Source organism: Sylvia atricapilla, chromosome 5 (genome assembly GCF_009819655.1).
Source record: "Sylvia atricapilla isolate bSylAtr1 chromosome 5, bSylAtr1.pri, whole genome shotgun sequence".
In the NCBI taxonomy this organism is placed as follows: domain Eukaryota; kingdom Metazoa; phylum Chordata; class Aves; order Passeriformes; family Sylviidae; genus Sylvia; species Sylvia atricapilla.
The window spans coordinates 19,854,166-19,998,344 of NC_089144.1; the positions used below are offsets into that span (position 1 = coordinate 19,854,166).

Genomic DNA, 144,179 nt, shown 5'->3' on the forward strand with positions numbered 1-144,179 from the left:
CTCAGTGCTGCATCTAAGGTCTAAATCCATTTCCATTGTCACAGCCTTTCCCTGGCACTGCATATCTGTATGTGAGAGCTTAGCTTCTCCTGCCTCAGTTTCCCCAGCCTCCCTTCCCCACACCAGCTCATAGAGTCTAAAAACCAGGAGTTTTCCTGCCAAACCAAAGCCTGTAAATGCTTGAAATAAAGAAAGAAGCTGGTGGTAAACGGTAGAAATGAGCAAATTTTTGATATGAGTGTGGATCTATCCTGTAGTGCTGGCACGATCAATAAGGTTCATAGCTATGAACCTCAGCACTGTGATTTATTGGGTGTAACATGTGCTTCCTTCTCATTTACTGCTAAGATGGGAGATCTATTGTTTAGCACAGAAACCACGCTTTCTGCAGGCATGAGGTACTGGCTCAGGTTTTCCAGTTAATATTAAAGCCAGTTATTGCCCGTCTGCTGAATAGTCACAACTCCTACACAGTGATTTCTAATAAAAATAAATAAAATCAGGTAAATGAAGTGCTTTGGACTGTGGAGTTGGTGTGGGGTCTCCACAAAGGGTTTGTGTCTGGGGCAGGGTGGGCAGGGCAGGTGCTGCTGGAGGCTGTGGGGTGCCTGGCCCTGAAACCTCCCATTCGAGAGGAGATGATCCCTTTTCCCTGGTATTCCTTGAGTTCCTGCAGGAGAAGGGCTACACCAAGGGATCTTGAACCTCTCCAGGGGGTGTTTTGCCTCTGCAATCACTGCACACAGGGCTGGTGCTGCCAAGAGGTGCAAAGCCTGTGAGACCATAAGTAATGAATATTTCATGAATCCCAAGCCAGCAATTTCTTTGCTGTTCACAGCATTCAAGAGGCAGGAGTTTTACTGTGAAGTATAAAGAGGGAGTTTAAATTTTGGACTAACTTCACTTATGCTAATCTCTTCTTTAGATCATGCCTTAAACACATGCCTTCAAAGCTCGGATACATCAGGGAAAAAAAAAAGGTATCAGAGATATTGAGCCTAAAAACGATCTCCAGGAGATGGCACTGTCTTCCAAGTCTTCCAGCATCCTAATGCCACCTCCCAGGGACCAACTTCCCTCTGAATTCGGGCTGATGGGCAAAAAGAAAACGAAGGTAGAAGTGAAAGCCCTGGCCCAGAGGCTGTCGTGAAATAAGGGCCTGATGGTGTCTTTACCTCCTGTAAAGACTGATAAGGTGCGGTGAAAACTTGGAAGATGAAGGCCACGGTTTGTTGAGAGGAGAGGGAAAATGCCGAGAAGCTTCACTGTGAACCCAGGAGCAGCCCCAGGAGATGAGTATGGCAGAAGAACTCACAGGAATGCACTTTACTGTGGAGGTGGCCCCAGGTGATGTCCTGTGTCTCCTCTGTGGCACCAAACTCCTGTAGGACAATCCACCCTTTAGCTCAGTCAGGCTGTTCACCACCCCCTAATAATTCCCCAGTGTCAGCAGCACAGCCCTGCCCCTTTTCTAGTGCAGGGAAGCTTGGTGTCAGCATCCCAAAAGCAGGCAAATACCTCTAAAAGTAGAAATAACCACATTCTTTGGGTTAAAAGGAAACCTGGCTGCCACCAAGGAAAACTTCTGCCCAGTGTCATAGTATTAGTCACAGATGAAACTCCAGAGCCTCAGCTTTCCCATTTTACCTGTGGAAAAGTTGGCTCAGATCCCCCCAGTTTGCTCTGTCTGCAAAGCTAATGCCATTTATTCATTTATGAGCTCAAATGTCATCTCAGCACCATGTTAAGCTTGTGGGATGTTCTGAGTCCTTCAGGCAACTGCTTAAATTTGGGCCAGAAATGGATAACCAAATACACAACCACCTCCTACAAATCCCATAATGTCCCCCAGAGCATTTAGCTTCCCCTGGAGAAAAGAGAAAAATTAGGAACAGTTAATGCCATAACATCTCTGTGTGTGTGTGTGCTTTGCCTCCTTGTGTAGGGGATCTTTTAACATCTCCATCTATCCTCCAAAAACATGAACCTGCTGAAGGCAACAGCCTGGAAAACAGGAAAAAAAATCTATGTCTTAGTAATCTTATCCTGCAGATCAGGAACTGCTAATCTGTGATTTAAAGCAATGGGACTGTGTGAATTGCACTGGGTTGGACAGTTTTCTTGTGTCCAGCTATGGAAAATTTGGAATGTGACCAGTTATACCCTTTGAGAGTGATCATCAGAGGCAACAGCAGATGGATGTTCATTACAACTTGGGTACTTGGTACTCAGGTAAATCTTTTTTATCAATGCTACTCACATAAAAGTGCTTTAGTTAAAAACAACAGCAAAAATTCAGATGTGAAACTTCTGTCCCCAACTTGAAATACAAGATCATGCATCATGGTTGTCAACAAATGTAAGGAGCACGGACAGCAGTAAATTAATGGAGTTGCTTTAGATAAGTGGAAGATACACTCTGAGCGTCACTGAAACTGATCTCATTGTGGGTTTCTGCCAGGGCTCAATTCCATTTTACATCTTGGGATACTACACTGGCACCATTCAGTGTTTCTCAAAGCACTTTCCTTTTTTTTCCCAATGATGCTCTCAAAGGTAGTATTAAAATGAAATCTCTCAGCAATTACTGCAGTTCATGTCCAACTAAACTAATTTGTATTCTCAGCAATGAGCAAGATGCAAAGTCTTTGCTGCCAATAGGAGCTGTTAGAGTCATCTCCAGCTCAGACCTGATTTAAATCTTCACCTTTTCATTCATATCTGAGAGCTTTGTTGTAGCAGCCACCTAGAACATACCAAAGGAATTTTGTTCCTCAGCTTTAATAACTATTTTTTTTTCAAACCACCTCTTTGGACACCATCCACATACCTGATTTAGATCACAAACTCTTAGAAGGTTTTCTTCCACATCTTTCCATACACGGCCCATTGAACTGTCAGTGCTTCAGAAGCAGTCTCTAAATAAAAGTAAAAGAGGCTAGGACAGAGAAAATCAAGGTGAAGAGGGAAGAAGACCTTTTAGGCTGAACGGAAATAAAGCACAAAGGTATCTGGTGTTAAAGGAACGGAGAGGGAGGAACACCTGAAGTGCTGTGAGAGCCACTGTGGCTATGTCTGTCCCTAAACTGGATGATGCCACCAGCTTTAGATGAAGAGAGGCTGCAGCCAGAGGAATCTCTGTAACCTCATTCAGAGCAGATTAAAAGGAGAAAGAACACAGATATGGTATTTGCAGAGCATCTTCTTTTCAAAAAGTATGTTGAAAATTTGAAATGTCACCGTGCTGAAAATGTCACTCACTTCCACAATCGTGTGGATAAACAGGACTTCAGTGTTCTCCTGGCATCTAGATGGGTTTTCAGTCTTATTTTGAAGTTCTGACAGTGTTCCCTTGATGTTTGAAATCCCATCCAGCCCAAAGCCTGAAAATAGGAGCTGCCTGATTTGTATGTTTTCCAGGAAATCTGCTGGAACAGGAGAGGCTGTGCCCATGTCCGCGGCCTCTCGGAGTGTGAACGGCAAGAACATGGATTGTGGTGAAGAAACACTCTGCAATATTTGCTCTTTTTTTCCCCCAGTCTTCACTGTCTTCTCAAATGTATTCCAGAATCAAAATATTTCTTCATCTTTATTCCACTCCTCACTTCTCGCACAAAATCCATGAGAGGCTGGTGGAAGAGAAAGGGATTGGAGGGAGTGGAAGAGAAGAGGGATTTGGGAGGTTCAGTGGTGAATCCCCAGCAAGAAGCAGTGAAAAGGGTGCTGGTGCTTGCAGAGGGACAGAGAAGAGCTGGAGTCACCTATGGGAAATCAGCACTTCCCCTGATCACCCTCCCTGCTCCTGCAAGAAGGGATGGTCACAAAATCAACCTGGAAACTTCAAACCTCGTCTTGGGAGTGACCAGAGGAAGGCAAGTGGGGAAAGGCAGCGCTTGTATCTGAGCACGAGGGGTGACAGAAACTTGGCAGCCCGGGCGTGGGGATGGACACAGCAGCGTTTGGGTTAATTCCAGAGGAATCTGTGTTAAGGACAAAGCCCAGGACTCGTTGCTGCCTCAGACCCGGGATGTCCCTTCCCTCTGCTTTCCTCCAGACCTGTTGAATGTGTGTGCCCTGCACCAACCCCACCTCAGAGGATGCTCCAAATGCAGCCACTTGAATCCCCAATCGTTCAAATCGTGTCTGCAGAGAGAAGGGAGCGGAGGCTCCAAAAAATCCCCATCAAAGATGCTTTACGCAGTCCCTGAGCAGGGCTGCAACGGAGAGGAGGGCGAAAACCCTGCAAAATTCACCCCCAGCCCCGCTGCTGAGCAAATCCGGGTAGGGGAAGCTCTGGCATCTGCAGGCGGTCGGAGCATCCCGAGAAATCCCGGCTGCAGAAATGGGGGTTTATCCCCATCTCTCCCAGCCCAGGGGATTTTTTCTGACCCGCCCCTCCGAGAGCAGGACCAGCCGGGCGGGGGGCACTGGCAGTAGTGTCTGGCGTGATTTTCCAGCCCTGCAGCGGGGCTGATTTTTTTCGAGAGGGGAGAACAGGATATCTATGCAAATCTCTGAAAAATCCCGCAGTGTGGCTGTACGTGCGAACACCCCCGCGCCAGCACAGCCGCGCACACCGGCGTGCAGCGCGATTCCGCCGCGAATCCCCCGCACTCGCCAAAGAAAGGAAAAACCATCAAATCACCCGAAAGAAAAAAAAAAAAAAAAAAAAAAAAAAAAAAAAAGACAAAAAAAACCCGCAAAATTACCCTCATCCAATAACGCGAGGAGCAAAGGAAGGGAAAGTTGTGCGTGTCCCTACGCGCCGGGAGGGCGGAGGGTGCCCACCAGTTGATTTTACGTCCTGCCTTGTGCCTTCTCCGGCTTTTTTTGATATATTTTATTTATTTTCTGCAACAGGGAATAAACAGGTAATGCCGGCGCTCGGCGAAAGCGGAGGGAACGGGCGGGCTGAGGGATGCGCCGCATTTTTTTTGCTTCCCCTCTTTTCCCCCATCTTCTTCCCCCCATCTCCCTCTCTGGAAGTTTCTTGGCGACACGAAACGAGGAGGAGAAGCGGAGTTAAAGGTTGCGGGGAGCGGTGGGGAGGGCAAGGCGGGAGGCAGCGCTCCGCTGTCGAAGGCTCGGTATTTCACGGCATTTACCGCGCGGGATGCCGCGGAGCGCTGCCCCTGTCCGCGGAGCGCGGCCGGACCGCGGCATCACTTTCCACGCGTGGATTCCATCCTTGCCCGAGCCCGCTGAGCCCGAATCCCCGGCTCAAAGCGCGGGGGCACAGCGGGCGCGGAGCAGCCGGGGAGGTGTGTGGGTTGGGATGCTCGCGTGTTTTTATTTTTTTTTTTTAATTATTATTTTTTTTAACGGATTTAATTTATTTATTTTTTTAACACACCCCTCCCCTCGCCCGCCCTTTCTTGAAAACCGCTGAAAAAAAAAAAAGGTCAGCGGAGGAGTTGGCTGCTAAATATCAGAAAAAAAAAAAAAAAAAAAAAAAGGCAAGAAAGAAAGAAAGAAAGAAAAAAAAAAGAAGCCCTAAAAAGAGCGGCAGGCATGCGCACTGCGCGGATGCCATATTGGAATGAGTCTGCCGCGGGTGCAGGAGCGGGTGTGCTCTGCTCCGCGCAGCGCCGCGCACCGCTCCGCGGCGGGGAAAAAAAGGGGGAAAACACCCCCAAATAAGCCAAACTCGCACAGGTAAGGCACGGCGCCCCGCAGCCACCCCTCCCAAGCCCTCCCAGCTGGCATTTCCCTTTTTTTTTTTTTTTTTTTTTTTTTTTTAATTTATCGGGTTGAGCAACGCTTGGGGTGGAGAGAGTCGCTTCCCCCTTTCTAAGCTGTATTAAAAATATTTTTAATATTTATTTATTTATGTATTAAGCTTGAGCGATGGGTGTGGATATTTTTTTCCCCTCGGCCGTTTTGCAGAGGGCGAGCCCGCGGTGGAGTTGTGAAGTGGCGGGGCTGAGCCCCCGGCCGGGACCGGCGCTCGGAGCGCGGCTGCCGCTGCCCGGCTGCGCCCCGCGGGCCGGGAGGCTCCATGCACCGCAGGCTGCGGGGCTTGCTTTTTACCTCGTCAGATCGCATTTTAGATGCTTTCATCCCCTTCCCCCCACTCCTCTTTCCCCCCTCCCTTTCCCTATTTTTTTGCCTTTTCCCCCCTTTCTTTTTTCTTCGCTATTATTCCCTTGATCCCATCTTTCTTTTCCTTATTTATTACTTTTTTTTTTTTTTTAAGATATACCTATCTTTCCTTTTTTTTTTTCTTTTTTTTTTCTTTTTTTGTTTTTTTGTTTTTTTGTTTTACACCACACGCTCGTGCGACCTCCTTTCAGATTTACGAGGCTGATGCACATCTTTCGGAAAGAGTTATTTTGGGTGTGCGGGTGGTTTTCTTCTGAATCTGCGGGGGAAAAGGAGGAGAGGAAAAAAAAAAAGCTGCTGCGAGAGGGAAGGGGAAAAAAAAAAAAGAAAAGGGAAGAAAGCAATCAGCTGTGCCAAAATGTGCAGCCCTGATCTAGACATATTTCTCCCGTAGCGCTCCCGAACTGCGGTAAATGAATATTTATAAAGCTTGCTCAACATGGCGGGTTAAGGTGTCTTCAAAAAACTGCAAATAAACATTTTGAGAGGGGCAAAAGAGGGAAGGCGCGGTGTGCCACGCGTTCGGTTCAACTCTCGTGTTGCTCGGAGAGGTGCGCCGGTGAATTCGGTGCGGAGGGATGAGGATGGGATCCCAATTCGGGAAAAGTACCGGGACATTCGGTGTGTGCTCGGAAAGGGACGTGTGGGGTTGGAACCGCGGCCGATTTGCCTTTGAATGCCAAAATCGCAGGCGTGCCATGAGAAGGAAAAAAAGAAAAAAGAAATGCGCCGGGAGACAGAGCGCTGATTTATTTTGCATTAGCAGTAGACGTGTCGTGGGATGAGATGTCCTGTTGGAGCTGTCAAACCTTCCTGGGTGCAGTCAGCTGGGGATGTCTGTGGTGGGTTGGGTTTTTTTTTTTGCTTGTTTGTTTGCTTTTTGCATGTTTTTGTTTAGCAAAAGCACTCCGGGATAGCTCCACGCGGGAATTTCGGGCGGCAGACGAGTGGCTGGGGCAGTGCGAGCTGCATCTCTCGCAGAGAGATCCTGAAAACCCCCACGGTGGCGGAGGCGAATCGCAGCTTTTGCAGAGCAAGAAAAGGAGTTTGCAGGGAGTTTTCAGCGAGTTGTTCGTGCCCTTCCCGGCTGCCTTTTCCAAATTGTATTTTCCAGCGGAGTGAGGCTGCCTCAGAGGCAGGGAAAACTTCCCCGATGCCGTGCAGGGAGCACTTGAGCGCTGCTGCTCTGGGGCTGTTTCACTGCAGTTGTAAGATGTGAAACTTTGGAGCATCTGTGTTTGGAAGTGTGGGAGGCGATGGGATGCTCCAGCATCGCAGGCTGTCAGTGCCTGGGTGAGGGTAGAGGAGCCAGGGAGAATCCAGGAGTGCCTGAAGAGCTGATCTGCTCCTCCTTTCCCTGTGCCTTTTGGAGATGATCCCCAGATCCTCGCTGTGATTTTATTTAGCAGGAACATTGGAGGTGCTGTTTGCACACCTTGTGCAGGGTGAGATTTCCCATTCCAAAACGGCTCTGATCCGTCAACCCACCCATTTCCCCCTCCTTTCTCCAGCCCCGCCAGGACCAAACTGGCTCAGAGATCCAGCAAACTCGCAGGGTACGGTGGTGGGGAGGGGGGGCAGAGAGAAGATGGGGTTTAAATTGTGATTTCTGAATAAAATAGCAGAAAATTGCATTAATTGGAAGCAGAGAGGCTTGGAAAGCAGTTACCGAACTGTGGTGGGATTTGGGTGGCAAAATCCAAGAGGTGCCAGTGGGGTTTTCTTTGGGGTGGGAAGCGATGGAGCCATTGCAGAAGGGGAAGGTATCTTCCCTCTCTTCCCCCCGTGCATCTCCCCATCCCCAACTTTGTTGTCCCTTGGACAGGGCAGCCTCTGAAACCAGTCTGTGCCCCTGGTGCTCTGGGGAAGAAAGCGTGGTAGCAGAGTGGTGACCTTGTGTCTGAGCAGAGAAGCAGCTTCACTTGGTTGTGTGATGGGATGTGGAGATGGAAGGGATTTGGAAAGGTCTCTGGAGATCCCTCTGAGCTTGGGGCAAACCTTCTCCAGGGAGTTTGTTCCTGCAGTAGCAGAGAAGGGTGCTGGCCAGGGTTTAGTGCAATTTGTTTTTCCTCTTTAGAAGCCTTTAGGTGAAAACAAATTTGATTTCCTTTGCTGCTGGCAGTGTAAGAGCAGGTGAGGCAGGTTCTTTCTCTGGGGTTGGGACTGTTGCCTGGCTGAGCAGGGATGCAAGTGGCTTTTTTTCTTCCTCTTTTTTTTCCCTCTCTCTCCAACAGATTATTTATGAAAATATCCTCACAAGTCTAATAACCTCGGTGCTTATAAAGGATTAGGTCCTAATAACTCCTGCGATAAGATGGAGGCTCGCTGTAATCTGTTACTAAGTGAAAATCTAAAAGCCATTTAAATGAATGCAGCAAAGAGAGATTGGTACCTTGTACACAGCAAGGAAATACTTTTTAATAGTTTTTAAGGGGTGCACACAGGGTAGTGGGACAGTAAATACATCATAAGCAAGACAGTATAATTTCAGTTCTATATTGAAAAAGCATTTCCAAATACTCAGCAGATGTTACATGTGGCAGAGGTGGGGAGTGTGTTTTGCACAGGTGTAAGAACATCTGTAGAAGAAGACAGTATACAGTTATATAGCTATGATTAGGAGTGATAATTGCCTGGCTGGACAGACAGATGATGCTTTAATGAAGCATTTATTAAAACTTCATGGACGTGTTACTAGAAATAGGGTAAACATCACAATTGCCAACACTTTGGACTGGGGATGCTTTCCCCACACTCCTGGCTTGTGCTGAGCTGAGCTGGTGTGCTTTGGGTCACTGTTTCTGGCCTTCCAGAGCCATGGGATGCTGCTCTGAGATGAGTGAGGGGATGTGATGTTAACTTTGCTGAAGGACAGTGCACGGTAGAGAAGGTGCCACCTTGTTTCTCCAACAGATATTGGGGAGAGACTCTTGGCTGTGAGGGTGTGGAGGCCCTGGCACAGGTTGCCCAGAGAATCTGTGGTTGCCCCTGGATCCCTGGAAATGTCCAAGGCCAGGTTGGATGGGGCTCTGGAGTAATCTGGGGTAGTGGAAGGTGTCCCTGCCTGTGGCAGGGGCTTGGAATGAGATGATCTTTAAGGTCCCTTCCAGCCCAAACCCTTCTGTGTTTCTGTGAATCATCAGAGATATTTCACTGCTTAAATTCATGTTGGTGTGGGGTAAGCAGAGGCATGGAGAGCATCTGAGGAGGTTTACAAGGATAGTGGTGGTTGAAGGAGGTGGCTTGTCCCTGACTGTGTCAAAGTGATAAAGAAGTTGTGAAAAACTTCAGAACTTGAAGCGGAGGAGGCAGTGGTGTGTTCATGAGGGTTCACAGAAAATAAAAATAATACGGTGACCACAGGGTCCATGTTTTAGATGACTTGAAGGTGTCAGAAGTATTTTATTACTGTGAATACTGATGCAGAGTCTATCAGCTACTGCAGCAGGATCCTCAGTGCTGAAAATGAAATGCTGTTGATAATAGTGATGCCACCTGCAAATAAGAGTTTGTTCTGTCATTGTAGCATCTGGTCCCTAGGAGCAGGGTTTTTTTAGGATTACAGTAGCTGGTGGTACCTTGTCAATATTTAAAAGTCATCATTTGAAACTTTGATTAGTCTTTGCATGACAAACCCCAATGAAACCTGTCAAATCCATGCTATGGGTGTTTTTGCCAAAATTTTTTCTTTCCATTATTTTCTGTGTCTTGGGCTATGACTCCTACAGTGGTTAAAAAAGTTTGAGTTGCAAAATAAGGCAGTACAGAAATAAGAGCAAAGACTTCTCCACTGACATTTAAAAAAAAAACCTGAAAAAGTTTATTTTGAGATTGGCCTTTTGTAAGACCTCAACAAAGCATTCTTGTGAAGGCTGATTTGGAAAATGTGTTCACAGCTACTCCCATTTTTATGAATCAGAAGTGTGGATCTAAAATAAAATAGTAATAAAAAGAAAGGAAAAAAAAAAGCCCAAACCCAAGCAGTTCTTGACAGCTGACCCAGAGATCAATTCTGAGTAGGTGTGAGGCTCAAAAAAAGTATGTGCAGAATTCTTGTTATTTTTTCTCCCAATTCCTGCTTTCATGACTAATACTCTTAGCATCACTGGGTAGCTTGTGCAAAGGAGCCGTGTTTTCTTGGGTAAAGTTCTGAGACCCAGTTGGAATATAAGTCAGTTAGAAAATCTTGCATTTATTTGCTTGGCAAGCAAGTGGAGTTCCCTCCTAAAATCCAGGAGATGACATGGTGCCTGTCCCTGCTGTGTAGGAGATCAGACAGGACAACCACAGGCTGAGGATCCTTAAGGGCTAAAGGGTCCTAAGTTCCTTGTGGAGACTTTTGGGTAGAAAGCCATTGCTCTCCTAGGTGCACCAAAAATACATCTTTAAAAAAACTTATGGAAAAACAAAAAAGAACTGGTTCTTTGGAGGTTTTTGGAGTGTGGGAGCTCAGTGCAAGTGTGAGATCAGGCTTCAAGATGCTTTGTTTGGATGGTGGTGAGGCATTAAACCTTGTTGTTTTGCAGCAGCTCTCATGTTCACATGAAATGGAATCTTACTTGTTTTGCCTTGGAGAAATTGGGTGTAATTAGCCCTATAAATGTGACTTGTAAGATTCTGTGAGTTAAAATGTCTTGTGCAGTTTGGTTCTGGGTAGACCTTGGCAGGGCTGTGCTGGCTGCCCTCACATGTACTTGGTGAAGGGAAGGGTCCTCCTCTTCCTGCTGCTGTGTGCTGTGAGGCGGCTGGAGATGGTTCTGAGGCTGGACCTTTTTTAAATTTTTCTTTTTTTGGCAGATCCTGCCAGTCAGTGAAGCTGCTTCTGGATGTAAAGCACTGACAGGGATGTAGGAGCATGTGGGACTAAGCCCAAGTGCTGATCAGCTGTGCTGTTTGAATGAACCAAACAGTGCCAAGATCTAAAATCTAATTTTTTTCCTAAAAAGTGTTGGAATCAGATGACAGATGTTTCCTGGATTCTAGTTTGCATCTTGTATTTTTTTGCAATGACATTGAAGGCAGAACTGATTGCCCTGGACAGTGGGAGTTTGGTTGATGAGGGACTTCTGAATTGGGCTCTAAATTAAGACCGTGAAAACAGTGTTTTGTGTTTCCTGCTGGGTGCCTTTTGTAGCTGGGCTCATAGGTCCCACTCAGGGGCTCTGACTGATTAATTTGGTCCATGTGGTTGGTGTTTGGAGGTGATAAACATCCCATGATGGGGGTTGGAACTGGATGATCTTTGAGGTCCTTTCCAGCCCACACCACTCACTTCTGTGATTTTGCCTTACAAGATGAAGTGTCTCAGGATAATAAAGCAGCTCTGTGTCTTCAAGTTACTCATCTAAAAGGCTTCCTCGTTTCAAGCTCCATTTCAAACACAGAGGTGGGAGAAGACAAAGTGTTGTTGTGCTTCTTCCCTCCAGTTCTTTTTCCTGTTATAAAGGGCATCAGGGACATTGTCCCAATCATCTTCATGGGCCTGGTTCAGCTAAGAGCTTTAGAAGATGCCCAGATTTAAATACGTCATATTTCGAAGTCCTTGGTGTACGTTAGGTCCTTAGCATGGACCGTAGAACGTAAAGTAGAAGTGCTTTACCAAAGTGGGGGGCAAATTCATGGAAATTGATTGTTAAGTCATGGAGAAGGTGACAGACACCTGTTAGGAGACAGAATAGCTGGAAACAGGAAAGATTAGTTATGTGGTGACTTTCCTCTCCTTGGGACACATGCTTTGTGGGGTACTGAAGGTGGGGGTGTCCAGGTTCACGGGAGTATAGTACAGGTGGGGCAGCAGTGCCCTCTTGCCCCTGCTAATAAAATGTCCAACTCACTCAGGAGAAGGAAAATTGAATGAAAAAGTGCTTTAATTTTTGACATTTGATCTAGTCCTCGGAGAAGGTTGTGGCAGATTTTGGCTTGAAGTCCATCTCTCAGTCCTTAGGTTTTATTTACACACAGGACAGCTAAGAGGGTCATATGTACCTAAGCCTGAGTGTCTGCCTGTCATCTCTCTTTTTTCTTAATACTGCAGGGTTTGTTTTTTTGCTGTAAACAAGTTAAGAGTCTCTAATTAGGTTTATTTTACTTTCTGTTATCTTATCTTACTACCATTTATCTCTGTGTATATCCTGGACTCAGGAGTGTGCCAGGTAGGGAGGATGAGAAAATTGCTTTGTGGAACAGGTTTGTCTCTGTTGGCATCAGAAGCGTGAAGCTTTTGGCACCAGCGCAAGAGGAGAGGAGAGCAAGAACCAGCTGAGTTACAGGGGCTGTCACCACCTTGCACAATCCCTTCTCTACCATGTGTCTTCAGAGAAGTTCAGTTCCTGTTCTTCTCTGACTTTGAGATAGACAATCCAGACCATCCTTGCTCTGGTGGTTCTCTGATTTCCTGTTTTTACATGTTTTCCCTCCAGGCTTACTCATTTATTTTCTGCTGCTGCACGAATGTTGACTTCAAGAGCAGAAAGATGAGCCTTGAGTTGAGTGGCTGGAAGGGGTCTTGGACTGACCATCCCTTCCCCCAGGGCAGGATTAACTCTACCAAGATCAGTTTCTGGACAGATTAGCATCCTGACTCCTCCAAAAAGCAGAGTTCTGTGCCCTTCCCAGAGTGTATCCTGCTTCTTCACCACAATCAATATAAGTGATTTCTTCTCCTGCCCAAATATGTTCCCTTCCTGCAGTTTAAAACAAGCTGCCTTCTTTAGTCCACCAAGAACATGGAAAATAGATTATATCCTCTCCCCATTCAGCTGTTTTTTATGTATTTGAATATTGTGAACATTCCTGATTCTCCAGAGTACGTGGACTCTTTTTCTTCCACCCCAGGGTACAACACAGAGCTGTTCAAAGCAGTAAATTTCCCTTATTAAAATCTTGTGGGGTCTTCAATATGAAAGAGAAATTGTCAGTTGATATAAGTGAAAACATTTGGCGAGGGAAGTTCTCAAATAAATAATAAAAAAACCCTCGCAGGAGTTTGGAAGAAAAGTTCCCTTAAAAGGTTTCCAACTGGTACTTTGTCTGAGAGGAGAGACAGGCCCTTTTTCTAGGAGGTGAAACTGTTACATGATGTGTTCAATAGCCCTTTTGAATGAGCTTCCACTGCATTGTGCAGATGCTCAGGGCTGTAAATATTGTGGCAGGCTGACACTAGCCCTGCACCATGTCCCACAGGGATGAGATCCCTTTTATCCTGCTCCATGAACAAGACCAGTACCACATGGCATCTGAGCATCTTCCTTAACCTGATCTGCTGGAAGGTGTCCCTGCCCACGGCACCAGGGTTGGAACCAGATGATCTTTATGTCCCAACCCAAGCTGCTCTATCGTTGATTCAGCTTGTCTGCTGGGGAATTTGGATATTTAAAACATTAGCAGGTGCTGTGCAAGAACAGGAACCCCCTGAGGGTTTTTCATCTCATCTGAGTTTCAGGTGTCTGACTTGGACCACTTAAGTCAGTCATCCTTTGGATGTGAATTTCTTGGCTTGGTTTAGGCTGGATATCTGGAAAAGGTTTTTTTCCCAGAGGGTGATTGGGCGCTGGAACAGGCTCCCCAGGGAATTGGTCACAGCACTGAGGCTGACAGAGACCATGAAGTGTTTGGACAACACTCTCAGGCATGTGGTGGGATTGTTGGGGTTGCCTTGTGTAGGGCCAGGAGTTGGGCTTTGATGGTTCTGGTGGGTCTTTTCCAGCTCAGGACATTTGGTCATTCTCTGACCCTGCAGCCCTGCTGCCACTCCCGAGTGTCACTGTGCTGAGAGAGGTGGGATCATCTCCAGTCAGCGTCTGTTGCTGGATTTTGGAGGGCTCAGAATCAATCCCAGATCACTGGGAAAGCAGTGGAATTTATTTCTCCACCATTCAGGACTCGGCATTACATTGGCACACCTGGTTCACTATTCAGGCAAGAGGTTTCAGGGATGCAGCACCTGTTTTGCCTTCCTTGTGTCAGTCTCGATTGACCAAATGTTAATTGGTTAATTGGGAGGGAGAAGGTAAGTTTTTCAGGAGTAGCTTTAAGGAAGAGCCCTAGGGCTGCTGGATTTATGTGTGGGTAAGGGATCTCTTCCTACGGAGAGTTACTCCAAAGGAAGGAAAACCAGGATGGAGCTGACAGGAGATGAGAAATGTAAAATGGTGCGAGGAAGCCAAGGCTGTGCTTGTACAAAGAGCCAATATTGATACAGATGACAAGGCAGCACGTTGGAGATAAAGGCAGGGCTGAGACTGACAGCCGTGGGAAGAAGGAAATAAAAGAGATTCTTTATTATATTGCCTGGCTTTTCCTGCCTGTGAGTTAAGAGCCTGGATCTGAATTAAATACCAAGGGAATGGGAGCTGCGTGGGGGGAAGAATCGGATCAGTCTGAACCACCACTGTGCAGAAACAATGAGCAAGGGATCTGAAACCAGGGAATTTCCCCCCTCCCTGCTCTTTCAGATGCATTTCACAGAATTTTCCTTTGTGCTCCTGCCTGGTGTAATGTCACCTTGAGCCTCTTTTGGTGCTGTTTCCCATCACCTTGTTCACAGGCTGGCAGTGTGGCTGCTGGTTCTGGATTTGGTTTCCAGTGGGTTTCACACTGGCAGAGGAATTGGAGTACAGTGGTGTGTGCTGCTTGTGTGATGTTGATGATTGCAGGCCAGCCTGAGTGCTACTGTTAACAGTATGGCTGGGGACTCTGTTTGAAGTGTTAATTAGCAGCAATTAATAAGAAGCGAAAAATTAATACCCTGTGTCAGCTTTCTTTGCTAGTTAGTTATATCAACATTAAAGCTCAGAGCTATTTTGAAGCTGGTGTTTGCATAAGAGTTTGGTCATGTTGTCAAATGGTGTTGGGAAAATAACTGAAGTGCTCTCCTACCATAACTGGTAAACTTGTTGTTCCCAAAATAAGCCAAGTAATGGCCTCTAGTAGATCCAGTTTCCTTGGGATGTGGATGCTCTCAACATGAAGTTTCAAAACCAGTTAGTTGTCCACAGCTTAAGCCAAAAAAAAAAAAATCCATTAAAATAGAGTTTAAAAACTCAAAAATGTTGATGATGTTGCTGAATATACTTCAGAGATTTTGTATTTCCCCTTTTCAATTCAAGGGGGCTCAAACCCAGTCCCAGCTGGGTCCCAGTTGTGTTGCAGACACCTTAGACAGGTTCCTGCTATTTGCCCATCCACTTTCCATTTCTGATGGGAAATTCCATGATCCAGAGGTTTGAGTCCCTCTCATGGGTCTGGTGGCAGATTTGAGGCTTGACTGTGTTAAAAAAATGCAAATACTTTTGTTATCTGATTGAGCACCTTCAGCTTTTTATCAGCTCGTAACTTTGTTTTATCATCATCATAGAGGCATCACAAGATTTAACTACAGTACCAAGAGGATTTTATTTCTTCTAGGTATTTATATTGTTACCCCTGAGCTCGCTATAAGATGATGGATTTGTTGTGTTTAAATTGATCTCTCTGTTTCTCTCCATTCTTTGAATTTTTTTGGTAAACCCGGGTTATCTTCCACCCTTGCCTGGTCCCTGGCAAAAATTAAACCAGCCACATCTCCCCCAGGGTTTAGCTTCAGCTGGCATCTCCCCTCCCCCTCATATTTAACAAGGACTGATACAAAGTCCTGATACTTAGCTAATTTATTATTCGTGGTGTTTATGGAAGTGTTCTCTACCGAAGGAGAACTGGTTGGTTTTGTTTGTTTTTTGTTGTTTTTTTTTTACTTTAAGTAAACTGATTGCTTCTAGTTCCATGGCTAATTGAAACATAATATACACTGGGGATGAGTGATGTGTATGTTCTGAGGTTAGTTGCACTCAGAATACTGAGAGTCTATAATATACTTAATTCATTAGCAGGTTTCATGTCAACAAAGAATAAAGATGAAGTGCTGTAGTGGCAGTGGGAAAAGGGTCGTATTTGTGGAGTACTTAAAGTCTGCTGAGCACTTTGTGAAGAGACCAGTAACCATATTGCTCTGAGCCAGTTGGTGATTTTCATTTTTAAAAATACTTTTTTTTTTTTTTTTTCCTTTCATCAGGTTCCTTTGGGGTGGAAAACAAAAAACAAAAATTCTGATTTTGCCTGAACAGCCTTCAGTGGGGGTTTGAATCACCTGCTTTGGTAATTTGTTTCCGCCAGTGATTTGTTTGTGAAACACTCGTGATTTTTGCAGGTTTTAATTGCAGCTGTGGTTTCCCCAGCAGACAGTCGTACCATGGTCCAGCTAATGGATACCAGATACTTGACATGCTCCTCATCTCTTTCTCTTCTAATATAACTGCTCACACACGTCCATTTCTTCTTTTAAATTGCCATAGGAGCAGTCTTAAAATCTGGGAGTGAGAAATCCACGGCAGAACACTCTCCTCCTTTCTGTTTTATAACCATCATATCTAGTCTTCTAGAATATGCCTCCAGAGTAGTAAAAGTTGAAAAAATCCCATATATTTTTACAGTCTTATTACATCCTGCTTTGCCTGGCCTCTGGCAGTAAACTTCTTTCCTACTTTTAGTCACACATTTTACAGAGCATTTGGCACTGGTGCTGCCAGCACAGTCCTCTGTGTCATGCAGAATTTGGAGGCACCTCTAATAAGCAGGACCAGTCCTCCCCATCAGATATTCTGGGCACACACCTTCCCTGCTGCCTGTCTTTGCTTTAGCATATATTGTGTGAGTAGCTGGTTCCCTCTGTGCCCATAACCCCAGCTCTTGGTTTCTCTTTTTCAGTCATCCTTTGACACCTTGTAATTCACCAGCATCTCAGAGTTTTACTGAAAAGCTCACTTTGGAGCTCTTTTTAATCTACTGCTAAAGGTGTGTCTCGGGGTGTTGCTTGTCTGGTGCCTTAGTGTGGCTGGAAATACAGTTCTCATTTAGTCTGGTGTCTGATGTAAGATCTGGTCACCCCGGGTGCTCTTCCTCAGAATCGTTTTTCTGGGTGTTTTTATTGCACTTTGAATTTACTATGGTCACTCCTAGAAAAATCTCCTCTGCTAATACAACCCAATTTAGAATCAGTTAGTATTTGCTGCTCTGCATGTTAAAACTGGTACAGCTACCTTAGGTCAGTCCTCATTCAATAAAAGTTGCAGCCAGCACTATTTCATGAGGGTATCTCATTTTGCATGCTCAGTTTTATTTTCTAGAGTTACTTCAGTCTCTCGCTCATAAGTGTTTTTGCTTCAGTGTTTCCTCTGTTTCATTATCACAGATCTCCCCCTTTGGAAGTTTGAATATTTATGGAGTGAGATACATCTCACACAGTGTTAGCCATGAAAAAGCTGGAAATCAAGGGCTGAAATGGCTGGAAGATGGTGGAGGTGGTTTTTTTTAGCATGGACTGTGCTGCCATGTTGGGCTCATCCTTCTGTCTCTGTTGGTGGTGTTGGGAGCTGGAGGGAATTTTGAGATGTGAAGCCTCTGGATGCTGTTTATTACCCAATTATCTTCTCTTTGTTACTATCTTTGCTGTTGCTCTTATGATGTTTTTGCCACTAAGGTCCTTTGTTGTGGTTTTCATCCAACCCCAGCTTCAGTCTGGAGACAAGAGCAGAGCAGGATGGAAGGGTCACCATCAGAGAATCATGGGATGTTTAGGCTAGGAGGGATGTCTGAGATCTTTCATTCCAGCTGTATCAAGATGGAATGACATGAAAACCATCAGGAATGGGAATGGGTTGTTGTAGGCGGAACAAATCACTCACTGCTGCTCTTTGTTTTCCTTTTAGCTTGTCCTCCTTGCTGCAGGATGAATTAGGAAGGCAAAGCCTCTTCCTCTGAGCCATGGAGACGAGGGCATCCTTCATTGCCAGCATGAGAGAGACCCAGCAGCTCTCCCCAGAGCAGGATCCCAGCCCAGCCAATGGTGATGGGGAGAACTTTGACTCAGGTGAGCTCCCCTTCAGCCCACGGGTCCTTGTCACTGCTGGAGCTCCTCATAGGGAGAGCTGGGAGCCAGAGAGGCATTGGGAATGGTTGTACAGCTCCAAGGCCTTTTTTTTTTTATTTTTGAGTCTTATGCATTGGACTGTGTCCTCTTGGAAATAGGAGCTTTTTTTCTTCTGGACCTCATCTGCCATATGTATCAGCTATTCAAAATTTAAACAATTGGCCATGGAAAACCTTTCCCAAGGCATCATATTGTGCTCTCCCAGCTTCCCCACCACTTTTTTTATTCTCTTGAAGTTTTGTGGTTAAGAGAGACAGAACAAACATTCAGAAATTTACAGCATTTCTCCTTTGGTTTTGACCTTGCCCCTCTTTGTTTCACTATTTTTGGAGTGCTTCAGGTGAGGGGGCTTCACAAACACTGAGGAGAGGAGAGCTGGTCACATGTTGTCCTTGTGCTCATGACTGGATGCTTGTAATGCCCTGGGATGGACTCCTGAAGGTGTGACGATTTGCTGTGCTAAATTTGGGTGTTCTCTGATGGTTTTTGCTGGAATCAGGTGCTTTAACTTCCCATATCCAGCCTTAGCAGGATGAGACTGTGTCATGTGATGAAAAAGTACATTATGGCTAGACCTAACCTACTTTCTTTCTGAAGCCAAGTTTTTCCCTGCTTTTCCCTCAGCATGTCAGAAATTTGACCGCTCACTTCTTGCAGCAGCTCAGTAATTTCCCTGTTTCCTTGGACACCAGATCCTTGGATTTCCAGAGTGGACACATCTGGGCTGATCTAGTCACCACTGGATCTATTTTATCTGTGGTAGAGAGATAGGAGCCTCTAAGATGAGATTCAATTGGCCAACCATGGACATTTTTTTGGGAATGAGAAGAACTGGCCTGCAATACCTAAATTTCAGTGGGGATAAGGATTTTGATGGCTCTCCCAAGGCTGTGCCAGAGGTTTGTGGTTGCTCAGGTGTGTGTGTGTGTGTGTGTGTCCCTCTCCCAGTCCTGTATGTGTATCTAGGTGCTATAAATCAGATGTCTAAGCAATTTCCCTTAAATACTTTCTCCTACAGTGAAGCCTGGGGAAAAAAAAAAAATCTGTGTTTCTTGAGCCACAGGGTCTTTTATCCCTTTTCTTTTCCATATCCAAACATCCCAGGGGGCTGTTAACAGCTGGAACAGTTGCATTTTTACAGTGTCAATGCATGAGCACTTTAAAGCCATTGAGAGGCTCGCTGATAATGACTTGTTGATTTTATTTGCCATCCTGGGCTTGTTTATACATCACCGTATTGTAAACCAGCCAGCCTTGACTCTTTCATTAAGAAAAAGCTCTGGACCTAAGTACCAATAATTGGAAAGGGAGCTGGTATGTAAAATAGGTTTAATGCCAGATTTATCACCTCTCAGGGTGTCCTGTGCTCCTCAGCAGTTGGGTTTTTGTGATGGATGAGGAGATTTGTGTGCAGCCCTGTTGCATGGGTGGGTGGTGTTGGGTCCTTTGGGCTGGTCTCATCCCTGTGCCACTCTGAGTTTGCTCTGGATGCCCCCCTGCCAGAATTCCAGCAGGGAACAAAGTCCATTAGAAAACCATTTTGAAAACATACAGTCCCTTCAGAATTCGTTGTGGTGAAATGAAGCAAAATAAACCACTGATGCTGTGATAAATGAGTACTCTGACATTATTTTTACAGACCTTGTAAAAGTAATTTCCTGATAAAGTCTGCAGATAAAACATGGTAGAGGAGCCAGACTGGTGATGTGTCAGAGAGGAATGAGCTGACAGGGAGGGAAGGCTGCAGCTCTCACTCTGCCTCGCCTCCGGGCCTTGAAGCCTCTTTATTTGGGTTTGGAAAGGAGAGATCTGGATGCTATTTTGTTAAACAGGTGTTGTTTTGAGGTTTTCTGGGCAGCATGTGAAAAAACCTGCCAGTGAGAGTCTCTGCGCTGGCCCATGGCACAGTAGGGCAGGGTTAATAAGGTTGTGAAGGACTTGATGCATCCATAATTAGCATCTATTTATATTTGTTAAAAAGCTTTTTCCAAATTCTGAAGAAGACTCTGACCCCTCTGGAGACATTCCTCCTTGCAAGGGCTGGATGTTATGCACTGAACTGACTGAAAACCTCTGCTCCTGCTGCTCTGTGGAATGAATCTTTCCCATAAGACTGCTGAGGAAGGCTGGAGAAAAGGAGACACGTGCTGAAGGAGAGAGTTGCCTTGACTCACACAGGAGATCAGAGCAAAAACAGGAATAAAAACCGAGAGTACACAGAGAGCATGGCAGGCTGAGAGAAAGAGCTCGTGCTCTGAGATGGAAGTACCTCACCAGGAGAGAAAAGAGCCCAGGGCTGACCTGGAAGTCATAGAAACACAGAATTATTTAGGTTGGAAAACACCTCTGAGAGCTTTGAGTCCAGCCATTCCCCCAGCACTGCCAAGGCCACACACTAAGCCATGTCCACACATGCCACATCTGTGTATCTTCTAAATCCCCCCTCAGGGATGGTGACTCCAGCACTCCTGGACAGCCTGTTCCAAATGTCCTGTCTGTGTCCTGAGGTGGAGATGCCTTTGGGATTGTTGGAACAGCCCATCCCACCCCCCCAGACACAGACCCTGCAGGAGTGATGGGGCAGAGGGGATGATGCACTTTAAGCTTTTCACGTCAGGTGCTTCTGACTTTTGGTGAGATGGGGATTGGTTGTGCTCAGGGTAAAAAGTTGCTTAAGCAATTTTAAGCCTGGAATGGATAATCATATCTGCCCATCTACTGATGGACTAACATACTTGGTTTTAGAGGCTCAGCCTTTGGAATCTCTGCACACAGCTCTTCTCTATTACATTAACTCTGCAGGGTTGCAGGCATGAAGGCTGAAAAATATCCCTGTTCATCTAAATTGCCTGCCTGCATGATACAGAATTTTTGCACCAAGCTCCTACCTTGTGGTTGTGGCTTATCATTCAGTCAAGGTTGAACAAACCCCTCATTCTGGGTCAGGTATCTCGAGTAGAGCCAGCTTCTGTGCCTGAAGGTTTCTGCAGTGATTGCAAAAATCAGAACAAAGCCCATTCTTTATTCTGCTGTGAATTTGTCTATATTTGGATTGTAATCATGGAATTGAGTTACTTCTTGCTGTGTTGAAGAGTCGTCTGGTAGCTTCTTTATCACTGGAGTAAATGTTGATTTGCATCTCTGTATTAAAGAAGATGATTTGAGTTTAGAGCAAGGAGTCAGACTTGATGCAGCGGCGTGCAAGTGTTTAACAGTGTTGACAGGTCAGCTTTGAGCTCCCAGACACATCTTTACCCTCCACCAGCTCTGTCTCAAAACCCCTCTTCTGATCTCCTTTTTTCCCCCTCACTTATGTGGGTCTTGTGCCACAGGCAGCAAATAAAAACTGTGTCTTCCCCTTTTAATAATGAGAGATTCCCTTTGCACAACATAATTTTCTCTGGTCCTGGAAACTGGAGACCTGTAGCAATAATTGCAATAAATTAACCCTGCCTTTTTCTTCATAAACCTGTCTGGGGAGGGTTCTTAATTCAGTTTGTCATGAGTCACTTTAATTACATCATGACCACACTGATAAATGTTTGGGCAGGTAAAGGGTCTCGCAGAGTTTGCCTGATAAATGCTTATTGCAAAGAGCTCATTGCTAGACTGTAAATATTTTTGCTCTGGGGATGAAACTGGGCTTGCAAGATTGCTTGGGAACAAAATGAAAACAATCAGATTTGGCTGATTTTCTGTAAGTGAAAGAAGATTTATTTTTAATTATTGCTGTGTGCTGTTTCAGAGATGGTTTGAGGGCCTTGGCTCTGTCTCAGTGTGGTAATAAAGGAAGAAAAGAAAAGAGTGGTCATGTCCAGCCCTTCCTGTGGGGTGGGATTGTGTGGGGCAGTGGTGTGGATGGGGCAGAGAGGATACAGAGCCCCAGATCTGAAGGGGAACAGGGAGTAAGAAGGCAGTAGAGATCTAGTGAGGTGTGCTCGGGGATTTGGGGAAAGCAGCTGTAGCCCTGGGGAGTTTGTCTGAGATTTTTGGGTGCAGTGATGCTAAGGAAGAAGAAGGGTGGCAGGAGTGAAAGTGGGTCTTACTCACCCCTGGGGTTGGGGTGTTTGCCCTACACATTGCTCAGCCAAGAGAAGCATCATCTAATTTATCCCTGGGGCACTGCTGTAATTAGTGGAGCTGGAGGAGCCTCTCTGAGGGCACAAGGACATTGCACCTCGGTGACAGTGGGCAGGCAGCCACCCCCCTCGCAGCCAGGAGTCATCAAATGCAAAATAAGAGAGCACAAGTGCCTTTTGCAGTGTATGACAGTTTTGTGCCCCCACTGCCATGGAAGCAGAGTCATTTCTGGTCTCAGTGTTGGCTGCTAAAGCCCCAGAGTCTGCTGAAAGCATGGTAAGAGCTGGTCAAAACACAGATCCTTAAAGCAAGCTTTCTGTTTTCCCTTCTGTTGATGTTTATACTGGTTGCTATTCTCACCCTGAACTCTTTGACACAACTTTTGCCTTCTTTGGCTGTGTTTTAGGCTGCCTTTCTTTCTCTCCTTTTTTTTTTTTTTTTCTTTTTTTTTTTTTTTTTTAATTTTTTATTTTTTATTTTTTTAACAGATGAGGGCTCCAGCATTGAGGACGCAGACTTCAACTGGGATGAGTTCCTGGAGGAAACAGGAGCCAGTGCTGCTCCCCACACCTCCTTCAAACACGTACGTGCTTCCTCTGAGCCTTGTGGGTGTTGTAGGCATTCCCTCTTCTGCTTTTCAGGGGCTCCCTGGAGAACTGTAGGGGAGTCTCATCATTCTGGGGAGAAATTATCCCTTCACACATGTGACAGCCTGAGTGGGAATAACCCCCCATTCAGTGTTAGGTGACCTTGGTGTGTTTGCAGTCACAGATTGGAGTTCTTTTTTTTTGTGCCACTCCCTTATCCTCTGCCTTTGCATCAGATTTTCCATTGTTAAGGGCTTGTGTTGCTCTCCTTTTGCTTGCAAGGCACTCATTTTTTTTTCTCTTCACCTCTTTTCACCTCTACATTCACTGTTGTCCATGCCAGCCTGTAGAGATAAATCTCCCAGGAGTGTCTTATTTCCCTAAAGCTCCTTTTAATGCCTGATTTACTGACTGGCAGAGTCACTCCGTGCTAGAGTTCAGTGTGGCTCATGGGGACCCATCTCCCAGCCTCCTGCCTGGAGATGCTGTCTCAGAAGTGTGGGAAGCAGGGATTTGGGCTGGTGGTGCTTTTCCTGGGTGAACATGGAGCGTGCAGACAGCTGTGGTAGTGCTCTGCTCTTCGTTAGCACAAGCAGCGTTTGAAGGCACCTCTGGAGATCACCTGGTCAAACCACCTTTGTCTCCAGGTAATTTTGTGGCTTGTTTTGTAGGGCTAAAGGAGCTGCAGGGAGGAAAAATCTCTCTTTTATCTAGATCTGAAAACCAGGACAGTCCTCCATTCCCTGTTTTGCTTTCATTTTAACAACAGTTCACTCAGAGTATTGCAGAGTGAAGGACCGTAATTCTCTGTACTGGAGGTTTACAGGGCACTGCTTGTTGTGGAGTTTATTCTTGATCCAGGAGCTGTTTGGAGAGAGCATCTTGTCCCAGACATCTGCTCCAGGCCCAAAGTAAAAAATCTGGTGCTTCATGAAGCCCTTAAGGATTCCTTCAGTTGTTTGGAGATGCCCAGCTGATCCTGCTGACTGCAGTGTCTCACAGCACCTCAATCCTGGGAATGTCAGTGTGGGACAAATTCATGCTGGGAACTGTCCTTGGTGACTGCTTCACAATCTGGAACTTGATCCTCAAAATCTGGCCAAAAACCTGAAAGCTGCCAGAGAAGATTGTATTATCTGTCTGTCTGATTCTACTCTTGGTGTTATTTCCAGTCACAAGTCTCTTGGCTTCCGGAGTACCTTGTTGGTGTTACGGTGAGCACAGGGAGAAAACCAACAAATAAATCACTCTCTGCAGGCATCAGGTTCAGGTGCTTTGAGCTGCAGCTGCCAGTTTGTACTGGGAGGAGGCCAGGAGATCAAATTTGTACTGGGACGTGGGCCAGTCTGTACCCTGGGTTATTTATGAGGACTCTGAGCATCACTAAGATCCTGTCTTAGCTCTAAGTAAAGCAGTGCATGTCACAGACCGCCTTCAGTGTTAGACCATCTCTAAAGGTCCCTCTCAGTTGTTCTGTGACTCTGGGCGTTGATTCTGATGGAAGTGCCCACACAAGGAAAGGCACATGGAGTGCAAATGATAAATGAAGAAGCTGGAGTTGGATGAGTGAGGGATTACTGCTGATGGGCCTGAGGAGTGTTTTCTCAGCAGCTTGGCATCCCTATGCCTATGAAATCCTCAGTTGACCAAGTAGACCATGTTCTATTTATGTTTGTAAGTAAAAGAGTCATTTTAAACTGCCTTTTCAATTGGAAGTCAATCAGACAGGTCTATATAGATTTATAATCCCTCTGGATTCGGTAGCTGATAAGGTTCTAAGAAACATGTAACAACCTGTCTTTAAACATTTCCTAAGGAGTGACAGGTTACATTTTGGATGGTTTTGTGAAGAGGCTGGCACGTAACCAGTGCACTGGCATCCACCTCTTTATCCACAACAGCTAGAAGCATCCCACCGGTCCTTGGAGGACAGGTTGTGCTACAGCAGGTGTTCATCAGCAGTGTCCCAAAAGAGATGCACTAGCATTTCCAGTGTCCCAAGGCAAGTTACAGGTGGCCTGTCACTGTTGAGATAAATGTTAGTGACAGCTCCATCAAATGGCAGGACAGTGACCCAGACAATTTATTTGTTTCAGTGACAGGTGCATTTTCTAGGGTGCTGGGAGGGGGAATTGGTTGACGTTTGAGCTGCTGAGGATGGGTGCAGTGGAAATTCTCTCCTTGGTCTGCCTGGTACAGCGTTCAGCCCTTGATGCTTGTCAAGTCTCTAGAGGTGCTTCAGTGTTGTTATGTGACTAATTATTGTAGCTGGGCTTAACTCCTAGAGGTGCTTCATACCTGCCTTTCTGTGTCCTGTGGTTTGCCTGATGGAGCTGTGCAGTGGGAAATGAAACTTCATTTGAGCTATGCTGACTGTATCTATGGAATTAGTGACATTTAGGGATTGAAGATGAGTGCCAGTCCTCTCTTGGATGTAGTACAACTGAAGGTACCACTCCTGCATGTTGGAACCTTGCATGATAGGATATGAGCTGGTGAAGCAGGAATGGAAGTACTGCCCAGACAGATGGAGAAGGAGATGATTGGATTAAGAAGCAGTCAGTTCATGTTCTGTCCCAGGGTGTGGCAGTTGACCACCCAAGGCCCACAATGCAGGCAGTTTTCATCCAATTGTGGAAAACCAACTAAACCCATGAAGAAGAAGGGAGAAGAAGGTGAAGAAGGGAGAAGAAGGTGAAGAAAGAGGACAAACACAACACCCCAAATGCTCCATCTTGACTCACATGTATTACTATAAACTAAATCCCCAAATTCTAAGTTTCTAGGACTCCAGGGCTGTTCTTCAAGTGCAGCATTTCAAGGGGAGAGGAGGGCGGGGTTCTCCCTGCAAAGCACAAGAAGTAACACCATGCCTTTCTCCTTTTGCAAGGTTGAAATCAGCCTCCAAAGCAGTTTCCAGCCAGGGATGAAATTGGAAGTGGCCAACAAGAGCAACCCGGACACGTATTGGGTGGCTACCATCATCACCACCTGTGGGCAGCTGCTGCTGCTCCGTTACTGCGGCTACGGGGACGACCGCAGGGCAGACTTCTGGTGTGATGTGATGACAGCAGACCTGCACCCCGTGGGCTGGTGCACGCAGAACAACAAGGTCCTGATGCCTCCAGATGGTGAGTTCTGCCTGGTTTGTTGGGGTCGTGCCCTGGTGTTGGGCTGTGGGTTCGTCTCCAGGTTTCTGGTTGGTCTGGGATGGGTACTCCAGATGCTCAGCTGGTGTTGGATGGTCGTGTCCCCATAGGATTCAGTTTGGCCATTGTGGGCAGGGTCGTGTCCCCACAGGATTCAGTTTGCCCATCAGCCTCCAGCAAGGGAGTTTTTGCCCTCATTGGTAACAGAAGGTACTTCCATGGGGAGATGTCTTCTTACTGCTGAGCTGTAATGCTGTGATTTTCACTTTGAGGAGAAAACTGTCCTTGTGTCCTGTGTCTTGTATAGAGGAGAAATGAAATTCAAGTGTGAGAACAAACTAAAATAAGATCAGTTTGGGTTGTAACCAAAATCAGAAGCTGACTTTGCACTCAGAAGTGTTTTGCCTTGAAAGTTTACAACCTTCCACCACCAAACTCTGGCAGCTTTTAATTCCAGTGGTAGATCCATGTGATTAAAGAGAGCAGAATTTGGTCATTATTGATTAGGGCATGTCCTGATTGGCAGCTCTTGGGTGCCCAAAAGCTGAATGGAAGTGTTGTAGGTTCCTGAGTGGCACATGTGGAACAGTTTGTTAATAATACAATTTGATCCCCAATGTATAAGAATATAAATGTAAATGTATAAATATATATATAAGCTGTGTGCACTGACAGAGCAGCTGTGGTGTATCCTTGCTGCTACATTGCTCCGAGCAGAGGCACATTGTCAGTGCTGCTCTGAAGTATTCCTACCATATATCCCATTTCTTCTGGATCAAGGGAAGAAGAGATGAGTATTCAGCCTCCAGCTTGTGCATACATTTAAGGAAAGTCTCATTTAAGGGTTGCTGAAGTTACTCTTTCCCTTTCTGCTACGTGTGGCCATTGAAAACAGTGCATGTGCCAGTGGTGTGCCGTGTGGGAATTCTCCTGGAGGAAGTGTTCCCTGACTTCCCCCTGAAGTGAGCTGTAGACACAGTCTTTGAATCAAAGCTGACATTCCTGCCTTGCAAATGCCCAACTGTGAGCTAAACTTATCTTTTTGTTCTGGTCTGTGTGTTTTGAATAAACACAAGATTGATTGCTTAAAAAAAAAAAGAAGTCTTGAAGATAAATACAGCTGAGAAATCTCTTGGCTTAGTACCAGTAAATCAAGCTGATGTGAGAGGGGTGAGGTATTTTATTTTATTGGCCTCTTAAACTACATTCTATTATGTGGATTACAATCAGCGTTACCAGAAAGGTGTATAGTGCTACAGACTAAATCTCAAATGTGAGGGTCAGGGGGGTAAGAGAACTTACTGAATATCATAATAGAAAATAACAGTTCCCTTATAACCTGAGGCAAGTGCTTTTCATGGATCTGTTGGAGATTGCCCTTTGGGTCGTGGCCACTCTGTGTGAATTGCCTTGCTTGAGTGACTGCAAGTGTGCAGCGTGCCCTACATCTCTCCTCTGGTGGGTGATGTAACTGTGCACCAGGGTCTGTTGAATGTGGGCAACTGCCCTGTTAGTTTGGGGGTTTTTTTATTTGTTTATTTTCCCCCTTCCACTCCCATTTTCAGTGAATAAACTTTGTTGAATATGGCGCAGTATAATTTTTTAAAAGAATAAATTAAATGCATGGGTTGTTATTTCAAAAGAGGTTTAAGCATTTGAGAGCTTGGCTCATATTTTGGAATGAGGCATCTAAAATGCCCAAGAAAAACTAGCCTTCACAATGTACAGAATCAGAGGACTTTTGCATTGGTATAAGAGAAACTGATGTTCTCGATGAACTCTGTGGAGATGTTTTTCAAACCTCTTTAGCATTGCACTTTATTTCATTGTCAAACCTTTGGGAGAAACAAAAAATGGCTTTAAATTGCATGAACCCAGTTCTGAAGTCGTCAGTTCTGCACATCTTGATTACAGTGAGTGTATCTGTTGGCTAGACCCTGCAAACAGCATGGCTGGGGCTGGTTGTCTGTCATTAGGCTGTGATTTTAATCAAGAGCTGAAGGCTTTGGTTGAAAAGCAGAGTTGCCAAAATGGACTTGTTTAACAGCCAGAATGACAGCACTGGGACAATGCTTTGTTTCTGCTGAAGAGTCAGGTTGGACTGATGGGTGCTCATCTCGTAAATGTGATGCCAGACAAGAACGGCAGAGTGATGGGACAAAGAATTTCATTAGATCGGAGAGAGATGCAACAAAATGGCCTGGTTCAGTTCAGCAAATCAATAGAACTTGATTTAAAGTCCAGCAACACACAGAGCTTTTAAGAGGCAGCTGCCAAGTAATTGTAGTTTATGATCCACATCGAAGGAAGTTGATTAATTTACAGACTGCTGCGCTGTTATTTATGGGGTGATGTTAGTTGCATCATGGTGCCTGTGGCCTGTGAGTAAAATGTCAAGTCATGTTCTGTCCTGTGACGTGATGGTGCAGTCACCAGGTCAGGAATACCTGAGGTGGCAATAAAATGTCTTGGTTTATGGCAGGATAGTGTGAGTGCACATGTGCCTGTGAGCTTCACGCTCCAACCCCCTCCTCCACAGGAAATCAAAGGAGTAAAATTGTAGTTACTTCAAGCTTTGCCATTAATTATATTTTTCTCATTACAAATCGGTGTGTAATTTGAATTGCAAACTCAACTATCCTGGCAGAATAGATCTGTTTACCATTCAAAGCAAAATGAAAATTATTTAAATTAGTTAATATAGAACTCATTTGAATGAATTGGATGTTTATTCATGAACTAGCTGAGGCAAGTGTGAAGCTGTCCTTATGGTCTGTAGCTTTGGCACTGATCAGCTCTAATGTCACGTCCTGGGACAGAGATTTCTTCTTTATTGCATATTAACTGTGGTGTAAGCAGTGGGTAACTACTGCCTGATGTAGCTGAGTGTGAAATTTTCATCCTTTCTGACGAGGCCCTTCAGCAATTGTAATTCATATGAGGAAGGACAGCCTGCTTCAGAGTTCACTGGCAGTGGCAGGGCTGTGGTGGTGTGGGAGGCTTTGTTCCCTGCACTGTAAGGGATGTAAGGTAAGTTTTCCATCAGTTAGTTAAAATCTCCCTGTTTTATCAGCCTGCATGGAAACAGGAATAGCATTAATTCCCTCCTGTGCCTTACCCAAGCACTCTCTTTCCCCCTCAAAGTGCAGTAGTTTGTCACCCATCCTTTGTCCCTTGGGCTGCTTTACCCACTGAGCATTAAAAATTGAAGCTTAACTGAACTTTCCTGAGTAGCGAAAGGAAAAGAGGTGTCCTTTAGCCTGTTCATTTCTACGTGCTGTTTTCCTCTGTTGCTGACAGTCGAGTTCATGGACACATCCACCATCGGGCGCAGGAGCGGCGTGGAGAACCTGACAAGTGTAGTAGCTAAATTATGCATCGTGAAAGAGCAGGGACGTCCTGTGATTGACACTCGGGGGCTTTTTGTACAGATTGCGGATTTACAGCTGAGCCCACAGAGCCCGGTTTTTCCTGGCACTGTTCTAATGCATCCTGGAGTGAGCTAAAGGCGCCGGATGACGGGATTGTTTTTGTCAAACTTGTAATTGCAGCAGTGGCTCTGCTTTAATGTTGCTGGCAGATTGAAATTCAAACAGGGAATTTCTGCATGCGGATCTGTGAGCTGAAGTCTGCTTTCCTTGCTGACCGGGAGGCTGGAGATGGAAAGAAACACAACAGGGAGAGAGAGAACCAGGTCTATATTTTGATTTTGCCATGGACTGGTTGTTTTGGTTTGGGAAGACAGGTGTCTGCCAGGGAAAGCTGGAGTTTCTCTTGGAATGGAGAATGTAAACCCGCGCCCTCCGAATTACTATAATTTTGCAATTAAGGGCTTTCAGGCAAAGATTTGGGAATAGGAATAACAGTTCTTTACTAGGAATATTAAAAATACAAATGTAGCAGTACAAAAATACAAGCAAACAAACAAAATCCTAGGAACCCTGGCAGAATCAGAGTACAACCTGACATCCTGTCGGTCAGGGTGTTGGAAGCAGTCCAAATAAATGCTCCTGGATTGACAGATGTGCTTCTGTTGGAGTTGAGATGATCCTGTAGAAAGAGTCCTGTGATGATGAGATGAGCCTGGTCTTCTGGGAATCCAGTGGAAAACCAGATTACCTGTAGTTCAGGCATCTCAGTTTTTATCTGGGTAGAACAGTTGGCTCCTCCCACTGGGTGGGGCATCTTCCAATGGGATGCTGGAATTGTATCAGCCATGCAGTGAGCCTCGATGGCCCATGAGCAGCAGATTCCCCTGGAGGGAGGATGGGTGCTGGAAGAGATAAGAACACTGCCCCACGTGGTTTAACAGCTGGGCCATGAACAGAACACGCCCACCCCCTCCTCCCTGAAGTTATGAGGAATGGGTTATACAAGAGATAAACACCTCCCCAACTGGTTTCAACAGATGGAATACAATAAAAGTTTTTGTTACATATTGCAACCTAAGACCCTGGTGCAGATGGGAAAACCTCTGAACACTGGCTGTACCTGGGCTTGATGACCAAGATGCTCAATCACACTCTGATTATGTGTAGGAAAGTAGCTTTTACTTCCCTCTTGCATTAATACAAGGAGGATTAAAGTTCACAAGTCTGATCCTGGAGTGAAATGACCTTCACTTATGTGATGCTGAGCTTTATGAAGTTGAATCATCAAATCTACCATTAAGAGGGGTACACTTAAAGTATTTTGCCTGCCCAGGTTTTCTGTGAAGGCAGACATCATCATTTGGTCACTGTTTGAGATGGGTTTTCATGTTGCTCTGAGGTGAGATTGGCTCCTATCCCAGATGTAGGCCAAATTTCACTGGGATTCCAAGTGCTGGGTCAGATTCTGGGCAGGATATGGTTGAAAAGGGAGATAAAACTTGTGCCACGGTATATTGGGCTGTCTTCAAACGACAACTTACTGCTATTTTCGTTTGATTGGTTTTCTGTATTATCATGTGACTCTATCACAGAGCAAAATCCTGCTCTTTGAGGTGACTGGTGTAAAGGAGGAGAGAAATGGATCTGCTTAGCCTTGTCAAAATTTACAGCATGATGATTCTGATTGGCCAGAAGATGGTCTGCTGTGTTGTAGGTGTGGATTTTATGTCACTCCAAGGCTCACAGAAGGCTTTTTTTGGGGTCACAGCTCAGGGTGGTGGTGATGTGACCCATACCCTTGGCTTTTGTTATTGGAGCTCCCATGTTGAATGCAACATGTTTGTCCACAGGTTCTTAAAAGATAGACACAGAAATCAGAAATGTTTCTGACAATGGATGAGGGTGTTCAGAGATTCCCTTTCAGAAAATAGAGTAATGAATTTTTGTTTGTTTTGGGTTTTTTTAATGAAGGCATGTTTCCCCCTGGTAATGTCATCCCAGAGGAAGTAAAAATTAAACTGTCTGCAGGTCTGTGATTACAGCACAGGTAGAGGGATCAGATGGGCAGGGTGGACTTCTCCTTTTGCTTTTTTCCTGGTATGGAGAGCAAATCTGGCCCCAGTTTAGTTCTTTCACCTGAAATATTACTTCCTAAGAGCTTGAGGCTGGAGAAAATAAGTAGGCATTCACTGAGCTTATGCTGTTTTACATCAGCTAAGAATTGGGCCCTCGAGCCAAGTAAAATGAAACTCTGAAATCTTCTTTGGCAGGTTGCACTGTCAAAGCCTGTGGATGTTTCTAAAGCAGTATACAGGGCTGTTTTTTAAAATCTCTGCCCGATCTTTATCCTATTATTCCATCAAAACTGAGTTTAGACTAACCTAATGTAAATATATGGCAGGATTTCTTCATTTTAAATGCTGCAAATGACTCTGAGTACAGTGTTTTATGTGTGCTTTTCAAGTCGACTTTAGCAGACTATTAATTATGCAGGGATGACGTTAGCATAAATAACTAGTCAGCAAATAAATGTCAATTAAATATTCTATTAGCATAGTAGGCAGCTTTATGCATTGGCGTAGAACATTTAGCAGATTATACTTAACGAGCCTATAAAAAATAGCTTTTTTTTTTTTCTTAGCTCTCCTGATGACGGCAAAGGGGAGGAGAGGAGGTAAAAATGCTGGCTTTGGCTTAAATTTGCTGTGGTAGGAATCAAGTCAGTTGACTCTGGTGTAACTTGGGAGTTTCCAGGAGCTGGAATTCACTGGAGCGTGTCATGGCTTGGCATTTCCCCCCAGCCCCTCATAGCCCTTTGCAGACTTGCTCCTGAGGAAAACATATTTTCATTACAGCACCCTGAGTAGTTTTTTCCTTCCCTTCCTTGGCGTGGCTCAGATCCCTCAGCCTGGGATGTGAAAATTCAATTCTGCCCATGGCTTGTGTGGCATCAGGATAATGTTGTCTTGGTAGGGAAAATGGTCTTTTCACTGCTGTGTGAAACTGCAAATCTTTTGCATGTGCTACTGGCTTTAGTTGCTTTCAAAAGACTTAGTATTGCCAAGTGAGGCCCTTTTGGGGTAAACTGAGCACGACAGGCCCTCACGTGTCTTTTGGGGTTGTAATTAATTGATTGTTGAGCTATTGTGTAAATGTGGCATAGCCTGGCCAGTGGGTCAGGCTTTGCAAGAGGTTTGAGTTGTAGACTCCCTCAAATGCAGAGGGTTTTGATCATATCCAGGTCTGCTGGGCTTGAGGTCAACATTTTCTGTTTTGATTTCCCTTTTAATATAACTTTTCAGGTCCAGAGGCATAACTGCAGAGAGCCTTGCAGGGATGAGATGCTGAGAGGTTTATTAGGTGGAATGGGCGGGGGGTAAATGATTTATCCTGATGTTTCAGTTGTGAAACTCTGACGAAACAAAATACCTCCTGAGTGGGAAACGCAAGGTGTGCACTGCTGTGGCCCTGGCTGGGACCGCTGTGAGTGATGGAGAAAATCGAGGGGAAAAAAGGCAGTGTTTAGTTAAACACAGGTCTTTTTGTTTAAAGTTTTTCGGGAGTGCAGTAGAAGTGGTCTTTAGGAATGTACACAAGACTCCCAGCCTTGGCTCTGCAGGGGCCCTGTGGCTCAGCTCCCTGGCCTTGGGGCACTCAGCTCTCTGCTAAGGGCAGAGTTTTACCTGAGGCCAGGTCTCATCAGCTGGGGTCACTCTTTGTGCTTCTCTTGAGCATCTGGTGGAACTGGCTTAGAAAAGTTCCTTTTCCCCCTTCATGAATAAATTCAGAGTCTCTCCTTTCCACTCACCAGTATTCTCCTTTGGGGAGAAGTCAGTGTTTTTCCACTCAGAAACATCAGGATGGCTGTCTTTGGGTTTAAACACCCCAAAAACTGTCCTGAGTTGCAGCAGACTCAGCACCCCAGAAGTGAGTGCTGGTCCCTCCTTGCCCTTTTGCCCGGGTTAGACTTTGTATTGGAGGTTTTGGCCTCTCCTTGTATGTTCATCTTGAGATTCTCCTCAGTGCCCCACGAGGGGCACTTGTGCATCTGAACCCAACCCTTGCTGAGGATCAGGCATTTGAAAAATTGAAACCATGCAAGATTGTTTAGTTTTCCAGAGAAAAAAAGAAAGCCCAGAGCTCTCACATGAAGCAGGCTCTGTTTATTAAAAGCAAGGAAAGAAACACACTTTTATCAAAACCTAATTTTCCAGTAAGAAGCCATTTCAGCAGAAACATGCCCAGCAAGCCTGGTTTCCAGGGACAACGACATCTGCTTATACTGTATTTATATTTATTTATGCTCACAAACAAATGGAGGAAGGGAAAGAGGAGCCTGACCAGACAGCCTGTGATCCAGTGAGGCTGGGATGTGTGCAGTGACTGTGGGCACCCAAACTGCAGTGCACCTCAAATGCCTGTTCAGCATCTGTGTTTGGGTGCTTTTTTTTTTTGTCACAGAACCCAAGAATGATTTGGGTTGGAAGGGATCTTACTGATCCCTCATTCTACCCCCTGCCATGAGCAGGGACACCTTCCACAGAGCAGAGTATTACTAAGGATGCAAATGGCCAGGATTTGGAAAAATCAGATTTGCCTACACCTAGATTAGGTATCAGTGCAAGTCCTTAGAGGGTTGACAGTTTCACTGATGCAGTTGACCCCAATGCAAATCCTGGATTTTTGCAGATTTCTGGGTGGAAAATACTTTTCATCCATAGCTATAGCCTGTCCTCATTCCTACAGTGGACTGAGCCATGTAGTCAGCAAACCTTGTAAAAAAATATTACTTAGTTTTACAGCTAACACTGAGGATAATGCAGCACTGTTTACTCTAGTGTGTTATTAACCCAGCTCAGAGCATGGGTTTAATCTGGAGGTTGGCTGGCAGCCAAGGAAGGGTTCAAGAAATGGTTCTCCAATGGGTGAGGTTTGAAAGCCAGTGACTCAGACATGGCCCTACTGAAATGAATCCACTCTCTGCCTGCTTTTCCCTCGCTTGGGTGGACTCTCTGTTCTGACTTTTATCTCCGACTTGCTGCTGCCTTCCTCCATAAAGGAGTGATGCTGCCATTCCCACGGCAGTTGGATGTTTTGCAGCATCATAAAAGGGTACATTTTGGGTGGTGCAGGGAAGGCTGAACAATGAATCCTGTTTTGATTAAGGAAGCGGCACCTTGTGTACAAGCAACAGCGGAGCTGAGGATCAGGGATATTGCAATGAAAACTGAAAGCCTAATCCTTTTATAAACAGTCTGGAGGGGGGAGAAAGAAAAGCAGTGATTTTCGGGGACTTTGACAAGTTATAAATATATCCTGAGTGAAACCAATAGTGTGGAGCTTTATGAAAGATTTAATGAATGAATATTTCATGCCCACATGGTGCTTCTTCTGTAAAGTGTGCTGTTGGTAAAAAGCAATAAACAAAGAACCTCCTTCAGGGTTTGTTTGGGCTTTTAAATTAAACTAATTTAATCAACTTTTTCAGTCAAGCTTGGTATTAGTTCATTTCTGTACACAGCACTGTACTCAGTTCTGTTTGTTTTCTCCTGATACCTGTCCCGCTGCTTGGAAGATGCTTGAATATCTGAGAATGATTCATTTCATCTTGCCCTTATGGTGCATCTGGGTTTTCAAGGCAGAGAGCACAGTCCTGACTTTTTCCTTTTCCTAAAACCTGAGGAGCCATCCATCCTCTGCCATCACAGCTGGAGGTGTTACAGGACTCCAGCTGAGGTCATTATCCAGCAGGAAAATCACTTGAGCATGCTGGTCATTTCTGTTTGTAAGCAAGTAGGATTTTTTGGGGTTTTGGAAGTCTTCAGCACCCAGTTTGCTGCTGCTTGAAGGACTAGAACTAGCCCACAGTGCTCTGGAGTCTTGCCCCATATGGCCAGTGAGGCGTGGACACTTCTGCCCTGGGTATCACAGATTTATGCAGGGAGATGGAAATTCTCTTCAAGCTCAGGCTCCTGGCAAGGCTGGGGCTTGGGTGTGCTAGTGAAGTTTCTTTGTGGTTGGCAGTCATGACAAATGGCCAGGAGGAAATCAGGGTGTTTGTTAGGTCTGTGTTCCCTGTCTTTTGTAGCAATTTCTAAAAAATCCTTGGGGACGTGATTTCTCCTTGGGAACAGCAGGACTGGAGCCAGCTGATGTTTTTGCAGCTGGACCAGCAAGTGAAAAGCAAATGAGGCATGGCAGGGAGATAAAAGCAAGGGTGGTTGGAAGGGTAGAGCTAACTTTGGGAAGACATCAGCAGGAGCTGGGAACCCTCTCAACTCCACACCTTGCATGGAGTGGTGGGGTTGGTGTTGCATGGAATGAGGCATTTCTTAGCTGCTTTTGCCATGAGAAGGAGTAAAACTTTTTTCTTCCTCCTTTTTTATTTTCTTTTTTTTCCTATGGAACCAGTCGATTTCATAGTGGGCAACTTTGGGAACTGAAATTTATCCCTCTTGGCTGGATGGAGTATTGGCCCCATGAGGATTCTGCTACATCTGAGCAAGGTTTTGTGTTAGAAGAGAGGTTGTATTAGAAGCTGAGGGAGTTTTGCTTGTCCAAACGCACACAGATCTGGGTTCCGTTTTGTTGGTCATGTTATTAGCCAATGTGTGAGATTCTGTCTCTATAGATCAAGGTTCAAGCCTATTGCAGAGCAAAAGCATTAAACTTCAGCAAATATTGATGCAGCAAAACTCCTTGCAGGTGATGCTGAGCTGCAGCAGCTGATTTATCCACCCCAAAATGTTGGCAGAACCAATTTCTGCGGCAGCTCCTGGTCTCCTGCGAGGAAAGCTCATTTCAGTGGGACTCAGGCTCTGTTCAGGATGCTTGGAGCACTTGAGGTGAGCAGCTGAGACCCCATGGCTTTGCCTTCTGTTGCTCATGATTCTGATCACAGCCTGCAGGCTCCACCGTGACCAAACCATTGGTTTTGAGCCTGATGTTTAGTGCAGGTTGTGCTGCAGGGACAGAGATAGGGCAGCAAAGGAGTAATTGCAGTGTGAGGCAGAGACTGTGAATGAGAAGCTGCATTTCCAGGGCAGTACTGCAGGAAAAGGCTGTGAGCAGACACCAGACTTTTCTGTGAGTAGAGATTCCCTGAGATTTCCTCCTCCTTTAGCAGTGAGTGGAACAGGGTGGATTTTTGGATGGCGCCTTTGAGAGCATTTCAGAAAAAAATCTCCCTTTGACAATTCTTGCAAAAACCTTCTTCCAGCCTCTGAAAGAAACAGCAGAATAGTCCTCCCAATAGATTTAAGTGCCAAGATGGAAATTATTTCATAGTCAACCTCTGTGAGGCTCCTTAAAGAAAAAAAAAAAAAAGTAGTAAGTTTAAGAACTAGTGGCCCTGTTACTCTGAGTTTAACTAGTGTTTGACATCACGCAGCTCCTTGGTTCTGACCATGAGAATATGAAACAAAATGCAGAAAAGTTGAGCATCTTTTCAGTATCAAACAGAAGAATTGCAACCCCGTTTGTAGACTTGGTGTGTTGTCACTGAGGAGACTACAGTGTCACTATTCAGGCAAACACCATTGGCATGTGCACCTTGCTCATGACTCTGGAGATCTCCACACCTTGACTGTCCAGCAGTGAATATCCACAGTTGTTCTTCCACACTCACACCATATCCTGGGACATCTGCTCTGAAGCTGTGGAGCTGGAAAGCCCAGAAGCCACAGGAAAATGGGAGCATTGACCCTGAAAGCATAACAGTGGGTGCAGACCATTCATTTTTGTAATTGTCAATTTAATTAATGTCTGGCTGAATGCATTTTTAATAAAATACTCTTTTAAAATTATTAGTTTGAGAGATTTTTAGATAGTCATTCTTGATAATTGCATTTAATTTCTCTTCCCCAGTCTTCTGTAATTTTCCCCAGAGGAGTTCTGGAATGGAAATTCCACCTCAACTCTAGGACTAGACTTAGGTAGTTAATGATATAATAGGTAAAGCATGGTCAAACTTAATTAATGTCTATTGGAGACATCTGTGGAGGTTTAAAAAACCCTGTGCCTTTGATATTCTAAGTCAGACATAGTTTTTGGTGTTTATATCAGAGGAGGAGGTGATTTTTTGGTGTATTGTATAGGAACTGATAAGGGTGAGTAGCACAAGGGATTTGTGATGAAGATGAAGTACAAAGATGAAGTACACTTTTCTGCAGTGGACCTTTTTTGATCAGTTTGAAGATTAAATTTTATCTTTTAGCCCTGAGCTGGTGGAGGTTTTTCTGAGCTCTTTTAGGCCAAGGACAAACCAACATGTCCACGTGCCATGTCTTCAGCAGAGCTTTCCTTCAGGTGCACCTCAGATTTGTGAGGAACAGGCACAGAGTGAATTTGGGAAGCTGCTAGTGGCAGATGCAAGCACCAGCATGATCCCGAGCCAGCTGTGACTTGCACTTGATTTTTCCTTCATTATGCATGATAATGTGGGCTCCCAGTCACCGTGGAAGGGGCTGGATTCCTGAAGCAGACCATATGCTCCTGGAGCCCGTGGAGGTGGCTCATAGCGCAGTGCAGAGGTTTCAGGGATGCTCCTTTAAAGCATTTCCCTGATGACAACTAAAAAACACTTCTTCTAACCCAGATAGCAAATTCTGGGTCAGTTCTTGTCCTTCTGCATGACCCTGGAAAACATTTTGCTCTGAATTCCCAAATAATCTAAGTCTCTGTGTGCGTGCTCTCACTTCCATTTGGTTTTGGTCGCTGAAGGAATAAAATCCAGACCCACAAATGAGCTTAAGGACATGCTGAAATCCATCCTGATGAATGGTTTATTTTGTGTTCCACCTCCTGCATTTGTTGCTAAAAAAAGCTTTTTTCCCCATGCTGTCACTTGGGAATGAAGAAACGAGGGGAAAGTCAGCATTTTTAGGTGTAAAAATGTAGCTACTTCCTAAAGTGCTGGAGTTGATGTAGAGGTTTAATTATATCCAGGGAAAACTTTTCCAGATTCAGGGAATCATCCTGCTCTCTGTTGTACCAGTTTTACTGAAGAGGCTCTTCCATGGTGAATAGGGAACCTAGAGAGGAGGAAATCCTGCAATTCCCCTGTGCCAAACAACTCTGGGAAGGTCAGTGAGGAGTCCCTGCCCATGTGAAGCATCTACACCCTGAATGTTTTGACTGCAGAAATTGCCTCTTCCATAGATTCTTGCTTTGCTTTCAGCAGTTCTGCTGTTTCCTGTGGCCTTTTCAGGCTGGATATCAGCAGGTGGATCTGTTGGGAAGTCCTCTTTGTGCAGAACACCTAAATTTATTTAGAAAGAAGCCAAAAAACTTAAGAGGAAGCATTGTATGATGAAGATGAGAATAGGGGCTCACAAACCATTTGAGTGAACCAATGCCCTGCACTACTAATACTTGGTTTCGCAGTGGAGGAATTTGGGTTCACTGGAGCTCCCATCATCTCCAGTCAAAATATTCCAGGTTGATGGAGAAGCTAAAGTTTTATAATTAAAAGGAAATTTAGAGCACTGTGGAAAAATTGCTCCTGTTTCAGGTCCTGTAGCACATTGTTATTCTCATTTCAGATGTTGCCTTGCATAATGTTCCACGTTGATCTCCGATTCAGATTTAAACTGTTCAAAGTTTCAGGGGATGTTTTTGATCCTGGGATTTACAGTTCAAGCCCTTTTTTTTGTTTCCAAGTGAAGAAAACACATGTTTAGCAAGCTCAAAATGAGCCTTGATGGAGTATTTCTTTGATGATGTTGTGGTGATGGTTATGAATTTACATTTTGTGCGTAGGATGTTGAGCACCTCATGGGGCCTGGCTGTGCTTCGACTGTACCATTAATTTCGGGAAGGATGCGTGATGCATGTTCATCAGACCCTCCAGGTTCTGATTTGTGGTGCTCACATCACACAGCCGAGAGCCTCCGCAGTGATTAAACGGGATTCAGTCATTAGGAGCTGGCAATACAAATGTGATTAATTACAAAATGCGCTGTAAATTGAGTTTGAATTTTTTTTTTTTTTTTTGGAAACATATGTTTCTGCTTCATGGAGTGTCAGAAGTTGGAGTCGTGGTGAATGAGGTTTGTTTGCTATTTCCATGATGATTTGGGAGTGTGCTGGGTCATGGGAATGGTTAGATTTCCATTGTTGTCCCAAGCTCTGGGTGTGAGCAGTGAGATTTGGGGAGAGTCACAAACAAATCCTTAAATTAGACCTTAAAAGTCCAGCTTTGCTGTTTGTACCTCACTGACTCAAGCACAGTGGCACCAGCCTCCCACTGAGTCCTAACAGAGTTTTCCAACAAAGCACCCCTTTGCCTCTTGCCTCTGGGATGCATCTTTGTGTTGGGGGTGTCAGGCTGAAACTAGTGCTGGCTTGCTTTTTGCTTTAAAATCACTGCTAATGGAAAGGAAAAAAAAAAAATAGAACACACTGCCCAGAGAAGTTGTGGCTGCCCCATCCCTGGAGGTGTTCAGGATCAGGCTGGATGGGGCTTGGAGCCACCTTATGTAGAGGAAGGTGTCTCTGCCCATGGTGGGGAGTTGGAACAAGAGGATCTTTAAGGTCTCTTCCAAACCAAAGCATTCTGTGATTCTAAAAAGACTCCCCACATTTTAAGTATTAACCAAAACTTTAGTATTTTTTTTTAAATTGGTGTTTCTTCTGTTGTGTATTAAACAATATAGTGCATACAATAAACTGCAGGCTTCATCCCCACTCATTCTTCTCTTCCTCTAGAATACACAAAAGACAAACATAAAAACCAACAACACAAATCCAAACAAACAAACAAACAAAAAAACCCAAAACCCAACATCCCAACCCCAAATCAGAATGGCTTTCTTGGACATCACATCCCTCTGTTTGTCTTCTATGTTTTGATGCTTTTATTTGTAGTGGATATTTGCTGTAGACTGTTGCCACTACCAGGGAAAAAAACCCAAACAACATAATTGTGCAGTCAGCTGGTATATGCTTTATGTAAGAACATTGTGCTGCTATAAATTTGTTGGGTTTTACAGAGCTGTCTCCAAAGAATATCCTTCAGAAAGTGACCGCGGGGTTTGGGAGTGAGGAAAGGCACTTAGTGTGGGGGATAATTGGAAGGAGTTTGGAGGTGTGAGGTCAGAGCCCTGGGTAGGATATTTATACTGCAGTGACATCCCTGGATGGAATGGCCCATAAATTTTAGGTGTTGTTATGCTACAAAATCTATTTGGAGCTGGTCTGTGAGATCCCAAAGACACAGGGCGTGGAGCTGCCTGTTGTGTCCATGGCCAAGGCAAGCCAAGGGGACGGTGGTGGGTTCCATGAAACCTCCAGATTTTCTTCCTTCCTCTGTGTGGCTTCAGTGGCACCTGGGGCAGTGCAGTTCTCTGTGAAAGACCCCAGTTCGTGCCTGGTGTTGGCATGGGCCAGTGTGTGCCCAGTGCTGCCCAGAAACACTGATTCAGGTCTGAACCAAGCTGGCTTGGAATAGTTCCGGCTGTGGTTAGGAATTCTGACTTGGAAGGCAATTTATCTAGGAATTTAGCATTTTGCTTTGTACACATTCTTGTTTTCCTCTTTCTGCATTTTTGGTGTGGAACTAGAGCAAAAGGAACTTTGGAATGCTACAGGAAGTCTTTACCAGGGTTGATGGCTGGGCAAGCAGCACAAGCATCCTCCCCCATGGCTTTCAAAACTTTTAAATCAGGATTTTACAATTTTTGGTTACATTTGTCTGTGCATTTCTGTCTACCTGCAATAGCAAATCTCTTTGCCTGCAAATATGGGTAAATACTTTTTTAGTTTTCACCCAGAGGGGCTACAGTTTGGAAGGAAATCACCGTGCAAATGCCTGCTAAGTGCAGGGAATCTGGTGTATGTACTTGTGTCTTATATAGGTGAATTCATAACTTCTCGTGCAGTCACACTCTGAGCTCTGTGACTTGCTTTTGCTTCTGAGCACTTTGGTTAAGATGCTGATTTTCCCTGGATAACAGCACTCTTGCAATTTTATTATTACTATTTTTTTATCTCTGTGGGATAAAAACTGATGTGGAAATTACAATCACAATACCAGGTCCCCCCTCTTTTCCCTGAAAGCTCCCAAACTGCTGATTTGACAAGGCCTTCATTAAGACTCCTGGGTCTGGAGATTGGGAGTTGGAGCTCTCAGTGTTCATGATCCGTCTCATCTGAGCCCTGGGCACGGTGCTTAATGCACACGGAAGGAAAAAATAATCAGGGAATGTGCGTGGAGGCTTGGGGTTAAGTGCCAGGAGCTGCAGAGTTTGGATGCTCATTTTCACAGTGAGCCATCACCCTAATGGACATTGATACTAATGATGGGAGAACCCCTATGGTTATGTGGTGTGTGCAGAGCTTTCAAAACCCAGGCATTGGCTGGCTCTCAGAAATGCCTTTCAGGAATTCTGTGTACACATCCAAGATCATTTAAGTCAGCCAATGCTGATTTGTTTCTAAGACTGTTGTTGACAGCAATGAAATTTAGGTACCTTGTACCTAGGATTGAGTGGGCCAGAGAGCAGTGTTATTGTGGTTTAAAGAGTGTGCAGGTTCTGTTTAGATAGGAAATTTTGGAGGAGCACAAACCCACTCATTCTGGGTCAAACACTCTGACTTTTAGTTACTCAGGTTTTTTTCCTAATTTATCACAGAGGTTTTTTCCTAATTTACTACGGAGGTAATCGAGACTAAAATCAGCCCATATTTGCCACGTTGGATTCTGTAACAAAATCAGAATTATCAAGCCTTCATTCATGGCTGCAGATACAGGAGAGCAGATAACTGACCCACTGTCCTAGGGTGACTTTATTCTGTTTGTATCCTCAGTTTTCTGTTCTTCTTATGCTGGATATTGAGTTCTGTGCTTTTAAAGCTAGATCTGGGAGCGAAGGTGGGGAGAAGGAATAGTGGTGAAATGTCTGAGGTAGCTGTATTCAAAAACATAGAGATAAGAGCTTCAGTTTTGCTTCTCCTGTCCTGTGTTGGCTGCAGCACGGACAGTGGGAGAGAGCTCTCCTTTGCTTTTAGTTAGTTTTTTTAAGCTAGCTGAGGCAGAGAAGTTCCCCAGACAGTGACTTTTCTTTTTCTTGGAACTGATCAGCCTGCTCTGATGTGAAAACCAAGGGATTTCAGAAGGTCATCAGGAGCTCACACGTGTGGCCCAGCAGGGCCCAGGACACTGCATTTTCCAGTGCAGGAGGGACTGATGAGAGACTGAGTGAGCTGAGCTACACCCCATTACAAGGACTTTCTAAATTTGCCATCTCTTCAGAACAATGAGAGGTTCCATTGATTCTTTTTTTTGTACTTCTGAATACTTTGCTTGTTAAATAAACAGGGGTTTTTCCATTTTTCCAGAAGGAGATTTACCTCCCAAACTCATTGAGGGAGAGGGGCTGCTTGAATTTGTGTTCTAGAAAAGACCACTTTGGAAGTTTCCTCCCAAAATTTCCTCCCACCTAAAACCAGAACACCCACCAAAAAATGGTTGTGTCCAGAAGATATTTTTGCATTCCCTTCCCAGTTTTTTGGTGGTGTTAGTGAGGGTGGGTTTTGGCACCTAGTCTAGGTTACAGCATCACTAAATTGTGTTCCAGGTGAAATCAGTGTAAAAACACCTTAAAAATAAATTAATAATCTTAGTATCATTTGGGTAGGAAAATACCTCAATGATCATTGAGCCCAACCCATAACCTAGACTATAAATACATGGTAAATGTTCTAAACAGTTGAATGCTTCATCCTTAAATTCCAGTCTGTTAAGGCTAGATGGCCACAGGGGATTTTTTGTTAGGCTGAAGGACCAGGTGAATGAATTGGTTGCATCCCTGCAAGGTGGGATGAGATTAATTCCCCTCTCCTTTTTCCATGTCCCACCTGTATCTCTCTCCCCTCTTCCTGCATTCCCAGATCCCGAGGGAGAGCAGTGCTGTGTCTGGGTGATTCAGGCTGGGTAGTGCTGATCCCACTTGGGTGAAGCCTTGAAACAAAGGGATGTGACAAGTGCAAGGAGCTGATGGATTTGCTGCTGTTCCTTATCTACATAATCTGATTGCGATTGATGAAGTAAGGCCAACAAGACAGAGCAGAGTCACTTCCCATTAGCAACACCCCTCTCCTTTTTTCCCTTTTTTAAAAATTTATTTTAAATACTTTAGTACAAGCCAAGTATTGACTTTGACTGAAGGGAGGTAATTAATCAGAGCGGTTATGAGTAGATCATTTACTGCTGGGTGGGTACCTGAGGCTGTTGTGCTCAGGGAGTCAGGGCAGGCTGATCTGGGTTTGTGGCACGCTGTGCTGTTGGGGTCTATGAGGCGAATTTCTCTGCTGATCTTGGGCAGTTTGGCTTGGAAGCAGAAAGCCTCAGGAGTGGGATCTCAGAAGAGTGTGTCTGTATGCATAATGTCGTGTTTGGGGTGAAGACAGCTGATCCTACTGCATGGGAGTACCTCAGTAGTTGGTGGTGACCCTTCTGCCAGGACAAAGTGTCTTGTTCAGCTTCCTGAGCTGCAGGGTGTTAATGGAGAGGATTTTTACAAGATTTTGCATCATGTAAAAAAAAATCAGTATAATAGCTTCCACTCACCCTCTCTGTACACAGTGATGGTTTTCTCCCATAACATCCCACGTCCACCTCTTCCACCCATACTTCCTGCAGCTGGGTTGGAGTTTGTAGCTAGTGCAAGCTTTAAAAAATGAAAAAGCAACTCCCAAACCACCCGCTGCTTTTTTATTGTTAAAAGGATAGCAGTTAATTAAGGACTAGAGAAACCCGGGGGAATGGTGTGCATGTCTGTAAAGGGCTCAGAGGATGTTGGGAAGCAAAGTGTCCTGTGGACAGTGAGGCAGCTTTTTGCTCATGAACTTGCTTGTTTTGACCCAGAGGATATAAGTAGGTAATTTCTGGAAGCCCTGAATGGGGCCAGGAAGGATAAAAGTTGTATTGTACTGAAATTCAGTGTAGCTGAATAGAAGAAATTGTAAGGGAGTTGTTCAGGTGAGAACCTAAAACATGTGTTCATGCCTTTATCTGTTTTTTTTTTTCCCCTCTCTCCTTTTTCAAATCAAGGAGTGCTTCTTCATGCAGAGTTGGGGGTGCAAGGAATAAAGTCTGTGTGTTGGCCCTTTCTTGGGTCAAGACCATAGAAACTGCAGCATAATCTCCTCTTAGAAATGAGATCAGGGTGGTTTGGATAGCCTGAAAAAGCAGAGGGCACCAAATATCTTGAAGAAAATTAAACATGCAGAATATTGTTACTAAATTAGGTAGCTCACATGAGCGAAATGTTGATTTGAAGTTTACTCTTACTCAGTTTTATTTTTTTAAAAAGTGAGATGATAAAGAGCAAGCAGACCAATCAACAGCTTAAAGGATCATCTACTCAGAGAATACAAGAGCTGCACGTTCTCCTACAAACATCACACTCCTTCCAGCATCTGTTCATTGTAAATTCACATGAATGGGACCACAGAATACAGCTGGTCCAGAAGTGTCTTTTGAGCACCTGTATTCTTTGATGGACAGTTGCTTATGGCTTCTGGTTTCCATGAAAATCCTCTCTATATAATATTTTCCTTGAGCACTTTATTTAAGACAGGTGTATAGAAGGTAATGCCTGAGCTCTGGAGTTGAGGGTCTTGTATTTGTGGCTGCACCACAAGGAAATCAGATCAACAGCTTTTGATGCACTTTCTTTTCTTTTCTGGACTGAATTTGCATTATTTTGTGATCTAGTTCAAACCACAGAACTCTGCTGCTGTGAGAACAGAAGACTGTTTGAAGTTTTAAGTAAGAAATTTGTTTGAAGATGTCTTTAACCCCATTTGGCTTTTTTTTTTTTTCAGGGAGCCCACAAAAGAATTCAAAGCAAACAATGATTTTTATTAAAAAATGCCATTAAAGCACTAAGTAAATTTTTTTTCAAATGTTGGTTTTACTTAATTTACTTTGGAAATTCTTAATAGGGAATCTGGCTTTGTAGAGTGTGCAGTGGAGTGTGTTCCCAGCCCTGAAGGTCTTGGGGGAGGGTTCAGAAACAGCCTGGGCCTTTTGCTTAGGGACAGCACTCAACCCCCATCCTGTTTTCACATCCAGTCTGGTTCACAAGGATGTAAATAGTTCAGCAAGATGAATGAAAATGTGGGGATTCAACCGTTTCCTGTCAAAATGCTGTTTTATCAGAATGGAAATATTTTGTGAGAACATGTCAGTTTTGACAAATTGTTTTGATGGGTGAAGTCTAAACAAATTGTTTTAGCATTCTATGTTATTTTGATATAAAGACATCTCATTTCGACTCCATCATTTTAGACCTTTATAACATAGTTACAACATTTATATGTTAATATTTTTGTAACTTATAAATACTGCATCGAATGTGTGACAACTTTAAAATTAAAAGAAAATGTCAATATTGTAAGCTTTCTATAGTTTTGCAATATGCTGTTTTGCTTTTAAAAAACTGCATGTCTTGTCACAGAGTCACTGAATGGTTTGGATTGGAAGGATTGGAAGATTAAAGATCATCTTTTTCCACTTCCCTGCCATGGGCAGGGTCACTTTACACTAGACCTTGGATGCTCCAAGCCCTGTCCAATCTTAGTTTTTCTGACTACGTGACCTGTAGCAGATCCCCACTATAATGTCACCTGTCCCTGCTGGATGGAGTGCCTGGAATCCCCTTGTGTTGCCCTTCAGGTGCTCTCCTGCTGATCTGTGATCCTGCTCTCCAGGCTCTGGGCATTTCTTCCTGGCACCAGCAGCTTTATTTTAATGTATCTTAAATGGGTATCTGATTTTTGTATCTAATATATATATATATGTATATCTAATTTGTATGTCTGTATTAAATTTTGGACATCTTGAATGATTTGTTTAGAAATTTAATCTTTAAATGAGGTCCTGCTATTTAATTTATTTCACAGTGGAGGGAGAAGAATTGCCTGGGTTCCTGCCCAGATATAATTCCCCCTGTTAACTATTTTTGTTCATTCCAGTCCTAGGAAAGAGTTAAAATTTTAATGATAAAAATAGTTTCCACACTGAGAGTGTTGTCACTTAGCAGATTAATCTGAAAAATCTTAAACCATTTTATAAAGCTGTTTCAAGATGCTGTTCTTCACATATGAGAAAATTAAAACTCTGCTGTTTAGAGGTTGATGGGTTCCAGAGGGGATTCTCCAGTAGAGGTGACGACAGGTTGCTGGTGATCCTGGGTTATTAAAAAAACCCTAGAAATCCAACATAAAGTGTTTCGTTGTTTTTTGGGGTTTTTTTGTTTGTTTGGTTTTTTTTTTGTTGGCTTTATTTTTTTGGACAAAAAATGGACAAAAATGAGCACAATTATTGCTTGTTGGGCACATGTATCCATGGGGCATGCTGATGTGTTTCCTCAGGAGTAACTTATTTTTAGGTGTTGTATGCCTGCAGGTTATTTATGCTGCCATTCCTTTGTTTTACCAAATGTATTAGTTCAGATCCCTGAGTCTGGTTCTTGCCAATCAAGTGGGTGCCTTGGGGGAAAAAACAGTCACGAAAAGTGAAAAAACAACCATGTTCTTCCCGTTGTCTTGTCGGTCTTTCAGATGTCAGGGTTTTTTTCCTTCACTTTGCAGCGTCCTGTTCTTGAAAAAAAAGAAAGGAAAATGAGAATTTCCATGTAAACCCATGTCCTGAGAGGAGTGGCTCTCAGCAAAACAGCAACTACTAGAAAACTAGATAAAATCCCAGGAGTTGCTAATGTGATAATAGTATCTCATATTCATTGACTGGAGTGCCTGTGCCTCAGTGCTGTCATGGGAGTGTAAATGTGCTTTTAATCTCTTATTTCTCCAGAGAGGCAGATAAATCTGAACCCATTCTGGGCTGAGGCTGAGGCAGGGCACAGAGATTTACAGGGTTGCAGGGAATGAAGCTGCTGTCCTGGCTCTCAGGCACAGGGGGATTGGAGGGGATGGGATGTGCATTGCTCCAGCATTTCCAGCTGCTCTTGCCATGCTTTTCATGGTCAGCACTCACAGAGCAAGGAGAAAGGGCTGGGTTTGAGCAGCTGCTGGAAAAAACCTGATGATAAACACGAATGGTACTTAGCACATCAGCCAGTGAGCAGCTGGCAGCAGCCCCTGCTCCTCAGGTGATGCCAGGTCCATCTGCAGCATCAAGAACAGCTTAGGAAAATGAGACCAACAGGTGGAAGTGAGGAAATGGCAGTGGGTCAGAAGGGAAGAGAGGAAAAGGGGTCAAAGATGTTGTGGGCAAGGTGAATAGAGTAGAGAAAAGTGGGAAGAATTTGAGGGATATTGAACATGATCCATTTTTTGGTGGAGTTCAGGTCTCTGGAAGGGGCACTCAATTTCATAACCTGAGTCTAAATGTTAGAAAGGTCCTTTTTCTTTCTCATTTAAGAATTTGCTGTAATATTTGCCAGACTAAAAGGTGATCTGTAAAATAATTATTTTTTTCGTGGAAGGAGGCAGTGAGCTGCAAGGACCTGGTTTTTTCTTTTGCAGATGTGAGTAATTTCACTCAGGTCTGTTGGGAGTGGCTCAGCCTTCATCAGCCCATCACTGCATCTGGGAACTGCTGCATTCCTACAGCTGCTCCTCAGGAACTGTGGGAATTGAGGGAAATGTGGGATCTTTCTCAGGGGTTTCTGTGGTGCTCTGGATTCAGGTGGATTTTCCTCTGTGTGCTCTTAGTCCTGAATGAGCTCAATCTGGAGCAGAGCTATAGAGGAAGTTCACAGGAATCTTCTGGGAAAATGGATCTATTGAAAGGTGAAGAAAGCCTGGCTGGCTGAAGCCCATGGACCCCTCCTGACTCACTGAATTTATTTAAGGCAGGAAAAAATGCTTTGAAAACAGGAATACTAGTGGAGTTTAGGTCACCATGGAGCAGGATTCTTTACCCTGGCCACCTTCATTTCCCACCAGCTGGCCAGCCAGCTGCAAAAAAAGCAGAGTTCTCCCAGCCTGTCCAGCAGTAGGAGAGGTTCAGTAGAGCCTTTTCCTGTAGCTAACAAGGGAAAATGGGAAATAGTGTTGGAAAGTTCACTGCTTCAGTTCCCAACTGCTGAGTCTGATATGCCAGAGGAGCATCAGCATTTGTGGAGAGGGATGCTCAGGTTGGGCACTCATGCATTGCACTGACAGCTATTCTCATTTAACCAGCAGATTTTCCTTAGTTTGAATATATTTGTTTAACATTTTGCTTGGTCCTCAAAGGCTTTTGCAGATATTGTGATCATTCAGATTCACTTTGTTACTGCTAAAAATTAATATTTGCATTGTGGTGACTTGAACTGTAAAACTGAGAAGGCTGATTGTGCTCTGTAGGCACAGAGGAAGGTACAAATCCCTGTTTCTACAACTTCCAGTGCAATTTATTGCCTCTCAGAGGTTTTCGGAGTTGTTTTATCTATGCCACAAAAGCAGAACAAAATAAAGGAAAACCTTAGAAATTAGATTTGTATGGGAAGGATGGCTCTGAAACCACCTAGAAACTGAGAATAGCTCAGGGTTTTTTGGTTTGTTTTTTTTTTTTTTTTTTTTTTTTTTTTTCAACTGAGCCTGTTTAGGCTGAAAACAGAGGTCACCTTGGGACTTCTGGACTTCAGAAGACTGTAATCCAGATCTGAATGTGGAGAGAGGCATCAGCTTATTCAGATGTCAAACTGTGAGGTGCAAGTCTTTTAAAAAGGACAAGGGATTTATTATTGTTTTTTTCTCTCTGAAAGGCACTCTCTGGAAGGGAGACTGACAGACAGCCAGATCTGTGAATCAGGCACCGTTATGACATCTCCAGTTGGGCATCTGGAAGTGGAAGCCCCTGAAATCTGTTAATCTGTTGTCAACTTTGAAAATCCCATTCTCCCCCCCGTCTCCCCCCAGCTCCCGCCAGCTTGCAAAGTTCAAACTGTGTGCTTTTTATCACATTTGTCATTCCTTGGGAGTGAAGCTCTGGCTTTCAGAAATTTGGCTGACAACTTTGTGGGAGTGAGCCAAAAATCGAGTTCAACTTGCACCTTTCTGTGCTGCACCCAGTGCTGTTCTCCGGGAGAGGCAGAAGTCTGAGCTAGAGGGACTCCAGCCTCATTCATTACTACAATTACTGTCCTCTTCCTGATGCCAGAATTCAGCTTGTTTTCTTTATCCTGAGGTAGGTGGACAGGAACTGATGAGGTGTACACAGGCACGAGTGTTGAGAGAGAAAGTGTCACATCTAAACCATTTCTTCTCAGGCTGTTCTTTCATCTTAAATAATGCAGAGGTCATAAATCTTCTGGAAATCCTGCAAAATCAGTGCTGCAAAAGACTTAGAATGGTTCCAGGCAAGTTCAAACACTGCTCAAGTCCAGCAGTGCAAGGTTTGAGCATTTTAAATACATTTAAATGCACATTTAAAGTAATACAGATATCTAAACTGGATGTATAGCTCAAGCTGGGAGAAGTGGCTTTTGGGGAAGGAGCATGACTCAGAAATGAAGTTGAGGTAAGATGCACAGAGCATGGCTTGTATCTTATCCATGCCCAAGCCTGTGGATTACCATGGGGTAATGGTCTTTAAACGACATATTTAGTTATTTATTCGGAGGAAATGTTTTAATTTTCAAATACTTGTGATTTTTCCCTTCTGTAGGTGTTTCTGAGTTAGCGACATAACAGCACTCCTGATGATTCACTCACATATAAGTAAGATTATTTTGGGGAGAAAGTGAAGTTTCAGATGTAATTTAATTCCCATTTCCAGGCAGGTAGAATTGAAGTCCAATTTCTGTATTTCTGATTGCAGCTGCACAGTGCATTTGAAGAGGCATCTCTGTCTCTCAAACTGAGATTTGCTGAATTATTGCTTTTATGTGTCCACTGATTTCAAGCAGATCTGACCCAGAATGTGAATCTTACAGGCAAAATTTTATATATATTTCAGTTAAAATCTTACAAAACTGCATACATGTCCTAAAGTAACACTGGTTCACAGTGTTTATCTCAGAAATTATTAATTTTTTTCTAAATGAAACAGAAGGTGCTGATAAAGGAAAGACTTTTAAGTCTTTCTTCTTGTTAGTGTATTGATTCAGCAGCTGATATATGATGTTCTCAGGGTTGATTTTTCTATTTTGTTGGAAAAGCACCTGGAGTTTCTGGTCTCCTGTCAAGCAATTGAAAGTTTGTACAGCTTCTTTTTTTCCCAGAGGTCATTAGTGAACATACAAAGAGACTTTATAAATCACATCTGAGCCCAGGTGATAAGCAGGAAACGAGTGGTTACACAAGCAGTGGCCAGTTCTGAATGGGACAGATGGGGCTGATAAGCCATGAAGTTGTAAATCACTGTCAGTGGCTGCAGTGGAGCAGCACCTTCCCTTTTTTGGGGATTTCACTGTGTGCACAGGTTGCCCAAAGAACTGAACAACAAACCAGCTTCTTTCCTGCTTTGAGTCAGAGTTGCATCCAAAACTTTAGAGCTGGTAAATCCCGAGGAGATGTTTATAAAAAGATTATGAATGGTTTGGGTTGGAAGGAACTTAAAGATTATCTCATTTCACCCTCTGCCATGGGCAGGGACACCTCCCACTGTCCCAGATTGCTCCAAGCCCTGTCCAAGCTGGCCTTGGACACTTCCAGGGATGGGACAGCCACAGCTTTTCTGGGCAACCTGTGCTTCATTCCTCTATTAATGAAGAATTTCCTCCTAATAAATACACCAGGTCCACTGTGTGAGACGCACATGGCAAGTCTCTGCAGTCTGCTGTGCTGAGCATTTCTTTCTTTCCCTCCTCTTCCCCAGCAATCAAGGAGAAATACGTGGACTGGACAGAGTTTCTCATCCAGGATCTGACCGGTGCCAGGACGGCCCCTGCGAATTTGCTGGAAGGTGTATGTATTAGATTGCAGTTCCTCTTTCCTCGGTGTGTGTGTGTGCTCCTGGCCCTCAGGGCTGTGTGCTTGTAGTGTCTGTGTGCCAGCCCTGCCCCAAAATCTATGGCAGCAATGCCCGGACTCTGCTGGCTCTGCCTCTGACCCAGTCACGAGGAGTTTGTTTTGCCTTTCGGTTCTTCAGGGAGTTTGGGTGCTCAGAAAAGTCTTGGTGAGGGAAGAGGAGCGTGGAGGGCATCTACAGAAGGGAGAACTCAGCCCTTCAGTGCCCCATTAGATCCATCAAACTGGTGACCTGAGTGGCCAGTCCATGTCTGCCCCATCCCTGGAAGTGTCCAAGGCCAGGCTGGATGGGGCTTGGAGCAGTCTGGTCTAGTGGAAGGTGTCCCTGCCCATGGAAGAGGGTTGGAACTGGAGGATCTTTAAGGTCACTTCCAACCCAAACCATTCTGTGATTCTGTGGCACAGGCTGGAGAGGGGCTTTGGTAGGTTGATGGGGAGCACTGTCAGGTTTATCTTTATATGGGAAGTGCTCCCTCAAGGACATTCCCTCCACCTAAATCCCGCAGTCTCGTTTAGTGAGGAAGTTATTGGGTGAGGTGGCTTCAGAAGAGCAGAAGGGTCCATTTTTGGATGCACCCAATCAGCCAGGAGCCCAGTTTGTGCAGCAGATCCACAGGGTGACTTGCACCTGGGACAGCCTCAGTGTGCCTTGAGATCCTGGATAAATATCCCACAGCTTCACCTTGAAACCACAGGCAGCTTTAGCATCAGGGCCTGCCCTGCTCTCACGTGGATGCTGTGGGGGCATTTGGAGAGGAGATGGGTGGTCCTGCAGGAGCCCCTCAGTCTTTGTCCCTCTGTATTTAGGCTGAGAGTGAGGGCATACAGGAATTTACCTTTGTGAAAGTGCTCATGTTGGCTTGTGGGAAGCCAGTGTGCATCCAGGCACCGCTTTTGATCATTTTTTCCCTGGTCACTTCCACCATCCACAGCTGCATCCTTTTTCCACGTGCCCAAGCAGCATCAATGTACCTGGCAGGGAGAATTAATAGTGTACCATTAGGGTTTTTTTCTCCTCCCATTCTGAGGTATGAACAGCCTTTGCAGACCCCAAATAATCCACATGCCCATTCCGGGACTACTCCCAGGTGGCATATGCAGAAATCTGATGGTGTCCAAGCCCCATCTCTGGTGTGTACCAAACCTCCCCTTTCTGCCGGCGGGGAGGAGAGGCAGCCCCAGGCAGAAAAGCAGAGAGAAAAAACATTGTGTTGGCTTGAAACAGTTTCTGACCCTTTTTCTGGTGTTCTCTGTGCTCAGTGCTGTCTGTGTCGTGCAATGTATGTTGGCCCCTTGTTGACAGATTTGCTGTTCGTGAGTGCTGCAGATTGTTGTTAGACTGGTAAATCAATATGTGGTGCTACTTTTTAAATATTTTTTTTTTAACATGCCAGCTACGCATGTGAAGGGTTCTTGCATTATGGTAAATGTTAATATTTCATGCAAGCTGATTATTAATCCTAGCCATTCAGTTCTCATGGGGTAAGTGACAGCCCATTGGCTTAAAATTTAGCACACAAATCAGGGAAGCAATATTCACTTTGATACAGCCAGGGATTTATTATAATAAGTTAAATCATTACACCACCATTTCATATTAAAGAATATTTTGTTGCAATGAAGCAGTTGTATGAGAGGGAGAAAAAAAATCCACATTAAAGTGGATTTCTGTTGTATTATTAAATTCTGACATTGCGTTTTGCCATGAAATAATATTTGAAGAGATTATACAGATGCTTGCAGCTTGCGCTGTAGAAAAGTAGCTTATTATGGCAAATATATTGTTCTGAGAAATATCTATTAATCATAGAGCTGTTTAAAATTGAACATGTGATAAGCTTTTAGTTAATTTTAATTGCATTTTTTACCATATTTTAATTCTCTTGCCTGATTTTTTGATTAAGAGACATGTATGAAAATCGGTTGCATCTCAAAATTTAAGTATTTTGAATATGCAGTAGGAAAAATAACTTTTTGAAAAATAAGACTTTCTCCTTACTTTGTTTTGTAGCCACCGTTAGAAAGAACCATCCTGGACTGACTCTTGATTTACAGAATTAATATTTTAAAAAGTAATGTGAGATGTTTATATGGTTTAATTAAGTAAAAGTGGGACAAACACACAGGAAAAAAAAACCTTTGTTTTTAATGTATTTTTGCCTTTGTTTAGTATCTCCTTTGGGGACCAATGCTTCCAAGTCTTGGGGTCATTTTAATGCTGCTCTTAAAACCCCGGAACTGAAACATTGCATAAGAACTCAAACTTGTATTTCATAAAAAATAAGAACTCTAACCATTATGTTAAAGCTTGAGAACACAGAGATGCTCATAGTCACAAAACAAAAACACTGAGCCCCAGAGGGGTTGTTCTGCAGAGCATCTCATGGTTTTTTAATGCCTGTGCTTGCAGGTGGAAAGTTACACATGTGTGTAAATGGCTGCAAAACTGGGATCCCAGAAAATAACCACATGGAAGCAGATAACCACAGTCACTGGGATTTCTCAGGCATGGTGGCTTGACCCAGCAAATCCTGTGTGCTTTGGATCCAAACCTGCTGTGGGCTTTGAGCTTTGGAATAACTCCCACAGGCTCATGCGTCCATGGCTGGGGGGGATAATTTGCTCTCCATGCCAGCGGGAATAAGATAAAGCTGATCTTTGGTGAAAGAGATCAGCACACAGAGTGAAATTTCTGGGTCACCTTTTAAATGTTAGGGTCCAGTGCATCAGCTGCAATCAATGAGAATTTGTTTGAAATCCGTCAGTACAACTGGGCTTTGTGTAGTTCAGGAGCATCCTAAATGGTTGTGCCTTACGAGCTGTTCCACCTCTTACTATTCTTTTTTTTGTTGTTGTTGTTGATGATGTCGGTTGAGAAATTAGCACAACTGTTGTTTTCTGTTTTACTTCTGAATTTGCACTTGGAAGACATTGGGTAAAATAGAAGAAGAACAGACTGTTTGCTGATCGCTTGGATGATGGTGTGAAAAACAAAAATAATCTTCTGCTGTCATCTGTTTCCTTGAGAAGTCTTCAAATAAAGTTTAAAATAAGGAGTTTTGCTTCTATTCAAACAGCCTCTGCGAGGAAAAAACCCTGTAGACCTCATTACAGTTGATTCCTTAATAGAGCTGCAGGATTCCCAGAATCCCTTTCAGTACTGGATAGTTAGTGTGGTTGAAAATGTTGGAGGAAGATTACGCCTTCGCTATGTGGGATTGGAGGAGACTGAATCCTATGACCAGTGGTTGTTTTACTTGGATTGCAGACTTCGACCAGTCGGTTGGTGTCAAGAGAATAAATACAGAATGGACCCACCTGCAGGTAAAGAAACCTCCTTGAAATCCTTGAAATACTGTTTCCCTCTGTGGCATTCACTGATGTTTTGGGATGCTCGTGCAGCACGTCTGTCCTTTTCCAGCATTCACATTGCTTCATCAGTAGTTTCTGGCTGTGGCACAAATGGGAAGTGAGATTCATCTAATTTGGAGTTCAGAGTGGGTCAGGTCAACTGTATTGTTTATTAAATAAATTCAGTTCAAGTCTTGGCAAGTCTGTCAGACCATATGAAACATCTGAAGATTACAACTTGAAGAAGAAGCTCTTTAGGGTTGAGTTTAGTGTTCAAACCAGCTTGAATGGAAAGGGATTGGGACTGCAAGTTATGCCAGTCTGGGATCACAGATGGATCCACCTTCTCCTGTATAGATTAACAATCTATAGTTAAGTGTCTAGATCTGTGCCTCATTTTCTTTGTGCTGTGGGTGAAGTTCTTCCATGAGTATTAAATTCCCCTCCTCTGGGAAGGTGGCTTCTGTCCCTCACACCTCTTGAGGGGAGTTGACCCCGATGTGTTCAATTTTTGTGTTCACAAGTTTGTCTGGGACTTGGGTCTTGAGTGCTTTTTGGAAGTGTGTTTTTCTTCACTGGTAGGCAGTAATCAATGTTCCCCATCACTTCTAGATTAGCTGTGAATGCTGGAGACCATGAATGTCACCCACTCTCTTATTTTACAGGGTCTTTTTGTTACAGAGAGACTACTTCTTCATTAACGGTCTCTGAACCTTCTTGGCCTGTATAGGTTTGGTGAATATAGAAATGGCCCAGAGGAGATTTGTGCTTCCTCTTTGTTCATTCCATTTGCTTTCTACTCTTTCCTCCTTTTATGCAGTTGTACATCATTCTCTGTAAGATTCCCCACCCCTCATGCCTTTCTTTTCATTTTTTTCAGTTGTCTTTCTCTAAACTTGTTACTGGGCTCTTTATTTGCTGGAGTTGTTTACTTTTCTTCTTCCCTCTCCTTGATTTAACTTCTAAAATTTCTGTCTCTTGTTCTTACCTGTTGTCATCTCATAGCTGTTCCCTCTCCTTTAGTTTCTCTGGTCATTCACTTTTTAGTCAACATTGTTATTAATAGATTCAATGCCGAGATCTTCTTCCTGACTTACATTGGCTTAAATAGGTTTTCATTACTTTACGTCTCCGGAAGTTGAGCCTTGTAGGAGTTTGCTGAGAAAGGACCCTTCAGATCTGAACTCTTCTGGTTTTGCCCATATCCCCTCCTGATCACTGCTTCTCTTGTGGTCTTTCATTGATCCCCCTTTCTGACCCAAATGTCAGGCTCTGCACTGCAGGGAGTAGCCAGTCAGGAGTGGAAATCTGAGGAGTTTCTGGAGGCAGGAATGCTGGTTGTTCCACTCCTGAGCATTTGCTCTCCACCTAACACAGAGTCACAGAATTGTCAAGGTTGGGAAAAAACCTTTAGGATCTTCTTGTCCAGCCATCCAATGTGTCCATGAGGCACAATGAACTAATGAAGTGTATGAGACATTAACTGACAGGAAAAACACAGAAAAGAAATCCCCAAGTGGCTGGTCTTATGGGATCTGCTTCAAATTAAAGTCTCTGCAGAAGGAGTCTTGGAGCAGTCAGGGAAGCAGTAGTGAGTTGTGAGAGTGAGATTTTGTCAGCAGAGAGCTCTAAAGCAATTCAGGGATGAGGCTATTAAACCACAGACTCAAAAAGTGAATTTTCCTAAGGACTTGAGGCCTGGAGATTGTGTCAGGGATACATCCCATAGTGATATTTTAAGGAAGAGCATTTGGAGTAGGAGGATGTCTGTCCTGTGAAAGACCTGGTGTGGACCTTCTTAGGAAGGAGAGATTCTGTGGGCAGTACCTTGGTTTTTTACACATCAGAGATTAGATTCACCTGCCATGGTGCAGGCATCAAAAGACAGTTCTGCATGAAAAATTGCTTTCTCTTTATAAAAGAGGATGCTAAGGCACAACTAACATAGGCAAGATGAAGTGACATCGTTTTAAACCTTTTTTTTTTTTTTTTTCCGCTCATGGGGGTTGACACCAATGAACACACACCTGGTTGTCCTAAATTCTGAGCATCTGAAGCCAGTTAAGGTGACTCCTTGATTGATAAAGGGAGCAGCCTTAGACTGTGTATCAAAGCTGTTATGAATCTTCTCTGAAGAAAAGCTGAGGATGTGTAGCTGCTCCCAGATCAGGCTGTGTGTCCCCATGCTATCAAACAAGGATGTTTTTGTACATCACTTCTGCAGCTTGTGACAGTGCTTTGCCCACCCTCAACTTGGATGCTACGTACTCACCTTGAGCTTTATTTCCCTCTGTGTCTGAGGTGTGACTTTTCCCTGTTTATCCACCCCTGGCACCTGCCAGCTTTCACTTCTAGGTCAGTCTTTTGAGATGCAGAACATCTCAGATAAAGGAGATCCCATGGACCCAAACAATATTTTGGATGGAGGAGTCTCTTTCCTGAAGCCACCCACATCCTAAGTTAATGTGAAAGAGGGTCCTCTGGGGCTTGGAACTACATGATGTCTAAAGTCTCTTCCAGCCCAAACCATTCAGTGATTTGAAACAGCATCCCAGTTGTCTTCTCCAAATGGACTCAGTATAACTCACAAGCCCATTTAACTGAAGCAAGAGGTGATAGCTTATTTTTCCTTTCAGATGCATGTCTGAATCTGGAATAAGCCTCCTTGCTAGTGCAAATTGGCACAGGCTGCTTGACACAGAGCCACTGACAGCCTGAGCTCAGCTGTTTATGCAGGACGAGATCATTCCCTTTTATTCTACTTTCTGTTTAAAGACAAATTGCCAGTCATTTTAATTGCTCACTACTTGTGAACCCTAATACAAATTGACACAGTACACTTTGTTCAATTACCTGCAGCCCTGGCACTTAAATGAAATGCTTTATGCTCTTTTAACCGTGCAATTTAGTGTCCAAACACTTGCCAGCATAAGCGAGAAGCCACTAATTAAATGTGCACATGATATTCCTTGCTGGCCCTTGAAACCACTGGAGTTGCCTCTGTATCTGGAATTTCATTTACACTGCCCAGAGAAGTTGCTGCTTCACTGATTTTGTTGCTTTCACTGATTTTGGCCGAAGTTGCCCAAAACTCGGCCAGAGTTGCCCAAAATGCCAATTTGACCTTTCCCGTGCTTCACTGGCATCACAATAGAAAATGAGGGTATTTTTCCAGCAGAGAAACATCAGGCACAGGTTTTCTGCACTCGAATTTGCAGCAACAGGCTGGCTGCACTGTGGGGCAAAATCATATTGAGTTAAGTATTCACTTGTAAATTAAACCAAAAACTAAATAAGCAAGGTGAGTTGTCCCCCTCCCTGCACTTCATGCTGGTCAGAATTCTTGCAAGCAAACTATAAAATAATGAACGATTAGATAAAGAGTGCACTTCTTAACACTTGTGCCTGCTGCACACGCTGTAAACAAAGACTTGAAATCTATATTCCCATTAATAACCAGACAGCTGAGGAATTAAAAATACTGCCCTGAAAGGTTAACATTCTCCTTCAAGTGTGTTTAAATTCATATGCATATCCTTGATGTCTGTTCTGAAGTAGTGAGATTTGATATAGTGGAAGTATAAATACATCCACTTCAGTGAGTGATTCTGCAAATCCTGTTTTGATAAGGTCTTAAATCTGTTGAGTTCAGAGCATAAAATTCTCTTGTACCATCAGAGCTAGGTGGAAACAGTGCTTGCTAATTCCTTTTTTTTTTTTTTTTTACATATATTTTTTATTCCCTCCTTCAGAATTGTAAGATACAGCAGTAAATCTTCTGCTAGCTAGTAAATATCTATGGTTATTAGATGTACAGGATTTAAATGCAAATTGGGCCAAATTGAACCTTGATGTGAATGTGGGAAGCCAAGCCAAAGAAAAGCTCCACACTCCTCACTCTGTATCAAGGTTCGAGTTTATTATTGAGCAAATGTTCATTTCCATTTTAATAATTGGTGCAATCTATCTACCTATCTTCTCTCTTTGAGGCCTTGATATGAGTGTTCTGCAATAACTTGTTATGTGCAAGATAACAATATGTTTTCTAGGGCAGGAGTAAATCCAATATAATGTTCCTCATCACACTATTGTTTCCTACATTGTTCCCTTTGATGATTCATAGGCATTTCACTGCACTGAACCATAAAGGGCTTGTTAATATCATGATTTAATAATATTAAACCTGTGTAAAGAAACTCACTGGAAGCAATGTGAAGCTGCACAAAGATGTTGCGTAAAAGTATAATGATGAAAATTCATAAGTGTGAGTCCTTGCTGTGATGTGATGCTCTGGTTTGAGTGTGATACCAGAAAATGTGTCTGAGTAGAGATTTAGCTGAAATCTTCCTTCCCACACCCACCCCAACCCTGCAATTAAACAAAAACAAACCCTAAACACTTTCTGATGAACAGGTGCCTTAATAATGGTAAATTTTGTTTTGTTCAACTATGACTAATATTGGCTGAAGACCTGAAGGCTCCTCAAACTAAGAAATGTCAGGTGTTTTGAGAAATGAAAATCAAAGGAGAGTTTTTTCACTGTTTTGAAGTAATGAGAGAGTACGATTCTCAGTCCTTCAGCAGTGTTTGAAGGATTTGAATTTTTCTGGGTTTTACTCCAGGATATAAAACACAATCTTCCTCCACTGTGCCCCTGCTAGTTGCTTTTGTGTTGAATTTATCCGTGCTGCACAGCTTGGGATATAGACACTGTTCATTTCACTTGCTCTGTCCATTCATGTGACTTAAGAACTTTGGTCTTCCAAAAATGTTTGATCTCCAAACAGTCACCTCTTGGTTTTGTTGTTCTTTTTTTCTTTTTGTTACTGCCATCCCTTTAGATATCTATTCTCTGAAGACTATAACTGAGTGGAAATGCGCTCTGGAAAAATCCCTTAATGATGCAGCAAATTTTCCTCTTCCAATGGAAGTGTTCAAGGTAAAAGATACTTTTCCTTTGCTTGTGGAACCCGTGATGAATAAATGTTGTCATGTTTAGCAGCTTATGTTAAACGTTTTCTGGAAAGGCCTTTGCTATATAATACCATGGAAGGTCACAAGTTGGGTGTTTGTAGGAAACACTTTTTATGTGTGGAATTATTTGTTGGTTGGTGTTTTCTGAGGGCTGGGGGTGACCAGCAGGAATTTCTCCAGTTATTTTTTGTGTGTCTTACTCTGTTAGCCCTGTGCTAGGACATCATACACAACTGTGAAATAGTAAGGCTGTGAATATAAAAGTTGACACAAACTGGACAGATTTCTCTGAGCCTTGCACCAAAGTTTTCACCTGGTCAGAAGCCACAAGGTAAAGAAACCTCCTTCAGGGACCTGTAGTAGAAGTGAGAGATAATTTTGTTCCTACTTTTTTTTTTAAATTATTATTCTTACTCTAGTGCTTCATCCCCAAGGCCCTGGCTTTAATTTCCCATGTAAATCTGCACTGCTGTTAACCATGGTGGCTCCAGATAATCCTGATTTACAGCTGTACCTGCCTGGCTTCCAACAGTTCCATGCTGGCTGGGGTGGGATGAGCAGTGAGAGGATGCTCAGGGGGCACAGTAGTGCCCCCATGTCTCCATGTCACCTCTTGCTTGGGGACCTGGTGGACCAGGCTGCCCTCCCCACCACCAGCCTGGGGCTCCTCTGGGTTCCTTACCAGCCCTTAAGCAGCAGTGCCTTGGGATACTCCAGAACATCCATGGAATTGGTGCAGTTCATATGTGGATGTGGCACTGGGCAGTGCTGGGTTGGACTTTGATCTTAGAGGGGTTTTCTAACTGGAAAGATTTTATGGTTCTGTAACTGGAATAAGGCTCTGAGCATGTCCCATTCTGGCTGGGAAAAACCCCATTGCCACCTTTGCCCTCCCTGCAGGGACGTGCCAGCAGCAGCTTCCCATGAGGAATCCAGGCTCCTCGCCCAGCTGCACTCAAATTAGCAATGTTAATTTGGGGATAGCCCAGGCAGGGGATCATTGGCAGTGCTGGGAGAAGCACTGGGAAGGTTTGTGTTGGCCTTGGGCATGGATGTGGGCTTGAGGAGCCCTGTGCTGGGAGAGTTCTGGGTCTTTGCCATTCCTCTCATCCAAGGCTTCCATCTGCCAACTCTATTAAAAGTTTGCATTGGCAGCTTCAAGATCAGAAATGCTTTGTGTGGGGCAGGGATTAAATCACAAAAGGGGATGTCTAACATGTAAATTTTATTCCTGTCTATGTGAAAGAGCGAAGAATGTTTCTGATGAGGCTCATGAAACATCTTTTTTGAAAAGAAGTTTATAACTAACAGCTGTGTTGCTGCCTCTTCCCAGCATGCCAGACTTATACCCACGTATTTTAATTACTGCATCCAGGTCATAAATTTGAATTCAGCAAATCCCAGTTGCTGTGCTGTGTGGTTGGGGCTTGCAACGATGTTCCTGTTGGAAGACAATGCAAAAACCTTGGAATGCTTGAATGGCCCAAGAGGAGAGTAACTTTGGGGCCAAATGTGGGAAAAAACGTCAGTGTTTAGGTCCATGATTAGGTCAGTAGGACTTCTCTGTTTATGATAAGTGGAAGGTGAGCACAAGATGAGCAGAATTCAGAGTGCTGTCTGAGCCCTGGTTCTGGTGCTGGGAAGGCAGGAGACCAAATTAATTTTTGTGTGTGGGCATCAATTTATTCTGCCCATTCAGGTTGAATCAACCCCATTTTGTACATCTTAATTAAGGGGAAAAAGACAAGATGTCATCTGTGCCTGTGAGCAAGTCTTCCTCTAGTAATGGCTTAAACATGAGTTAAGGCTTTAGGAGACTATCTGAGGGTAAATTTGACTCGTCTTGCAAAGAAACCCAATGATTATGTGTGGGACCTTCAAGTAGAATGCCAGATCCCAGCGAACGGTGTTGTATCCAAAGGTGTCTAACTTCTAATTGTAATTTTTTTAATTTTATTTACAAACCCAGCACAGAAGTAGTGTCTCTACATGGTGCCCGGGGCTCCTTGCTACTGTGGCTGTCATGTGTTAGATAAAAAACACAAGGTTTGACAGCTGGCAACTCCTAGAGATCTTCTGGAAAGCTGAAAATGCCTATTTTGGCAGACATGGTAACTGCACACTGAGCAGTTATATTCTGTTTTTCCCACATTTCCCTGCAGAATTCCGTGGCTGAGCAGGGTGTAGGTGTGTGCATGCTCTTCATGAGCACGTCACCTGGGCTGGATTATGGCTTAAATCCATGTTGTCCTTAAAGCTCTGCACGACTGAGGGAAGTGTCACTGTGGTGCCATCAAACTGTCCCCAGGAGGTGGCACTGGCAGAGCAGAGCCACGTTTGCTGTGTGAGAAGTCGCTGCTCTCAGGGCTCTGTCAGCCCGTCGCTGCTGTCACAGCTCCTCGCTTTTGGTGTCACAGGGTTGAGTTCTGCCTGAGAACTTGAAAACCCTGGGTTTGAGCCTGAATTATCAATGCTCAGAAGTATGGCAGAGCTGAGCTTGGCACTTGGTGGCCTTCAGCAGCAGCTCCAAAAACCCCTTGCAAAAGCAGAGCTGTGATTGCCTCTTGGTATCCAGGAAGAGGACACCAGACCACAGGAGCTGGTTGCAAAAATCAGGGAGGAGGCTGCAAACAGGATTTTCTTTTTCATTTTTTTCCCTGGTGCTGTTTTACACTTGGCCATATGTTGGAAGTGTTTGTAAAATGCTTTAGGATCCTTTGAGAAAGGAATGTGATGTTTAACTGCCAGAAAATGCTGCTATTATGCAGCTACTAAACATAGTGTTTTGCAAACTGCACATCCTGGAATAAATTTTCCTCCTCACAAAAGCTTTTTGCAACACACCTGCTATTTTGTCGTTCCCTGCTTTTCAGAAAACATGTTGATCCTTGAAGAAAAATAAATACAGACTGGGTTTTCAAGGATGTTTGAATGGCTTAGGAGCACAAATCCTTCCAAAAGGCCACAACCCAAGGATGTGTGTCCTTTGCTATGATTTCTGGGTGCTGTTGGGATGCCCCTACACTTGGTTTGGTACTGGTCATAAATGATGGCTTGGGCTTCAGGGGACACCTGATTAAATGGTCAGGGCTTATTGTGAATAAAGATGGTCAAAATGTTACTGGGGGCCTGATTTTGAGTTAAGTGGAACAATTTCAGTGGTTTGCTTCAGTGCTGGTGTTGCTGGTGCTCTCTAAGAGGGGGCTATGCTCCAAACACAGCCCTAATACTACAAATCAGTGCATATTTTAGAGTTACAGGCCAGCAGCTTGTATAAGTGAGTGGGTTTAGTTTGCTGGAGAGAGGCAGACAGGAAATCCTGGATATCCTCTCTGACCTCTCATTCTGCTTCCTCCAGTCTCCTGTGACAGATCTGTGGGTCCCATGCAGATGTTGTGGATCCTCACCTCCAACACCTCTGTTTGGGCAACTAAATCCTACCCAGGTCTTGGGGTGCTCATCATTTTTCCATGGATTCTGCATATTGGCATCCTGTTCCCAGTTCCTGTGAAGTGAATCCCGATGACTGGCTTGGATGGAGCTGTTACCAGCCACATCCCTAAACCAAACCCTGATAAACTGCTTGAAGAGCACCCAGGAGAGAGAGGTGTTATCTAAGACAGGTGGAAGTTCCTGATTTATAGCCTTTGGTCCCATTCCTCTACCCACCTCTTCTTTCCTGAAGTTGTTTTTTGTTTTCTAAATCTTTCTGGCAAAAAAACCTCTATATTTTGCCTGGTCCATTGTCACCCTATTTCTGACTGGAGCTTCTGCATGTCTTCTGTTACCAGTTGATAGTATTAGTTAATATTCAAAGTAATGACACGGAAGGAATCAGCTGGCACAGATCTCTCATAAGGAGACAGATGGAGAGACCATCCACTACCCAGGCAAGAGCTGCCTCTGAAATTCAGGACAAAGTGGAGCTTCTAGTTCTACATTCACAAGGTTGAGGACAAATATTAAACAGGACTCCTTCCTACCAAAAAAATACGTTTTGTCCATTGGATAAACTGTACATTTAAGTAGTGAGAGTGACACTTTCTCCAAGACCTTGATTTAAAAAAAAAAAAAAAAAAAAAAGAAGACATCTCTTAGAATAGAGCAGGCATTGTGGGTGTTTTAGAGTGTTTTCTTCCCATGTTGTGTATTCTGGAAGAGTTTAAATTTGAGAAACCCATGGGATACTTTCAGCTCATAGGCAATCCTGACCTGGCTGCCTCAGTAGCCTTGAAGTCCAACAGAGTTTTTCTGTCTCCATCCCCCTTAGTCAATGGGCATGTGCTGATGCAGCAGCTTTAAAGGAGTGTGCCTTTGGTTTCCCTTGGAAGCCAAACCCCAGTCCCAAGCTCCTTCATGCCCTGATGGCTTGGCTGGCCTGGGCTCCACACGCTGCGCTTTAATAACCCGCAAGTTGCCGTGTTGTCTGCAGGCTGCCAGATTATTTATACTCCATCTGTTCTTCCCCATCCATGGGCTCTGCCAGCCCTTCTCCATGGCTGCTGTTTGCCTGGCTGGGAGACGTGCATGGCTTCCCAATCCCTCTGTTGTTCCTCTGCCTTTTGATCCGCTCCTGCCTCAGCTCCTTTAAAGGCATTTATTCTTGTAAGAACCAAGGGGCACCACAGAGGAAGTAAGGATGTCTCTGATAGCAAAGGGTGAGATGGAGCCTGGTGGTGCCTCTGTGAGCAGTGAACAGCTCTAACCCTCTCCAGCTCTCTCCTGACTGTGCAAAATTTGGGTTGGGAGAGCAATCCAAGGAGGTGGGTGAAGCCAAGCCCTGTCTGAGGTGCCCCCAGGGTCTGTTTGGCAGCACCATAGGAGAGTCATGGTTGGGAGAGAAATGCTAGAGCCAGTTCAAGCCAAGCAGATGGGATGAGTGAAAACCTGGTCCCTCAACCTTCCTTGTCCCTCTGGCATGTGTAGTTTTCTTCATTACATGCTGGGGTCTCTCAGGGTGAGGAGAGGTCATCAAAAGAGCCTGATTTAGTTGAATCACTGCATCCAGGCTTGGTGAGAAGGAGTTTATGACATCCTGAGCCCTGCCTTCCACATCCCTGGCCAGTGTTTTTCACTGAGAAGGGCTGATGTGTACCTACAGCAGCATCTGCTCTAGTTTATGGGGTGGGTGATACCCAAAAGTCACCCATTTCAGGAGATTTTGTAAGGGCATGCAGTGATAGGGCAAGGGGGAATGGCTTAAAACTGAAAAAAGGAAGGTTTAGATCGGATATTAGCAAGAAATTCTTTCCTGTAGGGTTGGTGAGGCCGTGGCACAGGTTGCCCAGAAGCTGTGGCTGCCCCATTTCTGGAAGTATTCAAGGCCAGGTTGGATGGGGCTTGGAGCAACCTGGTCTAGTGGAAGGTGTCCCTGTTCCTGGCAGAGGCTTTGGAATGAGATGATCATTAATGCCTCTTCCAACCCAAACCATTCCATGAGTTTGCTGTTGCCTAAAGATGAATTAATGTCCTCAAAGAAAGAAAAAGCAGCTGTGGTCCATAGCTGTTTTTCAGGGTGGCTGCAGCTCACAATGTGCATTGAACTGGCTCCTGATCCTCTCTGTTCTAACAAATTCCTATTGATTTCTCAGCAAGGATTCCTGCCACGATGTTACCGAGGGCAGCCTCAGTCCCTCCTGACAGTCGAGGGGCTGTGTGTTGGGGGGCTGTGAGCAGAGACACTGCTGGTTTCACTCTGAGCTGTTCCCACCTGTGCCCCCCTTTCTATGTGACTTTACCCTGTGAATGGGACCTGGGCATGTGGCACAGCCGGCTCTCACCGGCGAACACTTGTGAAGCGCTGTGCCTCTGAGAGGCTAAAAACCCCAAACCAAACACACCGAAAAAAAACCCCAAGTGGATGAATCTCCATCTCTTTTCCCTCTGCCCATGCTTCCAGCACCCAGGCAGAGCCAAGCAGGCGCTGTGTGGGAGGGGATCTTTGCCCTAATGCCATCTGCAGCGGCCCAAGCCATACGGAGAAGGTGTGCTTGGATTTCGACCGGCTACTCGGCAATGTTGCTGTTTCTATGGTAACTATTTTTTATTCAACAAGAGGAGCTTTAAAATCCGTAGGGCTAAATCCAATCCTCGGCAGAAGCATCTGCAGTTTTTCAAGGGGCTTTTCAGGCGGTGCAGTTTGTAGCTGGCTCTCATTGCTTCAGGGTTGTGATGTCTCTAAAATCTCCCTCCCCGCACCCTTTCCCCGTCATCCCACCCCACGTCTCCGCATTTTGGTTTTCCTCTGGTGGCTCTTGTCAGAACAAGGAGACAATTTGCACGTGTTGGGTCTTACAGGGGATTTCTGTCTCCCTGCAGAGAGTGCACTTTGAGGGAAAATTGCTCCGTGTTTAGAAAAGGAAGTTGGTGAATCACAAACAAGACTGATTCATCTGCAAATATAGCAGAGGGTTGCATTTCGTAGTTTTTCTTTCTTTATTTCCTTTTTTTTTTTTCTCAATTAAAAAACAAATGCCAGATTCCTGTGAAGGCAGTTTAACCACTGCTATTACTGTGCTTGTGACTGGTTCCCACACGTGAGTTTTGTGCTTAAAATTAGGCTATTAGAAACAGCCAGGTTCTTGGAGAAATTAGAGAAAACACGGAGAGGAAGTGATTTCTTTGAAAACAAACCCAAAATCTACTATATTCCTAGTTATACCAGATGGGGCTTGCTCCTCTGTGTCCTTTATTAGAGTAAACCAGGAGAGATGGGACTGCAGGCAAGAGCGGTTCACACTGTTACAGTTAAAGATGGCTCAGGTCAATAATTTATTAAGTGTTTCTAATCAGCCTCTCGACCTTGCAACTTTTCAGCACTCAAACTTCATCCTGAATTTTGCATGAAGTTGCACTGTTATAATTTGTGTGCATCTGACTGTCCTGGACCGAAAGAGTCCTGACTTTTAGGAATATTTCAAAATTAGCCTGAAATTTGAAAATTAGACCCAAATGAGAGCCTTTTGCACTTTTCTATTCACTGTGTAAGCTGCTGTGATTAAAATTACATTATGCCAGTGGTCTTGAGCAGAATGGCTTTAAAAATGGACATTTCACCATCTGAAAATTATGCCCTTTCTTGGGTTTGGGGGCACAGATAGAGCAACCAGCCCAGAGTGCAGCTTTCCCTGAGTGTCACAGACAAAAGCAGCTTAGCCAGGTCCCCCTGCTCTATCAGCTTTACCCAGTGCACTGTAAAATTACCTGAGCTCCACTCTTGTGGCATGGACAAAATTGAGTTTATTTACACCCAAATGGCATTTTTTAGCAGTACCTACATTTGTTGACCTGGTATTTAGCTACCAGGGTGGGCAAATGGCAGTGATGATTTTGAAATTTCTCCTTCTGAGTCCATCACTTAAAAATAATATTTAATGAATTAATTATGAGAACTTAAGCATGTCACCCACCACAGATACTTCCCTAAGGCGTACTCACATCCTTAAGAGTTGCAACGCTTTTTTAAACCTATTTGTGGATCTCTTTTGGGGTGACATTTAGGCTGCCATGTCACCTGGCATTTCCGAAGTCCGCACTGCTGGTGGCTTGTTAGCTGTGGAAGAGAAAATTACGTGGCTATCTCAGACGCTAAAGAAAGAAAGCTGGGAATTTGGAGCCTGTTTCTGCTCCCAGCACTGTGGCTGACTTGTTACTTAACCTCCAGATGTTGCGGTTCCCAGCCCTGCCTGTGATGCTGGATGCAGTGAGCTGTTGCAAAGCCCATCTGTAATTTTTGCAGAATAATTACAGAAACACAAGCCGTGTAAAGATGGAAATCACGGTGCAGATGTGTGTCAAAGCAGGGCTGGCTTTCAGGTGGCCCAGAGGGTCACAGCCTGTGCATTTGCAAATGCACTCCCAGCTCTAAAGCTCTGAGCGTGGGGCTGAGTTTAATTGCTTTTTTGGGATTATAGTGAGAGCTTTGACAGCTCTGGCTGTTGCCAGTGGGTTTGGACTGTGAGTGACAGACGCTCATTGAGGAGTTTTGCAGTGCTCCAGTCATTACCCCTGAGCTGTAATCCATCATGTTAGAGACTGTGACCCTTGGAGTGAGCAGCTGTGGTGTGCCCGTGCCACGTTAATTTGTTGAATGTTTTGTGGCATGATTTTTCACTTTGCTGTAAGGGACTCTCCTGTGTCTTTGTTGGTTGTCAGTCCAGGTTACTTGACTGCTCCTCAGCAGCCAGAGGGTGTTTCCATTGCCCTCTCAGGGCTTGTGAACCCAGGACTGGTATAAATTACAGAATCACAGAGTCATTGACTCATTTACCTTGTAAAACACGTCCAAGATCGAGTCCAACCATTAACCCAGCACAGCCAAGCCCAGCACTAAACCATGTCCACAAATGCCACATCTACTCAACTTCTGAACCCCTCCAGGAATGGTGACTCCAACACTTCCCTGGGCAGCCTGTGCCAATGCTTGGCAGCCCATTCAGTGTAGGAATTTTTCCTAATATCCAGCCCAAACTTCTGTGTGGTCAGCGAGGCTGCTCCTGGGAATCCCTGAGTGCCAGTAGGAGTAAAGGCCCACCATGCATGAGGCTTTAAAACGCTCCAGCTGGTCAAAACTATTCTGTCTGTTGATCTCCATTTCAAAGGAAATCGAAAGTCACTTGGAGAAGCTGCTAGAAAATAATGGCTGGTGACATCCTTGCTGGTGGCGTTGAATGCGGTGAAATAGCAGCAAAGGGTCGAATTCTGCCACCCATTATCACTTCAGGCGTTTCTTTTGTTCAGCTGCAGAGCCTGGCGGGGACCAGGAAAAAGTCTCACCCCTCCAGTCCTTTCCTTGTAGCTGCTTTTATTAAACAGGCGTCGTTCCTGTCAACGTGAATAAAGGGAAGAGAGAGCAGTTCATTATCCAGTGTATCACTTTGAGTCTAATACTAATTAAAAGCTTTGCCATCACTTCTCTGGAACCTATTCTTAGAAATTATGTAAATTAATTGGAGTTTTGAAGAGGAGCATATGCCAAATCCTGAGTAATTCCCTGCTGGCTGAGGCAGCTCCAGCGCTGGAACTGGAGAATGGCATCAGGAATCTTTTTTCTTTCCTTTTGTGGCGGCAGAAATATAAAGCTGCTTGGGTAAATTTTGATGATTCTTGTTAGGCAGTATGGGAGACAGACTGAACATCCAGACCCTGACTATTTTCCAGAGAGTTTCAAAACAAAGGCTTTTTCTCCATGAAAGCTTTTCCATCTCAAAAATTACATTTAACACAGAAAGTGTTTTTACTTCCGCAGCATTTCTCTAAAGAAATGCATGGTCCTGCTTCAAAGAGGAGTTTGACCCTCAGAAGGGAGATATACTTGAGATCCTGTGAACTCCCCTTGTGAGTTCACTCTTGCTACTAATTTAATGGGGAAAATATTTACTTGCTGTGCTGAATGACAAGGGAGATTTGATCCCTAGATACACAGTGCTTTTGAAATAAAATACCTTTAAATATTACTAGTGTCCCCCCCCCCCCCATCTTATTATTTTTCCCCTTTGAAAAAAAGCCAAAACAAATAGGAGGAGAAACACCAAAGAAAATGATTCAGATAAAAAAGAGAAGCAGTATGGTTTGGTGTCAGTATATTTTGGTCTCAATCAACAAATCACTTTAAAAGTTGATTAAACTACTTGAGTGCTTAAAGATAAACATGATTAAGTACTTTGGTGGATCTTGGCTTATTATGTATTGAGGCTGGATCCGAGCGTGAGTTGAATCATGGAACGTTTGTGGGGAGATGCTGATTCCAGTGCACATTTTGCAAAGTTGTCTTTTCTTTACAACCTTGCCCCAAGGATTGAGAAACTCAGAGGGTGGATCCTCAGGCAGGAGGAGGCAGCCCTCCAGTCCAAATGCTGTTTTTCCTTTTGAGGTTTGAAGTTCAGTGCTGGCAAGATTGGAGTTTTGCAGCCCTCATCTATTCCCTCTAAAGCCTTCTCAGTATTAAAGGTGGCAGTTTTCGATAGGACCTTGAAGCTCATCTCCCTCCACTCCCGTGGCCCAGGCAGGGACACCTCCCACTAGCCCAGGTTTCTGGCCTTGAACACTTCCAGGGATGGACGTCCACAGCTTCTCAGGGAAACCTGTTCTAGTGACTCAGTTTGCTCACAGTAAAGAGTTTGTTCCTAATATTTGATCTAAATCTGCCTTTTTTTCAGCTTGAAACCATTCTCCCTCATCCTGTCATTGCATTCCCTTATGAGAAGGATGCTCAAACTCCTGGATGTCTTCTCCTTCCTCAGACATTAGTTCCTTGGGCTCTGGGCCGTTATTCTTAAATATTCCTCACTTTCCTCATCAGTATTCTGCTTTGAGACAAAATCCATTATATTTCCATTGGTGGTTTTTTTCTGCTTTTTGGTTCTCACCAAAAAGGGCTCCATTACACTGCAGCGTGGTAAGATGAAAACAACCATTAATTTAGCTGTGGTTGGAGCTTGTAAAAATCCTTATCTCTACCAGCACCTGGAATGTAAGATTCCAGAATAGAAGTTGTTAAGCCCTTACAAGTGCAGACAGTTCTTGGGAAAAGAAAGCACAATGAAACACAACTTTGGATCAATAGAAAATCATTTTAGAACAAGAATACCACATGTAGCAATGAATGTAGATGGGATTGTTGTTGTTAACCACTTATTAGATAGCAAGGTTTCTGCATGTATTTTGGAGTAGTCTGTGAGTGTCTGCTAAATATAACATCATCTCTTTTTATGCTTGTATTGGCTAATGCACTAGTGGTTTAGAAATACTGTGGGACATCTTTATTGAATGAACACAAAATGCAGTCATTACCCTGGAATTAGGGTGGCAGCTGGTGTGACTGTTCGGGGTCACAAGGGATGGAGTAATTAGGTGTTAAACACTGAACTGGTGGAAAACCAGGGAGTTGAATCTGAGTTGCTTCTAAATTTCAGGACTGCCTCCTGCATCCCCAGAGCTGCTGTGGGGAACCCTCTGCATGTCGCCTGTGGGTGCAGCCAGGTTTTAGCCCAGGTGGAAGTGTTATGTTGGCCATGTAGTTGAACACAGCTGCCTGTTTCCCCCTCATCGTGTTCTCTGGATACCCACATTTTGGGTGTGAGTTCACTGTCCAAGCCGTATCCATTTCCAGTCTCCTGGCTGGAAAAAATACCTTGCCATCTTGCCATCTTGGAGACCAGCCCAGGTGCTTATTTTGGTGCCCTGCAGGTGCTGGGCATCCATCAGGGTAAATCAAGGCCATGTTGAGCATCTTGTGCATTACCCTAGGGGGCTTCAGTTTGAGTCTTGGCACCTCTGGACTCTCAGTTGCTCCCAGAGGGTGGTGGCTGTCAGAGGTGGAGAGGCTCTGCCCACGGGAGATTTTCAAGCAGCAGTTTCTGAGCCATTTTGCTCTCATTTTGGTGAGCACAGTCTCCTTGTGGACCAAATTCTGATTGGATTCTGCTGCTGAGATGAACATTCCCTCTGCTTTAGGTATGATGGGCTGTAGATGTGTCCTCTAGGACTGAGCTTGTCCCCTCTCTTTCTGTGGCTGGGTTGGCATAGAAAGAACATAGGACCAGCTAAGTTGGCAAAACTCATGTGGACACCTTTCAAATAGGTTTTCAGATGTATTGCCTCCTTCTTGGTGTCACCATCTGTTCCTCTTCCCACAGGACCACGCTGATTTGAGAAACCACTTCTTCACTGTGGGGATGAAGCTGGAGGCAGTGAATATGAGGGAGCCATTTCATATCTGTCCTGCATCAGTGACCAAGGTGAGGGCTCAGAAAGGAGGGATGGAAAGAGCCTGACTGGGAAACCCTTCCTGATTTCCACCACAATTAGGAAAAAAAAAAACAAAACACAAAAACCAAAGAGTGCCACTGAAGTGGCTGGAGAGCACATTAAGAAATTGGTTTGAAATATATGGATGTTCTTAATTAATTCTTTCTTTCCCACAAGCATCACCAGCTGATTCCGTGCATTTAAAACCAATGGGGATGAGCACATTCATCTAGCACTTGCATGCAAAAAAGGGATCTCTCTTTTGTCTTTGTCTCCTCTCCATCCATTATGTATTTTTCCTGCACATCTAAGAAACCTCTGGAAATAAAACAGCTGAATGGAGGTGGTAGTTGGATATTTAATCCACACACTCAAATGCAGGAGAGAGGAAGGCTCTGGGGTCTTCGGAATTATCTCCAGTCACTGCTCAGCTGTGAGACCCTGAACCTCAGCACTTTCCATTGCTTCATTTCACCCGTCTCTAAAACTCAGGCTTTGATCTCCTGGGTAGAAACACTTTGATGAAAAGGTTTAGGTGAGGGCAAATTATTTTCAGTACTTTGGTCCCCAGGTTTGCTTTCCACGTTTTCCACAGGTTCCCCAGTTTCAGCTTTCCACATCTCCTAACACTGCACCAAATCTGACTCCTCATTTTTGTATCTTTTTTTTTTTCACCCCTTAGGTTTTTAACAGTCATTATTTACAAGTGACTATTGATGACTTGAGACCTGAAGCCAGCAAAATCTCGATGCTTTGCCATGCAGATTCCTTGGGGATCTTGCCAATACAGTGGTGCCTTAAAAACGGAGTCAATCTCACACCTCCCAAGGGTTTGTATTCCTTCTCAGTGATTTTTGGGTTTACTCTGAGGCACATTTGCTTGTTACTATTGTCTTTAAAACTGTGGTGGTGGTTGCTGCAGAGGATCAGCTGAAGTATGTCAAGGCAGAGCAGTTCTCTGGAGTGACTGGGGCTGTTCTGCCTCCTGCCAGCCCATGAACATCTCAACAAATGCATCTTACTCGTGGATTGATGTCCCTGTGCTTTGAAGTCTGATCCAGGCTTGTGAAATCCTCTTGAACCCCTATGGAATGAATCCTAGCAGGTTTTTTTGTCTATAGAGAGAAAAAGGAGCATTAAAAGTCTGGTCACTCTGGTGGCAAACCGTGTTTCATCCACCTTGGTACAACATCGAGGCCGAGCAAAGCTCCTAAATCTGAATGTCTGAGCTAAAAACAGCTGCCTGCCCAGGTGTGTGGAGGGATTTCCTTGGATGTCTTAGCAAATCCCAGGACACACTGCAAGCAGTTTTCAGGTCAGAGCCAAGAGAAACAGCCTCCAGCCCTACTGTTCCTCAACTTTGTAGCAGTGCAGGTAATTACTCCTAACTTCAGACAACCACCTGTGGTGCCCTAGCTATATTTCTTTGCTTAGAAAACGTGCTGGTTCACTGGAATTTTAGGTTTTTGAAGCTGGCTGGATTTTTGGTCTGTTGCCAAAAATCAGTGTTGCTTGGGAGAAAGAAATGCCTCAAAAAAAAAAAAAAAAATGAAGCTCAGTTTTGTGTGTGAACATTTGTCTTCATTTTGGAAAAAGCATGAGGGCCAAACCCAGGGAAGGGTTATTCCCTGCCAGATTCAGAATCCTCTTATGTATATCCAGAGTGCTTCTTCTGCTCATGTAATCTGAAATTCCCACCGAAGTCCTGGAGCCCTGTGTGTGCAGCTGCATGCAAGTGCATCCATGATTGCTCTGCTGCTTCTGCTGAAATAAATCTCCTGTCTGGGGCTTTAGCTCTCTCCTGCTGAAACCCAGGTGTAATGATAATGCCTGTGTAATCACTCACTGATACTAGCCAGAAAAGTTGCTAAAAATGAAAGTAAATGAAATATTTGGGGTTTTTTCCCACCGAAATTTGCATGGTGCTTGCCCCAGGCAGGGTAATTACTGAAGGAGATCGTAGGCTTAAAAATTTCCAGTCCATGCTGATAGAAAGCCTGTCTGAGATGGTATTTTATGCTTCAAGTGTGTATGAGCTCTCTTTTAGATGCCAGCATTTTAAGACATATCTTAAGCGTCTGTCATGTGAATATTTTCCAGCTTGGCCTGGTCTAGTGGGAGGTGTCCCTGCCCTGGGTCGCCTTCTAGGCCCCTTCCAGCCCAAACCATTTTGTGATTCTGTGGTTCTATGATCTTGTGTCACTGGGATCCTGGTTATTAGGATCCACCTGGGCACCTGAGAAAGTGCAGAAAGTCTCTCCTTGTTCCCCTGGTGAAAATCAAATTTGCTTTCTGCTGTGAGATCAGAAATCCTGGGGGAAAGCTATTAAAAAGGCATAAAGCCAGTGGCAGATAGATGCATTCTATGTGTTGCTGTATTTTTTATACTGTGTATGAGGGCTGCATGTCCAAACTGAATTTTAGCACCTTAAAACCTTTTCTATGGGCAGACACGTTCTTTGAGTTACTAAAAATGTAATCAGGTATTAGAATGAGTTTTTTGAAACCAAACACAAACTAAACACAACAAAACCCCATAAACCACCAAAGAAGAAAGTGAAAAAGCATCCAAAGAAAAGCATCCAAACTCCTGCTTAATTTAGGGTTGATGAGGAGGTTTTCTGATCTCAAAATCAGCAGATTTTTTATATTTTTTTTTTGTCAGAACAACGTGCCAGGTTGGGGTATTGGAGTTTGGAGTCCTCTATATGTCTCATATCCATTCTCTTGCCTTTTTGCCTATCAGAGCTTTATTGAAGACAAACAAAGAGTAAATGGGTCATGAACAGGAAGTGCAAATATTTGCTACTCAAAGTAGCAGTATTTTCCTGTACAGTGCCAAAAATGAATACCCATTAGCTGCTGCTGTATAAACATTGAACAATCACTGTTTATATTTACTAGAGCAGGATTTATAGACCACTTCCCTTTAGAGTAACAATCATTGTTTTATGAGCTATTAAGTGGGGGTAAACACCATTTTGATAATGCTCCTGGTTATAAAGCTTGTTGAGAAAAAGCCACTTCCAAAACCTCCAGTACGTTCGTATTGTTATATTTGCTTCTGATTAGGCTGCTGGGCTCTTCCCTGCCCGGAGCTGAGATGGCAAACACGGTGAAGGTGTTGCATGTTTGAGGAGCAGCAGCTGAGTTGTGCAAACACAGATCTCAGTGCTGTCCCTTGTGCTGAGCCTTCCAGGATGGCAGGGTGGGAGTGCCCTGTGCTGATGGAGGCAGCTGAGAACAGGATCACAGAATCAGGGAGTCAGTGAGGTTGGAAAAGACCTCCATTCAAGCTGGATCATCGAGTCCAAACTTTGATCCCCACCTTGTCAACCAGCACTGAGTGTCCAGTTGTTTCTTGATCACTTCCAGGGGTGGGGACTCCACCACTTCTTAGCCCTTTCCAAAGCCTGACAACTCTTTCAGTGAAGAAATTATTCCCAATATGCAACCTGACCTACCTCTAGTGCAGCTTAGTGCCATTCCCTCTCCTCCTGTCCCTGTTCCCTGGCAGCACAGCCCGACCCCCCGGCTGTCCCCTCCTGGCAGGGACTTGTGCAGAGCCACAAGGTCCCCCCTGGTCCCCCTTTTCTCCAGGCTCAGCCCCTTCCCCAGCTCCCTCAGCCCCTCCTGGGGCTCCAGACCCTTCCTCTGCTCTGTTCCCTTCTCTGGACACCCTCCAGCCCCTCAGTGTCTCTGATCCAGAACTGTCCTCTGATCCAGGACACAGCCCTGGAGGTGCAGCCTCACCCTGAAAAGGCCACAGACAAGTCAGGGCTTATTTGAAGTCAAGTCCTGGGTGTTCCCCTCTCGGAAAACTCCCTGTGGTGCTGCAGTGAGTTATTTTTAACTCCCCTCTCAGGTTCCATTCCTGCTGAAGCCTAAAGGAAAAGGCCTTCCAGTGATTCCAGTGGTGCAGGGCCAAGCTGACAGGTGGTTGTGTGGTGACAACACAGTCAAGTTGTTGTACCTCGTTAAAACCCTCTAATGTGCTGTTTCTATCCACTCTGACAAGATCTGTGTGGCTTAAAATCGAGATGCAAAATCCATCCATGAGGGGTTTAGATTTGAGATAAAAAAAAGAAAGAAGTGTGAGGAAAATACCGTTGCAGAAATCGTCAAAAAACAGTGCAAGGATATTTTTTTTTTTTTATGAAAAGAAGAACATTCAATATAAGTCACTGCCCTTTATTCCTTCCATGTGCATGTTCAGTTTTTTAATTATTACACACTTTAATGCCCTACAGAGACAGGCATCTTAGCTCAAGGCTTTATCTCAGTAATTTGTTTGTCATGAATGCAATTATTAGGATTGGAAATCATGTTATCCAAGATACTTGGATCTTAGCAGGATGCTTGGCACATTGTTTTCAAAAATTTTACCTTCTTTTTTTGGGATCTGGCAGACTGATAGGGGATTACTTAATATTCCAGTCCTTGCCTATAAAAAAAAGTCACAATTTTCATTGTCATAAATGATTCATTCGCATTTGATCTTGAGTGTCCCTTTTTGACTGTCAATGCAAAAGGCATTTAGGGATGTTCTGTGAAGTGAGGCCAGGCTGAGATGCCAGGAAGGGAGATTGAGGGGAGAAATTGGCCTTTGGGTGACTCCTGAAACTTCCCAGTAAGAGCAGTTCTGCAGTAATGTCATTAGAGTATCCACAGGCCCCTGGAGAGGATTAGCACTCGCTGGTTTCAAGCACTGCAAAAATCGGGACTAAGAGGCAGGCAAAAAAAAGCTCCCAAAGGAAATTTAAAAAAATAAAAACATTTCTGTCCCATGAATTTACTGCCTAAATTGCCAGGTAAGAATAGTGGATGAGCAGAGGTCTGATTTGTGATGGGACTCCTTGAGAGATGCTCATATACAGGAATCCCTTTATTTTACCCAGAAGCAGAGGCTGAAGGGATGATCTGCTTGCCGAGGCTGGGAGATCTGCGTTCATTTTCCTGCTCTGCTCCAGATTTCTGTAACATTCTTACTGAGGTGGGATTCAGCTCACACACCCTGAGCTGCTGGGGAGTCAGTCAGGGAGGGTACATGAATGAAGAGAGGAGAATTTATCTCCTGCTTTGAAAGAGAGGATGGATCCACTTCTGATCGTGCTGATCCTCTCTCTGAGGGACCAGCAAATGACCCATGTCCAGCCCCATAACCCCATCCTTTAGACAGCTAAAAGCAGGAGAAAGAAGTCCATCACTAACCCCATGTGGAGATCTGGGACAGTGGCACTTCTCATTAGTTAAGGGTTTGTTAAAAGTTGGAAGATGCTCGCAGAAAAAGGAAAACAAGGAAAATAATTAGGTCTTACTACTTCTGAATGGAGACCTGGCAGTGAAATGCAGGAGGTGTGTGAGGGGAGGCTGCAGAAGCCACTGGCTCTCATGGTGTGTCAGCAGGGGCCCTGCTGAGCCTGCACAGGTCACTGAGGCAGGATGAGATGCTGAAACACAGATTTTCATCTGCTTGGGGCCCTTTTTGTCCTCTGCCTGTGGTGGGGAGTGGCGGCTGATGGCTCTTTTTGTTTTGTCCTCCTGCAGGTTACTCTGGCCAGGACTTTGACTGGGCAGACTACCAGAAGCAGTGTGGAGCTGAGGCAGCACCTCACCTGTGCTTTAGAAATGTAAGTTCTTCATTTTGCTCCTGTCCATCCACGTGAAACAAAACAGCTTGCATGGAAAAGGTGCTGCAAGGCTTTGAGAGGTTCCCCCAGAGCACCATGAGGCCGCCTTATGAAGGAAACTGGGAGAGTGTTCCAGATCTCCATCCTTAAAAGAGAAAAAAAAACTTATTTTAGTCTTGGCTTTGTCTGTAGTTATCGTGCTCTTCATTCACTCTCTGGTTTTGTACAGCACAAAAAGGATCTCAACTGGTAATTGCAATTATTTCAAGTGCTACTAAAAATAATTCAGGTAAAGAAATTGCATAGTATCATTTGCCCTTTTTTACATTTTAGGTGTTTTCTCTGTATCCCAGGGAGGATACATTTAACCAAACCACAGGTCTTAAAATTCTAAATGTTGAAAATGTGGGAGAAGGTGATTAACCCTCATAGATACTCTGGTCCTTGGGACAGTTCATGTCCTTCCTTGATGCAGCAACACTGACATGAGAGTGATGGGTGCTATTAAGATTCACAGCTTTTGAAATAATCTTTTGCAGGCTGTTTTATAGCAATGTCAGTCCTGTGTGGCTTGATGTCACAGGTATTCATCACCTGGGGAAAGGCAGATGTAGCCTTCTGCCTTTTCTAGGAGCCTGGTGCTCTCTTTCATGTGCCCATCAACTGGTGGAGGTTGAGATCCCATCAATAACTGAAAATACTCCTGATGGTGGTACCTAAATGTTAGTGGTGCGCCTAAAATGTGGTTTACAGAAGGCTTTGCAGAATGAAGTGGTGGTGTGAATGACGGACAGACAGGTTTCTGTAGGAGTTGTGCAGCTTTTCACTGGGCTCAGCAGTCACAGGGCTGAGGGGTGGGGTGTTCATGGAAAGCAGAATGGAGACAGGCACCAGCTGTGGTTTTCCATGGCCTTCCTCATCTGTGGTGGCCCAGGGGCAGTCTGACTTGGAAGCTTTGATAGTGAATTGGTGAATTTTTTGTTGATGAACTCAGAGGACCTGTGCCACAAGCAGAGTCTGACTTGGGAGTCAAACAGAGTAAGGATTTCTTTGCCCCATAAAGACCTTCTTCCTGAAGAGACTTAAAGCAAAGATTTCCAGCAGTCTTGAGGTAAGCTGGCCAGTGCTGCATCACGGCAGTACAGTGGGGCTAATTTTGCATTTCTCTTCTGCAAACATCCCCACCTTTTCTTTATATCTCTCTTCATTTTGCCGAGTTGTGGATCTCTTCTCTCAGCACTGGCAGCCTTGAGAAAAGTCTCTGTCTAATATCCTCTAAGATTAAGTCAGGTCTGAGCATTTTTTCATCCTCTTTTTTTAAGGGAACACTGACCAGATGAACATGTGTCTCTTATTCTTTCACTCTTAATAACACAATTCTTTTCAGAGGGAACTGCTCTGTTGTCCCTTGTGCAGCCTCCTGGCTTGATTTGTGGCTGTGAGGGGCTCTTTGATGGAAGCTTTTTGCATCTCCCACCTTGTGCAGCCAGACGTGGTGCTGGCAGTGGAGGTGCTGTGGCTGTTTCCCCGGGAGGGATTTTTTACAAGGAGAGGCAGTTATGAAATGGATTGACGTGCCTAAATGCTCAGTAAAATAAACTCCACCTAACTGTTTTGCCATTGATTTTGTATAAATGAGCCTCCAGCACCGAACTGCAATGAAAGGAGCTGGGGTGATGATAAATGGCATTTCCTTGTTAGGCAACATAAAAGGCATTTAAACAAACTCAGCCTGCATTCCTGCAGCCCAGGCCATTAGCAGCTTTTGCAGGGTGAAGCTGATCTGTGTGCTGGGCAAGGCTTGAGGCCAATCCAAGCTGTGTTTGAGAGTAGCAGCATATTCTGGGATGGAAAAGAGACCAAAGCCAAGAGTTTTTAGTCTCTCAAAGAGCCCTCAATGGTGGTCCATGGTGAGGTGCCCATGGTCCTTGGTGTTGTACCAATAGGAGCAGGATTGAATTTGAGCCAGTTTCTCACACAGGATGAGGGTTTGGTGTCATTTTGAGTTAGTGGCAACTATTACCCATCCCAATTATTATTAGCAAAAAATCTCATCTGAGAGGGGGAACCATTTCTGTGCTACTGTGTGCGGAGAGATGCAGAGCAGGCGAAACAGAGGGAAGGGAAATCCAGGGAAAGGAAGCCCTGGTATGGACACAGGCGTTGCACTGATGTGTTTTCAGGGACAGTGGTGGGGGAGGTATTGGGAAGGGACTCAGAATAAGTGACAGGAGGGGACATTGGAAGGAACAGTGGCAATGAACACAACTGGATCCATCTACACTCCAGCCAATGTACCTGAAAGCCTTGTTCATTGAGCTTAAAACAGAATCACAGAATGGTTTGGGTTGAAAGGGACATTAAAGACTGTCTAGTTCAAATCCCCCTTTCCCGTGGGCACTGCTGCCACCTACTAGATTGGGTTGCTCAGGGGCCCATCCATGAAAACTCATGAAGAAAATCACACTTGAAAAGGTTACTCAAATGTTTTCAGCTTCAGTCATCTTGGGTGACTGAATGTATGAAGATGTTTCTCTGGTCTCAGGCATGATGGTTTTTTGCTTTATAAGGTTTCTCCTAGTAAGGTGAGAGATGCTTAAGCACAGGAGTTCTTGGAACCCTCTGGATAGTATCACATTTACAGAAAATGCATCACTGGCAAACATTCAAACATACTTGGAGCTGATGTGGAGCAACCTCCTCCCAGTCTCTTGGGGTCAGGGATAGGAGCAAAACATGACATGCATTTCATCACTGATTTTTCATATGGTGTTAGTGCAAACCTGCTCCAGCATGGGCTCCTCTCTCCAGGGTCACTCCCTCCTTTGGGTATCCCTCTCCTCTGACAGGGGTCCTCCAGGGGTACCAGGTGGGTCTCTACTCCCCTGCAGACCCCCATGTGCTGCAGGGGCACAGCTGCCTCACCATGGGCTGCACCAGCACAGCTCTGATTTGCCTCTGGATGCCTTTGCATTTTTCAGGGTATCCTCCCCTTCCAATGGAAAGCAAACCATGCTAAACTCATGCTTCCCAGCAGACAGTCTGCTTGAGGCTGTGCAGGGCTGCAGTGCCATGTTTTCAGCATTGTCTCTTGACTTTTTCAGACATCCTTCAGCCGTGGCTTCACCAAGAACATGAAGCTGGAGGCAGTGAACCCCAGGAACCCTGCAGAGATTTGTGTTGCCTCCATCACCTCAGTGAAAGGCCGGCTGATGTGGCTGCACCTGGAAGGTACATGCCCTAAAGGCTGCTTGTGTTTGTCTGCCTCACTTACTCACCCTCTTAATTCTGTCCTTTATCCTCTGTGCAAAATTGCTCTCTCCAGCTTTTCAGTTTTACACACATTAACTAGTTCTATGTCATGAGGAATTACATTTACCTGCTCTTTCTCTGAGGGAGCTGCAAGATCCACGTGGTCTTTATCACCATGATAACCACCTCCTCTGCCATCATCTTCATTCTGGGAATAGAAGGTTGCTTCACTTGTGCAGCTGAGACTTCTACAGCAGTTCCCAACCTGACAGTTTGTACAGGAGGACAGGTCTCTAATCAAAGCCCTTAAAGTTGGTAAAAACATTGCCAGGTAACTCAAAGTACTATAGTTCCTCCCCAGTGTTTGCTCTTGGTAGTGCTCTGTGTGCAGTGGCAGGTTTTGGTTTTTAACTCCAACATAGTTGTTTGCCTTCTAGCTCAAGGTAGCAACAGCTCATCTGCAGCCTGGTCTGGACACAGGGCAAATATTTTTTTTTAATTGCTGGGATCAACAGTTGTTTGAAATTCCATTCCCACTAAGGCTGTTGTTGAATTTATACCCATCTCTGATCAAGGAATCTGACCCATTTCAGCAATTTCTTTTCGTAAATGACCAGGTTCCTTCACTTGTGTATGCCAAAAATGTGGATAGATGCAGGAAGAGGGCAACACACTCTCACCTTTCTTCCTTCCCTCATCTCTTTCTCCCTGCCTTTTACTCTTTTAATTTCTTAAAGGATGCTTTTTTACAACTCACCATAAAAAAACCCATGTACATCTTCTTTCTTTTGAGTTCTGATATATAGATGCTTTAAGCTTGGTTTATATCTCAATACCAGGAATTGAATGATCTGTAGTAAACAGAAAAGATGCAAAAGACTGCAGAAATAGGAAGAAATCTTTGCTGCTGTAGGAATACATCACTACAGTATGCACAGTGTTACACTAAAAGCAGGCATTAAAAATAACACAACCAAAAAAATCCCTGCTTGTAGAGTTGTAAAATAAATGTGGCTTGAAGTGTGGCATGGGTTTTGGGTTTTTTTTTTACTCCATTAATATAACTGTTTCTAGCTGATTATTTTTATTTTGGAAGCAGCAAGGCTCCCCAGCTACCCCAGGAGCCCCTCACTGAAGACGTCAGGTCCCACCATTTATCACAGGCGCCTCTGAAGCTTTCATTGTTGCCCTCCCAGTTTCCCAGTTTGACAGCCCAGGCTGCCGCCATAAACCAGGAGCACAGGAGTTAAGCAGGGCCGAGTTAGACACGAGGGAACATTGTGTGATAAATCACACTTGGTGCAGTAGCAGAGCCCTAAACTCGAGGGCGAGTTTAATGAGCAGCAGTGCGGTTCCCCCGTGGTGGAGGAGAAGCTCAGGACTGATGGGATGCTCTGCACTCTCTGCTACTTTATTACTCATCATCTGCATTGTTAATTTTTACTGGTTCATTTTAGATTTTAGAGCTTGAAGCTTTCTGGTGTGAATTTATACAAGTAATAATGCACGCTCCCTGCACAGCCCAGGAATTGGAGGAAAACCCTTTGGTTAATCACTCCTCCAGGGAGGTTTCCCATAATTTCCCCTTTAACAGTTTTCTAGAGTTGCTGCTCTGTCCTACCCGTCCTGTAAGATTCATAGCAGAACACAGACATTTTCCTCACCCTGTTTCCAGCCTCCCTGTTTTCCCTTTAACCTCCCAATTCCCATGAACGTTTCCTGCTCTGAGAAGAGAGTGGCATAAAATGCAGCAGATGAAACTAATGAGTCTCAAAAAAGCTGTTTTCCACTCCTGTGAGTGAGGCCAAAGGAAGCAGTAAGATGTTGGAAGTGGCAAGCAGTTGCCAGAGGGCAGAAGCAGTGCCAGGGAGAACAGAGTAGCTGTGAATGTTTTGCAAGAGGAACGCAAGGAGAACGGGCATTGTGCTGCTTCCTTGCTCCTCAGGGTGGCTGCAGCTGTAAACTTCAGAACCAGAATGTTCATAGAACCATTTTGGTTGGAAAAGACCCTTCATGTCACACTTATTGTTGCTTGTAAGCAGGAAATTACATTTGATCTGGTTACTTTATAATAATTTAGAATCGTAGAATAATTAAGCTTGGAAAGGACCTCTGAGATAATTGAGCCTATTTTGTCAGGATGACACCATTACAATAATGAAGTAATTAGTTTTCTCAGACCTGGTGACATTTCAGTGTTGATTTCTTGCTCTGTTTAGGGCTTGATCCATGGTTTGCTCATTGTGTCATGTCTTGCTGCTGATTCACTGTTGTCATGTGGGCTCCTTGCCTGGATTTGTGGTGTCAGGTGAAAATGGAGCTCCCCACTAGAGCTTTCATCAGGTTCAAACTGAGCAGTGACCACGTGGTATTATCTCATGGAGGGAAATGGTTTTTCAGGGAATTTCAGCTGCTGAAATCTTGCATTCAGCAAGCTGTGTCCTTCCCATATGCCTTCATCCCATATCCCAGTGGCAGAGATGCTGTATTTTCAATGGATAGTGCGTGAACATGATGAAGGGCTCAGAGAAACACCATGAAGACATCCATGAATCTACACAAACATCATGAATACATTTTTTTTCGTTATTTCCTCCAACAGTGTGATCACCAGCACCTATTTTCCTGCCTCCTTCAGGTTTTTCATGCAGCCACACACTCTCAGAGCAGCAGGTTTATTACTGATCCAGACGCTGCACCCCGGCCTCGCTGCTGTTCCCATCACAAAGTTCAATTACTGTTTCAATTACAGCACAAGCCCCTGATGAACATACAGCAGTGAGAAGCTCCCTGTAGTCTTCTAGCTGTGCAAAGTCACTTGCTGCCTTAAGCAGGAGGCAAAGATGTTTTAACAGATGCCAAGGAGAGGGTGATGCAGGGCAAGCTGCTGGTCCTTTGGTCCCTTTATTAGATCACCTCATGCTGATGCTGGAGCTGTCTGTCCTGGGGTGGAATTGGCAGAGGGAGGAGGTGGAGTTGCTGGCCCAGCTGTGCCAGTGCAGTAGAACTTGAATTGGAGTAGTTAAATGGTGCCTTGACTGAGGACACAGAGTTGTTTTTGAAAGAACTCAAAGGCAGCAGGAATATCTTAGTTGGATTTTGAGTGGAAATCAGGTAAATTAGGAAAAAAAAAGTAGGAAAAATTTTCTTCACTGAAAAGGTGGTCAAGCATTGGAATGGGCTTCCCAGGGAAGTGGTGGAATTACTGTCCCTGGAAGTGTTCAAAAGTCATGTAGGTGTGGTGCTGAGAGACATGGGTTAGTGTTGGGCTTGGCAGTGATGGGTTCATGGTTGGGCTTGATGATCCTGGAGGTCTTTTCCAACCTAAATAATTACTTGATTCTGTGAGTGGGACCCACATAAATGAAGACAGGAGATTGCCTTCTAAAGGAGATATAATGACCAAATTGGAAGATAATTGCTTTGAATAGAGACTTAAGGTAAAGGTTTGGAGTCAGCATCATGCCAGAGACCTTGGTGCATGTGTCTCACTTGGGGTTTTTATACTGCTTCTCTCCTGTTGGGTGATCAGCTCTTGTTTCATGTGAGGAGCCCTAGGAGAATTTGTGGCACTTCTGGACAGAAAAGTGGCCACCTCTCACCTTAAAAACTGAGACTCAAGGGCAGAGCTGCACAAAAAAGCTTCAGGGAAGCACTGGGACATAAAAACCTCTCTCACACATTAGCTACCACCCTGGAAAAGCCCAGATACACTCTCTTACCACTAAGAACAAGCATTCAGCAACTCCTACTAACTCACTTATGCATCTTTAAAAAATATCCAGGGGTCAGCCAGGCCATCTTGTTGAGGGAAGTTGTGTATGTTTAACCTCCCTGGCTTTTGGCTGCTTCACTGCACACCCTCAAAGTGCTATTAATGGGGTTTTCCTCTGAACCACATTGCACTGTAAATGCAGCAGCCCCATCCTTGCTGCCTGTGCAGAACTGAAGATGAAATGGTGCCTGATTCTGGTGCAGGGCAGCAGATTTATTTTTACACGTTCCATTGTTTGCTTCCCTGGGCTCGTGATGGATGCTTGGATGGCTCTGAGTTTGGTGTTCCCGTGCCTAAGTCCCATTATAAATTTGTGTTTATAGGTTCTCAGATGCCCTCTCCCGAGTACATTGTTGATGTGGAGTCTATGGACATTTTCCCTGTTGGCTGGTGTGAAGCAAATGCTTATAACCTCACCCCACCACACAATGCTGTTTGTAAGTACATGGAGACCTGGACAGTGCAGATGTTGCATCAGTGGATATACCAGGGATTTTCCCTAAGGTCTGCAATCCCATTTTTGACACTGTCAGCCTACCCAGCAGACCAGTAATCAGGCTGGAGGTGTACTTCAGTAAATGGTAATAAATCTGATTAGTGACCAGATTGGAATTATGCAGTTTGTATTTGTCTCTGTGATCAGCTCCTCCAAAAATGGAGTTGTCTATGCTGGTAAAGGCTGTTCCATGGTTTGGGATTGCACAGTGGGTTGTGGGTTTGTAGAGGGATTGTTGGTCAGTGGGATTGTCAGAGGGAAACCAGGTTTTGTTGGGCTGAGCCAGGTTCACTCAGGCAGCTGAGTGGATTAGGGACAGAGATGTCAAATTGGAAGAAAAACTCCCATAAAATATCAGGTGGAACGGACATACAGAGGCCACACTGATGCCCTTTTCCAAAACAGGATCTGCTCCATGTAGATGGAGGAGTAATTGCTGCCTTTCTGTGATGGAATTTCTGTCCCTAATTTCACTGCCCTTGCCAGCTCAGAGATTTTCCTGGTGTTCAGTTTAAATCCCCCCCACAGCACAATTAAACCCACAGTGTTTTGTCCTGCCTCCAGTGCATATTAAGACAAATTTCTTTCCTTTCTATTTGCATTTTGAAGGTAGTTCATGAGAGCTCAGTGGCTTGGTGTTGTTCTCCTGTTCCAACATACTCAATCTCAAGCCACAAGGTGAAAAATTGGCCTCACTGTTTATATTAATTAACATCCAGAAGGCAAATTTTAAAATGTGTCAGCCCTTTCAAAGAGTTAAATATGCTTAAGTTAAAAATCAGGCAGCCAGAGCCTAATTTAGGAGAATACTGCTATGGCAACATTATGCAGCCTTATCACAATTTATAGCTGGGGATAAATTATGCTGGAGGTAATCATGCTTGTAAAATGTAATCTTATCCATATGTGTTTCTGTATGGAAAAATATTTGTGTTTTCATTTTAATTTTTTTTTCTTTTATGCTGATCCCATAAAACACAATATTAGCATTCCAGAGGAAAGATTAAATGTATTATTACATCCTTAAAGTAGGTTTTAATGATGTAGTGACTTACTTAAAAAATACCAAGAAAAGATGGTGATAGTAATTAAGTACCATTCCATTGTGTTCAAAGTCGTTTTATAGTCAGTGCATTTACACAGCTTTTTATGCATTCTGGGGGTACTTAACAGGACAGAAGGGTACAAAACTATTTTTTTCTTCCTTGCTTCATTTTTGCAGTGCGAAGGAAGAGGAGAATTGCAGTTGTGCAACCAGAAAAACAGTAAGTTGTTTTGGTGGGTTTTTTTTTGTTGTTTAAGGTAGTGTTTTTACAGGAACACATCAGGTCTTCCAGAGGGGATAATACACAGCTGCTGTGTGGCTTGGTAACAACTGCCCAGATACTGCAGCACAGCCAGCAAGAGGATTCTTTTAAGTCTGAAATATTTGTTAGCATATTAGAAAGTCTCTGTGACAGCAATTTTTTACTGGTTGGGGTTGTACAGGCCCTGTCTGATGGCCAGCAAGGGATGCTTAGGGAAGATGGACATGTACCAGGAGGGCATTTCCCTGTCTACCTCTTGCAGTTTGTAGAAACTTGAATTTAAAGGAGGATATTTGAAGCCTGGAGGTATAAAGCTGACACATCAGAGTGTATTTTTAGAGAAGGGGTTGATCTGGCTCCTTCATCTACAGTAGCCTGGTCTGTGATCAACCATGTGGAAGTGGAATTGTGTTGGAGGTATCTCCATTCCTGGTCCTAGGCTGTTGCTGGTGTATCTCTTGGTCCAGCCTGAGGACTGGTTCTGGCCCTATGTCCTGTCTGATAGTATTAAATGCACCAAATACTGTATTAAATACACCCAGTTTCTCTTTTAACAGGTTACCATCCACAGTGCCTGTTGAGAAAATACCTCATGACCTCTGCCCAGTTCCTCAGCTAGACACAACAGGTAAGGATCCTTATTTCAAAGACCCTGTTTCATGTCCTGTATGGAAGGGGAGGACCCCAAAAAGGCAATGAGTTGTCCCAGGGGTGGGCACATGGAGCCACATCCTCGGGGTGTAAGGTGGTGTGAACCCACCTGATGTACAGCAGGTGAGGGTCTGGTTCTCCATATGCATTGCTGGGGCTATCAGAGATCCCCTGGAGCTTGCCCATTTCAGATGATGATGATATTAAGACAAGGCTAATGAGTTCTCTCTGGTGGAAGTGGGTGCAGGTTGTTAATTGACAGTGAAGAAATTTGGTACAGCAGGACCTGATGGGTCCCATGTGCCATGTCAGGACTGTGTGGTGTGGCTGCTGCTTCTGCTGAAGGCAGATTCCTCTCCTCTTTAGCAGTGCCAGGAGGCTCTGAGTGTAGTATTCATCCAATTAATGGTGTAAACCCAGCAGCAGGGACAGGATTTAACTCACTTTATTTCAGCAGTCTGTGGGACACATGTTGGCATTGCAGCCAACACCCCCTTACAGTCAAATGGGGAAAATCAGGATCTTTTTGATTATGTTAACCAAAAAAGTGGATAACCACTTGGAAAGCATGTGAACCACATCTGGAAGTTTCCATTTCTCTCCATGGGCTGTAAAGGAGTACAGAGTAATTAGCCCAGACAAGGAAAACTGCTCTGTAGACCCATCTTGGGTCAGGGAATGGCTTGTGGGGCTGGACAGGAGCTGAAGAGGGGTTTCTAAGGCTTCTCACTGAAAGAATGTTCCTGGCAGGTTGCAGTGAGTCACTCATGCAGTGTGAGTTCTGGAAGAGCCCTGGCTCATGTAAAGGATTAAATCCTTTCCCAGTCTTCCTTTCAGCAGCCGCATCAGTCACTATTAAAAACACTTCCTTTTCCCATGCTGGACAGATTTGAAAAGCAGAGGCTTCCCTACCCTCTATCCCAGAATAGAATTTTTTGCCACCTTTGTTTTCCTCCCATTCCTCCCATATCCAGGAGGAAGAAGTGCCCTTGATTTAGGGTGTAAACGTGCTACAGGCTCCTCACTGCTGCTTTCTCCTTGCAGGCACCATCAATGGGAGATACTGCTGCCCCCAGCTCTACATCAACCACCGCTGCTTCTCAGGTCCATACTTAAACAAAGGCAGGATTGCAGAGCTACCTCAGTCTGTGGGGCCTGGCAAGTGTGTGCTGGTCCTCAAGGAGGTATGGCCCAGCTCTCTTTTGGGAGCATTTCAGAGGAATGCATGAGCCATGGTTTGCTAGACCCAGAATTTGTGAACAGTGCACTTAAAATTGTCCTAGAGTGGTTTCCATGAGGCAAAACTGCAAGCCAGGAAGAGTGGGCAGGTTTTGCATTGTGGGTTTTGATGGGACAGGTGATGTTCTGGAAGCATGGGGAGTTCTGTTGGTTGGGAGCAACTTTACTGTGAGTTGCCATCAACACAGGAGCAAATGGCAGTGTCATGGAGACATGGGCATCTCGTTTTGGAGACATAAACAACTTCCCAAGGAGCGGGACAATGGCAGTGGTCCAGCATTGGTCCATGTTACTTTGCAGGAAAAAAATCAAGCTTATTATAGCCATAAATATTCAAAGAACTGCAGAAAAAAATTAAGCTTGTTATGGCCATAAGCATTGCAGAAAAAATTCAAGCTTATTATGACCATAGACTCAAGCTTGTTTTGGCCATGGGAACCAGTTCCAAATGCTGGAAAGGGTGAAGAGAAAACCTTCAGGGTGTTGCTGTAGGAGAAGTACTCCAGATTCCTGGTAGTTGTTGCTGAGATGAGAGAGGAGCCAGCAGCTTGGAGAGCCATGGGCAAGATGGAGGTAAAAAGTTGCTGCACAGTTGAAGTTTCTGATACTCCTCAGCCCTTTCCACCCAAGGTGTTTTCCTTGCCTCCACCACTGATGCAGTGAAGCATTATTCTGTGTGTGTACCCTTGAATCCCAAAGTCTTAGGTGAATAACAAGTAACTCTTGTGCAGTTTAGTACCAGATTTATTTTTTACAGCCTAGCCGTTCATTATTCCCAGTGCCAGCACAAGTTTTCTGCTGGGACCACTGGTTTATTTGGGGATTTTTTCACTGTAAGAGGCAAGTGAGGTGGCAGTGCCTGTGTGGTGTGCTGCAAAGTTTGTCTCACTTCTGAGGTATTTTCTTGGAAAACAAGTGGAAACCTGGAGCCAATTACAATGGAGATGTCAGCTACTGCCATCCAGCCATTACACCTAGGCTGAAAAGTGGGGATTGTAAGGTAGCTATTCTGTATAATAAAGGCTGACATGAAATTAAATTAAAATAAATACATTGTCAGTTTTAGTTCTGGGGTCAGAATGTCTAAGAAGCACAAACAGTTCTTCATATACTCCAAGAGCTCCTCAGCAACATTGTAAAATAAAACAAAGTGTCTTCTTAAGACTCCAGATGATCTATAACCCCACATATCTTAGAGAAATATGCTGTAAGGATTAATTATTTTCATTGCTTACTGCTCTTACTATTTTTAAGACACTTTGCTCTTTCCTGAAAAAGAAAATAGACTATAACAAAAGATGCCTTATAGATCCTTGATCATCTAAAGAAAGAATCCCAGATAACTCTTACTCTCCTCTTTGTGTCCCACGGACACATCAGTATTCCACATTTAAGAAAATAACAGTTTACTGCCCTGCTTTGAGGCCACCCTGGGATTTAACATCTCTTGTTAGGTAGGAAGTATGAGATTATACCTCAGATAGCGGAGGGAAATCGAGTTTCTCTTCGTAAGAATGTTGATCATTGAGGTCTTGAACAGGAGAAAAGAGTTGTGATCATATTTTTAGCTGTATTTTGTCAGGATACCTTGATATCTCCTAAGAAAACTTCATATGGGGTTGAGACTGTTTCGGGGGGATGGAGATGGGAAAGGTGTGAACACCAAAGAGCTGTGATGGGAAGAGAAGTGCTGAACTGCCCAGTGGCATCAGACACACCAGATACACTCAGGAGAGAGCCTCTGTGTACCTGAAAATACATTACATGGAGAACTTTATGAATATCAGGGTGCTTGTGAGGTTGGGCAGAGGCCGGTGATGGTGTTGCATGATTGTGTTCAGTGGTGTGACTCCAACTCACTCAGCTCTGAAAATCAAAGCTCAGCAGCATCAAAATAAAGCCACACTGATGGCTAACAGCAAAGGCTGGGCTTGCCTAATCCCCCCCTGTGCTCCAAGGCACAGGTGGCTGTGCCCAAACCATTCCTGATGCAGAGGGCTGAAATTGGACCGCCAAAATCTCAGACTGGTCACACTCCAGCCAAAGGATATTTGACTGGTCTGAGATGGTTGATGTAATTTTCCATCTCCAGAGAAAGTTGGAATCTGGTATTGGTTTTTTCAGTGGTTTTGTTTAAATCACAGTTAATTTTTTCCAAAAAATCTTATTTGTTTGCATTTAATAGAGTGTGATATGAAGTGATACTGTTGCTAGAAGGTACCACTGTTATTGTGATGATGGACCTTTGCTGCAGGGTAAAATGCCAAACCCAGTGACTCATTAGAGATACAAGAAGAGTAAAAGCCAGAGATTATAATATTTTTTTTCCTTCCCTGAAAGAGAAATAATTGTTCTTACAAAACACTTTTTTTTTTTTTTTTTTAACAGAGTTTAGAAGTTTACAGAGCCCTGCTGGTGACAAGCCAGCTTTGAGAAAAGTCCTGGCACTGTGGGTGCCTGTGCAGGACTGGAGTTGATTAGGTGTCTGGGAGAACGCCCAGACAGGGCCACACTGGTATTACAGGGTTGACTTTTCTTTTCTTGCTCATTTCCCAGCTATTCTGACAACTCAAACCAGCACCATTACACTGGTGAGGGGGCAGGGCAGCGCTGTTGGTGCGAATTGGTCAGCAAGATGCTTTCTGCCCCAAATGTCCCCACCAGCTAGGGGGGTGAGTGTAGAAGTGTGCTTAAGGAGAGCTTTCCCAATAAACTCCTGCAGAGGGATTAAAGAACTCCCTGGATTTGCTGATCAAAGCACCTGATGAGCTGTGAATAAATGTGGCAGCTCCCCAGGCACTTGATGTTTTTGAAAACCCACTTCTGCCTTCCTGATATCAGGTGTCAGAGGCCAGTGCCCCTCTGTTTGTGTGGGAAGAGAATGGCAAGAGAAGATGTGGGTGAGCAGCTGGGAGGGCTCACTCAGAAACTGTCTCTCCATGGCATTTTAAAATGTTTTGGGTTGGATTGGGACCATAAAGATCATCCAGTGCCACCCCCTGCCATGGGCAGGGACACCTTCCACTATCCCAGGTTGCTCCAAGCCCCGTCCAGCCTGGCCTTGGACACTTCCAGGGGTTGGGCAGCCACAGCTTCTCTGGGCATCCTGTGCCAGGGCCTCACCACCCCCACAGGGAAGAATTTCTTCCTCATATCCAATCTAAACCTACCCTCTGTCAGTGCTTGGTGTCTCTAATTGGAGTTTTTTTGAAGAGTGGTTTGAGTAATGTTTCCAAGGAACCAATAATAAATTAAATTTTGCTTCTAGCAAATAGCCTATCCAAGCAACTCCAGCCAGTGCCATTTTACAGAGTGCTCTGCAGCATTAAGTGAAGCCCTTGCATGAAAATGATTAATCCTATAGGGTTTTCAAAAAGCTAGCAAGTCTTCAGGTTGCTGGATTTAGAGGGGGAAAAAATCAACCCAGAAAAAACCAACCAAAAAAACATAAACACATTGGTCACTGCAGTATGACCTAGTTATTTTTTCATTTCTGATGAACTGCATTTGTGGGTGCTGGATAAACTTAATGTTGATCATACTGAAATCATTTGCAGGCCCCCAAGGAATTAAGAACAGGCGTTAGGTAAAGAGCTAAATTAGATAAAAACCAATCCAGACTCACTGTGGGATCATTCATGTGCATACAATGCTGAATGTTCAAACACACGGTCTGGTGCTGTTAAGAGATTTGTTTTCCTTGTGTTTATCTCCCTATGCCAAGTGTAGGCTATTAAAGCTTAGATTTCCTGAGCCAATAGCAGGAATCATTTTTATTCTCAGTGACTTTGGATTAAAAGGATTGGCACATGTGTTCTCTTGTAGGGAGTGGACACACACTGGGTTCCAGGCACACCTCCTGCAAACTCCTTTTGTGGAGACTTCATTACTATTCTGTTAATACAGTCAAGGCACACAACTCTCAGGCTCTTCAGCACATTAGTGACCTGAAATGTGTGGATTTCCCCTTCAATGTTCACTGCGTGGTGGGGTACATGATCTGTTCCTGGTTGTGCCTTCAGAACTGTTTCTGTTTCCACTTTTTATTAAAACGGTCCATGGTGGATGCAGTCTGTGGAATCTGCTTGGAGTGAGAGGGTCTGCCACAAAGACAAAACTACTGGTTAGCAGATTTTTGAGGTCAAACAGCAGCATTTAATGCAGTTACCTTATCAGACTCGGGTGTTACCTATAATGTGGCAACAATGATCCATTCCTGCACCCCTCCTCCTTGCATCCAGCACTTAACCTGTGCAACCAGGACAGAAACAAGCGCCTGAAAGCTGCTCCTGCCTGTGCAGCACCTGGGACCATATTCAGTGTGGTCAAGGACTACTTTTAAACCATCACTGTTGGTTTTATCTCCCCATAGGTTCTCAGCATGGTGATCAATGCAGCTTACAAGCCAGGGAGTGTTTTACGAGAACTGCAGCTTGTGGAAGACCCTCAGTGGAATTTCCAGGAGGAAACACTTAAAGCAAAGTAAGTCTTCAGTGTGTGTTTTTTTATTTGGGAGGTTTCAGAAAGGGAACTGACTAGGGGCGGGGGGAAAAGGCAAGAAAAGGGTTTTTTTACTATTGTGAGAGTTTTACTTTTGTAATTATTGTTTTGCTTCATTGAATTATTTGACTCATTCCATAGCAACTTCAGAAATGAAATATTCACCTGAACAGTTCATTTCTATTGTCTTTCTCCAAGCAGCCATCCAGTTTTTGATGAAGTCAGGTCCTGAGTTTTATGATAAGCTGTTCTTGTAAGCTTGTCTATTACTGAATGAACTCAGTTCCTGGCTTTCTAAATGGAGGAGTATTGCTGCTTTTAAATTAGAGCCTGTCAGACTAATGCAGGAAAAACTGGTGAGAATGAATGGCACCAAAAAAAGTTCGAACAAATTAGCAGGGACACATTTTTTAGCAGGAGTGTGATTAGGGCAAAATAGTGGCAGATCAGAGATTCAGGTCAAAATTTGATGCCTTTCTAGAATATATTCTTCAATTCTCTTCCAAACAGCACCGAAGAATATTGAATTCCTCCTTCCAGTGTTAAAATCTACCTATTTATGTCTTCTTTATGTAATGGGCACTATACATAGGATGTATTTCAACAACCATTGTCTGTGTAAAAGAGGGGAGTCTCACCTGAACTCTCTCCGGAGTCCTTCTGAAGAATAATTCTTCCCACTTGAAGATGGATGTCAACAAATATTTTTTTGAACAAAGCTCTCTTTGTTGACTAATGGTCACCTTGACTTTTTAAGTACTGTAGTTAAATGCAGTGAATCTCACTCTTTGTACTGAACTCTGTAACTCCTTTTCAAAGAAAAGCAATTTTCTCTTGGTTATTTGATATGAATAGCTGCCAAACACAGCACTATTGATGGCGACTGTATTTGATCTTTACCCATGCAGATATTGCAGAGAGTTCATGTTTTCTCTGGTTGAGGGAGGGAGTTGAGACACTTTTACTCTGTGTAAGCTTAAAATGCTTTCCTGTAGGAGGATTGCAAACTGAAATGAAAATCTACTAGAAACATCTTATTTTTAGTTTGCTTCTTTCACTCATGTGGAATGTCAGGCTTTTGTGTTTGTCAGTGGACATCCTGTGAATGGAAGTCTAAAAGTCAACCTCACACATAGAGATTTTAATTTAAAGCAGGTCTTTGTCCATGACCTGGTTTTCCTTGATTCCAGGATTCCACATCTTGTGCTACAAATATCAGATAATTCACTCCTACAGGTACTTAGCAGTTGTGAAATCAAGTTGTAATGCCCTTTATTACTTAACATCCTCTCCTGCAAAGAATTGAGCTTACAGGCAGTTTCCCTATTAACAGTATCCTGAGTGGGATTTTGTTGGGGTTTCCCAGTGGATGGTGGGGATCTGCCTTGTGCAAGAGCAGAAGTATCTATTTCTTAAGGCTGCTGTAACCCATATTTCTAATGGGAGAGAGCCTTGAAAATGTTTAACTGACCATCCATTATAGTATTTTATGTTGGCCCCCTAGTCACAGTCCATGTATGTATTCCTGTGTGCTGGCTGCCCCAGCAGGCATCAACCTCAGCTCTCCAGGGAGTCAGGCTCCATCGTTGAACTTTGTTAAGCCACAGAATGGATGATCACTGCCTCAGAGCCAGGAGCAGCAAGTTCTGAAGTGCTGTCTGAGAACAGCAATGAGTTCTCCTCCAGTGTGGCATTGTCTTGTGGCTCCTTAGGAGACAAAGCTCATGGGGCTGTACAGCACCTTGTTCCTGCAGCTCTCTGCCTTCTGTGGCTGATCTCTTCACAGAGCAGGGCTTGGTGGCCATGCCAGCTTGCCTGTGGGTAGTTTGAGTGGATGGCAGAGGGTTGACATGTCTGGCTACCTTAGGACTTCCTTCTTTTTTCCTCCTTTAGTTTGCTTGAGTTGCTCCATCCAGAAGTTTTAATTGCGTTTGGTTGTTCAGGAGCAGAAAAGAGAATGCAGTCACGAAACCAGATACTGTGGAGCATACAGGCAACACATGACACCTTCCACTAGGTGTGACAATGCTCCAGAGCCTTGAACAGAGACCTGTAATGAACAGCAGACACCTGCACTGAGCAGCTTCCAGCTCTAAAGGCTCTGGATGGTGCCTGTTGCTAAGGATGACAGCTCCAGAGCCAGCCGTGATGGGACACGTCATGTCACTGTCTTCTTTCTGATGTGGACTGGCACCTCCTTGGATCTTGGCAGTGCTGTTTGTTTGCAGTGCCTACAGTAGGGTAGAGCAAAGGATTGGTGAAGAGAAGGCTGCTTTTCCTAGTGTCCCAAATGCAAGGTTTTGCACTGCCAGCAGTGCATTATCTCAGTCCTGGGGCAGCCTGCATTTAGTCTGCTCTGCTGTCCTGAGTGACCACTGTGGAATCAATTACACTCACCTTGCAAAGAAGATAAAACAATTTAGATTGTCCAGAGAGATGTGTTTGCAGTGTGTGATGGCAGCTGTTTCTCATCAACACTGCTGGCTTCGTGTGAGAAGAGTCAAACCTGGTTTATTGGTGATGATGAGTTAGAAATGTCAGGCTTGATCCTCCTGAGTTCCCATGAGGGCCAGTTGAAGCTGTCAGTGTTCAACCCTTACAGTTTTGATGCTCTTAAGTTCAGTGCCTACATCTTGGTTTGCCTTCCCAGTTTTACATAGAAGGCTTAAGAGACTTCATGCTTTGCAAGGATTTTCATTTCCAAGGGCTGATAAGGGGGCTGTCTGGATTTACCCATTTTTGCAGGACTTGGATATAAACAAAAGCAGTGAGTGCAGAAAGTTATCTCCTGGGTCTTGTATGAAGCCCAGTTGATCAAAATAATAAAGATGAGTATTCCTGGACTCTTTCTTTAAATGAAATTCTGAGAGCTGCTGAAATCCAGTAGCTGAACTCAAGGAATATTTACCCCTCTGTCAGACGTCATTGCTTATTTATGAGGCTGCATTTCAAAGAAAGCCTTTGCACTGCAGTTGCTTTAGAAGACTGCCTTTAACTTGTGATAGGTGAGGCTGAGGTGTTTGAAATCTTCTTTGCCTTAGCCTTTGCTAGCAAGGGTTGGCTCTCAGGCTTCCCAGGGCCCTGATCCTGTTTGAGGGAGCAAAGTGTTACCCACAGTAGGTGGAAAAGAATCTAAGGACACTGGAAGCAGACTGGATGTGCACAAGTGTGTGGAAGCAGTTGGGATGCAGCCAGCTCTGCCTGGGAGAGCTGGCCAATGTCATTGCAAGGCCACTCGCTGACGTGTTTGGAAGTTGATGAGGATGAGGGAAGAATCCTAATTTTTGGAAAAAGGCAATTATCACACACATCCTTGGGAAGGGCAAGAAGGGGAGTCCAAGTAACTACAGGCTGTCAGCTTAACTTTCCAGGAAAGGTTATTAGCCAAATTCTCTTGGAAGCTGTTTCTGAGAACATGCAGGACCAGTAGGGGACTGGGGCAAGAGGCAAAAGGCGAGTTATGCCTGATGTGATGTGGTAGCTGGTTTGAGGTTGAGGAAGAAACAGTGGAAATTAATTTGTGTTCATTTTGAGCAAGGCTTTCCAAACCAGGATCAGTGGAATGACTTAAACCTTTTATTTCTGTAATCAGAAGGAGACTTAATGAGACAAGGCCTTACAACCAGAGCATTCCAGTGCCCTTTCTGAATCCTGTGTTCAAGAGTACAAAATGCCACTGGATGATTGAATAGTTTTGAAGGAAGTTAATTTCTTACGCTTGGCAGACTTTAAGGTAGACAGATAAAATAGAAATTTCTTGCAAAGAATAGAAAGGAGTTTTTAGTTCCCCAAAAGGAAATTGAGACTATTATCTACTGAGTTGTTCAAATTAGTCTCAAGAATTGTCAGAGCACCTTAGAATGGGACTTTTGAAAATGAGGTTCTCAATGTTGTTGCTGTTTGAAGTTTTTCAGCACAAGACTTTCTGTGTCATCACACAGCAGTCTCTTAACTGGAGCTTCTAGAAGGCACTGTGTTCTCATGGACCTCTGATCTATTTTAGGGAGCTTCAACAGACGAATTCTATTGCAAAGTGCTGTTCATTCAATATTTTGCGCATGGATCAGCAAGTGTATTTTTCATGGAAATAGTTCCAGCCTTAAGGTTTTCTCTGAATTTGGGATCTGAGGGCAGAGAAGGGGGAAGAGGAATGAAAAATTCCTTTGGTTTTAGCTGAAAAACCTTTTTTAAAAAAGAACAGCCATTTCTAAGAAAACTGAAAATATTATCCTTGACACAGCAATTTTCCAAGTCTCCATTTCTGCCATGCTGTGCATGCAGATACTTGCTGCTTGCAAGTGATTGAGAGCCCTAGTATAAAAACATAAATAGGAGCATCAGTAGTTGGTAACTTTTTGAGAGATGTTAATGGAAAAGATTTTCTAACAAAGGAGCTCCTTCCACATGGCTGTCCTTGAAGCAGCTGAGATTACATTTGGTGGTGCCTGTGTTAAAAATCTTTAGTGTGTGAGGAATATGGAAAATATTAGTAGAACCTGGTTTATAGTTGAAAGCGGTGCTGCCAAGACCAAAATGGTTTAAAAAATATTGCTGTGGCTAGTACCAACACCTTGGGTTTATTGAGACTGATTGCTGCAGTCATGGAGATCTCCATTTTGCCATCCTCTCTGTTAATTAAAATGTGTGTTGCATTCAAAGCAGACTATGAAATCAGTCAGTTGTTCATTTTCCTAGTTTCATCTTTTTCTTTCAGCAGGCACTGTAGTACAATGGGTCCTTCCTGGGCAGCCAAACACAATAGGAAGCACACAGTTAGAAAAAGTCAGCCATCCTTGAATAATACCCATCAGGCAGCTTTCTTAGCTTATAAGAAAGAAGATCAAGAGGCAATTTGATTAGAGTGCTTTTGCAGGGAAACAAAACCAGATGCAGTCATTTCATCCTAGTGGTGAAAGTCAGAACAAGGACAAATAAATGTGAGTTAAATTCAGATGCATCCAGACATAAAATGAGGCATAGGCACATGAGGTGTAGCTACAGGTGCTCCCTGTGGCGTTTATTTCCAGTGTAGGGACCCTCGAGGCTGGTACTTGTCTGGAAGTGCTGATTTAGTCTAAGCAGAGTTTTTTGGGTCCAGGTGAAAGCAGCACAGCCTGACACAGACTCACTGACCAAACGATCCAGCCTGTCATTAAACTTTAATGGCTCCTGGAGCAGTAATAAGTGCAGGAGCCTTTTCAAACACATTGAAAATAAATATGAAACTTTCATAAGTAGATGCATTTAAGTGCCTGTGGTGGTTGGTGGTTTTGGTATTAGGTATTGCCAAGCCCTCCTCAGCCAGCCTGCCCCTGCAGCTGTTTCATAAGGAAACTGGGATCATAACAGTGCTCCGTACCTGAAAGGAGCACTTTTTTTCCCTTTTACATCATCGATCCAGATCTTTCAGGGTGTGTGAAAAGTTGGGTCATTGAGTCACTCATGCATTCAGGTGAATGAATCCAGGATTGTCTTGGCACCAAATGGGATATCAGAGCCTGGCACCTTGCGGGAATGCTCGTTTAGGTTTTATGCTGAGATGATAATTTGAATTGCGATCTGAGGATGGTTGAACTGGGCTGTTCTCAGACCCAAGTTTCATTTGGGTTTCCCCATCATAACACTTCATGTGCCACATTTCAAATCCTTTTCCCTCACCCCTTTGTTTCAGAAAGAGCAGTCTGAATGTTTTAACTCTCTGGTCACATCTTTATTTCACCACCTCCTTCTCTTCCTCTCCCATATCTATCAGCAGCTGCTAGGAAACTGCGGATCTTAATACACTGACAAATGCTTTGTTTCATTTTTCCTGGTGACTGTATCTTTGTCTTTCCTTACCTCCCATCCAGTAATCTTTCTTCCACTGTTGTTCCCTCTTTTTCTTTTGTTGTGTGTTACTTTTCCCTCCTCTGAGCATGTTTGTATTGCCAGCACGGGCTCTGGCGTGGTTGTCTCTCATGTTGCATTCCTCAGGATGCGTAAGAGATGTTTTAAAAACCTTATCTCACTGTTTACAACATCTTGCTGCTGCTGTTTAATAAATTAAGGGGATAATTGGTTTTCCAGGGTTCACATCTACAAATGTAGTACAGCAGGGATGTAACTGTATCTTTTTCAGCCATTTATCACTCAGAAACAGTCCATATGAAACACTGAAATAAATGTTTTAGTGGCGTAGCAAATTTAAGACAAACCTTTCATTGCAGGTTTCTGCTCCAGGCATTCCCTGTAGGAATCAGTTTTTAAGGCCTGTTGCTGCAGCCCTGTTAAATAATTCCAGAGACTCCTGATGAGTTCCTCAGGTTTTGTAGTGAGTGCCCAAATCTCCAGGTGGTGAAGTCATCTGGTCCTGGGGTAGCAGAGATATTCGTTTCACCCATATACTTCTTCACAACGAGTGTGTCCTGATAGCCACAGCTGGCACCATCGTGGGGATTGTTGGGAGCTGGAATGTGATATGGGTGCAGGAAAGATGGCAATTGAGATAACCAAAAGTGCACTGGGTTCTTAGAGAGTTCAGTCTAAACACAGGGTGGTGGCCAGAAAGCTCTGCAAGGTGTAGAAGCATCTGATCATGGGTCAATATATGAAGAGAGACTGCATCCCTCTTCCAAAAACTTTCCATCAGTTCACAATTAGGGGTTGCTATCCTGTGTAGTATCCTCACCAAGCCTACTGATATTTTTTTTTTCCTTCTCTTACCATATCTACAGATATATTCAGTGTGCCCATAGATTCCTTCCCAAGTTAGGTCCACACCTTCAATTTATTTCACCCTTTCCTTCCTTGAGTCCCTCTGAAATGGAGCCACTGAAAAAAGCAGGCCTGTTCCGCCTGCATTCTCAAGAGAGACACTCTAGCAAAAGTCCCTGGGGAGGATCTCTCCCTGGTAGAGGGGAGTCTGGTCTGCAGCACCACAGGAGATTTTGCTGGCTGGGTGACGTGGGGTCCTGTACTCCTGCCTAGGTACAGAGGGAAGACGTACAGGGCGACCGTGAAGATCGTGCGGACGTCGGACCAGGTGGCAGATTTCTGCAGGAGGGTCTGTGCCAAGCTCGAGTGCTGCCCCAACCTCTTCAGCCCTGTGCTTGTGGCTGAAGTCTGCCCTGAGAACTGCTCCATCCACACCAAAACCAAGTACAGTGAGTATTGGAAAAAAGCCTCTTGACGCTGGCTGGGAAGCAGAGAAGTGGGAGATGGTGTGTGGTGAAGAGCACGAGTTGTGTGATATGTTAATCCTGATGAGGATTCATCTCATCTAAGAGTAGTTACTTAATCCTGAGACCACACCACAGGTTTCCTTAGAATCCTGTACCAGGAAACTGTCCCTCTCACTCCATCCAAATACATCTGTTTGAACGTCATCCCTTTTTTGACACCTTGACTTTTTTTTGTATCTAAAGTTAACAAAAGGGGCACATAAAAGGAACCTGCAGTGGGAAGCTGAGATTTTAACTTGCTGCATCTGAGACAGCTTTGTTAGGTGAGATGAATCCTCTTGGTAAAGAGTTTCTGGCATACACACCAGCACAGGCCAGAACCACAGTGCTGAGCTGCTGGAAGGTTTGGGAGCTCTGAATCTCTGCTCAGAGGGTTTAATATTTAAACATGACCCTGCCTGTTCAGGAAGGCTGTTTTTAATGTTCAGTGCTTTTTGTTGTCAGTATTACTGGTATTACTGGCTCTTGAACAGGTCAGGAAAGTGGAAGTGAGTTGTCCTTCTTCCACGAAGGTTGCAAAAAGCAGTATAATTGTTCTAAAGCAATTGTCTGGAGTTTGGTGCCAGAGTAGAAGGAGGAGCATGCTCAGGGGGATATTGAGATCACTGGGGATAGGTTTCTGTCGTAGTCTACACCTGAGCTAGATTTCTGACTCCCACTGGTATCAAATGGACAGCTGGAGGAGGGCAGCTGGGGGAGCTCCAGCTGAGCTTGTCCTGTCTCGGATTTGATGGTTTATGTGACTGGATGAATTTCTCCCTCAAGACTCCATTGATTTGTTGAAAGGCTCAGTTCAGTTATGAACTTGGCGTGGGTGCCAAGTGGCATTTTAGTTGTCCTGGGATACCCTTGCTGGTCAAGGACAGAATGTCTTTCATCCCCAGAATATGTCAAAAGGCACTTAATACAAATATTTAATGTGAGGCCAGAGGGTTCTCACATCCTTAATTTCAACCTGGGCCACAAAATAGTTGAAAGTAATAAAAAACATTCCTCTGTACATGATGGAGGATAGCTGGCCCTTTCCCCTCTCTGCTGAAAACTTCAGCAAGTGGAAGGGTGTTGGAGACTGTTACCTCACACAGAACTGCATTGGATCAAATCTGGAACTTGTTTGCCTCTTTCCCTCCAAATTGCTGCTGAGCTCTGCCTAAACACATTGTAAAATTCTGAAGTCTTCATCAATAAATCTGGGTACATAAGAGCTGTAACACTCTGTGCTAGTCCAGCATGACCTATTCATGGTGTACGTTTTTGTTTTTTTTTTTTCCAAATCAATGTATTTTAAAGTTTAAATTGCACTTAGAATACAGCCCTGAACCTGTAGAAAGGAGCAAGCCAAGGTTCCCTTCTTTGGATGTTTAAAGTTTTTAATGGGCATTGTGCTTCATTTCTCCAGCTTATTATTACGGGAAGAGGAAAAAAATCATTAAGCCACCAATTGGGGAAAATAACAACATGAAAAGTGGCCATGTCAAGCCAGCCAGACGCAGGAAGAGGCGGAAATCCATCTTTGTGCAGAAGAAAAGGAGATCATCAGCTGTGGATTCCAATGCTGCAGGCTCTGCAGAGGTTTGTGTCACACTGGGATAAATCAGCAAAAACTTCTTGGTGCCTTCTTCTTGTCCCCCATTCTGCATTTTCCTTTTGGGGGCCTTCTCAGCACACCTGAACACTTCCAGTTTCTATTTTGGATGCTTCCATGCTGCTCTGTTCTTCTAAGGTCAGACTGGTTTCATTGGGGCACTTTGGGGATTTTTTTACCTTGTCCATTTCAAAGGTAGCAAGCAGATTTTTTGCTCCCACCTTCCCAATGCTCACTGGCGCTCATGCTACCTAATATCCCTTTGTTTTATTTCCTTGCTTAAGAGCAGGCAGACAAACCTGTTGGATACTTTGCACAGCATTTAGCAGAGTGGAGGAGCTCTGTGATCCACGTCTAAGATCTCCAAGTATTGTAATAAATAATAATAGGTCACAGCCATTGTGGTTTCAAGGAATTCTATTTTTTTCATTAACTATTCCTGATATTTTTGGCTCACAACATCAAGCCTTAGCACACAAGCAAATGGTTTGTGTCCCAAATGTATGGCATTTGAGGGCTCAGTATTTCCAGTCTGCTGTGTGATACAACAGGATCTGAGCCTCAGCAAAGATTCATGTCCAAATTAAACCTGGAATAGACTTAGTTCTGTGTGGGCTGTTTTCTGGGGGCTTTTCCCATGGTGGCAATAACAGAGCTCATGTGTGGTTTCACTTCCTTAGCTGAGTGCCAGTGATTGCTGCTTCGTGCAATGTGAAATGAAATTGGTTTACTTTAATTTCCTCTACTTCAGCTAGAGTAGGTTATTTTATTCAGCTTTCACTTGACTGCCTACATCTTCATGGCTTGGTCCTCATTTAGGTGTAGTTCTGCTTCATTTCCTTACATTATACCTGCTTCAAAGGAACTTAAACTTATGTTAAGCCTAAATCAACCATTAGCCAAGTTTTTCAACCTTTCAGCCAATGCATCTTTGTCTAAGTTGCTCTTTCACTCAAGACCTGAGCAGATGGCCTTGGGTGCCTGCTCACACTTGGATCAGAGATAAGCTGTCAAAGCCATTTGGGCAAGTTATGTGTATATAAAGTTCAAAATGCAGTTTCCATCCACTGGTGAGTGCTTGTTAGCCATGTGTGACAGAAATAACAGTGATCTGGTGTAATACTTCAAATGGAACTTTGGACTTCACCTCCAGCGGTTCAGTGTTGGGCTGAAAGCAGGGAAATTGACTGAAATCATCTGTCCTGAGTTCTGCAGAAATGTCACTAAAAGCATGCTATCTTGAATATCTAGACATTTTTGAAAGGCACCAAAATGTCCCTTTTTTCAGCCAAATAACATTCAACCAATAACAGCCAAAACAATTTGAAGCAATGTTTATTTAAAGCAATGAAAATTTAAAGTCAAGCCTGTTTCTGATTGTATTTCAACTCGGTCAACCTGAATTTCATTTTATCCTCTTAGTATTTTCCATTTCTCCTCCTACGAATCTGCAGCTCCACAAGTTTTGAGATACCAGCCCAAGAGAGGAATATTTCATGCCAGATGAGTTGGTCATTGCTGTTGACCTTTAATTGGGAGGAGAAAAAGAATTTCCTGCCACATAGTTATTTTTTTTTCTTCTGCATTTTGTAACAAACCTAAATTGAAGGCTAATTCACTTGGCTCTGTAAATGAAAACGAATTAATTCTGTCTTGGTTTGGAAAAGACAGGTGTCTGCCAGGGAAAAGCCAGAGCTTCTCTTGGAATGGAGAATGTAAACCCCCTCCCTCCAAATTATAATAATTTTGAAATTAAGGGGATTTCAGGCAAAGATACAGGAACAGGAATCACAGTTCTTTACTAGGAATATTAAAATAAAAATGTAGTAGTACAAAAAATAAAAAAAAACAGGAGAGGGAAATGGGAAAAAAAAAAAAAAAAAGAAAAGAAAAAACCCCATACTGACAGAGTCAGAATACAACCTCAGCCTGACACCCTGTTGGTCACAGTGTTGGTAGCAGTCCAGTTAAGTCCTCCGGGAGTGACAGATGTGGTTCTGTTGGAGCAATGATCCTGTAGGAGAGTGAAGTTTTCCTCTGAAGGTCCAGTGGTGCTGAGCTGGGTCTGGTTTTCCTCTGGGAATCCAGTGCAAACAGACAGTTCTGATACTCCAAATCTCAGATTTTATCCAAGTGGGAATGCTGGGCTCCTCCCCCTGGGTGGAGCCTCTCCCAGTGGGATGCTGGAATTGTATCAGCCATGCAGTGAGCCTGGATGGCCCATGAACAGCAGATTCCCCTGGAGGGTGGATGGGTCATGGAAGGGATAAAGAAACACTGCCCTGCATGGTTTTAACAGCTGGGCCATTAAAAGAAGGCACCCTCTCCCCTCCAGAGTAACAAGGAATGAAGAGAAAAACTGTTTTTGGTTTATGAATACATATTTCTGGTTACATCTTGCATTGCAACCCAAGATACTCCATTAAAATAAATGTTACCCCAGACTAGCACGGCCATGGGAATGCTGCTTGACCCCGTGCCTTTGGCTTTGCTGCTGTATCCACCTCCTGGGTGCTGTTTGTGCGTGCAGGAGAGCGAGGACGAGGAGCCGGACGCGGCAGAGGACGAGACGGGCAGCGAGGAGACGAGCTCGGAGCTGCGCGACGACCAGACGGACACGTCGTCGGCCGAGGTGCCGTCGGCCCGGCCGCGGCGGGCGGTCACCCTGCGCAGCAGCGCCGAGCTGGACAGGCCCCCTCCTGCCACGGAGAGAGCCCGGCGGAGCCGCAGGCCCCAGCCCCACTCCTGCAGCGAGGCAGAGAAGGGCACGCCAGCCAAGGAGGTGAGTGTGTGCCCGAGTTAACCCTCAGTGCCAAACCCGGCTGGTCTGAGGAGGGCATCCCTGCCCTGCTTCTCCACAGGAGGCAGTTTGCTTTATGAAGGCCTGTAGCCATGGTTCCATGCCTGAGATGTTTTGGTTTTCTGATTTTTTTTTTCCCCCAGGGAATTTTCTGTAAGCAGGAGAAATGTTTTTGTAACTGTAACTTTGTTATTCATTCCTTTTCCTAGGAGGGACTTCTTTTGATGTCCCTCTGGTCTGACCAGTGTGATGGAAGAGGTTTGCCTTTGTTTCACCAATCAAATTGGTCTGTGTAAAATAGTATAAAAGGGAGACGCATCCCAAAAATAAAGGAGTCATTTTCAGCCTTCTGAAGTTTGGAGTGTGTGTTGTTGTGGTGTAAACAGCATCAAAGGCCTTCTTTGTTACTTTTTTTTCCTCGCAGGAAGTTAAGCAAGAGGAGGAAGAGAAGCTCGTCCTGGACAGTAACCCACTGGAGTGGACTGTGACTGATGTCGTGAGGTTTATTAAACTCACCGACTGTGCCCCCTTGCCAAAATATTTCAGGAGCAGGTAGAAGTCCTTTTTGTCACTTGTGCCTTTGTGTCTGTGGTGCCTGTTCGTGTTACAGCACATCACAGCTTGCTGGCTGGGCCTGGGGATTTGGTAAAGAGATCATGACCAGACTTCAGATCCGTCAGGACAAGTTATAACACCAATTTTGGCAAGGCATAAAAACCCTTAGAAATTGAGTCAGAGCCTTGCCAGATCCTCAGAGAGCCTGAAACTCAAAACTCCTGTGGAGGGCAGGAAGTTTAGTCCTTTCATGCCAAGGTCCATGGTGCCACCATGGTGCCATACTGATGTCCCATAGGTAGGAACCTCAGTGTGAAAAGAGGTAGCAGTACATACCAGGCTTTCTCCTGGCCACATGAGTTCCATCCTGTTCTAAATTACTGCCCTGGGAAGCAGAAAAGAGCTGCTTGAAGCTGAAAACTGGCTGTCTGAATTTTGCCATTAACACCTTGATGTTCCAAGTGTGTAGACACCTAATTCCTAACTACGTTCCTCTGAAGATCTGCCAGTCAGGCCTTGAGGTGACCTAAATTTAGGAGATGCCAGTCTTCTCCCATTAGCAGATAGGTTTGCAGGAGCAGAAACCATGTGTTCTTCATCTCAAGCCAGTGTAAGTGTGTAAAATTTATGTGGAAAGAGCCATTCCCTGACTAATGAGTAGCAGCCACTGCTGAGGGTAAAGGGCAGCACTAACGAGCTTTAGTTAGGAAGAAGCAGATGTGGTTTAATTGGTCAGTGGTGTGGCCAGCGCTCACTGAGCTGTCTGATTCTTCCCCATGGATGACTCCAGCTGCTGAGGCTGGGAGAAGGTGGAGGGTGAGTCTGGAGTGAGTGAAATTCTCCAGAGTAGGGTGCTGCAGTCGCTGTGTCGCAGTGAGTTCCAGCCATTTGTTAACCAGCCTGGAACAACACTAGGGCTTGGAAGCCAACCCTGTCTCTCCTTTGCCAGAGAGTTTTTATAGGGGCTTGAGTCATACACAGATGACTGGAGCTTTTCCTGTGAAGCCCTGGTGCAGTGGTCCATGCCATCAACCTTCAGTGGAGGATGGACCTGAAGTGTGGACAGTCCTGATTAAAGCAGCACTTCAGGTGTCTAAATCCTCCTTGTGTTCAATGCTGCCTAATCAGGGCTGTCCTGGGGAGTAATGTTGGCTGTGAGTTGCTGTGCATAGACTTTGATCCTCCCTGAAGGGTAAAAAGCAGTTTTGTGGCCTGATCCTCTCAGTCATTTAAAGAGTAAAGAGAACTTGGGCTCTTCATTAAGAAGAGGATCAAAAAGCCAACAGACCTTCCCTGTGAAATTTCTCATCTGGGCTAACGGGTTCATGGAGTTTGGTGCATAGTTACGCTTGAGGGAAAGACACGACCTGCAGAGGTCCTTTCCAGCCTGCACCATTCTGGGACTGTGGGATATTACAGATTGCAAAGGCTTTGAGTGGTCCAGGCCCCTCTCCTGATCACTCAGCAGTGGAGCAAGGCAGGTCCTGAGTGGACCTGGGTACAGGGCATGGAGCAAGGCAGACAAAAAACTTGTGCTAAGCAAATTGTGGCCCATAGGGGGTGGGGAAAAGGGTCTTACTTGGCAGTGGGACCAGCATCAGTTTCTTAGTTCAGCTCCCTCCTGTGTCTTCTGGTGTGTGTCTGCAGCCTGCCCTTGTTTCAGTTTCCTTAGGCATGAAACGGGACTGATCAGATCTCTGTGGACTCTGCAGAGGTTCTTTTAGGTGATCCTTCATTTCAGCAGCTGGGAGGCTTTTCCCAAGCTGAGGGTTAAGGTGAGACCCTATGAAGAAATACTAGACAACTCCTGAAAAGCCATGTTGTATCTCAGGGAAAGGAGAGGGGCATGTCAAAGGGGGAGAAAAAAGCAGAGGATAAAAGAACTTAATTTTTAGGGCAAACTGCCCTTCTTACTTCTCCAAACTTGCTTATGCATTCTGCCTTCCAGAATCCACAAACAAAATCGTTTTCCCTGTGTTTCTTTCCCCAGGACATCGATGGGCAGGCCCTCCTGTGCTGACGCTGCCCACAGTGCAGGAGTGCATGGAGCTGAAGCTGGGTCCTGCCATCAAACTGTGCCACCAGATCGAGCGAGTAAAAGTTGCTTCTATGCACAATATGCCAACTGACTGCACTTCTGCATTCCTGCCTCTCCCCTTCCTTGTTCCCTCTCTTTTTTTTACCATTTCAGCTTGTTCAGGGGTTTTCTTCCCCCATATCATTTTCTTTTCTGAGAACAAGTGGAATTGGAAGCACTGGGAATTAATCCATAGGGGGAAGAAAAACAAACACAGAAAGAAACGAGCTACAAATGGAACTAACTTTTCTGTACTTGTAAAGCACATGGAAAGACTGCTGGCATCCCTCCTCGTGAGCCTCTCCAACCCATTGCCCAGTGGTGCAAGGCCAACATGGATCAGGTGGTTTGTCACCAACCAAACCCACCAGTGGCAAATACATTCCCAAGGAGAATGGTCAGACGTTTCCAGGTGGTCGTGGTTTGTCTAGGACAATTTCTGGACATGAACATTTCTTTTAGACAACTCTGACACTCTTCTTCATATTGAAATGCAAGTCATCATTTGTAGCATTACCTGGGGTTTAACTGCGAGTTTGATCTTGGTGATCAATGGGCATTTCTTTTTTTTTTTCTCCCACCTCTGGTTTTACAAAAGGAAAAAGTGATACACCAGGCATATAATAGTTATTCCTTACTGAATTTTGGAAGAGGACTCAACCCGTGATCAGACAAAGTTGCAGTGGACTGACAGGGGTGACACAAGACCTGTTGGGGCAGCAGCACAACCTGAGCCATGCTGGCTCTGCACAATCAGCTGAATGTCTCTGTGATGGGATCTGTACAATGCTCCGTTCTTGTACAGGAACATGAAGGCTTTCATAATCAAAACCTTAACTCTTAAATCCAAGTCAATTTAAAGACCTGTCTTGAGCCATATGATGACAGCAGACTGGGATCGGGGATCCTGCTTATCCCTGTGCTCAGAAGAACCTACTGACCAACAACAGGCTGGCAGCTGCTGCATTCTCCTTCGTTGGTTTTCTTCTTAAATTCTTTGGAGAAGAAGGGGGACTTTCAGATATAAATACTGTGGAATACATCCAGATCTTGCCAGAGAATGTTTCAGGCAAGTAGCGCTGAATCTGCCATGCATCACTTGGAATTCCTAGCTTGTTTTTCAGCAAGTTTCCTGATTTGTTGCTGAGGAATGAGATGGAGGCAACTGCTGCAGGCTGGACCAGATGCTGAGACATGATCAGAATGTTCTTACATGGGAGATGAGCAGGACTGGATCTGTTCTCAGTTGTTGCTTTGTTCTTGTCAAGTTTTTCAGGATCTTGTTCAAGTTTCAATCAGTTTCAAGGCAGTATAGTTGCCTCTGCATCAAATGGTGGGGGTTTGTTCTTCAGAAATCTAGGAACAGGTTCTGTACTGGAGCAGATATTTAAGAACTGGAGTTTAGACTGTATTTCCTACTGACAGTTGCAGTGAAATGTGTCAGTGCAGCTGATTTGATAACTAGTTTTGGATCCTTCTCAGGGTCCCCTAAAAGTGTTGCTCAGTGTTTGGCCTCTGAAACAGAAGGATTCTGCCCAGCAAAGTGAGAGGACAGCTGAGAAAATCAGGGAGGCTGCTTCTCCCAGCTCTTCTTACTTTAGCCCAGTCCTGGTGTTATATCTGTCAGCAGGAGACAGCTCCTGGGAGGAGAACTGAGGACATTCCAAGGAAGAAAGCAGAAAGGCTGTTGGCTAAACAGCACCTCAGCACTGATCCTTTACTCGTCAATCCAGCTGCTGCTCTGATGTTCTTGGAGTTTCTGGCCTCTGGGATTTGTCAGAGGCATTTAATGCCTTCTGGGACACACGCAGAAATGCCATTTTTTGGTCTCCATCAGCCTTGTAACTGTAGATATTCCTATGGCAGCTAATTCCTCGTGGAGGCATGACTGAGGAGCAGACACACACAAACTCTGAGAGCAACCAGCTCTAGTGCCAGCCATTCAGGAATGGGTGAAGCTTGAGCAAGAACACGGGAATCTTTACTGGTTGTTCAGGGAAGTTAATCTTGTTGCAAAACTCGAACTATTAAGCACAACAAAAAAGTTTTAATTTTATCTTGCGCCGGCTCTTTGATTTCCACAGGTTTCTCTTCCCATCACTATTGTCTTTCACTTTATTGTTCTTCAGTGTTGCCTCATTTATCACTTTCTGTCCTCTCAGAGAAGTTGATAACCTGAAATCTTATGCTAAAATTATCTTGAGTGGTAAATGCTTTATGATTCCTTTTTTAGTCTGCAGGTTGGAAGATTATGGGATTGAGGTACTGTTATCTGTTGCATTGATTGCTTTCCAGAAAGCTGGAGCTGAACTTGTTAGGCCATTTCTTAACAAGCGGAGAACCGGTGGTGTGGAGTTTAACTGGACCATATGCTCAGATTGAGAAAGATCAGAAGGAATGAATTACTTTTGCTGGACTTCGTTTCAATTCTGAACTCAGTAAAGCTTTAGAGTAATGTAGTCCAAAGGAGATTATGGAAATCCAGTCTCGCTCTAGAGTAAAATACCACTTTACTTTGCAATGTAGAAGTGTAAACCACTGTAAATGGAGGGATTTTTTTGTTCCAGACCTGGTTGATTCTAAGTTAAATTCAGAGCTTCTGCAGTTTCACAGATGGACTAATGACTGGTGAAGCCACATTCCCCTCCCTGTTCTGAATTTGGCATCCAGGCCTGAAGGTTGTGTTACCAGCTGCAAAAGGCCACTGCTGTGAAGTGCTGAACTCATGATTATACGAAGTCATTGCCAAGGGCTGGGGAGCAGCCCTGCTGTTGTTTCTAGGCTGTTGGATGCTGACCTTCAGCATGCTGACACAGACCACTTTGCTCCCACATCAAGGCTTTGCAGGTGTTACTGGACTCTCTTTGGGCATACAACCAAAGATGAGCATTTTTGGAAAAAATAGGGGGCTGAAGAGTGTATGGTGCCTGCTCATCTTTATCTGCACTGGCTTCTTTGGAGTTTGCACTAAGTCAGGCTGAACAGATCCATGGGCAGGTCCCTGCTCCCTTCACAACCCTTAGCTTGACAGAATCAGCCAATTCCCACTTTTCAGATCCAAAGCATCCGTCTCAGAAACTGGATTAAATCATTACCTAAGGTATGTCCATGATTCCCTCATTGCTTGTCCTGCCTTCCTCCTGCTGTCATGGATGCTCTTCAAGAAAAATGATCTTTGGTTTCAGGGCTTTTCTTCCTTTTTTAGCTCACAAACACAGCTGCCAGGATGACCAAACCCTGGCTTTTCCTACCTCTCAGAGGCATGAAGGCATCTCAGCGCTGAGGAGGATTTCAGGGTTTCCAGCTTTTGTGTTACCCATATTCCATAACCCTGATAGTTTGGTCCTGCAGGGTGCAGAAACCTCCTAAAAATGCTGTGTGCCCTCAGAAAACACCAAAATCCAGGCACACCCTGTGCTTAGTGAGGTATCCAGTAGATGCATGTCCTAGCTGAGGTGCCTGACCCACCCTGACAGAGGTATTTGGATGCCTGCTGGGATTTATAAAGTTTCTCAGTGGGACACCCAAACTCCTTTATTTTACTCTGGGCAGACAGCTAATTTGCCTTAAACTGGGAAGTCACCATTCCTTGGCTTTAACTTTCATCCTGTTGCAGTCCCAGCTGTGTGGTGTCCCCATCTCAGCCTTCTGAAGGCAAACCAGGCAATGTTGGGCTGTTATAATCAACATTTAGTCACCTTGAAGCCTGCCTTGATCTTTTCAGGGCACGAAATCAAATTTGGCAGAGCTGCTGTGCCATCTCAGTGTTCCGGGAGCTCCGTACAATCAGGGCACTTCAAATACTTAGTGCTTTTCTGGTGCAGTGCATCTGGAAAATGATGAACTCAGAGTGTTCCTCTCATTTCCAAATTCAAGTGCCAAAGGAGAACAACATGCTGCAACTGAACACCACTGAAACCAGCTTTATTATGCGTGGATAAATACAGTCTCAAGGGCTCCATTTTTGGTGCTAAGATATGTCACGCTGTATTTTCCATTGCTTGGGATTGCAAAGCTGATTCCTTACTCCAGGAAATACTTTCTGTAATCTGCAACATCTTGAACATTAGAATTTTTTCTTTTTCTTGTGACTGTACACTTTTTAACTTGGATACATTCAACAAATAATCCTTCACTCACAATCCTGGGTGTTTTGGAGATGTTTTATACAGTATATTTATGTAAAAATTCTTTCAAAATGTGGATGCATGTATATTTTCCCCTCAGTAATATTCTTTATTACATCAGCTGACGCAGAACTAAAGGAATCTGTTAACTCAGGATCTGATCCAGAAATAACTGAGGTTAGTGGTAGGGCCCTCATAGATGTGTGGGCTATGGGACCAATTCTTTACCAGTTTCTCTCAGAAGTGGAAGTCTGCACTAATTAACAGAAAATTTAAATGTCTTCTTTTCCTAGCAGGCAGAAATGCAGCTGCAGTCTGCCAGACTTCGCAAGAGAGGGTTTGTGTCCTTAGGTGCTCATGAACTCCCAATAAAGGAACAGAAGCCTTTAATGGTCTCATTTATTCTTTGGTACATACTCCAGCAAGAAGTGTAAATGGTGTTAATGGCTGCATATAGAATAAGAGCCAGTCATCAAAGATGAGAATTTTATAGCCCAGCAGTGCTTTAAATGTCAGCTATCCTGCAGAAAAAGAGTGGTTTTGCAGTGATTTGGTGCCATGCACAGGAATTCTCTTGCAGAAGACACATGAACTGCACAAACCTGGGTCATAGTTACAAATGCTCATGGCCCTACTTTGGTTTTAGTCTGTTGTGTTAATTTTTGCAGTGAAAAAGGTAAGTCTTGATCACTGCTGAGGATGTGGGAGAGGGGAGAGGGCTCCAAGAGGAGAGAGCCTGGAGTTGTGGGCTTGTTTATTGTGGAGAGGGACCTCTCAGAACAGAAGCACAGCTGGGGTCTGTGAGCGTCATTCCTGAAAGCTTTTCTTTTTCACAGCAGAGATGGTTTTTGAGTCCCAGTAGGGGCCAGGTGAGAGCAGCGGAGGAAGCTGGCAATAGACTCAGAGCCACAATGCTGAAAGGTTCTAATTTTGTTTTCCCAGTGGAAATAGAGAAATCTGGCTCACAGATGTCTCTAGGCTCCTTGATGGATATAAGGGAGAATCAGTCTTCATTCATTGTACCCAACTCCTGTGTGTCTTCTGGGGTTTGGGGGTTGAAGACTCTCCTTGTGCATCTTCCAGACCTCCATAGGAAATACCAGGCTAAAACTTGATCTCTCTCCATAGGGAAAGGTGGCATTGCCCTGAGTTCAGGTTGTGGATATACAAACACTGTTCTGTATTGTGATGAGACAGGATAAAAAATGCTCATTCCCAGGGCACTCAACCTGCTTCTTGTTGCACCAGCCTCACTGGAGATTATAGACATATAAGTGTCCACAATTTATACATTGTAAACGTGTGCATTCCATTTCCCAATCCCTGTTCTGCCAAACCTGGTCAGGATGTGCCAAGTTGTTCCAGCAGCCTTCACCTTCAGGGACCTTCTTACCTGGGAATGGTACCATGGACACTTCTACATGCACAGGCAGGGGTGTCCTCTGTGCTCCAAGGGATGTGAAATTCCAAATGCAGCCTTGGAGGGGAGTTGAGTCTTTTTGTGTGCCTTGTTTAGGACAAGGCAAGCATTCAAACCCTCCTGTCTCTCATAGAACAGCAGGAATTGGCTCCACAACCAGCAGTTATGCTCCATTCGTGGTGGTGCATGTTGGAAAACTTTGAATTGTTTTGCATTCCAGTTTGTACTGAAGGTTTTGACTTGAAGTTTGTGTACATAATCCCGTTGGTGTGTTGATACATATGTGTGTATATATATATGTATATATGTGCGTGTATATGTATGGTATATATATATACATATAAATCAATGCTGGTGTTTTTACTTTTTAAAGTTCCCAGGGCGAAGGGCATGTTGTCAGTTTGCTGTAAGATTCTATTCTGTATATATGTTTCCATGTAAATAAGTGAAAATCTATATTCAGAGTTATATTTTAATTTTTATTCAGAATTAAATCCCTTTTTACTTGAAACAGTTGTAAGCCACGTTGTTAATAAAGTAACAATAAGTCATATATCTCTCCAGGGTAGTTTTTTTTTTGTTTGACAGGGTAGGGGGGGTTTTGTGTTTTGATGTATCTTTGTGTCCAAGCGCCTGGATAGTTTTGCTTTCATTCAGCCCCCAAAATTCCAGAGGTACAACACGGCCTCCTTAGCTCAGCCCTCCACAGATGCCAAGCTGGATAGTTTGGGTTTATGTATCTTGAAGTTCTTCCCAGAAGCAGGACATGAAGCAGAAAAGGTGGTGGGTGGTGAGGAGGCACAACAGCATTCAGGATGTTTTAAGGAAAGTGATGGGAGCAGAGTGAAAGACAGGAATGAAAATGATCCAGTGAGCAACAGGCAAAGGAGGGTGTAGCGACACAGGAGCTGATGGTGACAGGACAAGAGTTACAGCAGGGCTGCAGTGCATGGAGTAGGGAGACAGAAAATAAAACTTCCTCAGATGCACATCAGCCAGTGAAGATGGGGGAAGCAACTCTGCAGTGAAGAAAAACAGCTCTGAGTTCCAAAGGGTGGCCTTCAGACGTACCTGCTTTGCCAGACAAAACCGTGTGTGCGTTATGTGTCTTGTGTGACTTTTCCCTGCACTTAGAGGCTGTGCTGAGCTTAAGTTCCAGCTCTGCAAGTCTGTCACCTTTCACACCTCTCGCTGGCTTCCTGAGTCCTGCTCTAAAAGGTCTTTGTTGGGTTGGCTTGGCCACCAAGCGTTTGCCACTGGTCTCCTCAGCCATCCCCTCGGTGAAAGCAGGGTGGTGCACACCCCAGCAGCATCCATTGATGTGTGCATGGAAGAAAGTGAGCACGGAGTCCACAAAACTGGCTAACAAGTGTTTGGGTGACTCTGGTTTTGCTCCATCAATCCTATTTAGATGCTCTTGTGGATACAGCAAAGGGGAGAAACAAAATTCCTCCCTCCGTGTTCCACCATTTCCCCAATTTCAAGACCAGCTGTTTTCTATGAGGCAAAAACACAACCATGAGCAAACAGATGGGGTAGGGTGACTTTAAAGAGAATCAAGCCGTTGAAAAATCGTTATTTCACAGTATCAACAAGTCTTGGATGATAATCCTGTGGTCTCCTTATGGCACTGTACTAAAGCCCAGGCTTTGGGAGGGACACAAGTGCAGGTGGTCAGTGAAATGACCTGTCCAGACAGCCTTGGGAATAAAGCATCAGACCTGTGGATGCTGTTGAGTTTTCAGAAATGGCCTGCTGGACCACAGAGGAGCTCACTGAAAGGTGAAGTAGAGAATGGGAAGGATTTATCAGAGGAAATAATTCTGAGGTGAATCTGATGGTGACATAAAACCAAAAGAGTGAAAGCTTGAATGGTTTATGATATTCTTCAGGATCCAGAGGTGAAAATAAATCCATGTATCTCCCCATAGCTCTTTACATAGTCATTTAAAAGTAATGCAAAGGTCGGACACTGGGTTTTGAATTTCTGCCCCAGCTCAGGCAAGACTCAGAGCTCTGCAAAGAGCTGATTTTTGGAGAATATGAAGTGATTTTAGTAAAACCCTGACAAGATACTGCAAACTGTGGTCCTCAAAATTAATGACCTACTCATGAATATGGTTGTCATATATCATTTCCTCAGGGGAAAAATAGCTACCAGCCAGTCTTGCTTCTGGTACCACAGGCCAAGATTTTGAAGACATGTCCATTTTTAGTGGTTTTCATGTGCAATTAATTTGTGAAAGATTTCTAGATACTTGATCTGATTTGTTGACACAGTCAAGCAGTCACATAAGTGGAAGTATGAACACCAACATGTAACCAACCATCCTGGAAAAATACACCTACAAAACAGAAGTTATATTTTCAGGTCTCTGAGGAAACACCACATTTCTTTCCTGCATACAGAATGAACAAAACAAGCAGCTAGTTATATTTCACTCCCAAGGTTTCTAGACAGACTTTCAAGGCAAATAATTATTGTTTTTAATAACCATGTTGTTGTTGTTACTGCTGCTGTTGAGAGCAGTTTTATTGCTTTTTAATTTCAAGATTGATGCCTTTCTGTGAATTTATGATTCTCCAAGTCCCTCTACTGCTACAATATTACTTAAGACTGATACACCTCTTGCTGTAGTGTCTGTACTCAATTACTGTAAGTCGATTTTATAACTACATCTCAGCCGAAGTTGTAATTATGCTGTCTTCTCTAATATGTCAAAAAATCATAAAACCAGAGAAAAATAGTGCTGGAGGACACCTTGAGGTGTCAGGTTGACTGTTTCCCCTCTGCAAGGCAGGACCAATTAGACAATCTTGCTCCTATTTGGCATTTGTTTAACCTGACCTTCAGATGGGTGTCAAATAAGACCTCCAGCAACAAGACTCTTCGACAGCATGTAAAACAAAAAAGTGATGCCATTTGGATGACGAAGCGTGATTCCCAGGCAAAACCACAGAGCTGAAGTTGCCATGGAATGGCCCTTTCATTTTGAAAAGCTCAGTCTGGCTGATGATTAATGTAGCAATTAATAAAAGTAAAAGCAGAAAGTTCATGGTTAATATGGATTAGATTTCAAGGAAGCAACTGTGGTTATCACTTCTGTCCTGAGGTGGGGAGGGAGAGCTGAGGAAAGGAAAGGAAAATGAAGGAGGAAAGGAAAGGAAAGGAAAGGAAAAGAAAAAAAAAGGAAAGGAAAGGAAGGAAGGAAAGGAAAAAAGGAAAGGAAAGGAAAAAGGAAAGGAAGGAAAGGAAAGGAAAGGAAAAAGGAAAGGAACAAAAAAAAAAGGAAAAAAAAAAGGAACAAAAGAAGAGGAAGGAAAAGGAAAGGAAAGGAAAGAGGAAAGGAAAGGAAAGGAAAAAGGAAAGGAAAGGAAAGGAAAGGAAGGAAAAAAAGAAGGAAAGGAAAGGAAAGGAAAGGAAAGGGAAGGGAAAGGGAAGGGAAGGGAAGGGAAGGAAGGGAAGGGAAGGGAAGGGAAGGGAAGGAAGGGAAAGGGAAAGGAAAGGAGAAAAAGGAGCCTTTTGGATGTGTAGAAGAAAGCCTGTGTGTCCCAGGCAAGGCAATGGCAGCCTCCTGTGATGACACCCAGCAAAACGCAGGGACCCCTTTAGGGGAAGGAAGTGTATTGTCACTTCATGGACTTGTCACTGAGACCTGGGGACCTTTTGCAGGAATCAGGGACCCTGTTCCCACTGGTTTAAGGTGAGATCACATTGTCTCTAGGGAAGAGTGTGCTGTGGGAGCACCACATCAAAATGCAAACAGTCCTCTGAAATTCACTCAAACGTCCAAACTGTGAAACTTCAGGTTTCCACAGGAAAACTGCAAGCTCTGCTGCACCTGGATGTATGATTGACCTTAATTGCGTTTTACCAGTGCAGTTTTCTGTTCAGAGCCTCCAGAGCAGACTTTCCCTGGCCAAGGAGGGATTGGGCACAACCACAACCACTCAGTGCCCTGCTCCTGAGTGCCAGGCTTTGACACCTTGGTTTGGGCACTGTCATGAAGACAGTAAAGAGAAGCATAGAATGAGAGAAGAACAGGAACCTGGACCATCTGAGGACTTCTCTGCCTCCAGTGATCTACTTAAGCCTGGATTGAAGCCCTGAAATACCATCTCATTGAGGGAAAAAACGTCTCATCTTGTTCTGTGCTTGCTCAAGATCTACAGCTGCTGGTGCCTTGGAGCTTTACTTAATTTTTAACCTCTAATATTAGAAGTGATAAATACATTAATGAGAGTATCTTCAACCAAGAACTTGGAGTAAATCCTGCGCATCATTTTTCAGTGGGGAGGTCCTGCTGTCTTTTCTTACCACATGAACCACTGAGGCAGGTCAGGATGACTCTGAACATCAGGCAGTGTTTGCAGTGAAAAATTAGGAATGTCTTTCCTCCTACTCCCTGACCCAAGGGTCTCTAGCACTCTTAAAAAGTCAGTGTATAACCTTCTCTCTCCTTCAAGTGCTTGAGAATGCAGTGTCCCTAAGAGGGTGGCTAGGTGGTAACTTAGTCATGGCGTTTCTGGGTGAAATCTGAATTTTTATGAGAGTACACTGCATTTGTGTGTGGGAGGGAAGGGTAGAAAAGAAGCAGTCCAAGCCCAAATACTTGTAAAGAATGAGATGGTGGAGGAAAAGATGGTGTCTACAGGTCTCAAAGAAGGTTCTTCTCTTACTTCTCTTCTGGGAATGAAGTTGCTATTTGAGGTGATGCTGGGGGCCTTTCCTTTACTCTTTTTTTTTCTTTCTTTCTTTTCCTTTTTTTTTTTTTTTTCTTCCCAATTCCTTTAATAAGAAGCAGCTTTTCTGTTTTCATTTAAAGTTGTTAAGCTGTGGCATCAATGTCCTGGATGTTTGTCTGTGTGGGAGAGTCTCCAGTCCATTGTGAAACACAAACCAGAATATCAAGTCTTTGCATTGCCTTAGATCGTGCTTTTATCTGATATTGAATTAAGTAAAGGGCTTAATGTTCAAAGTGCTGTTCGGGGAGATACTTGCACAAATTCTGTTATTGCTGTTAATGGGATTTGTGCAGATTGCTTTGAAGATGAGTTCCTTCATGTAAAATAGGAAAGGACATTCTCAATTATAACTTATTGCAGACAAATCTATCTTTAATTTTTTTACTGATAGGGCATTAGAGACATGAAGCAAAAAAGCATTAGATTAATTTTATTAGTAGTATTTACAGGTTGATTCAGATGATTGGGTGGATATTTGGGTAATTTTTAGAAGTGGGCAGAAAAGAGGCTTTAAATTTTGGAATACTGATTAAATTTGGTGACATTTCAGAAGTAGTAGGTTTTGGGGTGTGGTGGGTTTATTTTTTGGGTGTTTTTTTTTTTGTTTGCGGGTTTTGTTTTGTTTGTGTGTTTATTTTGTTTTGTTTTGTTGTTGTTGTTGTTTGTTTGTTTGTTTTCCTCCAGAAAAACTACAAAGCTGGAAAGAAATAAGACATTTCCTAGACACCTCCTTGCAATGCAGAATAAATAGTGGTGGAAATCTTAATTTAGAGAGTGGACATCTCAGCCTGCAGCTCAGTAGTGCCTCTTTTGGATATTTCACCAAGTGATGACACCTGTGGAAAGTGTCCCTGCCCAAGGCAGGAGGGTTGGAACTGGATGATTTTTAAGGCCCCTTCCAACCCAGCCCATTCTGGTGCTGTGACCACCCTGGTCTAAGATGTGGCCAGGAGCAGAAAAGAGCAGGCAAGTCTGGCTGATGGGACTGTAAAGAAAAGGGTTTGAGGATCCAGCATTGTGCATTTTTCTGGAGAAATCTCATCCCTTCTGACTCCAGAGAGGAGTGAGAACAGGTTTGTCTTATGTGAGCTGAGAACAGGGAATTCTGGGCTGATTAGGATACCTGAGGGCTCAGGGCTGCAGCCACTAATGCAGAACAGGGTAATAATATTTAAATGTTATTTAATTTTCAGGTGTCTGGGCAGAGATCTGACTCCAGCTGAGGCTGGAGATTGTGATACCCCAGGGCACCCAAGACATGACTGGGAAGGCAAAGCCAAGGAAAAGTCATACCCTCTTGAGCAGCAGAAGTAGCATTTTGTGGTCTCTCAGGTAGTGGTAAATACTTATTTTGGGTCAACTCTTCACATCCCACCTGGATTTCTCCCTCTGCAGCTTCCCTGGCTGGACCAGGTGCATTCATAGGCACTGAAATACTTCCAGGCATGGAGACTTCCATTATCCTTTCTGGGAGAACCAGGACACTCCCTTTGTTTCTGTCTCTGAGGGGATATGTGGGGTGATAACCACCCTGGTCCAGGCAGCTCCTCTAAGATGGATGAGCAGTTTAGTGCTGCTTTTCTCACTGCTGAGCTTGCAGTGAAGATTTGTGGGCTGCTTCCTCCTCGGATTCTTGCAGCCCCTATCTTTTATTCTCTGATCTGGATAACAAATCTGACAAAAGTTGTATAAATTAAAGTCTTTGGAGTATTAATGGCCTGTTTCTAAATGATTAATTACAGGGGATCTGTTGCATTCACAGATCAGCATTAGTGAGTCATGCAGTATTATTCACAATATCTCTTCCTCAGTCAGCCTGTCCTGGATGGACACAGGTTGGCAGTTTCTGAGCAGAGATGTGTGAAGAAGTTACAGGAGGAGGAGGACTTAATATGGACTTCTGTGCTTTATCTACTTGTCATAACTACCTAAATATAGGTTTGTGGCTCAAAGTAAATAAGGAGAATTTCAATGCTCTCAACCAAAGGCCAAGGATACTCTGTGGCTTTAGAGGGAGCAGTTCCTGCTTCACTGAGTGGTCTCATCCCCTCCCTGTGTTCCTCTCTTTCTCCCTCATGCTTACATCAATATTTTGGCAGTTGGGAAATTCATCTGGTTAAAGATTAACCACATTGAAAAGCTCTCAGCTGGCTCATTTCCCCAATCTATCTACCTGGATGTCCAAGCCTTTCAGTCAGTGTTTTGGTGTGGGGAGGAAGAAGCATTTGGGAGGGAAAGAAGGAAAGTATCATCTTTTTCAGTTGCACATAGATTTACACTGGAATCAGGAACAGGAGTTGCCAGAGTCCCAAGGACAAGGGAAAGCATTTCTTCGCACACCACATGCAGAGCAGCAAAGTTGTGTCTTACACAGCTCAGTTATCCGCACTTTTCAGTTAGATAGAAACTTGGCTCACTATATTTTTGCTCCATTAAAAAAAAAAGAAAATCTTGATTATTTTGAAATGAGATTTCCCTCTTCCAAAATGCTGAAAAGGGAGTACTCAGTTGTACCTTCAGGCACTTGTAAAAACTGTCCCTAAGGAAGCAACTATTTACCACAAGCCAAAACAGGTACTTTGCTAAATAAAATGATTCCCTGATAATGCAATTCCCAAGGTGGGAGGGACAAAAACAAGGACAGCATAAGAGACTTTAATTGTCTCCTTTTTCCAGCAGGAAGCAAGTTGAAGGAATAATTGTTAATTGCTGTTAATTGTTAATTGCTGCCTGCTCCATCTGCAAAATTTCCATTAGGAACTAATGAAACCTTGAAAGAGCTTGGATGGGTGTATTGTTCTCTGGCTCTACAACTTTTTTCCTCCATAGCAGGAACAGGGTGAATTTTCCACTGAGCCTTGTTTAGAAGGATGCTCAGAACTTCTGACTTGCTATGGTTTTTTCAAGCCGCCAGAGGGCACATCACGGAAGGTTCAATTTCTTCTAGATATGTGAGTATTTTGCTATTATTTATAGAATCACGGAATGGTTTGGGTTGGAAGGGATTAAAAAAAAATTCCCTCATTCCATTCCCCTGCCATGGGCAGGACACCTTAAACTTCCCCAGATTACTCCAAGGCCCATCCAACCTGGCCTTGGACACTTCCAGGGATGGGGTGCACCCCACCAAAACAGGGCTTCAGCACCCACTCCTGCTGTTCTGCTTCCCAACAGCAGGTTCTTGTGCACATACATTTAAGGGTAATTCATCTGGAGCAAATATTGACACTGAGACTCAAAAAGGAACTGAAAAATCTGCTTTTCATTCCCACAATTAATTATTGTGCAAAAAAGTGTCTGTCTGTTGACCAGCCTTTTACTTCATCCCGCCTTATTATTTCATTCTATTTTAGTCAAATCTGGAGGCACTGGACTGTTTGTGGGACGGGAAGATGGCAAATCAATACTAGGAGTTGCACTTGAGGAGCTGCCTCACCTCCTGCCAGCCACTGTATCTATTTCCCATATTTTTTCCATCTCCTTGTCTGTAAAATGTGCAAAGTGTTGCTTACTGCACTTCAAGAATCTTGTGAGTTCCTTAGCTGTGGATAACTAAATATTATGACATATAAAAGCACAGGGTATAGATATCGTAGACTTCACACTTGTATTTCACACTCTCTATTAATGTGGCACTCCACAGTGACATGATATTTACCAAAAAACTTCCTGGAAGCAGATTCAAAATTTTATTCTTTTTAATTTTTTTTTTTTTTTTAGGCTAAGAACTGTTAAGCTCAGTGTTTATCTGCAATGGCAAGGCAAGGTGCTCAATGAATGGTAATGAAAGGTGTCTAGTCCTAAAATAGCCTTTCCTAGGCTGAGGAGAGAAAAAGAAAGAAAATACCCTGTGAGATTTTTCTGGCATTAAGGCAGTCAAATTGTCTTTTTAAATAGTGTGAAAATTGACAGATTATAAAAAATAGAGAGAACAATCACTGGAGAGTGTACGATAATCTGGCAATATGGAAATTACAAATTTTAATATTTCCCAGAGCCAATGAAATATGCAAAGGAACAACTGCATAATGCAGCAGGCTCTGTGTAACCCCGAGGTGGCTTGAGTTAGCAAGATATTCTATCCCAGTTGGGTTTTTTTACCTTGGTTAATAACAAATCTGCCAAATTACTTCGATGGTGAAGGACAGAAAAATCCTCTCTGAAGTTCATTGTTGCACAGAGCTGCTCCATTAAATATCCAGATTAAATGATGCTCTGGTATCCCTGGTCTTGCTGAATTCTTTACTGCAACACGAGAAGTCAGTTGTTCTAAATTGGTGCAGCTGCCATCAGCATTCAGTTGCCATGATGGATTTTCTTGGTGATCCATCAAACCCAGGTTTTCCTCCAGCAGAAACCAGCAAGCCGTGTGAGGAGGTTTGCTCTCCAGCTTGTAACAGGTTTCCTTTTTAAATCACAACACTTTCCTGCAAATTTGGAAGGAATCTGAATGGATGTCACATCCAGGGTTCCTGCCTCTTTGGTAATGAAACTGCCGAGTAATTCCTTCTTTGAAGAAGATCAATTCCTTCTTTAAAGAGAACAAAATATTTAACAAACATCTGTCACCCAATGACAAGGTGTTTGTTCCTGCTGACAAACAGCAGCATCAAACTCACCAAGCAGAGTCTGCAGAACGTGAGTTTTGCTTAAGAGTTTCCTTTTCCAGGAGATTTTGTTTGGTTTCGTTGCCCAAGCTGCATTCTGAATAATGGATTGCAGCAATTCAACATACAATGAAAAATTCAGCCTGAGCTCACTCAGGCTCCTGGTTCAGAAGAGCCCTTCAACATGTGCTTAATTTAAGCATATACTTGAGGGTCTGAAGGGCTGAACAACACTTGTGCCCTTCTAATTAGAGATTCTCGAATCATGACTCATCTTCCCCTAAAACAGAGGCAGAAGCAATTCCAATGGATGAAAACATATTTCTGACTAAAATCACAAAGATGTGCCTATAGTTGGAGGTTACACAGGCGTGTTCTGGGCTAAACTAACAGGGAAATACTGTCAGGACTGTCCAGAGAGTCCTGAATATAATAATTGGATAAAACATTGAAATCAGACTGTTTTATTTAATCCCTCTGCAGTTTCCATGAGAGGCAGTCGCTCTGTGAAGTGATGCTGGCTTTGCCTGGAGAGGTGATGTTGACAGTTCATGGTTGACATACCTTAGGTCCAGACTTACTGAACTTAGTGCAATAAACTTTGCATTGTGTTAGACCTGGACAAGTAGTTTTCTTTGAAGGCAGAGTTCTGCGCCAGTAAGATTTTGTCACTCAAAGTTTCCACTGAAAAACTTCCTGTTTCCAGTAGTTCTGAGTGTAATTCTCCCAAATGCAGGTGCTTAGGCAGGAAATCCTCCTCACACATCTTCCCTTTTAACTACTAAACCAACCTGCCTCACAGTGCTTAGGCTTAGATGATTTAAATAATGATTTTGATGCAAGTTTATCATCTCCCTTCCCTCTCTTTACAAACTACAGGGCTTTTTTTGTTAGATCTGATGGTTGTCCCTGGATCAACAAGCCAGAACAAACATAATCCTCCAGCAGCAAGTGAAGCAGCCCTTTTTCAGGGGGAGCAATCAATCCCCTCCAGCGACACGTGCCTAATGGATCTGTCTCTTTCATTAGCTCTGGGCTCCTAATAACCACTGTCTTTGCCAAATGAGGGATGTGTTATGTCGGCCTCCTCTGCCGTCTTCTCCTCCCTTCCCTGCCTTGTCAGCAGCATGCTAATTTATGTAATCAATTCATAGTACTGCCTAATGAATAGCTTTGAAGTCATTAGATTCATCTGCTGGTAAAGGGGCTGATTGGTCAGCCTCTGAATCGTTTCCATTTTCTGAGGCTGGAAAGTGTCAGCCAACGTAATTGCTTCAGAAACACCCTTGGGAGACACTTGGGAAGTAGCTGTACAATCCCTCTTTATATTGAAGTGGAAGACAAAGTGGAACAATAATACTTAGCATTTTTACCACACTTCATATCATTAAAACGCTTCCCAAAACATTAACTAATCCTTGCAGTATGCCCAAAAGGTGAATCACTGCTTCACTTACACAGAGGAGAGTCAGCAGTCAAGACAGTGGATCTCAAGCCTCTTGGATACTGCAGCTGATGGCTACTTTTGTGCTCAGGAACATGTAAACCCAGTTTCACAATGTCCCTTCAGTACCCAGCTCCTATGGAAATCCCTGGGGAATTTGAGCTCTAGGATTTTAATCCACACAAAAAGAAGGAAAAAGCACATGGTGGGATTGTTGGGGAGTCTGTGCAGGGCCAGGAGTCAGACTTAATGATCCTTGTGGGTCCCTTCCAACTCAGGATATTCTGTGATTTGTCTGAAGTACTGGGAACACTTTCAAAGATGTTTTCCTGCTCCTCTCAAGTACGTGGTCTTGATGGAGGCACAGACAAGGTACTCACAACACGCAATTATTGTGCTTTGGGGCAGCAAGAATTTTGATCTGGATTGGCAGATGGCAGCCAAGCACTCTTCTGTCTCCACATCCAAGTCCTGACCTCCTGATGGAGAAAGCTGTTGGATTCTCACCCCAGAGTGGTGTGCTCAGGGGAATCCCTGTGAGGATGGAATTCACTGCCTGGATCAGACACTCGGGTATGTCTCAGTCAGCCCCACCTGCAAAGAGGCAGGCTGGGACAGCAACAAAACCACACTGATTTAGCTCAGAAATGGAAAGCAGAAGGTGAGATTTCCTTCGGAGTACTTCCCTAATGACTTGAAAACTTTCAAGCACAGAGAGTTTTTCAGTGCTTTGTAATGTTTATTCAGACTCCACAGTGAGCTGTGATGCAGAGTGCCCTCTGGCCACACCAGCTCAGTAATGACTCTGCCATTTCTGACAGAGACTAATAGTAGAAATTGTTATCAACGTTTTTAGCAAAATACTGCAAGCTAGAAATTGGATTTCCCCCCTCTCTGCATCCTCCTTCACTTGTTAATGAGCTACTTCTTCAAGATGCCAATGGTAAAGCTGTAAAGTGAGACGGGCAATTTTTTTCTGGGCTTGAGACCCTTAGACACAGGAACACACATTTATTTTAATGCATCATTCACATAAAATTACATCATGCTTTACAGGTGTAGCAGGAAGACAAGTTTCCTCATCCCTGGGACTGAAAAGGAGATATTGATGAGATGCCAGAGGAAAATGAAAATGAGATGAAGAAATCTCTTACCCTAGGTGTGGGTGAGGGGGTTGAGAGCAGTTCTTGCTATGCATTACCACCGAGACTTTGGGAATTTGGGAATGGACAGGACATTTCTTTCTTGATAGGAGTATTTGGACTTTTTAAAAAATCACTGGAGAGGTGCAACATTTCCAACAGAATGATTTCTCCTGCACTAGTTCACGTGTTTAAAATCAGTGAGATAATAATGGCCTGTTTCCAATTCCCTATTTCCCATGGTAGGCAACAGCATATCTGTAACAACTTCCAGTGTAGGTTTCCACTTACAGTCATAGACTGATGTTACCTGTGCAGTAAAATTGCTTTTTTTCTGATTCTCCTCCCTTTCCAGAGCAGCCTGATTTTCTGAGGTTGTTTTTCAGGCTATAGAAATATATGTTATCTCATATTGGATGGATGAGCTTTGCTCTTTGTCTGTGGAAACTCAGGCATGCATCATCTGCAAAAAGCTATTTTATAAGCATATTAATATTTTTATTAAGGTAGAAAAATATTAATGTTTATGGGTATATGAACATGTATATTAATATTTTAAGAAAAATACAGAAAACAGAATATCCAAGTGTGCAAGCATGTGCCAATCACTTTTAGTGCTACCCCCAAAAATGAACCTCTCCTGTCTGTCCTGTGCCACACCAGCCCCATGGGGATCACCTCAGGCATCACAGGAGAGCACAGCCAGTCCTGGAGGTCTCTGTGAGAGCAACAGCCTTGTGCCTGCCCTGAGTTGTGGAGTACAGCAAGGAGAAACAGGCACTGAAGGGGCTGGGAGAGGTTATCCAAGAGTCCTGATGGAGGAAGAGCTACTCAGAGGTTACAAAGCATCTGGGAGGGAAGGTATTTGGTGTTTAAAGGGAAATTTCCTTTTAAGCCTTTAAGAAAGAGTTGCTCTAATCTTCTGGATTCTGCACTTGATGGGTGACATCAGGGAAGGACTGTGACAAGGTCTTGATTCTTTCTTTACTCCAGGTAGTCAGGAATGAAGGAAATACATTCCATAGTGGGGACAACTCAGACTTGGGCTTTTTGCAGGCAGGAACAATGATCCTTGGTGGCTTTTTCTTCCTCATACTCTTCCTTGATTCTGTTTGTGTTTTCCTTCCATTTGCTGTGAAAACACTGCGCTACTCTCCCAATTTTTTTGCTTCCAGAGGAATGGTGAAAAAAAAAAAAAAAAAAAAAAAGGGGTTGTGACTTTCCCTGTGATCACAGAAGAGCAGCATCTCCAGATGGAAGCAACATCTCCTTTTCCAGAGGAAGGTTGCAATAGCAGTCCATCCCAGGTGGGGAAAGCGCCTCCAGGAAATGTGTAACCCTGCAGATGCACCTGTGCCAGACCCACAAGCCACCACGAGAGGTGGTGCAGGGGAGAGGCAGGGACATGGTGGGGAGCTGGTCCCTGAGAGGGAGCACAAGGTGAAGTCAGGATGGACAGGCACAGGGGACATCAGGGACAGTCTGTGTGGGGCCTGGCCATCACTTTGTTGCTTAAACTTGCAGGAGAATCAAACATCACATGTCATGGTCTCCAGCCCACACTACCACAAGGACTAACTAACCAACATGTTAACACCTTGCCATCCCTTCTGCATCATTCACCCAGCCTCAGTTTGAATCTCCAGAGAAGTTCAAACAAGAAAACCATCACCAGAAACCAAACCAAAGGCCTTGCCTTCACCGTGGAAGCAGTTTAATTTCTTGATGGAATTCCAAAGCAATCCCTTCACCTGTGATATCTCACATAATTACTGACAGCACTGAGAGGGAAAACCTTGTCCTTGCTGCTCAACAATGTCCAAGGGACCCTAATGCACTGTTATTATTTTGCAAGAACTCCTTTCATTCATGATTTATGATTTTATTTGATTTATAAAGGCAGACAGCAAAGCAGTTGTCACCTCTTCTTCCTGTGCAGGCGTCAGGTCTGAGCAGAGACAAGAGGTGAGTAGTGCTTGGTGACAGGTTATTGCCAAGGTTGAGATATGGGGCCTTTTTGTTTTATTCTCCATCTAAATTAGTTACTGCAAAAAGATTTCCCTGGTGGGAAATGCGTTTCAATATTTATTTCCTACCTGACACTTTATTATTCTTTTATTGAGTGGAATGTGTTCTTGCTCTCTCAGAACAGGTTTTCATGCAGAACTCGCTATGACACTGGTTTGGTTTATAAACTCACACCATATGCCTGATTCTGTTGGCTGTGAAAAATTAAAAACTGTCCAGAGGCTCCTCCTTGTCCACCCTCAAAATTAAAGATAATGCAAACATCCAGTTCAACTTGGCTCAAGATGGAAATAATAAATTTTTCTTTATATTAATTTTAAAAAAGGAGGTTGCAGAACACTTAACACAACATTCCTACGAATTAGCATAAAAGTTTCATTCAAGTGGTTAATTTATATTTTGATAATTGTGACAATAAGAGAGTAGACTGAGATGGTTTTATCCACTGGGGAAGGGAGCAGCTCAGTTTTTGGGGACTGCAAAGCCTCAGGTGTTGTTCACTCTGTCTCTCTGCCTGGGAGGATGTAAATCATAGAATCATTAGTCTGGAAAAGACCTCTAGGAACACTGCGTCCAACCATTAACCCAGCACCATGAATGATTGGTGATGTATCTGCATTGTGGGGTTGGACTAGCTGGCCTTTAAAGGTCCTTTCCACCCCAAAAATTCTATAGTCTCTTTCTCTCTGCTTTGTACCATATGTTCAAACGTGGCCTGGAGAGGGGCTGGAGATGTGGCCTAGAGGGACTCCTGAGCACAAGGAACACTCCCTTCTCCAGTACTTCCCTCTCACAAGTTTTTCTGCAATCAGGTAGAGGCATATAAATATTGCATTAAAAAGCATCAGACCTGGTTTTCATGGTGGCCCAGCCCCCCCCCCCCCCAAAAAAAAAAAAATCCCCAATTTACCAATCTATATAATTTTTATGTTTGCTTCTCTGAACAAATTTCAAGATGCATTGTATGGCTCCAAGAAGAGAGCAACACTCCTCCCTGTGTTACACCTCAGGCTTTCCATTAAAAGGATGAATGTGATTACGAATTCCTGCAGGTCAAAGAAATTGAATCCTGGTCTTCCACATCACAGCTGGATTACAAAAAAAAAAAAAAAAAAAAAAACACCTTAAGGGATTTAAATATCTTAAATTATATAAATATCACATACTAAGCCAAAAACTGCACCTTCTTAATGCTCTGACTTCAGCAGAATTTCAGTAATTCAGCTGCCTGTGGGGCCCCCTTTATCAAAATATAAACACATAAAAGCCACCCCTCAAATATGATGGAGGGTGATCAACCCTTGTGGTGCTTTTCCTCAAAATGCATCAAAGTGGTAACCAAAACTTAGTTGCAAATAGATTTTATTTTTATAAGATACAGTGGAAAAGATTTAGCAAGAGAATATTTATAATAGAGCTTTTTCACAAAATAGCTCTATGCAGGACAATATAATATTACAGAGCATACCAGACCTTTACATTAAGAATATAATCTATTTTTATAATGGAACTATAAGAGTTTTTGCTGATGTTTTGAAGACTGGAATGTGTTTTCCTCTTCCCTGAGCTGATTATTTTTTCTCAATTTGGCATCTTATTTGTATCGTTTGTTCTTATACAATTTTATTGTGACATCTGGCTGTAAAATAAAATTGTAGCCTACAGGAAAACTTAGAATTGTGCTCCCCACAGTGCATCAGTCAGACAATAAAATAGCCATCACTAGAAAAGTGTGTTTACAAAAGCTACTCTTGGTAAATAGTTGGTTTTTTTTTTCTGGCTTTACAGATGAATGAATGAATAGGGACAACATTTCAGGTGGGGTAAGCTGCGTTCAGGATGGTTCTACCAGTTTTTCCTTTCTACCACTTCTGAGGCCACTTAAAAATGGACCCCTGTTGGGTGAGTTTGGGGTTGGGTTTATTTGGTTGGTTGTTTTCTGCCCCTGTGTGTGAGGATTGTCTCCCTTTGTGTTCACCCCACATTCCATTGCATCCTGTAACCAACTCCCCTCATTCATCTCCTGTTTTTTTTCAGTGATGTGTGTCCAGATTCAAGCAAAATAATGGTAATTTGGGCTACAATATCCTCCTTTGAAAACGATGAATAATGCAGGAACAGGTCAGTGGGAGAGTTAATACTGGATTAGAAGCAGCTCCAAGATTGTTATCACAGTTTTAATACATTTATCTACTGCAGGCTTAGGAAAAGAAGCAAAGCAGCATGATTACCTTCTTACAAATTGATTACATCCATGCAAACACAGCAGAGGAAAACACAGGCAGATCAAAGCATGATTTTGACAGCAGACTTGCTGAACAAGTTATTTTTGCAACTCCTTAGGAGGCAAAAGAAGGAGAGTCTTGGCTGGAGGCCCCATTGCATGAGCAAGGCCTTGCAGAAGGGAGGGATTGATTTGAGAAAAGGTTGTTGGAGCTGGTAACTCTGCTCTGTTCACCTGATTGTGCTGGAAAAGGATTGTATGAAAGATTTTACTAAAAGGATTTTACTGCAGTGCTTCTATACACTGAATTAAAAGATGAATATACAGATGAAATGGCATCTGCACTTATGATCACGGAAGGAATCAAATACTCCTCAGGTATGAACTGCTTAGGATGGTTAGTTTAGGAAGAAATGAGGTGTGCACAAAATCTCTTTGCCTCCACTCAGAAAGGGATAGGTGACCAGTCCAGATTAAGAAACCTCTATTATTGTTCTCTCAGTGGACATGAATCCAGACAGGATTTCAGGAATGGCTGGAACTGGCGATTTTCGAGGAGAAATTATAAGACCAAACCCCAAATCTTCGGTTTAACTCCCATGCTCTTCTGTTAAAAGTATAATCATAGGTTTAACAGGAAAAAAGGTTTAGGTTTATCATAGGTTTAACAGATGGTTGGGTTGGAAGAGACCTTAAAGATCATCCAGGGCAAGATATAGGCAAATATAGTACGACCCAACCTGTATGGCCACAGCACTCAAAAATGTTCCTTTGCTTGCCAAAAAACTTCATGGGCTCATGGATATTTAGAGTGGCTTTAAGAGCTCCTCAGTAAAGCCACAGGTACTCTGCCAAGTGACATCTAAGAAGAAGATAATTCCAATTTATTTCATTTGTAGGCACCTGTAGCCCATCCCAAGCCATCTCGTTGAGTTTATGGGGTTTCTTTTATATCTCATCACATGGTAGTGGTTAGTATGACCACAGCTCAAATAAACCCATGTAATTAAAATTTTTGCTGGTAATTATCTGCTCATCCAACTGTGATTGTGCAGATCAGGGTAATTGCACTAATGTTATCCAAGTTATACAAGCGTAACCAGCGTGTCTTTCAACCTAAGATAACCCACAGAATGTATTTCTCAACATCTCTTACTCACTTCACTCTTACACAAGTGGAGGTGATAGATCAATTCTGCCAAATTGAATTTGAATGCAACCAAACTAATCTAAAAGGTCCTTCCCTACCTGCCTCATGATCCTCTTGAAGATTTTAGTCAGGAACAATTTATGTCTTCAGAAGGAAACGCCAACAGCAGGGCCGGAGAAACACAGAGAGAGAGCTGGAGACAAGAGGTATGGATGGAAGAAACAAAGAGGATTAATTATGCTGGATGTTTTCAACCACCCAGATCCTTAAAATTTTCAAATCAACCTTTGGTGATTCTAACAGGTGCAGGAATCAGTTGCGTAAGGACCAGAGTGTGCAAAGGAGACAAGCACAAAGATACTCGCCACTTTCTTCTGTTACTTTTCTTCCAGGCCTAAACCTCCAAGGCAACATCCTGTGGTTGTGATTGTCTGTGAAGAGCCCTTTGTTTTTCAGTGGCTGCAGGTGGCATAGGTTTTATCAGCTGATCAGACACACAACCTGTGTGTTAGATTCATTCCACTGTACAAGGTGCAGCACAGCATTTGAGCTCTAAACCCCCAGCTCCCTGTAGGGCCAATGGACACAAATATCATTTTTCTAATCCATGGACTGATTGTAGACAATTATTTTACAATGAGATGAATGATATTCCTAAAAAGTGTGGTGCCCCACTGACTGTAAAACTAGTCTAGACAAGTAGTTTGGTTGTAGGCACTGGAAGCATCTTGATTAAGACAAGGTGTGACCACTCCAGGCTGATTTCATACTCAACCTAACCCGCAATCCTTTCCAGATCAAAAACAGGCATTTAATTAATTTTTATAATGTTACAGAGGTGTGAATAAATACTAGAATATTTACAAATACGGGGTTTTGAGAGTACACAGTCGAATACTTGGTTTTTTCACTTTAATAAGGTGCTTAAGCTTATGTTGACAATACTTCACCATCAAGAATGTGATGGTGAAGTATTGCCATACTTCACCATATGTCTGTGAGATGTGGTTGAGCACAGCTTGTTGGTCTGGAACAGTGATAACTGTAAAAATTATATCTGAAAATTAAATATCTATGTATCTATCTATATTTATAAATTGTGTAATCTTTCCTTTTCTGTGATGCAGTCACAGCATTTAACTCAGATGTTCATACCAAAGGAAAATCTTTTCCCAGAGAGTTAAACTAATGCTGTGTAATTTAATTAACCAGTTGATACAAATGTAGAGCAGTGTAGTCTCGGACTGTAGCATTTTTGATGGTAGCAGAAATACACTGTGGATTTTTCAGTGTCGTATTTGCTGACATTTTTCTTAATAAGCTTAGTGAGTGAAGCTCACTGAAGCACACCATCTCCAGAGACCTTCCCATTTAGTTTTACTGTGGATTTGGATTTTTCCATTTAAGGCCATTTGAAATCCCAAATGGTCTCCTTCAAAGCGACTTTCACTTAAAAGGAAGTTGCTGCATCTTCCTAAGCTCCCTTAGAAATCAACTTATCCAAATCATGGCATTAAGTGGGGCAACAGTATTTGATTTCAAACAGTCGGGAAATTGACTGTTACACAGCTTTGGTGGTACAAAGATGGCTGGTAATTTCTAATTTTAAAGGTCTTTTGGAGGATTCATAAAGCCCTTGAGAATACTGCAAAGGAACACGGTACTGTGTTCTGCTGCTAACGAAATAAAGTGTCTGGGAGATTAAGCAGGGGGAAATCTTGCATTAGAATAGGTTGACAAGACAGATGAAACATTAAGAATTCATCCAGCTCATCAACAAAGATCTGACTAGATCTCAAACAGCAGAAATCTCTATGAAAACCTCACTTGGATTCCTTTAAACCTGAATTTGACGTACCAGTCTCATATAATTCCCCTTTTCTCAAAAAATGGTGTAATGGCTTCATTGGACAGAAGAACAGAGAAATTGTATTTGAAAGAAGCACACAGATGCTAAAATGAAAAATTTTACTCTACTGTCAAGTCCTTCAAGATGCTCTTTGTCTGGGGATAAACTAGGGATTGATCTCTTGGAATCACAGAATCATTAAAGCTTGAAAAGTCCTCCAAGATCAAGTCCAGCTTTTGACCAAATACCCCAAGCCCACTAAACCATACCACAAAGTGCCACACACATTTGGTTTTTTGAGCACTTCCACATGTGATGATTCCACCACTTTCCTGTGGAGCCTGTTCCAATGCTTAACCATTCCTCCAGTGAAGAAATTTTGCCTAATATCCAACCTGAACCTCCCCTGACACAACCTGAGGCCATTTCCCCTTGTTCTGTCTCTAGCTGCTAGTGGGAAGAGGACAACCCTCAAATCTTGTTAAATTCCTTTGTGAAGAGTCTTGGGGCATGGCCACTGATAAAAACACCACAAAACCAGTGCAAGTTAAATCCTGAGATCAAGAAAACCAGCTGAATAGTGCAATAAACACGATTACAAGAGTTGTTGACTCAGCAAATCCCACCCCACTGCTCACCAATTTCAGTCAAACCCAGAAAACACTTCTTCAGCTACTCCTACAGCCCAGGCAGTTCTGTTGACAGGAAAAGAGTTTTCTAACTTTATGGAGAAGAAGAAATCAGAAGCTGAGTGTCAAACTCGGCCATCCTCCTACCTGCCTGCTTCAGCTTTACAGGGCAGACTGGGGGATGAAAAATCCACCTCCTCACTCCTCACAGCAGCAGCAAATTGGAGAAGTCATTCCAGGCCTGAAAAATGAGCTATAACTAAATGATGTCACTATATCTGTGCCCTTGCCTTCTCTCTCTGCTGGCATTTTCCTCCCTACAGCTGAAAATACCACCCATCCCAGGGAAAGGAGTAACAAATCCTGGTGGAATAGGAAGCGAAGTGCATCCCTGCTGCCTGTAGATCACATGAGCTGAAGGCTTCATGCCTCACGATGAAAACACAGCACGTGGCCCAGGACCAGGAGGCTGCAGGACCAGTGTGCCACTGACTCATCCTTCCTGCATGGCTCCAGCACACGGCAGCACTCGAGGCACGTTTGTCCAGCTGATGGTTTGACTCAATCTGAAGTTGAGTTTTCCCACGTCACTGACCTGTTAATTGTAGGCAGAGCGCGGGAGACAATAAATAGTCCACGCACTCCTGAGTCAGATCCTTTCCTCACAGTTACCAGGCAACCTCCTCCAGCTCTCCACAGCTCTGCTGATACTTTTCCCTCCCTTCCCACTGCAAACTTAGGGATGGAGAGCGTGTGTTCATCGGAGGGTAAGAGACAAGGCACAGCATATTTAAGTTGGATGGCTGTTTACAAGCACTAAGCGATGCACTCCGGTAATAAACAGCTATGCCAGAGCTAATACTCAATAAACAGTGTGCTTTATAAGCAATTAGGGACTCACATTGTGGAACAGCCATTTCAGTGGAAGATACACTACCCCAGCAATGCTTAGCAAGATAAGTGGCTTGTTAAAAGCATCATAATTCTCCTTTAAAAATCAATTAACAGTTTGGTGCATTTTTTCTACTGTATGGACTGCTGGGTCTCTTATTCAAAAGACAATGAATCCAGGGAACTGCTTCCCATGTTCTATTTATTGGCTGGTGTTTAACCCATAGAAGTGCAACTGGAAGCAAACTTGCAAAGTAAAGGAATAAAATTGTTTCACTGTAGTCAAGTTCAGATGTCAAGAGGCAGCTGAAGATGCTCAGATGAGTCAGATAAAAGATTTTTCTCTGGGCAAAGGAGCAATCAGAGCACATTATAAAACCATTTCCATTATGTTCTTATTTGGGTTTTTTAAAAATTAAATTCATTAATAATCTCTTCCCCAAATCACAATAGATTAGGCAGCAGAAGTTTAGTTCAGGGATATTTGATTGTGGGTTCTACCCAAAAAGGCAGTGCAGGTTCCTTCTCCAGAAGTTACAGAATGTTTTCTTTCTCTTCTAATGAAACCTGCTGTATGGGATGCCTGGGAAAGAACAGTCTCTCAGGTACCGAGCACAGAAAAGAGGGAGAGAAAATCATGGAAGAGGATCAACCTTGCCATGCCTCCCCTCCATGAACAGCAGCAGGGCACTGGAGAGCCAGATGTCCTCCTCTTTTCACCTCACAAAGCCAGAGAGTTTTCAACCACTTCTGTTTGCAAAGGTAAAATGCCTTTTCTAAGTGAGACTGAATATTTCCAACCTCTCTAAATATTCACAGGATTATTTTTCCCAGCCCATATGATGCACTCCTTTTTTCTGAGCAGCAACGTGCTCTCCTTGCCATTGATTTCCCATCAGCCCTTTACAAATGCCTTCAGTCTTCCCTTCCTGATTAATTATTAAACTATGAAATCAATCTCTGCATCCAAGAGTTTGCAAATCAAACACAACCTCCACCTGCCTCTCCTCAAATGCAAGTAGTTGAAAAAGAGTTTGGACAGACTTTATAATCCTGCTGGGCTGTGCTGACCTCATGGATGAATATACCCTTGCACAGCAGAGCTTTTGAGGTGATAAAAAAAGCGAATTGTGCTGTTTTTTATGGGACACAAAATGGAAAGCAAAGGATTTCAAAATCAGCCTTTGGTAGGATTGTGGTGTAATATGAGCTGTTCAGAGAAGTTTCCAGGTGTCATGCTTGGATTAAACTAGCTAGAAAAGTGCTTTTCTCTCATCTACCATGCTTTGTGCTTCTGGGAAATAAATGGGAAAAAAAAACTCTGGCTGTCTAAAAGTCAGTTTAATTCCCCCCACTGCCAGGGCTGCAGAGTCAGTTGGCTTTTCTCTACTTTCCACCCCCACCTGCCCCAGAGGAGGAGCAATGGGGCTGGTTGCTGTGGTTTTGCTTTACAGAGCCACTCCCCCCAACCCCTGTTTTAATCCTTACACTATAAAACCTGAGAGCAATTGAACAGACTGAAAACTGGGAGGTGATGCCATCCAAAGAGGCTGCCACAGCTGCTCCACCTAGAGATGTGTATTTCTCGAAAGTGTGAGTGCACATCAAAATATTTACTTTTCCAGTCTAGAAAATTTCTCATGTCAACCTGACTAATTTTTTTCATCTTGACAAAGAGCATCTTCCACTAAAAAACAGAACAAATGGCACTGCTGAGGATAAACCTGTTCTTACACATCCAAGCCAATATATAAATATCAACCCAATAGCCAGTAGCAAAGTCAATAGATAAATCTGACTCCTACCCTCAGGTTTATACAACGCAGGTTTGCAGATACTACCTGAAAATAAACCCAAATTACTCTTTATATCACCTTGTGTCTTTTTTACTCCTTTGATTTTTTTAAAATTATTTTTTATTTAAATCATTACAGAATGGGATTATTGGCAGGTCAGAGAGGAGCTAATAGCATTTCTTAGGTGAAGTTTCATGATCCCCACACTTTTATTTCAGGCATGTCAGACCCTCTTCAAGAGTGACTGAAAGTTTGTTTGTGACCTTTTGAATGAAAAAGTTAGATTTTCAGTAATTTCAGAGAACTTTGGAATGCTCTTCCACCTTTTTGCTGGGGTAGTAAAATGAGTAAGGCCTGTTAGCCTCTGTAAGCATATTTATACTGATTGCCTATGAACAATTTGCACTTAATTAACAAAACAGAGAATTTTAAAATTTTTGCTGGGTTCTAGCCATGGCAAGAATTAAGCTGTCAGGTCTCACAATTTCTTTCCTTACAGGTCCTACTATTTTTTTAGCCTTAGTTTATTAAAAAAACCCCTACATGACTGAAATCCTGGCATTTTTCCCTTCTAGGAACCTGATGTACTTAGAGGATATAAACTCAGCAAGCTTTGAGGGTGGAAATGCTGTCTCTGGCCTCCAGGCCATTGTTGCAGGAGCACTTCAGCTGTCACAGGGAAACATCTCACCAGCACTGAGGAGATTCCATCTCTTTCAAGGCCAGACTCTAAGGGGTTGATGGTATTAAGATTTTTACAATGTTTATAAATAGAACTATCTCCTCTCCTCTCCTCTCCTCTCCTCTCCTCTCCTCTCCTCTCCTCTCCTCTCCTCTCCTCTCCTCTCCTCTCCTCTCCTCTCCTCTCCTCTCCTCTCCTCTCCTCTCCTCTCCTCTCCTCTCCTCTCCTCTCCTCTCCTCTCCTCTCCTCTCTCTCCTCTCCTCTCCTCTCCTCTCCTCTCCTCCTCCTCTCTCTCCTCCCTCTCCTCTCCTCTCCTCTCCTCTCCTCTCCTCTCTCCTCTCCTCTCCTCTCCCAAAAAGGAAAACCCTGCTGGTTTATCTCACACAACTTAGAAAAAAGTGATTTTCCCAGTTTTAGCTATAATCTGGCCTATTTCACCCCAACCAAGGAAAATCTTCTGCCCTTATGCACCCTCACTTTGTCCTCTAGATGACTTCCAAGACAGCTACTAACCTCTCCTCTCACCACTGATACAGGAGCATCCTTTTGTCATACCTCACCTACGCCTCTCAGTCAACGTCAAAGTCATCTTAAACATTCACAATCCAGCCTGGAAACCTCTCCTTGGCTCCAGGCTTCCTGCTCTATAAAGTCTGGAAAGAAGCATCATGACTGAAGAGCATCCAAAAATGTGTAAACTTTCCCATATAAGGCCTCCCTTGGAAGTTGTCAGAGTGAGCATCCATCCTTTTGGGAGCAATCAGCTTGGGATCCATCCCAGATAACCCTGCAGCAATGAATGCAGGCATAGCTCATTATCCTGGGCACCCTGTCAGGGAGGAGCTGGCCACCTCTAAGCCATTCCAGGGAACCCAAAAAGATAAGTGAGGAAACCCAGCCTGCAGTCAGTTTGCTCCTCAGGGTTTTCATCTCCAGTGTAAAATATCTACAGGGTCTGGCACTTGAAATAGGGCTTGAAACCTCTAGTGTGAAATCACCAGAGAGAAACACAGCCCCTTGGGCATGATTTGGATTTCAGGGAATTACACTGTGCTCTTCACAGGGTCTGTCCTTGGTGACTCTAGGGGAGCAGGTGGTGACTCAGTTTTAATGTAGCAATTCTGTTAATTGTCCAAATAATCCAACTTGCGTGTATCTGGGCCCTCATAAAGGTTCAGCTCACTTTTAAAATCAAAATTTGCCAGGGAAGGTGACAGCAGAAGCTCTCTGCTCTGCCTGTCTGACATGATCTTGGCAATTCCCAGGGGTATATTGCAGTAACATAGAATTTGGTGAGAGCTTTTATTCTGGTAAATCTCCAAGTGTTGACAGAGTTGCTTCTTTCTATCTTCCTCATGTTCCTTTTCCTTCTACAGGAAAAAGCTGAAAAGTGGGAACCTGGAGCTGCTATAAAATATACAGAAATAAACATACAATATACAGAAAGTAAACATATAAACAAAACCAAATAAATATTGTAAATATATATTTACAAATATATAAATATGCAAATATATATATAAGATATATTTATATAAATATATACTACCTTGTGTTTCATTATTTTTAAATAATATCATTTCTTAAGCCCAATTTTTATTCCAGGAGGCTGACTGAGTTTTTTTATGTTTTGAGTCTTGTTGGTACTATGAGTCATGGAAATTCCCTCTGAGATAATCTCAGGCAAGGGGTTTGAAACTCAAATGCAATTTCATGTTATCTTTAACCTGGTTTATGGCCTGTTGCATGGAAAATATACTTCATTGTTAGGGGGTCAAGAAGTAGGCAAATAGGATATCTTTCTCATTCTGTGAGCAATCGCTGCAGCAGTAAAATGCTGCAAACCCAGTTTTGTAAAACACATGATGAAGAGTTCTGCCACTTGCTGCCCATTATCACCCAGGAGTACATAGTGACTGCTCATGAAGCCTGTCATGATACCTGAAAAGCCTTCACTGAGCAAAGCTGAAATGGATCATAAACAAAACAAATCTGTTTTTCTCCAGGTGTGTTTAAGTGTATGAGGACTGTCAGGGCAAGATGTACATTCACAGAATCATAGACTCCAGAATGGTTTGGGATCTTAAAAATCAGCTTGTTCCAACCCCCTGCCATGGACAATTCTCACTATCCTAGGTTGCTCCACTCCCCATCCAGCCTGGCCTTGGACACTTCCAGGGATCCAGGGGCAGCCACAGCTTCTCTGGGTACCCTGTGCCAGGGCCTCACCTCCCTCACAGTCAAGAATTTCTAGTTCAGAAATTATGTGGTCTAACCCTTCCCTCTGTCAGTTTAAAGCCATTCCCCCTTGTTCCATATTACATTCCTTTGTCCCAAGCCCTCTCCAGCTCTCTGGAGCCTTTTTAGGTACTGGAAACTGCTCAAAGTTCTCCCTGGAGCTTCTCTCTCCAGGCTGGACACCCTCAGCTCTTCCAGCTTGGCTCCAGAGCAGAGGGGGTCCAGCCTTTGGAGCATCTCCATAGACTCCTTTGGATCTGCTCCAGCTCTCCAGGTCTGCTGCTGTCGGCCCCATGGCTGGAGGCAGCTCTGCAGGTGAGGTCTCACCTGAGTGGGGCAGAGGGACAGAATCCCTTCTCTCATCCTGGAGGTCACAGAGTCACAGAACATCCTGGGCTGGAAGGGACCCACCAGGATCATCCAGTCCAGCTCCTGGCCTTGCTCAGGACCACCCATTAGAACTTATCTGGGAGCGACTTCAGGAGCAGCTCCTGGTGTCCATTAACAGCCCCCTGACATCCTGGCAGTGCCTGTGCTGGTGTTATCTGACAGCAGGACACTCACACCATGACAAGTCTAACTACTCCACATATCTCTGAAATGCCTGTTGGATCTGGAAGTATTTGAGAAGGGAAGAGTGTCCCACTCTCCCTTCTCTACTCGGAGGAAGTTTGTTATCCTATTTAATGCAGCATGAACACTGCCTCATTTAGCATGACAGCTATAACTGTGTGTATGTTAACCCAATTTTGACTCCAGTGTGAAATTATTCCTTTCCTGGTTGGAAATGAATGACACAGACTAGAAAATATCTCAGCTGAAATCCATATTTTACATACAGCGTGCACTCAAGTTGCACAAGATGTTGCTTCCTCGGGCCATTTTTGTCTTCTGAGACTGTTCCAGCAATCCTCAAGTTTTCCCCAGTGGGCTGGGAGCAGCTGCATGTTCTCTAGGCATGAAAAACAGCAGGAAGAGCTCTAAAACTCCCCTCCAATGACACACCTTGAGCTCCAAAGACTGCTGATACTCAGACAGTGCAGACATAAAGCAGCTTCCATCACATGGCCTGGGGACCATGGTCTGTTCCTTGGACAAATCCCAAACACTGTATAGATGAAATCTATATGATCCTGGCAATCCCTTATTTCCCTGAGGACAAAGACCCCATCTGCAAAATACAGGGAATAAAAGTACTAGCTTTGCAAAGCTTTAATTCAGCTCATGGCTGCAACTCTTCTAATAATGACATATGACAGCCCTGTAAAGTGTTTTTAGCTGCCAAGACAAGCACTGGAAAAGAAAGGCCAGATTATGTTTGAGTCCACAACTTGAATTAACTCCCCTTGTCTTTGCCTGTGCAGGTGGAATGCATTTTGAGGCAAAGGGGATTTGTCTTGAGCACGAGATAGGACTTAATATGTCCTGTAATGATGTGAATCCAGAAGATTAGGGAAGAACAAAAAGTGCCTGGCTGCTAAAAAGAAAAAATGAAGAAACAAGGAAATGGTGATAATTCAGTTTGACTTCAACTTCCTTTCCAGAGGAGAGCAAGCCAATGTTTGCACAATAGGGTGAACAAGTGGAGAATATATGTGCTTGTGTTGTTTCCAACATCGAGGCTGTATCAGCTGGGCAATAGCCTGGAAGACAATGGAAGTCATTCTCCTGTGTGTCCCCAGGGCATCCCATGCCTGGTTTTGTCTTCAAGGAAAACAGTTGGGCCAGTGGGAGTGTTCCCAGGGGCAGAAGAGATCATGGCCATCAGTGAGACGTGCATGGCCTGCAAGAACAAGACAAAGAGCTGGAGCTGTTCAGCCAGAGGAGAAAGACATAAGGGAAGCTTTAGCAAGGCTCTTACAAAAGAGAAAATGAAATTTTACATGTGCTTGTGCTTGGCAGACCAAGAAATGATGGACTAAACTTTGTAAAGAAATTAGCAGGCTTTTTTGACACACCCACCATTAGTTCAAGCTCCAGGCAGGGGGATGCTCAGTGTGCCTCCCATCCTGATTCCTTTTAGCAGAGCTGCTGGAACACAGAAATTGATGGCTGCCAGAGATGTCATTGCAGCACCTCCTGCCACAGCCTCAATCTGACCATGAGGACATCGAGCATCTCCTTAGTGTGCTGCTAACCTGCAAGTGGACTTGCTCCAGAGCTGACAAAACACATGAATATCAGATAATCACCATCATCTGACTGCCTCTCCTCCCTAAAGGCTTCTCCAATCTTTCTTCAACAGCACGGTCTTTTTTTTCTCCCTTTGAGCCTCCCTTCCTTGAGCCCGGGATGCCTCATTTCACTCTGCTCTAAATTCCTCCAAAGCTCACCCTGCTGAAATAATCTGACCTCCAAACAGCATGGCTGCTAACACCTCCAAATTTATTTCCCAGGAGAGTTTTGCTAAAGCTTGGATAGCAATCTGGGATCCTCTAGCCTACCATATACAAAAGAATATTAATTTCCTTTTTATTCCCCCTTTCTTTTCCCTATTTTTTTCTTTGCTCCCAGGGAAGTGAAAATACAGAAGAACAGCAGATACATCTGGAGTTATATTTACAGTCCATTGAAGGGGAAGGGGCATTAGATCCCAGAGATTTAGCTTCAGGAGGAGTTCTGCCTGTATCAGGGGTTGAGGCAGTCTTTGATGTTAGTGAAATAAAAGAGAGAAATATTTCCCTCAGGGAGTGAGACAAAGATATCCAAAATCTTCAGCCTGAGGTTTTTTTGTATTGCTGCTCCAGCTACTGTCTCCAGAACTCATTACAATAAGCAAATACTCATACATCATTGGTTTAATATGACAACTATGATGCTTAATAAGGCTGGAAGAAACATCACTGTGACTCTATTTGAGCCTCCTAAACAATCAGTTATCGCTGAGAAGGTTACACCAATTTTTATAGCTCAGGAGCTGATTTGCAATTTGTATTCATCTTTCATTTTGACTAGGCCAGTTGTGTGTTCTATCTGCATTATCAGCTCCATAAAAATTCATTCCTATCCATAAAAATAGAAGATTTCTAATAATGCCTCTCCTACTTTGTATGGGTATTTGGTTTTATTTAGAAGAGAAAGGCAGTTAATCTGGTAACTGGGTTGTCTTCCTGTCCAGTTTCACTGCAGGACCTAATCAATCTGCTCTAAACCCATCCAGTCAGATTTAAACTGAATTGTTTTTTGATGAGATGGGAGAAATTTGTCTTTGCATAGTGACAGTATGAATTCTGAATAAGTGTTATTGCCTATCAAATATCTCATTGTACAGAGTCACTTGGGCAGATGAGGCTCCTGACAGGTATGGCACATGTGGTCTGAAAGAGGTAAAGAACTGAAACAATTAATGTTTGCAGCCTGATTGAGCAATTGATGCTACTGAGGATTCTGAGCTGAAGGTACATGTTTAACCAAGGTCTGTCTCCAGAGATCTTGGTTAAAGAAAGTCCCAGAGGATTTTCCTTCACTGGAAAATCCCAGTGAAGTGGCAAAAATGACAATATAGGTAATAAAAATTACAAAGAAGTGTGAATTAGAGGAGTAACAAAAGTATTTAAGCAATGACAATACCTTTGGTGTCAAAACCAGCCCCAGGACCCTCAAGCTCTATGACTTTCAGGTGAGTCTGTGCCAGAAATACTCTGTGAGAGCAGAGCCAGTGCTGCATTGCCAAGGGAAGGACAAAACACTGTCCTGTCATGGGGAGATCCAAATACATGTCCGAGTAGTGTGTACCACTGGGGCCTAATTGTTTCTGACCATCAGTTATCTTGGATTTGACTGGCATCCAGTGCAAAGACACCACCAGTTCCTGCCAGATGTTTGCTGTCTGCTTCCCAGCACAGGTCCTGCTCCTGCAGCAGAGGCAGCTGGAGCAAACATATGCTCCTGGCCCAGGAATGCTCGTTCACAGCCCAGCTGTGGTTCCAAGAGAAACTCACCTCCATGAGAAGCTGGAGGCCAACCATGAAACGGGGCAGCTGAGGTGGGGCAGGTGTTTGGCTGTGCCAGCTCAGCTGGGGGCTGTGACCATCAGCAAAGGTGGGACACACAGGTGGGACATCCAGGAGGGGTAGAGGGAGATGGGAAGAGCCCCTTGTGTAACAGTGAACAGGCTTTGAGATACTCAAGCACTAAAAGGACGTGTATAACCCTTCTGTTCTCCCTGTTCTCCCATACTCCTTCTTTCCCCTTATTCCTTTTCTCCTTTCCTTGTGCTTCCTCCTGTACCTTGTTAATTATCTGTGCCATGGATGGTTTGGGTTTTTTTTCTTTGGTTTATTTCTGTTTGTTGGCGGGTGTTTTTTTTTGTTGTTGGTTTTTTTTTTTTTTTTTTTTTTTTTTTTTTTTTTTTTTTTTTTTTTTTTTTTTTGGTTTGGTTTGGTTTTTTTTTGTGTGTGTGTGTGTGTGTGTGTGTGTGTGTGTTTGTTTGGTTTTGGGTTTGGTTTTGGCTATTTTTTTTTTTCTTTTCCATGATTCCTGCATGCTGCAATACTGCTTAGATGATGTGCAGGTAGTTGAGAAGAAATAGTTTGCAGCTTTTTCACTTTTGATGCAATGTGTGCTGGTCCTGGAGGATAGATCTCAACAAACTCACTAAATATCCTTTTTAGATATTTTTTCCAAACCCATTGCTATTGTTGATCATTGTGATACAATAAATCCAGGGTCTGCAAGGCCTTTACTAGGGGCAGGACCATGTTTTAATTAAGAAGATAGAAGGGTGTAAAGCCAGGCTGGAGTGGTAAAGGGGCAGAGAATACTTGTCTGATCTCAATGGGTGAAAAAAAAAAGCATTTGTCTTCAGGAAAGTGGGCTTTCAGAGGAATCCCAGAGATCTCTCTGGCCCTGAATTCTTCGGTGTTCCTGCAATTCCTGAAATCTCTGAAATCCACTGGGCTGGATCTATTCTACCTGCAGTACACAAGCAACAAGGTCTGAAGTTTTGTCTGTGTCTTCCTCCCCTGGGGCCTTGGCTCTGGCAGATCCCTGGAGGAAAAGTGTCAGGAATTCATTCCAGCTTTGAGTGGACACCACAGCAGTTTGTGAGGCATAACTTGGCTGTTTGTTGCCCAAAGGCAAGAAATTTAGGCACTAGTGGCTTTTACAGGGCTGGAAACAAAGGTCATCATCCAAAGCGAAGAAAGGGAATGGGAGAGCTGGAGAAGGGACGGCTCTGGATCACTTGTTGACACAGAAAACGACAGGCAAGACCTAAATGAACATCTTTACACTTGGCTCCCTCCTGCACGAGACTGGGAAATAAGCATTTATTTCTCACCACTGTAATCAATTCATGTCCTAAATTCTTAGTTAATCATTACATTTGTGGGCTCCAGCCTCAGCTGAGCCTTGCGCCTTCATCCCCACATGCCTCAGTATCCTCCTCCCAATCCATTCCCCAGTAAAATATGTCCCTCTGTCCCCACCAATATCCCACTTTGGCATGGCTGAACTTCCAAGAAGATAATTCTCCAGCTGGGGAGTCAAAGTGGGATCTGTGATAGGGTGGGAAGAAAGTCATAGGGAGCTCTTTCCTAAGAAGGCCCTGGAGTCCACAGCCCTTCTTGCCAGCCCTCCCAATGTGCAAACACAGAGGTTGGCCAAAGCTTCAAAAACACCTTTCCAGATTAATAAAGGCACCTTCAGAGTCTGTAGCTTGTGCTGAGTTTTAACCTGCAAGATTCCTCAAACACACATCAACTTCAGTCTGGATACTGAGACTTTACATGCCCACATCTCAATGAAGCCTGAAGCAACCTCTTACTACACTTGAACTCCAAGAAAGAGTTTTCTGGGGACCATTCAGCCCATTCCCTGCAACCTGTACAAAGTGGGACACTAAATTCAAGTTTTCTGTTAGCTTCTGCTGGTTACATTGCATTCATCACAAACTGTGGTGAATTTATTAAAGTAGCTTTAAACTTGAAGCAGCAAATATAACACCTTAGCAAATGGGACACAGATAAGGGTCTTCATCTGTCAGCTCCCAGGCAAAGATCCTTAATATTCAGGTAAATAACATGAAAAAATTGGAAGTAGAGAAAGTCTTATTATGGCTGTAAGGCATGTCAGGGCACGATTATCCTGTTTCATGCTGTCAGGAGAGTGTGAGATAGAGTAACTGACAACAAGCAAGACTTAATCTCTGAAAAACCTGAAAGGAGACCATTTTAAATGGGAAATTTTCCAAACAACCCACTTTGCCGGTTTAATGAGGGCAATGATCAAATAATGGATTAGAGCAGGATCAGCCAGTATGAAGGGCAGTGCATTTCCAAAGCAAGCTGTGCACATGCCTTACCACAATATACTGTCCTGTATGTATGGGACACTATGTCCCAGGGAGGGGAAAATTCACAGTTTTGGTCCTTTTTACTTGACCTTTATATCCTAAGCCAGTATAGATCACCACATTGGCCTAAACTTTACTAGCTTTCCTAAAAAATGGATATTTGTATCAGAAAACACTCCCCAAAACATCCAGTTACAGCTGTTTCTCCAGAAGACATGATAGGAGTTGGTGCATTATAAATTGGACCAGACTGCAAAGGTCTGGAATTCATCTTTTCCTAGTTACAACCAAGAAATTGCGCTTTACTACCTCAGGTTCCTCATATATTAAATTAAGATCACCAAATTTCTTTAAACAGTGCTAGAAGAGCTATAGAAGTATTATTATTTCATCATTATGATATAATTATTATATTATTATTATTTTAATACTATTATTGCTGTTATTACTGTTGTTATTATTATGTTATGAATAATGCAATAGCCATGCAGTGCATGAAACCACAAATTTTGGATTTTGGGAGTCAGAATATTTTCCTGATGTTCCCAGTCCTATTACACAAAATGTTTAAACACC

General features: G+C 43.9%; 1 protein-coding gene across 1 annotated transcript; it reads left to right on the top strand.

Moving 5' to 3' along the window:
• The first annotated feature begins 5,526 nt into the window (after positions 1-5,526).
• SFMBT2 (Scm like with four mbt domains 2) lies at positions 5,527-106,998 on the top strand. The gene is given in 24 exon segments (XM_066318853.1): positions 5,527-5,655; positions 17,844-18,004; positions 22,633-22,727; positions 25,622-25,862; positions 51,024-51,112; positions 54,253-54,499; positions 59,368-59,465; positions 71,137-71,238; positions 71,931-72,078; positions 76,796-76,878; positions 79,983-80,109; positions 84,229-84,342; positions 85,624-85,666; positions 86,266-86,336; positions 87,404-87,543; positions 91,971-92,080; positions 99,065-99,240; positions 100,718-100,890; positions 103,434-103,685; positions 104,128-104,224; positions 104,227-104,255; positions 106,249-106,270; positions 106,273-106,359; positions 106,362-106,998. Coding segments are annotated over 23 exon segments (2,676 nt in total). The 5' UTR covers positions 5,527-5,655; positions 17,844-17,898; the 3' UTR covers positions 106,388-106,998.
• Positions 106,999-144,179: the final 37,181 nt, after the last annotated feature.